The sequence below is a fragment of the Henckelia pumila genome, chromosome 4 (genome assembly GCF_033568475.1).
Source record: "Henckelia pumila isolate YLH828 chromosome 4, ASM3356847v2, whole genome shotgun sequence".
In the NCBI taxonomy this organism is placed as follows: Eukaryota; Viridiplantae; Streptophyta; class Magnoliopsida; order Lamiales; family Gesneriaceae; genus Henckelia; species Henckelia pumila.
Window position 1 is genome coordinate 2,079,232 of NC_133123.1, and position 142,984 is coordinate 2,222,215.

General features: G+C 33.9%; 13 protein-coding genes and 4 long non-coding RNA genes across 24 annotated transcripts; 10 read left to right on the forward strand and 7 right to left on the reverse strand.

The window, feature by feature from the left end:
* The first annotated feature begins 32,944 nt into the window (after positions 1–32,944).
* LOC140861130 (OBERON-like protein) lies at positions 32,945–36,917 on the forward strand. 2 transcript variants are annotated; one of them, XM_073264141.1, is made up of 3 exons: positions 32,945–33,126; positions 33,862–35,036; positions 36,020–36,917. In XM_073264141.1, the coding sequence occupies exons 2-3, from the start codon at positions 33,899–33,901 to the stop codon at positions 36,643–36,645; spliced, it is 1,764 nt and encodes a 587-aa protein (XP_073120242.1). In that variant the 5' UTR covers positions 32,945–33,126; positions 33,862–33,898; the 3' UTR covers positions 36,646–36,917. The 2 variants fall into 2 exon arrangements, with proteins under 2 accessions (XP_073120242.1, XP_073120241.1); XM_073264140.1 differs by having other exon boundaries at positions 32,946–33,126; positions 33,896–35,036.
* Positions 36,918–37,545: 628 nt separating this feature from the next.
* Positions 37,546–38,392, forward strand: LOC140861131 (uncharacterized). Its single transcript, XR_012143715.1, has 3 exons — positions 37,546–37,655; positions 37,766–38,011; positions 38,276–38,392. It is a non-coding gene; the product is annotated as an uncharacterized lncRNA (long non-coding RNA).
* Positions 38,393–41,392: 3,000 nt separating this feature from the next.
* Positions 41,393–42,665, forward strand: LOC140866493 (CASP-like protein 2B1). The gene is made up of 3 exons (XM_073271491.1): positions 41,393–41,798; positions 41,898–42,030; positions 42,191–42,665. The coding sequence occupies exons 1-3, from the start codon at positions 41,569–41,571 to the stop codon at positions 42,428–42,430; spliced, it is 603 nt and encodes a 200-aa protein (XP_073127592.1). The 5' UTR covers positions 41,393–41,568; the 3' UTR covers positions 42,431–42,665.
* A 1,697-nt stretch (positions 42,666–44,362) lies between these two features.
* On the forward strand, positions 44,363–48,243 carry LOC140864836 (protein NAR1). The gene is made up of 11 exons (XM_073269219.1): positions 44,363–44,653; positions 44,908–44,990; positions 45,220–45,373; positions 45,488–45,677; positions 45,922–46,048; positions 46,335–46,491; positions 46,580–46,629; positions 46,710–46,881; positions 47,171–47,297; positions 47,400–47,491; positions 47,828–48,243. Exons 1-11 carry the CDS (start codon positions 44,567–44,569, stop codon positions 47,978–47,980), a joined length of 1,392 nt encoding a protein of 463 aa, XP_073125320.1. The 5' UTR covers positions 44,363–44,566; the 3' UTR covers positions 47,981–48,243.
* A 1,036-nt stretch (positions 48,244–49,279) lies between these two features.
* On the forward strand, positions 49,280–50,637 carry LOC140894595 (uncharacterized). Its single transcript, XR_012153870.1, has 3 exons — positions 49,280–49,396; positions 50,015–50,162; positions 50,337–50,637. It is a non-coding gene; the product is annotated as an uncharacterized lncRNA (long non-coding RNA).
* A 545-nt stretch (positions 50,638–51,182) lies between these two features.
* On the reverse strand, positions 51,183–52,387 carry LOC140864359 (serine acetyltransferase 1, chloroplastic-like). Its single transcript, XM_073268496.1, has one exon. The coding sequence runs from the start codon at positions 52,241–52,243 to the stop codon at positions 51,317–51,319; it is 927 nt and encodes a 308-aa protein (XP_073124597.1). The 5' UTR covers positions 52,244–52,387; the 3' UTR covers positions 51,183–51,316.
* Positions 52,388–53,429: 1,042 nt separating this feature from the next.
* On the reverse strand, positions 53,430–60,722 carry LOC140864358 (uncharacterized). The gene is made up of 7 exons (XM_073268495.1): positions 60,417–60,722; positions 59,683–59,972; positions 55,330–55,430; positions 55,111–55,233; positions 54,225–55,028; positions 53,839–54,055; positions 53,430–53,768 (listed from the first exon to the last, which is right to left on the reverse strand). The coding sequence occupies exons 2-7, from the start codon at positions 59,969–59,971 to the stop codon at positions 53,437–53,439; spliced, it is 1,866 nt and encodes a 621-aa protein (XP_073124596.1). The 5' UTR covers position 59,972; positions 60,417–60,722; the 3' UTR covers positions 53,430–53,436.
* A 3,236-nt stretch (positions 60,723–63,958) lies between these two features.
* Positions 63,959–65,772, forward strand: LOC140864832 (uncharacterized). 3 transcript variants are annotated; one of them, XR_012144369.1, is made up of 3 exons: positions 63,959–64,370; positions 64,459–65,313; positions 65,477–65,772. It is a non-coding gene; the product is annotated as an uncharacterized lncRNA (long non-coding RNA). The 3 variants fall into 3 exon arrangements; XR_012144370.1 differs by having other exon boundaries at positions 64,459–64,482; positions 64,818–65,772; XR_012144368.1 differs by having other exon boundaries at positions 64,459–65,772.
* A 1,459-nt stretch (positions 65,773–67,231) lies between these two features.
* LOC140867759 (microtubule-associated protein 70-5) lies at positions 67,232–72,340 on the forward strand. Of its 2 annotated transcripts, XM_073272803.1 has the most exons (11): positions 67,233–69,042; positions 69,126–69,211; positions 69,378–69,443; positions 69,515–69,685; positions 69,782–69,952; positions 70,022–70,177; positions 70,280–70,426; positions 70,593–70,664; positions 70,744–71,331; positions 71,415–71,557; positions 71,688–72,340. In XM_073272803.1, the coding sequence occupies exons 1-11, from the start codon at positions 68,949–68,951 to the stop codon at positions 71,704–71,706; spliced, it is 1,713 nt and encodes a 570-aa protein (XP_073128904.1). In that variant the 5' UTR covers positions 67,233–68,948; the 3' UTR covers positions 71,707–72,340. The 2 variants fall into 2 exon arrangements, with proteins under 2 accessions (XP_073128903.1, XP_073128904.1); XM_073272802.1 differs by having other exon boundaries at positions 67,232–69,042; positions 71,415–72,340.
* A 1,749-nt stretch (positions 72,341–74,089) lies between these two features.
* LOC140867760 (uncharacterized) lies at positions 74,090–87,748 on the reverse strand. 2 transcript variants are annotated; one of them, XR_012145258.1, is made up of 4 exons: positions 87,610–87,748; positions 86,168–86,282; positions 75,090–75,278; positions 74,090–74,337 (listed from the first exon to the last, which is right to left on the reverse strand). It is a non-coding gene; the product is annotated as an uncharacterized lncRNA (long non-coding RNA). The 2 variants fall into 2 exon arrangements; XR_012145257.1 differs by having other exon boundaries at positions 74,090–74,875.
* Positions 87,749–95,646: 7,898 nt separating this feature from the next.
* On the reverse strand, positions 95,647–97,164 carry LOC140865604 (uncharacterized). Its single transcript, XM_073270286.1, has 3 exons — positions 96,946–97,164; positions 96,721–96,805; positions 95,647–96,552 (listed from the first exon to the last, which is right to left on the reverse strand). Exons 1-3 carry the CDS (start codon positions 96,955–96,957, stop codon positions 95,867–95,869), a joined length of 783 nt encoding a protein of 260 aa, XP_073126387.1. The 5' UTR covers positions 96,958–97,164; the 3' UTR covers positions 95,647–95,866.
* Positions 97,165–104,602: 7,438 nt separating this feature from the next.
* LOC140864864 (heavy metal-associated isoprenylated plant protein 7-like) lies at positions 104,603–106,583 on the forward strand. The gene is made up of 5 exons (XM_073269255.1): positions 104,603–104,812; positions 104,913–105,093; positions 105,213–105,415; positions 106,036–106,126; positions 106,213–106,583. Exons 1-5 carry the CDS (start codon positions 104,804–104,806, stop codon positions 106,566–106,568), a joined length of 840 nt encoding a protein of 279 aa, XP_073125356.1. The 5' UTR covers positions 104,603–104,803; the 3' UTR covers positions 106,569–106,583.
* A 1,334-nt stretch (positions 106,584–107,917) lies between these two features.
* Positions 107,918–108,796, reverse strand: LOC140867499 (uncharacterized). Its single transcript, XM_073272569.1, has 2 exons — positions 108,496–108,796; positions 107,918–108,401 (listed from the first exon to the last, which is right to left on the reverse strand). The coding sequence occupies exons 1-2, from the start codon at positions 108,746–108,748 to the stop codon at positions 108,058–108,060; spliced, it is 597 nt and encodes a 198-aa protein (XP_073128670.1). The 5' UTR covers positions 108,749–108,796; the 3' UTR covers positions 107,918–108,057.
* A 1,553-nt stretch (positions 108,797–110,349) lies between these two features.
* On the forward strand, positions 110,350–112,349 carry LOC140866275 (DNA oxidative demethylase ALKBH2). Its single transcript, XM_073271235.1, has 4 exons — positions 110,350–110,760; positions 111,146–111,262; positions 111,377–111,566; positions 111,798–112,349. Exons 1-4 carry the CDS (start codon positions 110,518–110,520, stop codon positions 112,001–112,003), a joined length of 756 nt encoding a protein of 251 aa, XP_073127336.1. The 5' UTR covers positions 110,350–110,517; the 3' UTR covers positions 112,004–112,349.
* Positions 112,350–113,825: 1,476 nt separating this feature from the next.
* LOC140859838 (acetyl-CoA acetyltransferase 2-like) lies at positions 113,826–118,018 on the forward strand. The gene is made up of 15 exons (XM_073262426.1): positions 113,826–114,003; positions 114,382–114,431; positions 114,654–114,752; positions 114,855–115,028; positions 115,113–115,218; positions 115,461–115,599; positions 116,152–116,229; positions 116,309–116,374; positions 116,820–116,905; positions 116,979–117,078; positions 117,163–117,273; positions 117,345–117,386; positions 117,473–117,559; positions 117,634–117,728; positions 117,882–118,018. The coding sequence occupies exons 2-15, from the start codon at positions 114,401–114,403 to the stop codon at positions 117,913–117,915; spliced, it is 1,248 nt and encodes a 415-aa protein (XP_073118527.1). The 5' UTR covers positions 113,826–114,003; positions 114,382–114,400; the 3' UTR covers positions 117,916–118,018.
* Positions 118,019–118,166: 148 nt separating this feature from the next.
* LOC140859839 (SEC14 cytosolic factor-like) lies at positions 118,167–121,282 on the reverse strand. The gene is made up of 12 exons (XM_073262427.1): positions 120,902–121,282; positions 120,661–120,786; positions 120,494–120,522; positions 120,078–120,161; positions 119,930–119,983; positions 119,740–119,817; positions 119,575–119,628; positions 119,376–119,435; positions 119,181–119,276; positions 118,989–119,090; positions 118,835–118,915; positions 118,167–118,746 (listed from the first exon to the last, which is right to left on the reverse strand). The coding sequence occupies exons 2-12, from the start codon at positions 120,713–120,715 to the stop codon at positions 118,426–118,428; spliced, it is 1,014 nt and encodes a 337-aa protein (XP_073118528.1). The 5' UTR covers positions 120,716–120,786; positions 120,902–121,282; the 3' UTR covers positions 118,167–118,425.
* A 498-nt stretch (positions 121,283–121,780) lies between these two features.
* Positions 121,781–125,473, reverse strand: LOC140859837 (serine/threonine-protein kinase D6PKL2-like). 3 transcript variants are annotated; one of them, XM_073262424.1, is made up of 4 exons: positions 125,215–125,473; positions 124,794–124,873; positions 123,311–124,251; positions 121,781–122,817 (listed from the first exon to the last, which is right to left on the reverse strand). In XM_073262424.1, the coding sequence occupies exons 3-4, from the start codon at positions 124,117–124,119 to the stop codon at positions 121,944–121,946; spliced, it is 1,683 nt and encodes a 560-aa protein (XP_073118525.1). In that variant the 5' UTR covers positions 124,120–124,251; positions 124,794–124,873; positions 125,215–125,473; the 3' UTR covers positions 121,781–121,943. The 3 variants fall into 3 exon arrangements, with proteins under 3 accessions (XP_073118525.1, XP_073118523.1, XP_073118524.1); XM_073262422.1 differs by lacking the exon at positions 124,794–124,873 and having other exon boundaries at positions 125,215–125,472; XM_073262423.1 differs by lacking the exon at positions 124,794–124,873 and having other exon boundaries at positions 125,092–125,225.
* Positions 125,474–142,984: the final 17,511 nt, after the last annotated feature.

Here is a 142,984-nt window from a genome sequence, read left to right on the forward strand (position 1 = left end):
CAAGAGGTGCTCGTCCGATCGGATTCGGCAGAGCTTGAGTATTCTGAGCTTGCGATCCCTTCGCCATGACGAATACAAATCAAATGACGAATACAAATCAGATGACGAATACAAATCAGAGTAGCATTTTAATGCTCTGATACCATATTAGAATCATAGAGTTCGAAAGAGAAAATCAGTAATCTTCATTGAAAGAATATTGGGAGAAAAGCCCAGAGTCAATTACAATTGAATTGTTCAGAATAATCCAAATGAAACCGCCAAAAGAGCTATATATAGCAATACAAGAGAAATGCGACTTTTTCCTTTAGTATAATAAACGTGTTTCCTAATAGTGGCCATCAACGTTTGTTATTTAAATTGGTAATATTAATAGATCATTAAGATTTATTTAAATTGCAGGTAATACTAATAGATCATTAAGATTTTGTAAATATAGGTCGTAGAAGAGCATCCAATTCACAGGAAAGAGGAGCACAATGAGATTAGTGATCATTCTGGCTGTTATTACCAACTGTAAACCACTGATGATGATCAGGATTCTTGAAATAATTAATGTTTTTTCTTTTCCTTTTTAATTTTATGCATGCACCAACAGACCTCATTATGTTGTTGATTTGATTCTTGTGTAAATGATTCTAGTCGAATGAGCATGGAGATAATAGCTACAAGAATAGTCACGTTAGTAGTATGGTGAAAAATGACTACAAATAAGAATAAATGCCAACTCACATCAATAGAGATGTAAACGAGCTGAGTCGAGCCGAACTTTTGAATGTTCAAGCTCGGTTCTTTTATAAACGAGCCGAGTCCGAGCTTATTTAACGAATATATTCATGGCTCATGAGCTTATTCGAGCTTTTATCGAGCCTAAACGAGCTTAATATATTTAAACTATAAATTTAAATATGCATTAAATTAATTAAAAACTAAATTATATATTTGAAAAAATATAATATTATTATTAAAATTTGTAATTTTATTCTAATAAATTAATTTTTATAGATTTTTCAATATTTTTCATAAGTAAAGTGTAAATTTATAAATTAAATATCAATACTATTATTTTTTCGTCTAAGAGATGACTTACGAGCTTGTTAACGAGCCTGTTAACGAGCATGTTCACGAGCTAACGAGCCGAATATTGTAAAGCTCAAGTTTGGTTCGTTTGCCTTAACGAGCCTCATTAAACGAGCCCGAACGAGCTTTTAACGAGCCGAGACCCGAACAGTTCGCGAACTGTTCGTCTCATTTACATCCCTACACATCAACTTGAAAAACGAAAAATTATATGCTTGAAAATGAAAAATAATCGAATTACATGAGCTAAATTGCAATTCCCTTTGTATTAATGTTGTGTGATCTTTTATACACAATTTCACGATTATGAAAGGTGGGCTTTAGTAATTGGAAATATCCATTTGAATAAGAAAAGGAATAAAGGATTGGCTATTAAAATTCCTCATTTCATTTTTATTCTTGACCAAAAACGAATATACAATAATTTCCACTCCAAATCACTCTTTTTCCAAATCTGAAATATTCCACAACGATCAAATGTCATATATACCTGCTCATTGATATTTTTTTTTTTCCTTTTAGTGGAGTGTGTCGGCACATAGATATGCAGGTCTCTCGTTTTTAGTCATTAGATTTTATCTTATTTATCACAGGCCCGGATCTAACATGAGGCGAATGAGTCCACCGCCTCAGGCCCAGGTCCAAAAAAGGGCCCAAAAAATATATAGAATATTGTTATTATTATATATGACTCATAAAATTTTTAATTGCTGTATTTTTGCCCAAAAAAGGCCCAGGTCCAGGGAGAACCCAAAACAAACATATAATTATATTATTATTGTATGTGGCTCAGAAATTTTTTTTCCGTCGCTGTATTCTTTGTCCTCTCCTCTTCAACGTCTACCGTCTATCTTTCTCCCCAAATCACAGTTTCGATCGCATCCCTTGATAACTGGTGAACAACTCTTGTGTTTCAAGACTTCCGTCACTCTCTTGCATTATTGATCCGTTGATTACATTGACCATACACGGTATTTATTTTTTACTTTTCCCTTTCTTTTCTTTTGTTTTTTTTTTTTTGAGGAATTTTTGTTATATTTTTTTTATTCATATGCATGATTAGGGTTCAATGTAAGAAATTAAATATCTTACTTCAATATATATGTGAATTCAATTTCTTGAATATCGTGTATTGTCAAATATGGTGGTTATTTTTATCAATTTTTTATGCACTCGGAAGAATTATACAATTTTATAGTTTTATAATCGTAAATTTATATCTACTGTAGCCAAAGTGGAACAAATCGTTCCTTAATTATCAAATAATTTGTCCCCATTTACGATTTTTTAATCATTATTTAAGTGATTATTTAGAAACATTTTAGTTTTATTATTTATACATTATATAGGTTTTGAATATTGTATGTTTTTTTTATACTTAAGCCTATTGTATTTTGCATTTTTAGTGTTGAAAAATTCTCTTTAATAATTTTAAAAATTAAAATATTTACCTGGGGGTCCAAATTTTAAGTTCGACTCAGATCCTAAAACTCGTAGGTACGGCACTGATTTATGAAAATGACATTCGATAACTTTGTTTTTAAAAAAAAAAAAATTAGTTTAGATAGTTATCACTCTTAAACTTTTGAATATCTAATTCATCATGCGACTTCTAAAAATAATGTAACATTAAAATCAATTAACATAAAAAAAATTATGTATATGCACGCATCACGTGCAAAAGACACAAGTATATATATATATATATATATATATATATATATATATATATATATATATAAATAAAAAAACACAACAAAATTAACTGAAATTTAAAGTATGATAATATCCGATTAAATTTCAAATTTTGAAGCGAAAATTATACATTATCATATATAAAATTTATAGAAATATTGATATATGTATACACAGTATTTTTAGAACCGAACCGGACCGGACCGGCCGAATATAAAGTGTTTTTAGAACCGGACCGGACCGGTCGGGAATCAATCGTTGGTCCAATCCGGAACTTCTCCAAGAACCGGAAAACTGGTCCAACCGGTCAGAACCTGTCAAAATCGATCAAGAACTGGTTGGACCGGTTAATAACCGGAAAATCGGTTGAACCGGCTTTTTGATTTTTTTTCTTAGAAAATTTAAATTTTTTATTTTTAAAACTTTAAATTTAATATTTATATATATATATATACATTATTATTAAAAAAATTTACTTCATTTAAAAAATTATTTTAATAATTATTGGTTTTTTTATAAATTAAATAATTCATTATTTAAATAATTTATAACTATAAATGATATTTTAAATATATTTACATATTTATTTAGCTTTCAAACTATACCAAATATATATTTTTGTCTATTTATATATATTTTTGAGTTTTTAAAATTCAAAATATATTATTTATTATATTATATTATATAAACAATTTTCCAGTTCGATCGTCCGATTAAAACGGTCCGATCGGAATGACCGTTTTTTTAGGTAGACCGGTTGGTTCGCTCACAGGTCCGGTTATAAAAACACTGTGAATATGGACACAAAAAATTATTTGAAATTAAAAAGTAGTGAGAACGTGTTAAGAATTCAGTTTTGGTGTTTATGGAAATTGTTCAGTTTTTACGAAAATTGCTAAGACATGTGCTAAACTGATATTTCATAAAGTAAAGTGCCAAACCGAGTTTCAAAGGTAAATAACGACTTTATTAAGAAAAACGCTAAAAAGGAAAAGTGCGACTTTACAAGAGATAAGCCAAACTGATGTCTTCGCATAAAATAACTAAACTGATAACTTGAAGAAAAGTGCTAAACTGAAGATATAAAGTTGAAGCACTAAACTGATATCACGAGACACTCAACCGATGGAAGTACCAAACTGACGAAAGTAAACTGATCGTTTTAAGCATCTCACTACTGCATCAGTTTACCATCGCAATTTTCACTGGATAAGGTTCTCCGTACACTCCGTACTCTGACACTACTGCAACATATATAGCGTCGTGATCCTAGAGAATGTTGGGTGCAGAAAATGTCGGTGAAAATGACGAAGCAACGGGAATAATTGAAATTCTATCAGAGACATTTCAAAATTATGACCGTTGAATTTCGAAGCCTATAATTAATAGGCATCTTGATCAGACGAGGAATAACTTTTGCTCAACTGTTGCTCTCGCGTGTACTTCAATATTCAAGCTTTCAAGTTCAAAGCAATTTGACCAAAAAACTCGAAGCACAACACTTTAAAGATTATTCTGATCATTCAAGGATATATCGATCTTGTGCAAATTTGTAATCGAGTTGTAACACTTGTATTTCATCAGTCTAGAACTGAAACTGAGTTGTAACTAGGAGTTCTGAGATAGACTGTGTGTGTAAGTCCTAGTCTTGGATTGAGGTTTTGCTAAGTGCTTGTAAAATTCAAAGTCTTCTAGTGATATCCTTCCGAGGAGAAATAAGGGATGACGTAGGAGTATTTGAAATTTTCGAACATTCATAAACAACTTGTTGTGTTTTTTTATCATTTTACCTACCTACTATCATTATTGCATACACATTTAGTCAAAGTGTTCGGAATCTGCCTTTTGACATATTTTCGTACATTATTTGTTTGTCAATCAGCATTCGACACAAGATAAATTAGGAATTCAATCACCTTCAAGAAAATTTTGATAGTGTATTCAACCGGCCTCTACGCTCTCAACCGATCCTACAAGAATGCATGATAAAATTTTAACTTTTGAATCGAAAATGAGTACATTATCATATATAACATTTATGAAAATGTTAACATATATATCGACGTAAAATAATTAACATGATTAAAAGTAATTATAAATCTGATTAAATTTTAAAGTTTGAACTTAAAATTGGTACACTGCCATATATGTAATGCTACATGTACAACCAACTTTGTACAATAAAAATTCAAAACAAAAATTTTATTTATCAAATGTCATGACACATTGAATACAAATTTTCACAATATAATTGTTGTTAATATATCGTTGTACGATATATTGTTTGTATCTTTAGCATTATTTTTATCATATATAGAATCTATTAAAATTTTCGCATATATATGTACACAAAAATTTTTCTAAAATTAAAAAAAATAGTGATAATATCCGATCAAATTTCAAATTTTGAACCGAAATTTGCTGCATTACCATATATAGCATTTGTGAAAATGTATCGCATACATATATTAACACAAAAAAATAATTAAAAATAAAAAGTAACGCTAACATCCGGTTGAATTTCAAATTTTGAGCTGAAAATTGGTACATCATCATGTATAACATTTATGAAAATTTTCACATATATATGTTTAACTGAAATTAAAAAATACTCATAACATTCGATCAAATTCAAATTTTGAATCGGAAATTGAAACATTATCATATATAAAATTTATGAAAATTTTCCCATATATAGACACAAAAATTAATTGAAATTAAAAATTAGTGATAATATATGATCAAATTTCTAATTTTGAACCGAAATTTGGTACATTTGCATACATAGCATTAACTGAAATTAAAAATTAGTAATAACATCTGATCAAATTTCATATTTTGAACCGAAAAATGGCATATTATGATCTATGGAATATGTTACATTTCTATGGACACAAAAAAATGAACTAAATTTTAAACTTAGTGATAGCATTCTATTAAATTTCAAATTTTAAACCTAAAATTGGTGCATTATCATTTATAGTATCTATGAAAATTTTAACACAAAAATTAGCTGAAATTTAAAAAGTAGTGAATATACAATCAAATTTCAACCCTGGTTTACGTAAACAACGGTTAAGAAGAGCAACAATTTATTTAAATCGTGGTTGTTAACCATGGTTTATATAATCATCGCTAAGTTTATTCACAATTTTATTATATTGCTGTTAAAATTAGCTGCAATATATTTATTCAAACCGTGGCTAATAGCAACAATTTATTTAAACTCTTGCTACATTTATAAGCAATAACTTTGTCCAACCGTTGTTAAAATTAGCAGCAGTTTAATTATCGTTGCTAACCACTACAAATTTGTCAAACTATTTTTAAAATGAGCAACAATTTATATTGAACCGTTGGTATATTATGCTACGAGTTTTAGAATTTATTTTTTTAAAAGTATAAGTTTATTTTCATATTTAAAGATGATTTTTTTTCCAGATTTTAGTGTATCTCAAATATATTCCACATTATTTGATTATTCAAATTTTAAACATGTCTAGAAACATTTACTTGCATTATTTTCACAGTAACTATAATATTAAACGTACGTTAATAATTTATTTATAAAATAAAAACTATTACAATGTATAAACTACTAAAAGTGTTTTAAAAAGTAAGTTTAAAATTTATTTGAAATAAAATGAGTCAAACATCTTATTATATCAAATTTGTGATCAAATGAAATTTTTTTTTTTTGGCGAAATACATTTTTTGTTATGTTATTTGCACTTTTTTTATTTTTGATCATGCTAATGATGAATTTGTATTTTCAGTTTGTAACTTGCATGTATTTTTCATTTTTGATTATATATGTAATGACCCATCATTGAATACCTACTAACTTACAATTAAGACATGCATTAAACTTAATTAAAGCATAAACACTAAACAAAAAAAAAATGTGCTGAAGCATAACTCATAATTTACATATCAGCTTAGTACAGAAGTTTCAAGCTTATTATCAGTAGTGATACAATCATATCGAATAAACTTAAGTAAAAACTGTCTGAAATATTATATAGCTATATCGAATTCTGTTGTATAATAAACCCTTGAAAGCTCTGGCTCTCCTACTCCTAGTTCTGCCTCGAACTACCAGCTCTGCCCATCATGCGACCTGCCTTGTGGAATGGGGTATCCAAGATAACAACTAGAACGTGAGCGCTAACGCCCAGTATGTAAATATGAGTAAACATATATATAAAATGCATGCGACCGTGATGATTAGTAAAAGGGTCATCTGATAAGTCATGCTCAGTACAGGCGCCACATGAGTGTTGTAACCTCACGGATCAACCTCTGGGTACAACCACACTGGTCTAGAACACCAGAGTAGTCAGACATACATGTCCCCGCCGTCGCGGTACTCTCAATGACAGATTATCAAGTATAGAGCTGAACGGCTCTATAATCAGGGTATAACAAGGTACATGATCAACGTGTATGTGCACATGACATATGCATATAGAAAGCGATAAAACATATACCATGCCACATAATAATGCCAAGTAAATGAAACATATAAACATGTATACTCGCTGACAATCTCAGTCAATGTGTACGTACATAACACCGAAGTTTGAACTAAGATGGAAGAAGACAACCCCTAGCTCTGTCCTAGGTCAAAGCCCGGCCCGACCTAGTCTCAAGCCCGACCCGACCTGATCAGCACCTTGTAACGCCCCAAAATTATCTTAATGGATGTTATTTGAGATAATCAGATATTTTAGAAGTCGAGGGCCGATTCGATTTTGATCAGGGACTAAAATGCAATTTTTGGAATTTTCAGGGACTAAAATGCAATTATTGGATTTGTTAGATATTTAAGCATGTTTGACTTGATTTTCTTCACTCTTCATCACCTCCATCGCCTCTTCCTCCATTAGAGCCGACTCCAAGCTTTCTCAAGCTTTCAGATTTCTCCCCGAGCTCGATCCGTCCGTTGGAATTTATTTCTGAAGGCAGATTAGCGATCACGACTGCGAGAGCTTCGTCTATAGTAATTTTTTCTTCGATCCGCTAGACTTTTATTTTCGGATGTTGTTAGAATCGATTGAGTTTGGAGTATGTTGATCTTGGCAGAGTTCTGATCGTTTATTATCTGTCGATTTTGAAATAGAGCATCGTTCGGAATTGTTTTGATTTTTGGAAGATTATTTCGAAATTGGAGATTTTAGATTTGAAGGATTTGAATGGTTTTGATGATATTGAGATGATTATGAGTTTATTGAATTGATATCTTGTTGTCTGCGTTTCCGGTTTGATCAGTTTATAGCCGTTATGTCGTCAGTTTGAGTTTTGGATATCGTTCAATATTTTGATCGTATCGAGTTTGATTGAGATTTTGGATGCCGATATTGATCCTATTGACTTTTTATGATAGATTGAATTAAAGTCAGCAGAGTTGCGAGGTAGCAGCTTTGGTCAGTTGGAAGATTGAAGTCGGTATAGTATCGATTTTCTTATTTATCGATTGAAGAAGTTGATTGAGTTTCGAATGAATTTGTTTGGATATTGATTATTATCCTTATTATTGATTTTTAGATTTCAGTACCTTCGAAGAAAATAAGGTAAAAGACGACTTAGAATTGAATGGAACGATTAACTCGAATTAAACTTTATTCGAGTGTTCCAAAGAAATCACATACTTGCATGATTGAATGCTTATTTGAAATCATAATGTTTATTTGAATGCATGAGATTATATATGCATTTATATTGACGAAATCATGTTTGAATGATTATTTGAATTGATTAATGAAAGCATGATTGAATGCTTATATGAACTGATGATTGAAATGATATTAGAATGCATGAGATGACATATGCATTCATATTGAGCCTTGATTCATTTCAATTTGATTAGACGATCTAGAGATTGTAGTTGAGTGACCTGGTTGGAGATTTTATACCTTGTCAAACAAACTCTCTATAATGCTCTGGAGTCTAGAGGATTAAAATATGCCTCGTACACCTCGAGAGGGGAGTTCGGTGTGATTGTTGGATATTTTAACCCCGGGATCCCAAATCGAAGAAAGAAAGAAAGAAGAATTCCATTTGATTATCTGAGTCTGATAATCCAGAAGTTTTAAAGACATGCACATCATTTTACTCCAGTACTTGGATGAATTACTTGAATTGATCTTGAGGTGATAGATATTTGGAAATTCATACATGTCTTGACGTGATTTATATCTGAAGTTGATATATAAGATGGATTTGTTGCGTATCATGATTGATATGTTTGATTGATACTGCATGATTGTCTCTTTTACTGGGAATTATATTCTCACCGGATTATCCGGCTGTTGTCTTTGTTTGTATGTGTACTTGGCAACAGGTGAGGCAGGACCGAGTCAGAGGCAGCATGACTAGGTGGTTGAGATGATAGAAGTGAGTCTTTGATGTTTAAGAGTCGTTTACGTTTTCGAACTCCTTTTTGTAGTTGTATAAGTTCAAACTAGATTGAAGCATGTTCTAATAGTTGGTTGAATGTATGACTTTAGAACTACCTGGTATTGTTATTGCATGTTGAATGAATTTATACATGTTGTTGTTGTATGTTTGGAAGAGTTGAGGATTGATTTTGAAAAAGAAAAACCAACTTTTTTTGGGCAGAGTGTCTCGCTCGATCGGCAGAATTTCACCGATCGAGCGAGCACCCCTGTTTTGAGGCAGGAAGTTTGGATTTGTGCTTCCGCTCGATCGGTAAGTTTTTACCGATCGAGCGGCGGGCTTTTGTAGGTCTCGGCAGAGACTTGGTTAAGATGGCCCGCTCGATCGGTAAAGTTCTACCGATCGAGCGAGCACTGTTTAAAAAAAACAAATTTATTACTTTTAATCTTGGATCTTGAATGCCCTATTGTTGTTTAATTCCGAGATTAAATGTTTAGAATCGAGGCCTCACATTAAATGGTATCAGAGAGATAAGATTCTTGGACTGAACTAGAGTGAGCGGGTAGATCGAGTCCGCTTGAATTGGCATCTCGCATGTGTTTGAGTTATTTAATTGATTTATTAAATTCAATGCGAGCATGCTTTATGATTGAGAATTATTTAAATTACTTGGATATGTGATTTAAATTTTAAAGCATGAATTAATTTAGATATGAACTGTTTCGGGTTACTGGTTATATTTTATACTCTTGAGATCGAATGAGTATGTCGAGCTGAGATTGTTGGATACCGGATAGATGTGATTGAGATGGTGTGTCCTAATCCTCTTGAATAAGACTTTCTACTCGGCAAGTTTGAACAGGATTCAACTAGTAGCGAACCCGATTGTACAGATTTGTTTTGTGACTGAACTGATGGAAGCATTACTGATGAGATTTCAGTCTGTTAACCCTTCAACTCTAAGGAGTTCTGAGAATGAGTTTGGGTGTGAAAGCTGATTAGAAGAGATCGATCAGTTGTTTGATTCTTTTTAACTACAGCGATGAACGACGGATTCAGTTAGTTGGTTACCAACTGCAAGGCTTTAGTACTTGCTCGAGGATTCGCAGATTCTAACTGCTCTTGACGATGATGAAGCAGGTAACTGTTCGATTTTGGTCTTTCGACTCTTATACTTTTAGATATTGATGCAACTTTTATTCTTGTGGAGAAGTTAGATTGATGCTTCCTCTATTTTTGAGTATCTGAATTAGTTGCGGTGAATTTTGTTAGAATTTCTGAACTTTGTTTCGATGAGAGTTGATTGCACTGAACAGTACTATACTTCGGTTATCAGATTTTGATTATATTATCGATGTAGTGTATTAACCGAGTACAGGGCAACCGAAGTTGATTTCAGATTGTTTCCAGATTCAGATCCGAGATGATAGACGAGTGGATTTTTCCTCCGGTAAGAATGCCTGAGTTAAGAATTCCTTTCTTATTAATTGTCGATTACCGTTTGTTACAGAAAGGTGCGGAGGAATGTTTGAGGTATGCAGATGATGTATTCAATCAGCCGTGTTGGTTGATTTAACAGAGTTGTTGAGTTTGCTGATGTTGTTCTGGTTGAGATTCCATATTTGCCTCCGAGTCGAGAGGATGCATTCAGCATTTATTTTAGATCAGACATCATCGACTGATAATCTGAAGGGAAGATGTTTCAGAGATTGAGTTCGGAATGAGGTACGACCGATTTGAATTTTATCGTACAGATTGAATTGGAATTGCATCTGCAATGTTTATGAGTCCTTTGAACCGAATCTTCCAGAGGTTTGTAGATGAGTTCTTTAGTATTCTTATCGATGAATCTTTTATCCTTCGAAGATCCGTATTGATCTTTCAGATTCTTTAAGAATTGTTCGCAGATTTGCATGTCGATCAATTATGCTATTCTTTTGATGTCTGAATCTTGTTGAGAACGAGTTGTCTTTTCCTCGATCTTTTCTCTAAGAAGATGGAATTTTATTGAATACCTCAAGACTAGAGCTGTTATGAATTGATCTGGATCGACGTACTTATCTAAATTTGAAGATTTTTGGATTTAGCGAATTCTATCGCGAATACTTTGAAGAATTCTTATTGTTGATTAGAGAAATACTCAGCAGATTATGTTCTTCTGTTTAGTTTGTATCTTGAGACCAGTTCTTATTGAATTGAAGGAGAGATTGATCAGCACCTCAGTATAATTGATTCTTCGGTATTAATGACCTTTTGGTGCTTTGGACTCCTTCTTATTGAGAGTTGAGACTTATTTTTGTTCAGAAGAACTCCTTGTTATCTTGAGCATCGAAGAAGTTGAAGACGCTCGAGATGCATTATTAGTTTCCGATTCGAGTCTCACAGAGATCTTATTGCTTGGAAGATTTCAGTAATCTGTTCTGATCTTAAAAGATAGAAGTTTTGAATGTCGCAGTCCGAACTGATTATGATTGGGAAAGAGAGTTTTAGAGGACGATTAATCTGACTGTGAATTCTATTGTTATCCAGAGAACTGATTGAAACAGCTAAGATTTTGAGCTGAATGATCTGATCTTATTTTATCTACTTCAGTTGTCCTCTTTGACAGATGATTTCCGCACTTCTGATAGAGTCTGGAACAGATGGAACGTTTATTTTGACTCCTTCATTCGACTTCGAACCAGAGTTGATTGAGAAGATTGAGAATGCTTTGGAATATGATTTGACCTTTCAGAATCCGATGAAGATAGATCTGATCTGAGTATAATCTGAGTTTCAGGTTTTTATTGATGCCTTTTTAGCGAATAACTTTTGTTGTGCCAGATGTTTCGGTTTGAGATAGAGTATCAGGAGTTTTGCACTTTGAAGTTTATTCAGAGTTTTTTCAGATGATCGGAAGATGTTTGTTGATAAATTGAGGAATCAGATTGAATAGAGGATGATGAAGTATGAGATTCGAAGTATAGTTTCTGATGTTGTGAACTGTCAGCAGTCAGAAAGAGAACGATCCAATTTTCTATTGTACAGTCTATTCTGATTCAGAATGGAGTTGGGATCACAATTCGTTGATTTTAGTAGTAAGACTACTTTGTTGAGTTCAAGATGAGATGTTATCTGAGTATCGTTGAGCGAGTGATGGAATACTCCGTTAAGAATTCTCGATTCTAAGAATTCTTGATTTATTCTGTTGAATGACTGTTGTTACAGAATAGTATGAGCGAACTCTCGAAGCTTTACAGTTGATGTTTTGAATTGTAACCTGAACTGATTGATGTGTCAGTGGTTATTGAACGACTGAAGTTGTTCAGAATGAACTTCTAGTTTGGTCCCGATTGTCAGAACGAGTTCGACACTGATTGGGGATCCGAATTTTATCTTCAGGAAGATCGTGAGGAGAACTTTCTCAGAATCGTTTCCGAATTGAGGTATGGCCGTTTTGAACTTTTGACAGGCCGTTTGTTTTGACGAATAATCCTGTATTGATGAAGAGTTTTCTGTTGACCGAATCTCTCAGAAGTATTAGTTGAAATTAGGAATTCTTATTGATAAATTTCTTGCTTTCTAGCTATGAGAATTGTACTGATCGTACAGAGTTTTCGACAATCTTTTCAGAATTGTACGCCGATCAGTTGTTTACTAATCACGATGTTTGAAATTCTGATTGAACCGAATGAATTTCTTTGATCTGTTTATCTGATGATGGAATTTTTGATTATTCGTTCTTCTGTATTCTGAGTTTTAGTACGGGCAATCTTGCAGTACTTGGTTTTCTTCTTATTGAGATTTTTGTTTTGAATCTTTTAGCAGAAGGAGTGAATGCAGCAATTGATGTTTAGAACCGAAAAATTTGTTCTTATTTTATCTACTGTCTGATTTTGATTGACCGATAGATAGGATCCGTTACAGTTTTCTGTACAGAATGATTTTGATGAAGAAAAGAGAATTGATATCTTGTTAGATGTTGTCAGATGTCATGAATTGCCGAAATCTGTCAGTTTAGACTGAGATCCTTGATGCATTGTCCTTTCGGCATAGAATTTGAAGAGAATTTTGTTGTCGATTTCAACTACTTTTGATTCGAATTGTGACTGAGTTTAGAAGATTTTTCTGACGACGATGAGTTGACTTTTGATAGACGGACGAAGTGTTGATGAAGTATTCGACTAGAGTTTTGACTTCTCTGATTGATTGAGATGTCGAATTAATTGAGACGAACGATTCAGAGTTTGATTGGAAGCAGATTCTGGACTTAGTTCCGAGATGTAAATTTTTATTGCAGTCCTTTGACTTTATCCTCGACCTTGTGATAGAACAGTGATTGATTTCGAGGACGAAATCGATTCTTAGAGGGGGAGAATTGTAACGCCCCAAAATTATCTTAATGGATGTTATTTGAGATAATCAGAGATTTTAGAAGTCGAGGGCCGATTCGATTTTGATCAGGGACTAAAATGTAATTTTTGAAATTTTCAGGGACTAAAATGCAAATATTGGATTTGTTAGATATTTAAGCATGTTTGACTTGATTTTATTCACTCTTCATCACCTCCATCGCCTCTTCCTCCATTAGATCCGACTCCAAGCTTTCTCAAGCTTTCAGATTTCTCCCCGAGCTCGATCCGTCCGTTGGAATTTATTTCTGAAGGCAGATTAGCGATCACGACTGCGAGAGCTTCGTTCTATAGTAAGTTTTTCTTCGATCAGCTAGACTTCTATTTTCGGATGTTGTTAGAATCGATTGAGTTTGGAGTATGTTGATCTTGGCAGAGTTCTGATCGTTTATTATCTGTCGGTTTTGAAATAGAGCGTCGTTCGGAATTGTTTTGATTTTTGGAAGATTATTTCGAAATTGGAGATTTTAGATTTGAAGGATTTGAATGGTTTTGATGATATTGAGATGATTATGAGTTTATTGAATTGATATCTTGCTGTCTGCGTTTCCGGTTTGATCAGTTTATAGCCGTTATGCCGTCAGTTTGAGTTTTGGATATCGTTCAATATTTTGATCGTATCGAGTTTGATTGAGCTTTTGGATGCTGATATTGATCCTATTGACTTCTTATGATAGATTGAATTGAAGTCAGCAGAGTTGCGAGGTAGCAGCTTTGGTCAGTTGGAAGATTGAAGTCGGTATAGTATCGATTTTCTTATTTATCGATTGAAGAAGTTGATTGAGTTTCGAATGAATTTGTTTGGATATTGATTATTATCCTTATTATTTATTTTCAGATTTCAGTACCTTCGAAGAAAATAAGGTAAAAGACGACTTAGAATTGAATTGAACGATTAACTCGAATTAGACTTTATTCGAGTGTTCCAAAAAAATCACATACTTGCATGATTGAATGCTTATTTGAAATCATATTTGAATGTTTATTTGAATGCATGAGATTATATATGCATTTATATTGACGAAATCATGTTTGAATGATTATTTGAATTGATGAATGAAAGCATGATTGAATGCTTATATGAACTGATGATTGAAATGATATTAGAATGCATGAGATGACATGTGCATTCATATTGAGCCTTGATTCATTTCAATTTGATTAGACGATCTAGAGATTGTAGTTGAGTGACCTGGTTGGAGATTTTATACCTTGTCAAACAAACTCTCTATAATGCTCTGGAGTCTAGAGGATTAAAATATGCCTCGTCCACCTCGAGAGGGGAGTTCGGTGTGATTGTTGGATATTTTAACCTCGGGATCCCAAACCGAAGAAAGAAAGAAAGAAGAATTCCATTTGATTATCTGAGTCTGATAATCCAGAAGTTTTAAAGACATGCATATCATTTTACTCCAGTAATTGGATGAATTACTTGAATTGATCTTGAGGTGATAGATATTTGGAAATTCATACATGTCTTGACGTGATTTATATCTGAAGTTGATATATAAGATGGATTTGTTGCGTATCATGATTGATATGTTTGATTGATACTGCATGATTGTCTCTTTTACTGGGAATTATATTCTCACCGGATTATCCGGCTGTTGTCTTTGTTTGTATGTGTACTTGGCAACAGGTGGGGCAGGACCGAGTCAGAGGCAGCATGGCTAGGTGGTTGAGATGATAGAAGTGAGGCTTTGATGTTTAAGAGTCGTTTACGTTTTCGAACTCCTTTTTGTAGTTGTATAAGTTCAAACTAGATTGAAGCATGTTCTAATAGTTGGTTGAATGTATGACTTTAGAACTACCTGGTATTGTTATTGCATGCTGAATGAATTTATACATGTTGTTGTTGTATGTTTGGAAGAGTTGAGGATTGATTTTGAATAAGAAAAACCAACTTTTTCTGGGCAGAGTGTCTCGCTCGATCGGCAGACTTTCACCGATCGAGCGAGCACCCCTGTTTTGAGCCAGGAAGTTTGGATTTGTGCTTCCGCTCGATCGATAAGTTTTTACCGATCGAGCGGCTGGCTTTTGTAAGTCTCGGCAGAGACTTGGTTAAGATGGGCCGCTCGATCGGTAAAGTTCTACCGATCGAGCGAGCACTGTTTTAAAAAAAAAATTATTACTTTTAATCTTGGATCTTGAATGCCCTATTGTTGTTTAATTCCGAGATTAGATGTTTAGAATCGAGGCCTCACACACCTGGTCAAGACCGACCAAACCTGGCCTCTTGGTCCTATCCCGAGCTCTTCCTTCCCGAACTCCCGAGCTACTATTTCCCAAACTCCCGAGCTACTCTTTCTCGAGCAGAAATATGAAGTGAGATGGAAGTGGTGTGAAATTATCTGAACCCTCAGTTCCTATTTATAGACAAAAAATTTGGAGTGTTCGGGATTCTCGAGCCGATGTCGAGACGTTCGAGCTCCTGTATGCACGCCATGTATCAAATGCTTGAGCTGAGTCATTACCATTTTTGACACCTCATGCTTAGGCGCCAACTGTCACTCATGCAAGTGTCCACACACCTGTCTGCCTGTCCTTGAGGGTTCAGCTTCTCTAATAGCAGTTCGGGATTCCCTAGCAGCTGGTCAGGGTTCCCTAGCAGCTTTTCAAACTTCTTTATTAACGAAATTCCCTAACCGTAGAATCCCTAGCAGCAGATTCCCTAGTTGCTCATGTTTCCCTAGCTACTCTAATTTCCCTAGCTGTTCATATTCCCTAGCTGCAGTTCAGCTAGTTCAGCAGTTTAGACTGGACCCTTAACCATGATTGGACCCTTAACCATGATTATCATTTTATTATCTTAAAATGGAATCTGGGTTACTACAGATTATGTTACAATAAATTTCAATTTTAGTCCAATAAATTATATATTGTTTTAAATTTTATAATTTAACTTATATTTGATTTCATTTTCGGTATTTTATGAGCGGCATACATGACTAAGATAAAGAAAAGATCAAAAATAAAAATATTATACAAGTTAAATTATCAAAAATAAAAATAATATACTAGCTAGTCACATGACTACAAATGGAAAAAAAACTGTAATATGACCAAAATTGGAAAAAAATATCTTGCAAGTTACAAGACTGAACATACAAATTTATTGTTAACATGACCAAAGATGAAAAAGCACAAATAACAAGACCAAACATGTAGTCTCCATTTTTTGATGAAATTTTCTTAACTATTTATTTTAAATTGAATTTTAAAATTATTTAGTAACATATTCTGTTAACAAAATAAGATGCATTAAATTCTTATAAAAAAAATTTCGCAAATTTATGATTTATTCGAGATAATGCCACTGCCTAGAATTTTCGACGCGCGCGCGAGTAATTTGGCGAATTTGTCACAGAGAGTTGATGGCTACAATATCTTGAATATACTCTAACAACCCATTGAAGCCAAAGGATTGTTCTAGAGAACTGTAAAAAGGACATGGAGGAATTAGGTTCGTGCACAAGGATCTAGAACATTAAGGACACGACTTGAATATTATAAGAACTTGTGGAATGATCTAGAATGTTGTAGAAAAAGTTAGGTCTCGAAGTTTTCAAGGCATTGTAACAAGATGTGGAAACTTTGGAGAAAATCCAGACTATTATACAACACTCATATAAATTTATGAAAATCTAGAACAATCTTTGATGTAGAGTAGTGCAAAATACATTTGAAGGATTTAGATGTTAGGAAACATGTATAAATAGAGGTGTAGGAACTCATTCGTAAATCAACAAATTAAAGAACTTAACCAATTTATTTTTCACTCAACTAACAATTAGACTTTATCTCTCTACAAATTCTCTTAGCAAGTCATTTATATATTTAGGCACTCAAAATCACTTGACTGCAGGTGAACTTGTTAGAACAGCTAATTTTGTACAATTTATAATGGAATGCCAATAAAATCCAGGTGTACATCGTTACTCATAATCTATTAAAAAGAATTAATTTTTGACCAACAACAATCATACAACACTTGAAGAAAGTGTAATTTCAATTTTAATTGCATGAAGAAACAAAAAGCGTAGCATCACAAACACAATAGTAAAATATAACAATCACCTAATAAATGTGAAAAGGCACAAAAATAATGACAAGTATCCATAGCCCATATCATTAAAAAAAAACTAAACAGTATCGAATACATTGATCAGCCAAAATCTTCAATAGTAACCGGGTCTATCACAGCATACATGAACCTTAAAAACTCCTCACATGAACCTAAACAAACTCCTCATCGGAACAAATAAAACTAACACACAACAAAATTAGGTCGTTTACATCAGTTTGCATTGACTAAACTCTGGTCAGCCTTGATCTTGGATCTTAAAACCACTCGTTATGAGATCAAGGATCTTTCTTCCACCTACATTGCATTGAAGCCGCCGGAAATGAGGCTCGAGAGCTTCCACAAGATGCAAATAAAGGGTCTCGATTTGGTGTTTCTGCAAGAAGGAGAGTTCGTAGTGGAGAAGATTACCCAAGTATTGAAATTTAAGCAACTATGTAGATAACAATAAACCAAGCATTACCTTGAGATGCTTCAAGGTGACCTGAATTATGTAATTACCATACGGATGCTGAGCAAGTCGATAAGGAGCTGACGGGGTTTGTAAAACTTCTGTGGCAACTACATATGTCCCAAGGCGTGAAGACTGATCAACACATCTCTCGACCACATTCCTCGCCCCCTTTCTCTTGGGATAGCTGTATGAAGTGCCCACTGAGGCGACACAGGATATATGGTTTCATGACTTTATCACGCATGTTGCACACCATAGTTCTTGGGAAAAGGAAAAAAAATAGTTCTTGGGAAAAGGAAAAAAAAAAAAAAAAAGAAGAAGAATCAGCAATCACTAGCCATGCATATTAATGTTATAAATTCAAAAGTAGGATTATTCAGATTTTAATTTGTTAATTAACCGAATCGGTCATTTGATAGGAACACCGTGTGACTTACAATTATTCTGAGAAGTTCAAGTTTTTGTTTGCCAGAAATAGTGTTGATGCACTCGTTCAACGATCTGCACCCTATTTCGTGTATACCCAGGCCGCAAACAATATCAATCACCGTTTCATAAAGAACCTGAGATGTCCACCAGAACATGAAATCAATTAATTTCATTAATCTCGTGAATGGGATCAATATTTCTATATTCAACCATCCAAATTTTCTTTAGTAGCTGTAATTACCTCATTTGGTATGCTTCAAACTGATTTAGGCACAGTGTTATCACTGGCTTGGCCGTATCATCTGTCATCAGATCATATAATCTTAATGAAAATAGCTCCCTTAAAGTGTAAGCATGATTTGTTTTCTTGATCCTCTTGATCAGTTTATTGATTGAAGTTGATATACCAAAACAGGAAGCCATAAGTATGATATAATCCCACGAAAATTAGTTCCATTTTTTTCCCAAAAACAGAGATAGGCAAGAAAAATATTCATTCTAATTTTTTTTAAAATCTGAGGATCATGTCTGCTTTAGGTAATAAAAAGTTAATTTACATATGATTACACCTTGATTTGCTATCTGATGAGAAGGGAATGATTTTGTCCCCTCGAAAAGTAGGACACAAAGCATGACTTAAAATTCTTTGAACCTACTTCTCAAAAAAAAATTCTTTGAACCTTAAAGAAGCAAGTGTTCCCATGATATATGGTACTATTTGGTTTAATAACTTCATGTTTACATAATAACAGCTAGAGGTTATTAGTATTGACAAAGCTCAGTTTTTTGAAGACCTATATAACATCTACATCAAAGCTGCTAACATTGGTGGGAAGAAAGACTAGTAGATTCTGGATTAGATGACAACATTTTGAGGTAAAAATATAACAAAATAGCCAGTTGAGGAATCATATTTCCAGCCGGTATAAGAAATAGCCTTTTGTTCTCCATATTTTATGTTCAATCCCTTCATAATGTGATTTGATGCAAGTTTTTGCTCATCCAGCTTTGGCAGAGGGAGCTTTGGAGTATTTCTTCATAGATTTCACTCTGCTGTTTGTTTATGTAACGAAGTTACCTGCTTGATATAATGTATCAAGTAAGCCGGCTATCTTGACTTAAGAAGAAGTCAGAGGAGACTAACACAATACTTGTTGCTGGTGCAGAACCAAACCAACTATTGTGCCACTGCCAATTATGCAAGTTGAGAAGTGATTAATAAGGTTGTAAAGGATATGTTGTATAACCAAAGTGATTACAAAGTAGGATGCCATTTTTTCCATTACATGGGATATTTATGTGAATTAAGGCTGTATTATGTGGGATGGATAATGATTTTGCTAAATCTAGGTGTCGTTTATGAAGGCTTCAATTTTATCCAGAAGTTGAAAACTAAACTGTCGGGATCCACTTGTGTTCAGGTTTAATCCTCTTAGGTAGAGCTGTCAAACGTGCCAACCCATGGCGGGCCAAAAATCCTCAACCCAACCCAACCCAAGGTGGGTTGCGGGTTAGGCGGGCCGGCCCGCGGGTTAGCTCACGACAAATAAAAATAAATAAATAAAATTATAATTAATTATAAATATCATTTCATAAATAAATATTAATAAAAATATATTAATAAAAATTTAAATTATTGATTTCATGTGTGTAAATTTTATATAAAGTAATTAATACAAAAAAAATTCATAACTTTTATTAAAAAAATACATATATCATAATAAAAATAAAAATAAATTAATAATCCTCCAGGCCCGCGGGCCAACCCGCGCGGGTCGCGGGCCTTGGCGGGTTGGCCCATCTAGGCCCACTTTTTGTTGGGTTGAAAAAATATCAACCCAACCCACTTAAATTATGTGGCGGACCGGGCCGACCCGGCGGACCGGGCCGACCCGGCGGGCCTAACCCAAATTGACGGCTCTACTCTTAGGATATGTTTTCCCAGATTGTTATAATTGATATAACATTGTCATAGCCCCATAAATCTTTCTTTATTTGTTTTTCAGTATCCTAACGGTTATGCTTTGAAGAAAGGGTGATTTCAATTTTGATTGCATGAAGAAAAAAAAAAGCGTAGCATCACAGACACAATAGTAAAATATAACAATCACCTAATAAATGTGAAAAAACACAAAAATCATGACAAGTATTCATAGCCCAAATCATAAAAAAACTAAACAGTACGGAATACATCGATCAACCAAAAGTTTCGATAGTAATCAGTCTATCACAACATATATACATGAACATTAAAAAGTTTACATCAGTTTGCGTTGACTAAAACTCTGGCCAGCCTTGATGTTGGATCTCAAAACCACTCGAGATGAGATCAAGAATCTTTTTTCCACCAGCATTGCATTGAAGCCGCAAGAAATGAGGCGCGAGAGCTTTGACAAGATGCAAATAAAGGGACTGGATTTGGTGTTTCTGCAAGAAGGAGGGCACATAGTCAATTTTGGAGAAGATATTATACAAGTATTGGCATTTTAGCAACTATGTAGATAACAATAAACCAAGCATTACCCTGAGATGCTTCAAGGCGACCTGAATTATGTAATTACCATACGGATGTCGAGCAAGTCCATAAGGAGCTGACGGGCTTTGTAAAATTTTTGTGACAACTACACATGTCCCAAGGCGTGAAGACTCGACACATCTCTCGACCACATTACTTGCCCCTTTCTCTTGGGATAGCTGTATGAAGTGCCCACTGAGGCGACGCAAGATATATGGTGTCACGACTTTATCACCAAGTAGCATTGCATGTTGCACAATATAGTTCCTAGGAAAATAAAAAATAAGAAGAATCAACAATCACTAGCCATGCATATTTAATGTTATAAACACAAAAGTAGGATTATTCAGATTGTAATTTGTTAATTACCCGAATCGGTCATTTGATAGGAACAATGCGTGACTTGCAATTATTCCTAGAAGTGCAAGTTTTTGTTGGCCAAAAATAGTGCTGATGCACTCGTTCAACGATCTGCATCCTACTTGGTGTATAACCAAGTCGCAAGCATTAGCCATCACCGTTTGATAAAGAACCTGAAATCTCCACCAAAACATGAAATCAATTAATTTACATTAATATCATGAATGGGATCAATATTTAAATTTCTATATTCAACCATCCAAATTTTTTTTTGCAGATGTAATTACCTCATTTGGTCTGCTTTCAAATTGATTTAGGCACTGTGTTATCACTGTCTTGGCCGTATGATCTGTCATCAGATCATATAATCTTAATGACAACAGCTCCGTTAAAGTGTAAGCGTGAATTGTTTTCTTGATCCTCTTGATCAGTTTATTGATTGAATTTGATCTGCCAAAACAGGAAGCCATATGGAAAAACAGAGAGAGACAAGAAAATTATTCATTCTAATTTTTTTTTTCTTTAAAAAAAAACAAAAGGTCTAAGAATAGCTTGCTCACCCCTCTTTAATGAATGCTGCATCTATGAAGCGGGCAGCGTTCTGGAGCAAGAGTTCTTGGACGAGGGATTCCAGCTGCTCATCTCCGCATTCCTCAAGAAGTTGGTCGAAATGAGAAACTCTGTCGTTCGTAATCATCATCTCAAGAAAAGAGCCTCGGAGTTGAGAAAACGATATCCGTGGACGCCTTGTCGGCCTCTGACTCTGATTATAGTTTCCCGAAGTTTCTTGCAAAACATAGTTCCTAGACTGTGTTGTCATTGTATGGTGTTCATAAGCTGTGGGAAGTCCATGGATTTGGATCCCTCCGATTCGAATCGTCGGGAGCTCGAGAATTGGATCTTTAGAGGAGAGTGGATTATCATGAATATCATCAGTGTTCCTTGTTTCAGTATGACCAATATTTGGTTATGATTCGTGATCAAGAGAATCCATCTCCACTTTTCTGGTTGGACGTCCAATTACTCCGACATTCGTTGAAATATTATTCCCCCCTGCAGAAACAACGTTCAAGAAAATAGCTAATTTGAAACGCTCCAAATTAAGAAGAAATATCTCGTCTTCGACTACTATTTTAAAAACAATTTTATAGATTTTTTTTTAAAAAAAACACTTTAATAAAAACGTTTTATAAGTATTAATCCAAAAGAGGGCCGCCTAAATCTTTAATAACTCGTGTACATGCATAAGAATAATTGCCATAATTTGGTTCATTGATTTTGATTCCATTGGTCGGTCGATTCTCGCAAATTACAACATTCCCTATAAATAACAATTCAACAATATATCTTATGAACTCAAAAACAAAAACACACGGGATTATAAAAAATCAAAGGCATCGTATTTTTAGTTGCTTGAATTATTTGCCTTTACTTCCACTCGCGTCATGATGAGATCCCCCTATATTTCCATAAGTACCAACCGAGTTTGCACCTATAAACTTCGTGATGGAGTCATTCAAGAAACTTCGAGTCTGATCATCAGAGGTTGTTTGAGTCGTTAACGATCTACTCACGACGCTCTTGGAGCTTTCACCATCCGTGGCGTACGTATTTCGTCGTTACTCAACACGAGAGATTCGAAATTTGCAACAAACTCATCTCCAACTTGTAGGCTCGGACCCATCTCGGGTTCTACTACTGAATCTGAACGATGGGATGCTTTTGAAACCGAGTTTTCCATGCATGCAAATACAAAGTACTAGCGGATAATTAATTAGACGTACGTATAGAGAAGTGGGTTCAATATGAAGCAAAGTGATGATAATGTATATATATAATTATCATAGGAGCTCCATTCCTAATACCAGTTGAAATCCATACCCGTGTAGGAAACAGATAGAGGAATGCATGTCTCAGTTATATATGTATGATATAAAGATTTTAATTTCATCCTATTTTTTCTCATAAATTAAATTATATATATTTATATATTGTAAAGATTTTGTTTTTGTCTTTTCTCCACGAAAAATTTCTAGCTAAATTTTCGCGAAGCTTAATTAATTGGAGTTCTATTAGAAGTGTTATAATTAAAATAAGGGTAATGCTACATGTACATTGAGGGCTACACGTTGGGTTACACATTGCACTTGAAATTACATGATTATCCATGCACTTTATTTGAAAAAAATCTTTCAAAAATACATGTAGAATAATCATGTAATTTCAAGTGCAATGTGTAACCCAATGTGTAGCCCTCAATGTACATGTAGCATTACCCTTAAAATAATAAATTATATATACTTATCCTTGGTAGTAGTATTTTAGATTCGTTGAAATTACTTATTCGTATGTATAATTCAAATCTTGTTTAATCACCTATAGATTTTTATTTGAATTTTGCATGAAAGATTTATAATATATATGATTTTAGTTTAGAGGAAAAAAATCGTGAAGGATATAATTTACATACTTGTATTTGGGTTGACATTGTAATTATTTTATTTGAAAGGGCTGATAATTGTAGTTTTAGATTGTTTGACGAATTTTAATGAAAGGGAATATAGTCAAAATGGTTGTGTAATTTGTCCATTTTGTGTTTTGGTCCTGTAAGTATTTAATTTTGGGTTTTGCATGGTCCTATAAGTTAAGTTATAATTGATTTTTAGTCCTTTCTTCATAGAGTGTTGACGTAGTATCAGAAAATACTGACGTGACAGCTAAAATTCTTAAGTGGCATCGAGAAATGATGATGTGTCTGTTGTGAAATCAACAATTAAATGCTATGTTTTTAAAACAGGACTGTACCGACCGGTTCAATCGGTTCGACCCGGAACCGATCACTGATTTGATCCGAAACAGTCCCAAAAACCGTTTTAACGATTGAACCGACAGAACTGGTCAAGAACCGAAAAATTGGTTTTTCGATTTTTTTTTGAATTTTTTTTATTTTAAAATCTTAATTTAATATTTTATTATGTATACATGATTATTTGAATTTTTTTTCTTCGTTAAAAATATTATTTATTAATATTAGAGTTTATGATTTTTTGAATATATTTATATAGTTATTTAGTTTTCAAACTACGATAAATATATATATTTTTTCTATTTATATAATTTTTTTAGGTTTTTATAATTTAAAGTATATAATTAATTATATTATATTATATAAACGGTTTTTCGATCTGACCGTCTGGTTAAAACAGTCCAATAAGTTGGATCGTTTTTTTAAGTTAAATCGGTTTGATCACCAGTTCGGTTATAAAAACATTGTTTAAATGAAAAAGAACTAAAAACCAAAATATAACTAAACTTACTTGACCAAAACCCAAAATTGAATATTTATAGGACCAAATCACAAAACAAACAAACTTACGGAACTATTTTGAATATTATCAATGAAATTATGAACTCCAAGCCTTTGATTAGCCGTTGACTCTTTTATTTTGCACGAGAATCTATTACATATTTTTAATTTTTAATCATATCGTATTATGGAGTTTCCAGATTTGATATGTATCATAATATTTATCTCTATCTAGAGTTTTCAAAACGAGTTAAATTAAGTCAATTTTTCATGAACCACAGGGAGCATAAAAATTAAATCTATCCAAATCAAGCCAATCTCCAACAGTTAAATATTTGGTGTTTGTGATCATGGTATAAAATTGTGAACATGGGATATCAAATATTTATATTTATATATATTTAAAAAATAAGTTTATGAGCAAATTTCTAACCAAATCTGATTTATGAGATGATTTAATTAAAAAAATATAATATTTAAAGTTAAAAATATTATTTTCAATATAAATATAAATCAGGTCGATTCATTTCACATATACAGATATTTAATTAAGAGTAATGCTACATGTACACAGAGCCTTACACGTTGGGTTACACATGAGACTTAAAATTACATGATTATCCTTGCATTTTATTTGGAAAAAATCTTTCAAAAATGCGTGCAAGGATAATCATGTAATTTTAAGTCTCATGTGTAACCCAACGTGTAAGACTATGTGTACACGTAGCAGTACCCATAATAATAATAATAATAATAATAATAATAATAATAACCCAAAATGATTAAAATGTTTTTCAATGCCCACCGAGTGCGCCTTATAAGACCAAAAAATTTCGATTTCATAGCTACTACTATTAATTAGTTATTCCTTATTGGGTGCTCCCTGATTATAAAATTAAATTATTTTATTTAATCAAAATATTAATTATTGGATCGCGTTAAATGGTACACGTATGCGTTAAAATTATTGGATCATAATAAGGGAGTGTTTGCAATTATTAAAAAAAGTGATTGTTAGATTTGGCTGAAAAATTCACTTTTGTGTGTTTTCTAAACCCAAATTATGCGTTAACTTATCTTAATTTAATTGAAATCAAAATATTAATTATTGGATTGAGTTAATTGGTACACATATGATACATATATTGTGGGTCATAATTAGGGAGTGTTTGCAATCACTAAAAAATGTGATTGTTAGTGGCTTTAAAAATCACTTTTGTGTGTTTTTTAAATCCAAATTATGCGTTAGATTATTGTTAACTTAATTGAAATCCAAAAGCTAGTAATATGGACATGGTGATTATAATTCTCCAAAAGTGATTCTAATAAAAATATCAATGTTAAAATTACTCTAATTATTTATTTATCAAACACTATCAAACTTTGAATTTTAGATTTTCAAATTTGTTTCCAAACACTACTAACTTTTGATTTTTCTTAATTTTTTTATAATGTATAAATTTAATCACTTCTACAAAAATATAATTTTTACAAACACTTCCTTGATTATATGGGTCAAATGCATGACTTTAAGTGAGCATGAGGAATTTGAAATTCATGTACAACTTGGAATCAACGGAAAAAGTTAAACAAAGACGTTCATACAAGCATGCTTTAGAAAATAAGTTATCGTCAATCATACTCTTTTCGATGATATGTTAATTTTGTGCATAAAAATATATATATAAAAAATTTATACGATGATTATTTTTAATTAAAAAAGGTACGGTGATTCAAATCACACAAACGCGTGCGCGCGCACACATACACATACACACACACACACACACACACACACATATATATATATATATATATATATATATATATATATATATATATATTAGTGAGTCAAAAGAGTCCATTGACTCAGGCCCAATAAATTTGGGGGCCCATAATCTTTTTTAAAAATCTAGTAGTATAGAGAGAACTATTATAGCTCAATCAAAATTTATTTATCCAGCCTTTTCCAAAGCTAAACGGAAGTCAGCGATTCGGTAGAAAAAATTAGATATTCAAATTTCACGACAGGAATTATATTTCTTTCGAAGGTTTTTTTTTCTCAATTCTCTCGTGCTTTATATTTTCCTAATTTTTTTGTTTATTTGATTATTTCATAACTAGATTTAGATATAGAGATATTTTAATGGATTAATGTATAATTATTTGAATGAAACGTTTGAATTATTGTACGTAAATTGCTTGATGAAATGTTTGAATTAGTTTTATGGTAACAATGATTATATTTTTCATAAAAAAATGATAATTGAAAACTGTGAATTTGATTGTCCATATATACCATATAGTCACTCAGATTCCAAAAGAAGTCATTAGCAAGATTTGGTATGAAAAAATTTCTTTTCTTTCTTTCTCGGTAATACACTGTCACAAAGGAAATTGAAGAATAGTTGTGATATTTTAGTTCAACTTCTGATTAGTTCTCCAATCACATGATATAAATTATGGTTAGGAAATCTGATGTGAGTTGAAAATTATGATTTATTTTTTCTAAATTTTCAATGAAGAAGAGGTGTATATAATTTCTCTGTGTGATTTATTTATTAAAATTTTCATTGAATTGTTAAATTCTTAGGTTTATGATACCTCCTAAGTACATGTCGGGGTTTCAAAAAAGAAAAAGAACGCTAAATATTGAATAACAAATTCGAAGTTAAGCTGGAGATATCAATAAGTACTTTGTTTCAAAAAAAAAATAGTTTGAATTAGTATTGTTTAGTTATTTATATTCTCTTAAATTTGTTGATTTAAATTGAAAAGATTAACATGGAACTAAAAAAACGTTAACACATATTATGCTTATTTAAGTTATTTAAGGGCCCTTTTTAAAAAAGATCTACTCAGGCCTAAAAACCTTTAGGATCGGCCCTATATATATATATATATATATATATATATATATATATATATTGAATAAAAGGAAGATTTAAAAATAAGAAAGAAATTGTGCATATATCTCGATCTCTGATCTAGAAACCAACTCAAATTGAAAAGGTGTACGCGAAGACAAAGTCATCGTGCCGCACAAACAAATGTTCCTAAACAAGAAGTTAAATTATTGGAATATGTACACATTTTGTTATAGAAATCCTGTGTATTTATTTTCATCAACATTTTGAACCTTCTTTCTATTGCATTTGCATGGCCTGAGGAGCCAATACGATAATTGTCGAATATATGGGTCAAAATTTTGATATGGAAGGAGGAACATTTAAGTGAAATTTAAGATATCTTTAAATAAAGATATACTTTTTTTTTAGAATAGAGATCATTAATTAATTTTCGATGACAACCCGTATATGAATTTATAAAGTGACCGTAATTAATTAATGCCTTAATCATCTTCATTATCATCAATACAGCATGGCATATAGGTGGCTAGCCTGGATTTCCTATTTAGGAAAGTACTCAAAAGTAGTCCAAACAAATAAATAGATGTAATTTAACTAGGATATATATACTCACCAAAACATACATGCACTGACTAAACAATTTGAAACGAATATTATTATAAATGCATGTTAATAGAGAAAACTGCAATTTTGATCTTGTATGTTTGTCACTTTGCGATTTCGGTTTTCTATGTTTTCATATTTCAGTTTTAGTCCTGCATGTTTTGATTTTTGGCAATTTCAGTTTTTTCTTTGAAAATGCTTGCGTGTCACTGTACACGTCAGCTCCACATCAGCACTGCATTGGTGTTACATCAGCGCCACATCAGAAAAGGGACTAAAATTGCCACAAAAAAAAATACAGATAGAGGACTAAAACTGAAATCTGAAAATATAGAGGACCGAAATCGCAAAATGACAAATATACCGAACCAAAAAAAGTAATTTTCTCTATATAATATAGAGGAGTAAGATGACATGAGGTCCGCACGAGTTTCAAACGTCTACCGATGCCTATCAAAATCTCATATTCCAAAGCTAAGAATCATATGCATGTCACCATAATAGATAAACAAATCTTTATATATATAATATATAATATAAACTTAGATATGATGAAACCAAACAATAAAATACATACAATTTGAAACCTGAGAATTGAAGTACATACATACAACAATCAACATAATAATAATTATGAACATATAAACACCTGAGTGGTGACAAGACTCCCTAAAGATGCGCCCAATTAACTTCCAACCAAACACATCCACACACACACACAAACCCTAATGGGTGTGTGAAAACATGCGAACTGTCCGTTGCATATGCACTCCTTACCTAGGATGAGTCGTCTATGCTGAAAGTACTATCTTTTTTTTTTTTTTGTTTTCGTATAAAATGTTTGCACAATAATCTCACTGCAAGATCCATCGATACTGTTTTGCTTTACATCGAGACGTTCACACGAGCATTTTGTATAACTCATCGTAAATATAACTTCCGATATAACATAGACTCGTGTGTCATACATATCTAGTGCGCGCCCATTTTCCAAAGTTGGACATTCCAATTAAAACGCGAATGAATAGTGGTTGTTGGGGTGGGGGACTACCATCCTATCACAAACTGCGGCATCTGCAGCTTTCATAGCTGCATGCCATTCCCTTCCAATGACTCGGAGACAAAAAAACATGAATTAAGAAAGAGAGAGAATGTTTTGTTGTTTTTCCAAATATCAAGGCGATTGATATATGTATCTAGGAGAATGTTAGGACAGCCTTTTTTTCATTTATAATTCAAATATTCTATGTATCATAGTACTATTATGGTTCAATCAAAGAATCATAACCTCCTTAGATTATTCCCACTTCGAATGCTAGCTTGTCCTTTTTTATCTTATCTTTTCTTGACGTACATTGCTGCCCGCTCCCCACACACCATCTTATTATTGCATATCAAAATTCATATATGGCCCTTTATTTATTTTATAAATTATTGTTTAACCATATGTACGTGTATATCTTCACAATGGTTCAAAATTGGATAAAATTAATTAGTTTTCATGAATTTACATCATGTACGTAAACAATTAAACTCAAACTTTTACATATGATTTCAGCTCCACATTCCCAAGCTAGTACATGAAATTTGATACAAAATAATTATAGTTTATTATATCAATATTTTAACTAATAACTAATTCGTCATTATGGAACACACAACGCTCGAATTAAGAGTGGAATTTGTAGATATATACTTCAAGAATATATTCTATCAAATTATTTGCTGCTCTGTTTCAATGGTTGTAGCTAGACATAGTCATTTAGATTTTGCTAAAACAAATTAATCTCAAGATCACTAACTCAAATGAATATTCGGTGGATTAGGGGTATCACGGATCCTTCCAAACACTAAATTCCAAGAACAATGTACAGAGAATTACTAGGAAAGAAAAAAAGGTATTCAAAAAGAGGTATAATTAATAAGAAGACTTGAAATTGGGGGAAGGACAAGCTTGCATAATTATCAAAGTTTTGAAAAGGAAAAAGGGCCAAAAAAAAGAAAAGAAAAGAAAACTTGATGTGCACCCACTAAAAGAGGCACCATCTTCTTAGCATGCATAGGGACCTTTGAGGACACTCTCACATAGCATCAACACAACCTATTATTCTTCCAAACACACCCTTCCAATGTACTAGATTTAACCATCTCTCTTGGATTTTTCTCCAAAACTCTTTTCTCCTTTGCGCCTCTCTCCCCACTAATACTTTGCAAGATTGGCCTTTCATCTTCTTCCTCTTGGATTTTCTGCTTTTATTGCCGATTCTCCCCCTCTTTTCTTTTCTTGAAATACCCATACGATTTTCTTTTAATTTCTTTTTTTTTTTTTCTAAAGAATCCCAACATATATCCTCCAACACTATATATATCTATGTTAAACCGAAAAACCCGTAGCAGCTAGCTTAAACTCAAACAACAAAAACCCTGATTATATTTTTCTTTAATCTCACAAATATACACACACAAACACACACATCGATCGATCCATGGTGACGGAAGGTGATGACGTTGGTAAAGGAGGCACGGTGGGTCTTTCCTCCATTGCGTTGCTTCAAGAAAGGTTCCGGCAATTGGAAAAGATGAAAGAACTGAGACAGGAGAGAGAGCTCCTTAAGATATTATCAGAATCTGAAAAGTCATGCGGCAGTACTGATCCACTCATGATTATAAAACATCAAGAGCCACGCTCGAGAAGAACATCATGCGTACGCTCCGAACTCATGTTTCTTCCTCCCAATCCACATTGCCAGCTTTCTCTATCCCTTTGGCCCGACTCACAAATCAAGAAAATCCCCACAAAAATTAATATTGCTAAATCTTGTTTTAATGATGCACCCTTGGTTTGTTCTTCGGATCATGTGGATACTTCTCTTCGTCTGTGAAACGGCTTCAGTACTCATCGTTTTGTTCTTCTTCTTTCTTTTTTTTTTTTACCCTTCTAGCTATATATATGTGTCAACCTGCCATTATATATATAATAATGATTGCTATAAATATATGATACTGCAGGAGTACACAAATTAAACATGCTTGGTGTTTAAAGTACTTCAACGTTTGGAGCATGCATGCATCAGCGTTAAATAATTAATATCTGTTTTAGGTAATGTATGTAAACTCTAAAAATAAATGATTACGAATTTTTTTAAAAAAAAATTGAAAAAATTAGAAGCTGCAAACATTCTCTTAATGTCTCCGATCTAACGTAGATTATAAACCTCTACTTTCTATGAATTAATGCAGCTATAATACGAACGATGTTGCTACTGTTTTATGTTAATCATATATACAGCTATAAATCCAAAAACACGCAGAACTTAATTAGGGGGCCTTGCATTTTGAATCCCACCAGCCGGATAAGAATATTCAATGTATTTCGTTTTCAACAATAAGTGGAATACTAGAATAAAAAATAATAATAATAAAATAAGAGTAATATTTTTTTCCTTTTATTTTTAGCCCAAATAAAGAGGCCGGAATTATAGTTTACTATCACCGGCATGTTATAATTAAATTAACTTTTAGAAAGGAACGCGGTTCCGGCCTGATAAAATAATAGTTATTTTATATAATGATTTCACGAATTCATATTTGTAAGAGGATCGATTTGATACATATATTTTTAGTGGAAAATTGAAAATTTTGACATAAAATTAATTTTTTTTCATGAGACATCAGACTGAATTAGAACTTCGTTTTATAAAATTGACAAACGATGTCATAATTTTATTTTATTTATTTTTGAAAAAAAAATCTCTTTTTCGGTCGAGAAGTTCATACGATTTTAAAACTAGAATTATATAAAGTAAAAGTTTCGATCTAATATAAAAAAAATCACAAAAATTCACGTGACACGATTTCACGGTCAATTTTTTCATGAGAAGATGAATCTCTTTATTTGGATCACCAATATTCAAATATTATTTTTTTATTGTAAATATAAATAAAATTAATTCATCTCATAAATAAAAATTGTGAAAACGTCACAAAATACTTGCTCAAAATATATATACTCACGTGCTCCTTGGCCAGTCATGCATGTTAAAGGGTCTAATTAAACTCGAAAGATTCGGACATATAATCACAATGATATATTTCAGAGATATATATATATATAGTTTATATTTTAAAAATGTTTCAATACAGTTGATCAGGTTGGTCAAGGCTTCATCCATGCACTGATGCATGTCTTTTAAATAATTAATTAATTTATCTAATTATTTTGATAGTATAAATAACCTAATTTTTATTTTTAATTTCTAAATGTATATAAAATGATACTTGATTGAAAAGTTTTCAAATTATTTTAGAACATATTAATAACAGTATTTTTTTTACCACTTTTATTAAGTTTAAGCATATTACATAAAATATTATATATGATACATATCTGTACTAGCAAAAATTGCATACAAAATCTACATTTTTTTAGTATATTATAATTACAACAATATTTTTAATTGATAAAATTTTTTTTTTAATATTTTATTTTAATTTAATTTACTTCATATTTTAATTTTTATAAATTTCATTTTTAAAAAATAAAACTAGAGAAGTCATTTAAAAAAAATAGTTGATCAAAGGTTATTTTCTCAAATTCCCAGTATTTTTTTAATTTTAATTTACGGTAAATTCCATAGCCAGAATCAGAGAAGTCAACGAGGACAGAAGATTTGGCAAAAATGGGTCCCGCCATTCGGATTATTACCGGAAACTTACCATTTCGGTCATCATTATTTTCAACCTTCCTGCTTTTGCTCCATCTTCGACGGGTCCAAACGGTAGTAAAGCGATAGGACTTTCAGGCTAGTCAAGTGTTTCTCCGTCCCATATACGTTACGGCTTAGCTGAGCTGAGCTAGGGTTTTCGAAGAGGAAAGGGGGTAAATATTGAGTCAATTTCCGGAATTGAGTTTGAATTCCGTCTAGTTACCTCGTTTCAGGTATGAAGATGGATCATTTTCAGTGACATTTATTTATTTTGTTTCAATGTTTGCTGGCCCTAGATCTAATCCCGCGTTTTGTTTTGTGATTTCAGTTTCAGCTTTAATCGTGTAATTTTAGCTTCTTTGTTTTGAATTTTTGGTAGTTTCTTTCTTCTTACGGTGGTCTGTCGAGAAAGCACAAATTTACCACCTCGGTAATGTAATAATTGATCTATGTCTGCTAAAGCTTCATCCTGAAAATATGCTTGTTTGGTTGTAAAATTGGATTTTTCATCTCTGGTGCTAGAAATATTTTCTTTAAATAGCCATTAGATTCATTTTTTACGAAGCTACCTTTTTTTGTGGATAACAGGTAGGAGATATTTTTTTCTGAATTTCTATTATCTTTCTTACAATATACTTGATTTGCCTTCTGGAGTTATATGGACTCGCGATTCAATGAATTTTTATTATACTTTTTCGAGATCTATATCTAAATTAAAATTTAATTTCACAAAATGCATCCGCTTGTAATTTGTACCTGTTGAACCTATTGGTGATTGGTTATGAAAGAATTGCGGGTCTTGGTAGTTCTTGAGTTCTTATGTTGTACTTTTATCCATTCCATCGATCTGTGTTTTCCTATTCCTCAGAGATTGTACTGGCTTGCCAATTCAATCCTTTCCTAGAAGATTGTAATTATTGTTTTGCATTAAGATGTGAGTGAGGAGACACTGTTGTTTGTCCTTGTAGGTCGTTAAGTGATTTTCACTTGTTGTTACTTCAGGTTATGGGAACATCATCTGGTTCTCATTTCAATAACCAATCCTCAATGCTACCTCCACGTCAACAGCTGCAACCTGGGGGAGTTCTGCAGACCTCTCTCTCATTAGTTGCACCAGATGCGTGTGGATCTCCAAATCTTCAGGAACATGGCTCTAATTATGGGCTAGTTCGTGAATCCCCAACGGAAAGTGCCAGTTCACGAGAAACTTGGCCCACTGCTGAGGCTTTGACAGCAAAGAAACTGGAGAAGGAAAAAGAAAGAGAGAATGGTTTTGCTGGGCACTCTGTAGTCCGGCATATTTCAAATGCAGATAAAATGTCTCTTCGGGATGTGGCCAGTGAAAGGATAGAAATCATAGCTGAAAAAATGCAGAATCTCCCAGACGAGTATTTAGACAAGTCTAAAAATGAACTTCGTGCTTTTCTGGAAGGGTTGGGTGGTTCTCAGCAAAGAGACGAATTTCTATTTCTGCAGAAGCTGGTCCAAAGTAGGAGTGATTTGACTGAGAAAAATCTGATTATGGCTCACAGGATTCAGCTGGAAATTCTGGTTTCTATAAAGACTGGAATCCAGGCATTTTTGCATCCAAGTCTCAGTCTATCTCAAGCTTCGCTGATGGACATTTTCTTGTACAAGAAGTGCAGAAACATAGCGTGTGGAAGTGCACTACCAGCGGAGGACTGTGCATGTGAATTGTGTGCAAAGAGAAATGGTTTTTGCAACCTTTGCATGTGTGTAATCTGCCAAAAGTTTGATTTTGAGGTTAACACATGCCGCTGGATTGGGTGTGATTTGTGTTCTCACTGGACTCACACTGATTGTGCTATTCGAAATGGACAAATTGGCATGGGCCCTTGTGTGAAGAATGGAGCTAGTTCAGCAGAGATGCTTTTCAGATGCAGAGCTTGTAGTAGGACATCTGAATTATTAGGGTGGGTGAAAGATGTATTCCAGCATTGTGCGCCGACTTGGGATAGGGATGCCTTAATTAGAGAACTGGATTTTGTGAGTAGAATTTTCCGTGGGAGTGAGGATTATAGAGGCAAGAAATTGTTCAGAAAGTGTGAGGAGCTCATTGAGAAATTGAAGAGTGGGGTAGCTGAACCTATGGCTTGTAAAGTAATCTTAATGTTCTTTCAAGGTAAGCTTTTGTCACATGGTTATATTGTGAATTATGCTCGTTCCTACATTTATATTTTTTCTTTCTTGCCTGGTTTTTTATGAAATGAACAAAAAAACAGACGATCTAGGTTTACTAATACTCAGCTTGGTGAACCAGTGATTGTTCATATTTTCATGTTGCACACTTCTTGTGGTTTTTGTATCAATCATACTGCACATGGCTTGGTAGGATTCGATGGGATTTGTCTTTAAGAATGCTATCTCGATGTTGGGATGGGAAATGGAAAATGAGGATTTTATCTCACAGGGTGTCTACCTCTAACAACCTTCCTTACATTTTGATGCGACGTTGTCTCTATTTAATATTAGATAATACATCCTATCTTTCCACTTTTCGTGGTGGTTTTGGGGTAAAATTGTTTTGGTTTTGGGGGAAAATTGTTTTATACGGTGATTTTAATTTTTTTAGAGAAGCCAATTAACAAAATGAATTTACCTTGCATAGTATTGTCATTTGCTGTGGATCGACAACATATAATTTGGTTTCTTCCTCTGAATTCAATATGCAAATTATGTGCTACTCTTGTCATCCTTAATGTTTTTATGTCAAGATTGACTTAGTGTACTCCCGAAGTAACGTGACTAGCATTTTTCAAATCCAAATACCAAGTTACAAGATAACAGCAATTTTTCAAATCAACTTGTTTGTGCCATCTAAACTTAGGTTGCCATATTGCTTGACTTTACTTTACTATACAACCTGCAATTGTAATTTTGTTTATCTTTTTTATAGCTGTCCTGTTTCTTCTGTAACTACGTAAACATCAAATTCCATATAGAACAAATTAATCTCTTATTTTTCAACGTCTTTAGATTCCGAGTCACTCCTGCAACAAAGTTATTTACAAGGAGTTTCATGTTTCTGTTTCGTTTTGCATGATACTGGGAATACTAACTTTAGAGATTCACACTTATTTTATGAAAATTTTGTTACCTTCGCAGAACTTGAGTCAGACCCCTTAAAGATTCAGGAGAATGAAGAAAGTGGCAGGATGATATCCCCACAGGAAGCTTTCAACAGGATAGCAGACGTAGTGCAGGAAGCTGTAAAAAAGATGGAAAATGTTGCAGAAGAGAAAATGCGGATGGTAAAAAAAGCCCGCTTGGCTGTTGATGCTTGTGAGCAAGAGCTCAAGGATAAAGCCAGGGAAGTGGCAGCACTGAAGATGGAAAGGCAGAGAAAGAAGATACAAATTGATGAGCTTGAAAATATTGTGAGGCTCAAACAGGCTGAGGCGGACATGTTTGAGCTGAAAGCCAATGAAGCTCGACGAGAAGCTGAGTGGCTTCAAAGAATTGCACTTGCCAAGAGCGATAAGTCAGAAGAGGATTATACAAGTAGGTACCTGAAGCAAAGAATGCATGAGGCTGAGGCTGAGAAACAATATTTGTTCGAAAAGATTAAGCTCCAGGAAAGTACAAGGGCGTCACAGAGCGGTGCAGGAACAAGTGACCCTTCCCACATGATGTATAGCAAAATCCAGGATTTACTGAAGAACATGTATGACACAACTTCGAAGGCGGAGGCACAGTCAAATGATCGTCACTCATTGGGTTCACTTCCTTGAGTTTCATCATTCTCCTGGCTGGACCTTTCGGTTTCATGTATGGCATGAAACTTCATTGTTGATTATGTCTGTCAAACCTGTAGTTGCTGCCTTTCCTTGTAGATTAGAAAGCAAGCTCGCGAAACAGCTTGAATGCAGATGAATGTTCCCATCTTACTGGATTCTATTTATGGCCACCCTCTATGTACAGTGGTCACTTATTTTTTCTTTAATTTGCAACTGTTATCCATGACACTCAGTGCTGGCATATGTATGCATAGTTTCTTCTTCTTCTTCTTTTTTTTTTTTATGTTGATTTGTGAACTGTTTGTGATTTGCTTGGTTTATCATTGACCATATCATGAGAAGCTAATCAATTTCTTGCATCACCAACCAGCCATGATGTGATTAAAATGTCTTCGTTTCTACTCTGGAAATTTGATACCCTCTATTTTGTTTTTGTCATTTGAGTACTGTTGGGGAAAGAGGTGCTACAACAATGAAGCTGGCAAATTGATCCCCATTTCAAAGTTTCACCAAGTGTTCGATCACTTGTCGTGATTTGGTGAATCTAAACTAGAGGGGTTGGTGATTATTTAAATCATAAAATGTATGGTCGAGCTCAATTTAATTTTTGTCTAGAGATCTGAGTACTCGCTGTTACCGAGGCCATGTGAAAACTTAAACAATGGAGGATGTCTGTTATATTAGCATATCATATTGTGCACCATGAGTTTTTTTTAACTTAAATGTAAATAAAAAAACGCAAGAATAGCCAGTCTGAAATGTGTTACCAGTTGAGATTATTGTACAACATTGTCTTTTTAGTGAGGACAAGACTGGGATTTGTAGGTAATTCACATCAAGTCATTGCGTTAGGATCTGAAGGAGACTCTCTTTATATACTTCCTGCATTTTGGCTTATTGCATGGTTTTTTCCCATTTCCATGACTTCTGTTCAGTTTCCATAATGCAGATGAAGATTATCAAACTAACATTGATATTTTTGCTGTCAATATCACAGTATTCAGGTAGCTTTCTCACTATTCATCTTTTCTTGTTGTATCGTATCTGTGTGCAATATATATACTCTTTTTTTGTTTCTGACGATGATTTACGGATATTTTGACATGTTTGGAAGATGGACAGTTTGATTACTGCATCGCAGATGATCAAACATCAGAAGATGATCTGGTCAAAGCTATGAATTGGGCATGTACCAGTGGTGCAAACTGCAGCACAGTTCAAATGAACCAGACATGTTTTTTCCCCAACACAACAAAGGATCATGCATCTTATGTATTCAACAGCTACTATCAAAATATGAAGCACAACGGAGGCAGTTGTTACATCAATGCCACTGCAGTTTTAACCGGTCTCGATCCCAGTACGCACGTCTTACTATCTAACGAAATTGTAACATAAAATCGAGCTAAACTCAAGAAGAAGTGGATCTTGATTCTTGGTTCTAAACAAAACTTGTAACTTTTAATGTCTTTTTTCCCAATTAAGGGGCAAATTGGCTCTCCGAGCCAGGTGCAGTATGTGCCTACCGCTTGTGATTACTTTGTGATTACTTCTATTTCTGGATCTAAAAAAAGAATAGTGCGTATTGGACTCTAATTTCAGAGTGTTTTATCACCAATGGCAGGTCATGGCTCGTGCAAGTTTGATTATATACCTTGAAAAAGTGGATTGCAGCATCGGTAATCCAGGGCACTGTTTCATTTGTTGAAATAGAAATTAAAGTTTACCTCGCCATTTTCATTTTATGTTTCAACTTTCAGCAATAAGTTTCATTTGTATTGTTCCTCACTTCTGTTCTGACCACTTATTTTTATGAATTCTTGGAAGTATTTGGTAAGTGGGATTAGGCGGCTAGCCATGGAAATCTAACGGTGAAATAATACTAGTTCTTTAAATAATTTGTTTACAAATACTCTCTCATTTTTTATTTTTCACACATGTTAAAGAAAAATTTATTGGAAAGCAATTTTTATACAAACTTCCTATTTAATGTATTAAAAAATGATTGCACAATTTTCAAGGTGTAGTTAATAAGGGTATGTTAGTAAAGAAATGTAAAAAAATATTACTAAATATAATATATGACTATGTATTTGGGACAAACAAAAAAGAAAACGTGGACATTATAATTGAAACGGAGGAAGTATGCAATGAAAAACAATATTTTCATGAAAAAAATAACATTTTCTTGATCAATATGATAAAAATTGATACGTGGAATGATTTTTGATAAGTAATGAAAGCCAAAGATGATGATACTATCCCTCTACACTCTCAGCTCCTCCCTTCAAAAAAATATCAAGTTCCATGTTATAGTCACAATCTTTACTTATCCCTATTGACTTATAATAACAAGTTGAGGACCATTGTCAATAAAGATCAAAACATACTATAATCTTCAATTATTTTGCATATATGTCTATCATTATTTGAAATAAAATAAGAGTAATGCTAGATGTACACCTCGGTATACACCTTGGTTTACGTTCTTCCTTATTAATTATAAAACTTTCCTTGATTAACTAGATATGTATTTCTTATCATGAGTATTTTGCAATTAATGAGAAAAATTAGGAAAATTTAAGTAAGAGTGTAAACCAAGGTGTACACTACAAAGTGTACATCTAGCATTTTTCATAAAATAAATAGGCCCATTTGAATATGTATATTGTTACAAAAATTAAAAAACGAACTCTACGGAATTGATATTTATTTACCTACGAAACACACAAATCGGTCGATGATGATACACACCCCCACAACATTTTCAATCTAAATAGACTCTTCGTTTTCTTGTATTATTATGATATAATGGAGTCATAAATAAATTAATTTGTAGCGATTCCAGTACAACAGCATTAAATGTGAAGAGAAAAAAGGCTAAAAATTGGTGGCCCACGCTCAACCCTCGACTTGTCACTTCCTTATCTTTTCCACTTCATATTGTATTCCTTGAAACAAGAAATCATTACCCCTCCCCAGAAAAAATATATAGCAATCTCACTGCCCCTTTCTTCTTAAATGCTGTCTCAGATATCTGATAACCTTTCTTCGATGTTAGATTAGGCAATATTTAATGCTCCAGAAGCTTGGCCCCCCCTCTTTTCATATGGTACACAAGTTTAGTCTAATATCTCTCTTTAAAAAAAATTTAATTTTTTTTGACGTCTCAGAAACATCTCTAGTGTATTTGATTGATACTTATTTCTCTTATCAAATACAAAATTATAACATACGACAAAAATCAGTGTAACATGGAGTAGAGGTATTGAATACCAATGACAAAAAATTTTAGGTAGTGGCTAAGAAAATGATGATTGGGCTCAAATAATGTTTTCCACATAATCGTGCGGCCGTTCTTGATGTTTTAAACTAAATAATTACTCTTATGAATGGGGATTTTGTTAAATGGGAGGGTTACACTTGTTAGGCGCCAATAATACCGGTAGTGTTTGCATTTATAGATGAAATTAAATTAATTAATTATATTGGAGATAATTACATTCAAGTCGTTCGAAATAATTCAAGATTGAGCCGCGAGCCTATTCATATTTTTTTAAAAAAAAAAAATGCAAGGGGGTGAGAAAATGTCCTTGTCTAATTTGACTCTTATTTATACACATGAGATTTGAGCGGAGCCATGTTATATGTAATGTACAAGATATGATCCCTTCAGTTTCAGATTGCCACGTTTAGATCTATATAGATAAGTATAATTTTTGCTCAAATTAGTGAAACAAAATGAGTATAATTATATGATAATTGAAATCACTCACCCAAAAAACGAAAGAAAATGGGGGTAATTTCATTTTTACCCCTAAAATTTTTTGTAAAGAGTGCAAGATTGCAATAAAAATCAATGCATCCATATTTATCTATTGGTATGATTGAAATAATCCTGCGAATTTGATCCAACTATTGTATAAATTATGTCTGAATGTGAAATAAAATCTAATGGTAACCATTTAATTATCGATCAAAATGTATTAAATGATAAAAACAAAAAAAAAAAAAACATTGTCGCGTGACACATAAATGGTGTTTCAAAATTTTACACGATAATTTTCATTTTTATTTAAAATAATTTTATAGCCACCCCATACCCTGATCCTAGGGCCATTATTATAGTATTAAAAAGACGGGTGATGTTACGTGTACACATAGGATTACATGTTGCATTTAAAATTACATAAATATTTTTAATATATTTTGGAAAGATTTTTTTCAAATCAAGTAGATGGATAATTTTGTAATTTCATGTGTAGTGTGTAACTGAATATGTAAATCAATGTGTACATGTAGCATTTAAAATTACATAAATATCTTTAATACAATGTATTTAGGGAACCATATTTGTTATTCAAGAAAATCCAAGAAAAGTGGACTAATTTTTTGCTTATAATTGTACTACGAGTTCTTACCAAGATTCTTCTTTTTATTTTTATTTTTCCCTTTTTGGTCGACACAAAATATACTGTATTTTTTCTCAAAACCACTTGTTTCCATAATTTTAGAACGATGGCAAAACCGAACCTTTTAGTGGTGGAACACTGATTTCTTAACAAGTGATCGCATTATTATCCACTATCATGACTCGAGGCACGTGTAAAATATATAAAAAAAGGTGCCTCTTAGTGGTAGTTTGTGTTATCGATTTAAAATTATCTTATTATAAATTTTGGAGCTTATGTGCCATTCTTTTCTTTTTCCTTAATTTTTTTCCGCTTTCTTTTGAGTGATATCTATATAAGTGGTGGAATGTAGGTAGGTAAGCATTGAGTTGTCTGAGTTATTACTAAAATTTATTGTCTTTGTGTGAAGTGGGATTGGTCTAATTTCCAACCACTTCATAATTTTTCCACAGCTTGCTTGCAAAAGCTAGCTTTGTAAGAAGAAAAGAAATATTAGTCGGTGAAGATGAATTACCTTAATGTGGGAGTTAGCCCCAGCCCGGGCAATGTTCCTGTATACCATGGGAGCAATTTGAAGGTGATAGATAAGAGGGTGAGGCTGGCGGAACTGATTCTGAGGTGTGTGATCTCTGGTTTGGCCATTCTTTCTGCTGTTCTTATAGGGACAGATTCTCAGGTTAAGGAGATTTTCACAATCCAGAAGAAGGCTAAGTTTACAGACATGAAAGCCCTTGTGTAAGCAATTAAGATCTGTGAGAAATTGCATGAAATTTGTTTTATATATATTTATCAGTTTACTTATAATGAAGGGGCCTATATATATGTTTTTGGCAGTTTCTTGGTGGTGGCTGATGGGCTAGCGGCTGCCTACTCACTGGTGCAAGTTTTGAGGTGTGTTGTGAATATGATTAGAGGGAGTGTTTTGTTCAACAAACCCTTGGCTTGGGCCATTTTCTCTGGAGATCAGGTATATATATTTCTTGATCATTTCTCAAAACCATCTGCTTTCTTGGATTCATGTGTAGCTGTATATAAGTAGCTTTTTGACCATGGAGACAGGTGTCAACTTGTAAATTGATCCGTCAAAAAAATAAAATAAAATCTTGGGGTGATTATATATGTTCCAGGTGATGGCATACTTGACATTGGCAGCGGTGGCAGCGGCCACGCAGTCGGCGGTGATTGCGAAATTCGGGCAGACGGAAGTGCAATGGATGAAGATCTGCGGCATGTATGGCAAATTCTGCAACCAAATCGGGGAGGGCATAGCCAGTTCATTGCTGGTGAGCCTTTCCATGGTGGTGCTCTCGGCCATCTCAGCTTTCAGCCTCTTTCGTTTGTATGGTAACAACAAAGCAAAGAGCTAGCTTTGTTTTGGCTCTAGAATTTGTACTGTGGTAATTAATAAAAGGATGTTCATTTGGTGTGTGTGTGTGTTTTTTTTTTTTTGGGTCTGTTTTGGGATTGTGTGTACCTTCGCTTCCCAACGTATGATGTGCAAAGTTTACAAGTTTAATATGCAAAATCTACCACTTAATTCAGAGACAAAAATCAAGATGTTCTTGTACTTCTTTGTAGCCCTGATTTGAGTTAAAAATAAAATGTTTCAAGGTAAGAAAGTTATTTGACCTATTCAAGAGATTGTGCAACCACCCACGGAGTAGAACTTAAGGCCCATGTAAATAAATGGAGTCATAAAAAGACAGTTGTTGGATTTGATGGGAATTGTTTTGATTCGTATCTTATTATGTAAATGCTATCGTTACTTTCTCCAGTGTAAGTGTTACATGTGAAGTACTCTAAATAGAAATTTTCACGGCAAACTTTCTCAAGCTTTCAATGTAAATTACATGAAATTGGGGGTAAAATTCTATTTTCAAAAAGTGTTTTAAATATTTTTTTTTCGTGAATTTAATTTTTCATGCTTAAAAGAAAATAAGAGGGCCTAAAAGTAAGAAAAAGAGGTATATTGGGATACTAAATATTACTGAGAAAACATTTTTTTGTCTTTATTGTACGTCTATTGTTGTTGTTGGTGTTTTTTTTTATTATTTTTTTTATTTTTTGACCAAGGGTCGAGGTTAGTGGGTATAGAAAGAACCCAAGACCTCTCCCAATACAACAATTGGCACGTCTATTGTTGTTGAAGTGTTATATAAAGTAAAAGATTAAGTTTAAGCATAGAAATATAGTGTACATTGTCTATTTATTTTATTGGGTTTTATTATCTCTATATATAAAGAACATCTCTACACCATCTTTTATTTCGACGTAATTGTCCTCACTTTTGTTTTATTTTGTTTTTTTTTATTTCGATATTTCAAATTGTAGATTAATTTTAGATAATTTTTACAATTATAAAATTATTTATATTTGAATATAAATCAAATTGATATAAAAATATTATATAAACACGCATCAATACACTAGTTACTAGAGGTGAGCAAGATTTCGGTTAAATTGAATTAACCGACCGAACCGAGCAAATTCGAAAATTAGATTCGGTTATTTCGAAAATTCGGTTTTAGCATGCAAAAATATTGATCATATCGATTAATTTGGATGCCACTAAAGTTTTTAAAAATTTACCATTGGTTAACCGAATTAATCCATATATTAAAAGCTATTATTTAATAATTTTTTTTTACGGTTTTAGCATACAAAAATATCGGTCATATTGATTAATTTGGTTCGATTACGATTTTTAAAAATTTACAATTGGTTAACCGAATCAATCGATATATTAAAAGTTATTATTTAATAATTTTTTTAATATTTATAGTTTTGTGGAGTACCTAATTTAAGATCCGGCCCAACTCACACAGTCTCTCTCCCTTTATCATCAAAATATATTTATATTCACGAATTTTATATGTCTTTGCGTAAATTTTCTTAACGAAACAATATGTATGGTTTTCGGTAGTTTTATAAATTTTTCGAATGATAAAAGCTACTAGGAGATGAAATCAAATATTAATTTTGTGAGATCCGGTCAATGAAAGTTTTATTTTATGCTAAAATTATTATATATTTTTAATATAAATATATTATGAGTCAATACCGTCTCACAAACTCATGAAAAGGATTGAATTTGAAAGTTTGGAGTTGCATGAAGGACTAGTTATGAATGGGGAATTTTTTAAAAAGGAATATCTATTTAAATATAGTAGATTATTATTATTATCTATTTAAATATAGTAGATTATTATTATTATTATTATTATTATTATTATCATCTATTTAATATAGTAGATTATTATTATTATTTTGTTTTTGAACCATTTATTATTCTTATTCGCAGCTACTAGAAAGTAGAAACAGCTGTGCACCGGCAACACAGGGAAACAATAGACGGTCTTCAACTCGGGAATACCCTGTTTTGACAATTTGTAGCCCTAATTTTGTCTAAACCTCCAAGCTTCAAATCCCTATCTTAAATCGATTCTTCTGATCACAATCAAGTGCATATCGGTTCAATTTTGTTTCATCCAAACACAAGTACGATGTCGGAGAAATTTTCAGCTACGTTAAGAATTGGGGATTTGAATGATTACATAGCACCATCTCAGGGTTGTGTTATTAAAACTGAGGTGACGAGTTGTTCTGATTTTCTGTTCGTGTTTTTTTTTTCCATATATATATATATGAAATTAATTAATACTTGACGTATTCTCTTTGTGCTTTGTAAACGACCAATGATTCTTAGGAAGTGATTTTTCTTGGAATCCCACGATCAGTGAGTAGTAATTTGCTATAATCCTAAAGTAAAAACTCGAGCATAAGGATTGGTAAATACACACATTTATAGTTATTTAATTTAATTCATATTTGATTTATGAATTAGGGTGTAGGAAAGCCAAGGAGTGCTCCGAAAGCTGTGCAAACTGATCCAGTGAAGATTTCCCTCAAAGATTGCTTAGCATGCAGGTAATGTAGATTTGTGCCGGCACTTAACTTCAAGTTTAGTTTACTTCTTTTGTTTGTGAGTGTGCGTGTGATCTTTTCGCGAGACAGAGAGGAGTTGAGGTGGAATAGGAAAAGTAAAAAATTGTTTGGGAGGAAGGTGTGAAAAGAGTATTTAACTTGATTTGCTTCTTATTCTGTGTGGATTATGATAAAAAGATTATATAAACTTATGTTTGTGATGTATGTGCAGCGGGTGCATAACATCAGCAGAGACAGTTATGCTTGAGAAGCAAAGTTTAGATGAGTTTCTTTCCAACCTCGACAAAGGAAAAGCTGTCATCGTCTCCCTTTCTCCCCAGTCCAGGGCTTCCCTTGCGGTTCATTTTGGCCTTTCTTCTTATCAGGTAAGTAAGAGGTTACAGGCAGAACTTTTCATGCAGTCCGTTTGTCCCTCTGTCTGATGATTATCTTCTCAGATTCATGTTTTATGGTCTTACCCAAAAATTTATAATTTTCAGGTGTTTGGAAAGCTCACAACATTATTCAAGTCCTTGGGTGTGAAAGCCATATTTGATACCAGCTGCATTCGGGATTTAACTCTAATAGAGTCCTGTAATGAATTCATAGCACGGTATAACAAATGCAGTTCAACTGATGAGGAGAAAACAAAATCTCTCCTGCTCCCTATGATTTCATCTGCATGTCCCGGTGTGTCATTTATTTTGTGATTCTAATTTAAATGTCTAATTATTGTACCCATGTTAGATGTCAATCACTTTTTTGCCCACCTGGATACGGCATGCCTTATGGATTGAAAAATCTTTTTTTCTCTTTTTCCTTGCTGAAGTTGAGTTGAGGGTGAGCTGCAGCAAATTTTACCCATTTAACGATTGAATTACAATGTGTCCAATTTTCGAAGGCTGTTCTGACTTTTCCACGATGTTAATTGTAGGTTGGATATGCTACGCAGAAAAAACTCTTGGATCCTATATCTTACCATACATTTCCTCAGTGAAAAGTCCTCAACAAGCAATTGGCACTGCCGTTAAAAACCATATATGCCAAAAATTAAGACTCAGGTGATCCATAATTTGCATGTCTTCATAAATGTTTAGTCTGTTGCATCATAGTGCGATAGTGCCCATGTTCTGGATGTTATGAGTTGGTTTCTGAAATCACCTTAATAACGTTGCGACAATGCTGTTACCGAAAATGCTAGGAACAGTAAACAAGTATTTTTATTGAAACTTACTAGGGGCATATTAGTTGGTTTTGTGTTAGGAGCAGTCACTAATATGGCATATGGCATATTTTGAAAGAGATTGGAAAAGGATTTGTTTTAATGTTGACTGTATATTTGGGCAGGCCTGAGGAGATCTATCATGTCACTGTCATGCCATGTTATGACAAAAAACTCGAGGCTGCTCGTGATGATTTTGCGTTCCAATTGGACTCCGATGGGGAAACAATTACAGAAGTTGATTCCGTATTGACTACCGGAGAAGTTTTAGATTTAATTAAGGTTTGGTTTTGGTGGTGGCAGTCTGATTCACCCTTTTCTTCGATCTACTTTATATGTTCACTAAAAATGTATTGTTTTATTGTTGCAGTTGAGTTCTATTAATTTCACGAATTTGGAGGAATCTCCTGTGGATAAATTGTGAGGTTCTATACCGTCTCTAGGTTGTTTAGAAAATGAATGTGGTGAGGGACTAATTGGGTGAGTTTGTTTTTTGACAGATTGTCAAATGTTGATGAACATGGCCATCTTTATGGAGTTCATGGAAGCTCAGGAGGATATGCTGACACTGTGTTCAGATACGCTGCAAAGCTGCTTTTCGGGAAGGAAATCGAAGGTCCACTCGAGTATAAGACTATCAGAAATGCAGATTTCCGTGAAGTGACTCTTGAAGTAAGTCAGTTTTGGGAAAATTTGTTGTCTGGTCCTGAAAATGCTCTAGTTAGACCACTGAAATTGTCTGAGATTTGATGTGTTCTTGATAAAATAATCTGTAGCCCGTCAGATTGACACTTGTATTATTTATGGCATCAGTTTTGATTGTTCCGCTTTTCTCTGATACAAATAGCATGAAGTTGTCTGCTCTATATCTCTGTATCAGCTGTTCAATTTACTCATTCTTCGAATAAAAAATACTCATTTGTGTTCTGTATTATGATGACCAATGGTTCTTGTGATCCAGGTGCAGGGTAAAGTTGTCTTGAGATTTGCTCTGTGTTATGGATTCAGGAACCTGCGAAACATTGTCATGAAAATTAAAAGTGGGAAGTGTGAATATCATTTTTTGGAGATTATGGCGTGCCCTTCGGGTAATATTTTTTTCTTGTCGTATAAATGATTTTTGTCATCATAAATCAGCGTGTTACTTCTATAAATCTTAGTAGGCTTTAAAATGCTTGGTCATTTTACAGGATGCTTGAATGGTGGAGGTCAAATCAAGCCAATCGCTGGCCAATCCGGAAAAGATTTGATTCAATTGTTGGAAACATCATATTCAGAAAGGGTAAGTAATTGCTATTGGGTTAAGCCTGAGCGACTGTTGTTATTTTTGCCCAAAGTTGAAATTCCAATCACTATTAGTAAATGGTACCCATGGATGTGCCAGTTTCATTTTTCGTTCATATCAGAAAATTCTTGAGAAAACATAAATCTACAAGCTCCTTACACGAGGTTGGGAGCAAGTGATTCTTGATGTCACAATTGTATAATTTTGTCTAGAAGTAATTCTGGATATATTCGTCAAAATAGTTATTTGGTGCATTGTATTCATCTCGGTAAATGTTGATTTTGCTTGCAAGTTTTAGTTGACTTAAAATTGCATAACACATCCTGATTTTAGGTATTGGCGGCCGATCCTTTCGAAAATCCTAGAATCAAAAGATTATACGATGAGTGGCTCGGGCATCCTGGTTCAGAGAAGGCCAGGAGACATCTACATACAGAATACCACCCACTTACGAAAAGTGTGTCCTCTCAGTTGCAAAATTGGTGAGAAACGTATTCTTCTTTCTGCCCCAGTGGTGTTGATATCAATTTCGTCGCTCCTTCCCTCAGTTAGGCCTCACTTGTAGGCATCCAGTTTTGATGGGACATTTTATTCTGTTAGGCAATTTAGTCGGTGCACATGTACATTTTCTAAATTTTGTTGTTTGTGCATACGAAAGTAATATAGCGGAAAAAAACCTTGTGCAGCTCCTCCCCCCTTTTTTCATGCAACTGGTATCACTGTTTCTATGGAATGATTGTTTGATTCAACGACGATGAATGCATTAATATAAGTATGTGATTATGCATACTAGTTGACTTAATTGTATGAAGAAAACAGAAGTCTAACTATTTCTTTGTAACTCATATTTTGGGTGGCTTAAATATGATTTCTAAGTGCCTTCCAATTAATATGCAGGCAATATTTTTAAGACGAATATATAAAATGTGTTTTTCGCACTAAAAATGTGTACAAGTGTAATTTATGTTTTGAAATCTTTGGAAACTAGTCATTAAGATACTCATAAAATTTTCTTATGCAATCACTTAATTAGATGATATTCCGCCGCTGATAATGAGTTAAAAATTTATTTTATGTTTAAAAGTAAATTTGGTGAAGATTTATACTTCAAGAATGCGAATGAATGAATTAAACGAATCAATTATTTAAGAAAAACATTTATGCAACGGTGTTGTATTTCATAATGAAATATCCAAATTTATCAAAATTCTGTCTTCCTTGCCATAAATTGAACGATGACATACTCTTAATTAATGGAAGAAAATTGATGAATTGATTTGGATTAAAAAATATGATCATTGGGAAGAATTTCCAGTAACATTTATAATAGATGTGTTTGAAATTCAATACAACTATTATTGAAATGACATAATTTGATTTCAAAAATATTATTATTCTTCTCAAATAAGTCAAATAAATTTGAAACCCATCAATCTAAGCTAAATACCTATATATCGGTAAATTAAATTGAAATTGTGAAACATCCAAATTGACGTGGATAGGTGTTAATGCTAAAGAAGGCGACAATTAATGCTGGATCCTTGCGGGCAAGGAAGGTTTAAAAAATGTGAAAAGGGGTAATATAACTAATTAAAGAAGGAAATATTAACAGGGAGGAAAGAAAACGCAAAATCCCTACTACATACATATACTGATATACATAAAATATGTATGTTCGATTTGAGAATATATATTTTTTTTTATTTTTTTGAGAGAATATATAAATTTTATTTATTTATTTATTAGTGTGTTGTGCAAAAAAAAAAAATCGTAGGTTTCTGTCATAAAAGTCCGAGGTTTCCGCAGTCATACAAAAGTCGTCTTTTTTATTATCTTCTGACAGCAACACAGCGCATTGCTTTCGATCTTTGTGAATCATTCTTCCTCGGACACCCAAAAATGGTATCACTCTCTCTCTCTCTCTCTCTGGATTGAGCACCAACCATATTACATATTCAATTAAATCAATGACTTCTTTTGCACCATTTTATTTAATCAATCCATTAATTTCATATTCGATTTTATGCGCATTTTTTGTTCGCCATGAATTGTGTTCTTTCTAATACCTCGAGTTCTCATGTCCCTTAATTTCATCCTCCCCACTCAGGATCTCATCATTTTCCACCCCGGTTATGCAAAATAAATCTGGGTTTTTATTTTATTTTTGTGTGTGATTTTTTGTATGATTTTTCACTACTCCTACAGAATTTTTAAGAATTTTAGGACTGTTGGGAGCCATTAAACATGAAACAAAATTATGTCTTGAGAATTTATGGCATCATCAATGGTGGTGGATTAATAGTCGTTTTAAGGATTACATTCTTTTACGTTTTATTTAAATGCCTTGTCCGAAGTCTATTTTGGAGTTCTTGAAAACAAAACAAAAAAACTTTAATTATAATTATTATTATTATTATTTTTTGGTGGAAATTATTCCTTGAACTTAGGCCCGTGTTTATGTAATTGGGATGCATCGTCAACTAATATTTATGATGAATAATTATAAAACGGGGTTTGTAGACTGTGTCGAAGCGGCTGGCGGAGAAGAAAGTGGCCAAGTTTGAAAAGAACATAACAAGGAGAGGAGTGGGATCTTTACCCTCCAAAACGCCATTTGAACCAGCACACATTGTTCTCATTCTATTCGCAGTCTTGGTTGTCATCTCATGTAAGCCTAAATCTTAACCAAGACTCTCCCTTTACATTCGCGTGCATCGATCTTCTCTTATACTAACGCGTTTAATTTGGCCGTGACTAATGACAAAAAATTGTGTTACAAGTACATTAATTGTTATATGTTAACGCCGATGATATATTAATTTCATGTTCTTGGGCTTTGCAGTTATCTTCCAGGTGGTAAGAATGGCACTATATGGAGGGGGAACTGGAGAAAACCAAGCTTCACCCTGAAAAAATATGGTGCTTCATTCTGTGCTAAGTTTCAAAGTTAAAGCTAATGCTATTGTTGAACATAAAACTTTGTGTAATTATAAGGTTTCATCCTATTGAGGCATCATCATGAAATTGTTAAATTCAGCATTTCTTCGGGGAGTTTTTAGTGTCATTTCATCCTTATAAATTAATTGTGAAGTCCAACTTAATTAAAAACTTGAAGTTGCATGTATTCCTTTATATATCCTTAAGTTTTGGTCTACTCCAAACGTTAATAAATTACAATACTTGGTGCTGCGCGTACTTCATGTGCTTGCTTCTCATCATGTTATAACATAATTAATTGTTATGTCAATTGACTCCGTAGATAAAATTAGTTTGACTTCAACTGATTATTTAAAATCGTGTTCTTATCTTGTAGAGAGGTATTATAATATATATATATTTAAAGGGAATTAGTCGAGAGAGGTTGACAATTTCTTCACCACACATGAGTAATTTACAGTCAAATTTCTCACATAATTTCCAACCATGGTTCAACTCTTCCTTATCCTTAAGTTTGGTCTAGTCCGACAATGTATTTTATTTAACTGAAAAAAGTCCTAGCTAGCTACTTTATCCAAATTAAATTTGGATAATTTGTACTTCAAATCTGCCTGCATAGTACCGAGAATAAGTACAAATTGAGAAAACATAAACAAGAACTAATTAATATCGTATTCACTCCAAGATTTGAGCTGATTATGTATGTATGTAATATGTTATGTATGTTCTCATAGAATGCAAGAAGACCAAGTTAAAGAAACCAAAGTGTAGATTTCTGAATCTGAAATCCAAATTAATTTCAAAGAATCACATGCAAAGAAGAGCTAGACAAACTTCAATCCTCGACTGATTCTCTTATTGTGTGGTGTTGTACTTGTTGTTTCTCTATGGCGATCCAACAATTCTAGCTGGATTTCCAACAGCCGTGGCATTGGCTGGAACTTCCTTGAGAACAAGCGATCCAGCGCCGATTTTCGCTTTTTCTCCGATTCTAACATTGCCCAATACTTTAGCTCCAGCCCCTATCAAAACCCCGTCGCCAATCTTAGGATGCCTGTCGCCTCCAACCTTCCCCGTCCCGCCTAATGTTACGTCGTGGAAAATCGTGACATTGTTTCCAATAACCGCGGTCTCTCCGATCACAACACCCGTCCCATGATCAAATACAATTCCAGGCCCAATCTTGGCTCCTGGATGTATGTCCATTCCAAAAACTTGTGAAACCTGATTCTGTATCAGGTATGCTAGCACACTTCTCCCCTGTATCCAAAGCCTATGCGCCACTCTATATGCCTGGCAGGCTAAAAACCCCTTGAAATTCAAGAAACAGTGAACGTAGCTGACACAGGCTGGATCACGCTCCCTCACAGCCTTGAGATCGTCTCTCACGGCACCTGGGATTTCGATATCTTCCAACAATGCTTCCAAGAAAACGTCGCAAAGGGCTTCTCTCGATAGGTTTGCATTGCATAATTTGATTGCTAAATGATTCGCCAAAGCCCTCTCAAGTGAAGCATGGGACAGTATCGTGGACTGATAGTACTTTGACAAGATGGGCTCTTGCACGATATCGAATGCTGCTTCGCGTCTTATCTTCAGCCAGATTAGATCCTCGCTGTAATATTCTTCAGGGTTCACTCTTCGAGAATCGTTGGCTTTCTCGTAATAAGCTTGTGAGTTCAGAGGATCAAGATTTGGAGTGCTTGGCCTGCGGAGTTTAGTGATGAGTTTGCAGAGTGGATTAGGCCGTCCACCGCAGCGTGCAGTGTACTGCGCAGCATGGTTTCTTGGATTATCCACGCATGCCACCATTGTTGATCAAGCACAGATATGCTAAGAGATTTTTGAGAAGAAGTTTGTGGTTTCAAATCAATAGGTATTTTGATTGGAAACCTGGCTATATATATACAAGTGATATCAGAATTATTTTGCTCTGAAATCACAATGAAGTGCCCCCGCAATTGCTCATCAATAAATAATCGGTGAAATTTGGGTCCGTTTATTGATAAATTAATGTTTTCTTGAAAGGGCCAATTAAGTCTATACTAATAGGACTTTCTGAGAAATTTCATATTCCATGGTTAATTACTTAATTATGTTACAATTTACATAATCACACATGTAGGACTCATGACTTTATAATGGATGTGGGCCAAGGGAGGAAATCGGACCATTGAAATTGGTTTGAAACGTCATCGCTGACATAAGTCAGGCCATTTCTTGGCGATTACTCTTCTGCATGTGGACTTCGATTTGGTCAAACCCATTTAATTTGGCCCCACTAATAGCCCACCAAAGTTATGGGACACTAGCCTTTAATAAGGGCCCATTTCCCAGCCCACTTTATTGAATTGAATAATTAAAAAGGCGCTATATAATAAACAAATGAAAAAAAAGATTAGGAACTCGGGTGGGATGTGCCAGCAACAAATTACTGCAAAAGAATAAACCTCAACAAAAAAGCAAAAGCAGTAATGCGTAAGGCATGAGCTGAGCAGCAAGCTGGCAATACTCGAGGCCAAGTGCAAAAAACTGCATCTTCTTTAGACACTTAAAAAAGAAACACGTTGCATTTGGATTTGACGAAAGGTTTTCAAATGACTTCATGTACGAGGATTTTGAAATCCATTACATTAGTTAATAAACAAGTATAAAATGTAAAGTTGTGGATTTAAAGAGCACCCAAACAAGTGAGATGGTTTTTGTTATTATGAATTTGAAATCCTTAGCTCAAAATCTTTTGATCCAAATGCAACCTTAGACTTTGCCAATACTATTGAAAAGATCAGGAAAACTGTGGTTAGCAATTGCATTTCAATTCAACTGTAGTCTGATGTTTATATACAAAAACATAAAACTAATGGTATCAGCAGTTGTTTGCTTCTTTTTTGGTAACTATACATGGTGTTGCAACTACAGCTAAACACAGTGGTTGCAGCTGCAGCACCATGTATAGTTACCAAAAAAGAAGCAAGCAACTGCAGCAGCCCAACCATGTTCCGGTTTCATGGCTTAGACTGGCAGCCAATGTCTGGCATTGCATTGCCCTCATTCACAGAAACTGCGCCAGACTTTCCTTCCCCGTCCCTGGGAAATTGGCTTTTATCAGTTTCAGGGCCTTCAACTTTCTGAGAGCCGCATTCATTCTTATTCTCCTCTGGAGAGGTATTAGTGTTGGAGAATACTGGGAGCGGCGGAAGTTCCAGGGTCGGGTTCAGAGTTGACGTTAAGAAAGAGAGTATGTCCGCCTTCGGCTTGACATTTACCCATCTGTTGTCTATCCAGTCCCTTGAAACTCTTACATTGTTCCTCTCAATAGTCAAGAACTTGCTCTCTCCTGCCACAAAAGGATAACTAAATCGAACCCCTAACACTGAGACATTAAAGGAGCAAATTGAAATACATACCAGGCAAGTAAACTTGTAGTTTAGTTGCGTTTGACGGGTCGCAACCAATTACAACTCCTTCCCACCAGCCATCGTGCCAGCGGGCATCAACTGCCACTCCCACCTCAAGCTTGGAGTCTGAAGAATCCTCAGAAGGCCATAGCCTGACTGTGAGGCGGCCAGCACATCTTATACCTAACTTATCAGGATCTGCCACTCTGGCTACTGGAACACATTCCTGTACAATTCACATTTCTATAGATTACTAGGAGTAATATATATTTAGCTACTTGTCGAAATCACCAAGTACCTATTTCCAAGTATGCGGTCTGGTTATTTGACAGAGGAAACTGCAATGGATATTGCACAGAAAAGAGAGAAAAACAAAACATGCAATGCATATATACCTCAAGTTTCCCATTTCCATCAGCATCATCGACATCAAGGTATTGAACCCTCAGGCACCTTTTTGCTAAACGCAAGATTTTGCACCTGAACCAACAGCCTCGCATGCCACTGTCCTGACAAAGAAGCTCAATGTTATCACCGACCTTGAACGGGACTGGACCCAGTGGCTCAGACACAACAAGATTGTTATCCATAGGTCTCTTGCTTGACAGTTTGGTTTTCATTCCTTGGCTACTCGTTTCACATTTTTTGCCCTGGTTGTCCAATGCTGAAGAAGTTTGATTCCCAATAGTCTGATTTGCACTTCCACTTTTAGTACTCTTGGAACCGTGCCTTACAGTTTCCTCAGGAGCAGAAATTTCTAATTCTTGAGTTAACTTCTTGCTCTCCTTGCATTGCCGGGCAAAGCATTCCAGAGTATAAATGATTGGCTGAGTAGAGTAGCCGCGCAATTTACTTAAGCTAAAGGGCTTCACACTTTTGTTTATAATTTCCCTATGGCAAAAAAAAGTTCCAAACGATATGCTTTGTGGAAGAAGCGCCAAACATTTCTCAAAATGATTAGGAGTCAAAACTGCAGCCAGACCATCAATGCACTCTGCACTTATTTCCTGCTCAATAGGAATCATAAAAACTTCTCTTCCGTTGGAGCTCGAGCTAGGAATTTGAAAATTAATTTCCTCTTGAAAACTTAGCCATCGCACTTTAACCATTTTCTCCCCCTGCAGATCCTCATACATATCTTCAATGTAGCCTACAAGGTCCTTCTCACCTTCGCCCATGACCCATACAAAGGAATACACCTACAGGTCATGACTATGATTGTGAGAACTATTACAAAGGTGAGCCGGCAAATCCAAGATTAGTAGCATATTTGAGACTTACAGGTATTTTAGTTCCTCTTCTGCAGAAAGCTGGATAATGAGTCAGCTGTTTACAGCACTTCCAAGATTCACCTGACCACACAATATCTGAATTTTCTTCTACCGTTGCACTGGACCCTTGGATCTGAAATCAAGATTTTCAATCGATCAAATAATAAGACCTGTATCTAGGCAGATATTATCAGAAAACATTTGCATGGAGCAAAATAATGAGAATTACCTCTTCATCTGAAGGACTGGGACTTCGACGAGTGGAGAAACGAGTCATCACTGACACGAGATATTGTAGAGAAGGTGTGGTATCAAGCAATCGCTGGTGCTCTGACAGGGATTTAGCATGCAAAATGTTAAATTACTTGAATATATTCAAGTTAACGAAAAATTAATCCAATTGTTGCTATAAGAAATCTAAACTCTTAACTTCAACTTCCAAGATTCACAGCTTCCATTTCTTCTATTACTAGCTCAAGTTGGATCTCATCGTTACAAACCATCTCAATTAAGTAAAGAATGAAGTTTCAATCATTTCAAGCTATGTATCTCAAAATAGTTGTCAGAAGTGCCTTGAAAAGCAGTTCTTCTGCAAAATTCAATTATCTATCTTTATTACACGACATTTTTGTATTATGTTTCGTTCCCCTTTCCATGATTGATAGCAAGACTGCTTGACAAAAGCTAAATTAACAGTAGGAACAAATCATAGTGCTCATTTCATATATTCAGCAGAATATGAGATGTGACCAAGAGATATAGAACAAAAACACCAATCAAATATACTTCAAATAATTTCCACAAAGTTGCCAGATGAGGTGTAGCCTAATGAAAACAGCAAGCGGAAAAGAAGCCCTGGCAGTTCAACACGAAAATTAAAGAATGCAGCATCAAGATAAAAAACAGAGCGGCAAATCAATAATAGTTGGAAAATTAAGGCAAATGATATTTAATAGCGACCTTTAAGTGCATGAGGACATACAAAAGGCTTAGTTGAAGCATGTAAAATACCAATGCTGACAGATTACTTCAATCGAACTTCAGAATCTCAGTATTGAGCAAAGCATTGGTTCAAAGAAAGTCACCACTTATTTTACAGCACTTTCGTAATAGAAATGTACTTCCTAATCGAAGTTAGGAGATTAAGAACAACTTGACATTGATCGAAATTTTTTAAGGTGAAATTGTAAAAATAAGGATACGACATTACAAGTAATATCATTCAAAACAAATCTAGCCAAATTGAGAAAGTAAATATAACAGGATTGGTATTTTTGGCATAACATAGAGATAATTACGCAAGATAGGTGTCAGATCCGTGAATGAATAATAGCAAGGAACTCTCAATTGAAATAAGTTAGCCTAATACTCGACACAAGTGTGTTCCCCCCCTCCCACCAGCATACGCCTGTGTGGACAAATTCATGCTCAAACAAGAATACACAATCAAGGCAAAAGCAAAAAAAAATACATACATCTATACAAAGCCAAAGAAGATGAATTCACCAAAATCCAAACTTTAAACATAAAATCGGTACAATCACACGAAAATGAGAAGGCCTTTCTTTCCCCAGATAAGTGATTTGAAGTATTTTATGAATAGACTTCTCGCCGAGGAAAGCTTTAGGCATCTACAATTTTTACCTTGAACGCGATCGGAGTAAGACAGAGTCTCCAAAGTAAATCGCAAAAGAAAGAATAGGAAACACTACACCTTTTCCTGTATTTAACATTTGAATTGATGCTACATCTGTCCCACGTTTTCTAAAACACGTTTACATCTTCAATTGGTTTTAAGATAATTTTTACAACTCGCTGATTCTCATAATAAACGACACAAATTAAACACCATTTTCCTATCTGGCAATACAATGGCTTTAGCCGAGCCAATGAGAGACTCGGAAGAGATAAAACTATGCCAAGCAAAATCTAAAAGAGATTTTCATAATAGGATTGACGACAAAAAAGTAGATTTTAGAACTCATGCAGGATTCGCACACCACGTGTAATAAGCATTACAATCCTATAAACAACATAGAGGTGCCCACCTTTGCATTGTTGTATCATTACTTCAACCACTTCCTCGGTTATTTCCAGAAATATTATGATTTCATAACTTTCCAGCAATATTACCTGGCTAAGGATAATAAGCATTTGGTTCAGTAATTCCTCGTTTCAGATTTCAAGGTTCTTTTCGAGTTGTTATATTTATTGATTTCAAAACTTTCATACATAGTGAAAGATCAAGGTTCCTTTTGACGTTGATGTGCAAGTGAAAATGCTTAAGGAGGTATATATTTATTCCGTATGATATTTCCTTACTCCCTATATCAGAATAACATGAATATTCATGCATTGATTCAAATTATAATAACTCATTGCCAACCACGAACTGTTACTTGTAAAAGAGTCCTAAGAGTGCATGGAATAGTGATGGGGATCAAACAAAGGAAATGATGGCAAGAAGGCAGCTAATCAACTACATTAGAAGATTGAACCATGGTATCTTATCGACTCGATCACACAATCAGTTGTTTGGGCAAACATGCCATGAATTGCGTTAAGAAGTGTATTCATTGGTGCGAGGCAGAACTAGTATACAGGATTAGTCCTATAAACAAAAAAATTATCAAATTTAATTCTCATAATTGACATGATCCAGGGGATACTTGATAGAACATAAAAATTATAATATCATCATCCTTTCGTTGTTAGACTTGTTTTGTCTCCTTTTCCGATTCGAATTTATGTTACACATGTAGATGCTTGACTATACAGGGATAACATTCATCATTTTTAGAAAAGTGTTGGAACTTTTGGAAGCTTTGAAATCACTAAGAATGAAGTGATTGTTCAACTTGTATGCATATGTGAGATATATTATAACCAGAAGTTCGCGGTGGAATGGATTGGTTATGATAATAAGAACCAACTAAATCTATAGGGAAATATCTGAGTAGCAAATTAAACAAAAGTAGAAAGGGGACCAAAGAAGCAAATGTTGTGACGAAGGTTCGAAAGAAATCCATGAATATATTTAATATGCTTTTCAGTTCGACGTTGTAACAAGAAGTGCTGAAAATTAACCGTGAAGTCAATTTCGTGATCAAATAGTCACAAAAGAGAAGCCCCATCACTTCCTGGTGCTCTCTATAAGTTTGACCATACCGAATGAATTGTGCGATTAATAATGTCTTAGAAAGCAAAAGGCTAGTTTACTAAGACATTGGTATTAGATTTTCTTTTGTTTAAACAGGACACATTAGGTTATAAAATTATGATAAATTACTCAGTCCAGGTATACAGAATAGGTAAAATTAAGACAACATAATTTATGTGGATATTGCGACATTTTTTTTCTTGTAAACAAACCAAATATTGAGACCTAACACACCCCCATGAAAGTATCGACTAGGCTAAAATGAAAAGAAGTTCAGTAAACTATCTCAATCTAAAAGTATGAAATTTGAAGAAAATTTTAGACATGAAACATAGCCCAATCTCCATATTGACACACCGATATTCATAAGTTTATAACACATAAAGCTCAACAAAACAAAGTTTGACTCCAAAAACTGTCAGTGAATAAATAAGTGCCACTCTTGTACAATAACCGTTTCTAGTTAAAGTGCATACAATGCGAATGGTAGATTACTCACAGTTTTGGGGTGTAAATAGATAAAACTGTTTGTAGCTAAGAGATGCTCAAGCATCATGGAAAAACTCCTGATCATTAAATGAGTCTATTGCCAAAATGATGCTAAACTCTTGGATATGGAGAAACAAATGAATGAACCAAAATGAGAAATAAACTCAACAAGTTCCTGCTTCGTATGCCAAAGAGACTGGAGGAGTTAATCTAATGTCAATACTCCCCCCTAAACTTTCTCTTCAGACGACAAGTTTTTATGTCATTTTCTTTTCAATCAGCAAACAAGGAAATATCTAAATTTTAGGAAATAAATCATAAAGACGTGAATATTTCATTCCACCAAAAGGAAGGCTCCAATTGTCAGTAATTGGAAAGGAATAAAATAATAAAGACATCCCAAGAGAAAATGGAAACACATTCGTCTACCAAAGCCTACGCTGACGCTGCATCTAGTTCATCTGAAAAATTGAACAGTGAGCAGAGATATAAAAACTCAAGGATACATAACAAACAATTCACAGATCATTTCTACATAGTGGGGAACTTATTTGAAAAATATTGTCTTAACAAACTAGAAATGGCCGAGCACATGGCTAGTTGATGGCTCGGAAAACTTAATAAAGGGAAGAAAAGTAGCATTTCACATGAAGCATTGACAAAAATATAAGCGCCAAATGCATAAACTTAACATCTAAATCACAAAAGCTTCTGAATTGTCTCTCTGTGTGGTGCACAACCCCCTGCATAGTTTTCAAGGCCTGATTATCCTAATGATGCCGTCTTTGCAATGATTAGCTGTACCTCATGCAACTTACCTATTGGAAACTCACAACGTGAATATAGAATTCTCAAAACAACTGAAGTTCTATATACAAGATTTCCCTTAAAATCATTTGTTTCAAATTATTAGAATAAATAAACATTGCATACTTGAATCAATCAGAATTGGAGAGCGTTTTGAGACTAGTGACACAAGCCATTCCACCACATCACGTCTTGTTTGCCATTTCTTTCCATCATGGACTTCTCTGGTTGGTCCAAACACTCGTATGAAATCCCTCGTAACTGTATAGATCATGTGCTTCCCTCTCTCAGTCCCCACCACAGCGAGGAGATGATACCCAGTGGTGTCCCTAATGATATAGTGAATAGTACGGTTGCCCTTTTCCTGTGAAATCACACGCTCTTCCCATGCCCTCATCACTTGTTCCTCAGACATGCTGATCAACCAAAACATAAAGATAGATAAAACGTCACAAACAAAATCTTCATTCACTGGTTACCCCTCACATGAAACAAGAAATCCAAGTTGTGATCGCACAGAATGCATCAAGCCCCGTGTACTTGCATTTCTAAAAACCAGATGTCTATAAATCACCAGGCTAATTCTGGTTTCACAGAGCATGGAAATAAATTCAAAAGAAAAGAAAGTAAAAAATAACAATTAAACCCCACCAAGAACCAGAACAAATTCAAAAGGTGGCATATCATTCTCTGTATCGCTGAACTAAACTAAAGATCGTTTCTTTACACCAAAAAATCGAAATGCTGTGTTGAATTTCGACCGACCTCAACACCATCCACAAAAAAACATTAAAAAAAAAAAAAACTAGCATTCACACGCAAAAACCACCGATCAAACAAACAAAAAGGCTTCTGCGTACCTTAAAAGCTTGAGCAGCAAGAACTCCCAACAACGAAAACCCGAAGAATCAAAGTAAAGAAAGCAAATACACACCGAAGAAATTTCAAAATGGGCCGAAGGGAAGAAAACAACTGGGACTGAGCTCAGCGCAGGGAATGAGACAAATGATGAGTAGGATATTTGGTGGAAACTTTTGGCGGTTAAGGGTTAATGACTGCTCACTGAGTACCCAAAGATGGTTGATTCAATAGACAGAGAAGGTCTCGTTGGCGGGCAGAGGCAGAGGCCAAGTGCCATGAACACACGCTACACTGCTACATGGGTTTTGCGGAGAATTTGCTTACACATTACAGGTATGAATTACGAGGATAACAGAATTTTCCTATAAAAGACTTGCTTTTGTAATTACTATTTGATTCTTTGTTGCTCGATAATATACGATTAATTTGATTTTTATTATTTAGATAAGATTCTTGATTCTTGTTTAAGATTTGAATGAGTTTAAGGTTGTCAAAAAATTAACTTGTTTACTTCAATGAGAAAGATAAATTAAGCAAAACTTTTGATTTGGGTGTTCGAGTTTGAACGAGATTTCACGTGCATGCATCGATTGAAATTATAAATTTTGTGCCAATATTTATTTTGCGTATGGAATCATTTCAGATATATATATATAATATAAGTATTTTGGGTATTTCTTGAATTAATTTTTATATATATTGTGTATTACAAAAATACTACTTTCAAATAATGAAATTGATTGAAGATTAAATTATTTTGAATCTATTTCTCGTGTACAATTAATTTATAATCTGATTGGTTTTTATAACAAATCAAATTAATTGGGTAAGGAAAAATTAGATTACTCGGGAGCATCGACCTAAACAGTAAACAATACACCATGAACAATTTTACTTTTGCCAAGTGAGACAATCGAATATTGGGCCCCATTTTTTCGTTGTAAATCACCTGAATGGCCCATTAGCCCATTAGCCCATGTTAAAGCAAAACTTTAATTCCAAACCCAAATCTGATCGGCATTTTATAGGTCCAATAGCCCCAATTCTTTTTCTTCGGCTCAAATAATAATGGTATGATCCTTCCGTTTCGATAGATGAGATCCTAGCATATGAGTAATATCCAAACCATGCATTCAACATTTCGTATTTTTACACATAGATGTAATTAATTATATATTGTTAACGTGGCAAATCATGGAACATTAGATCTATATTGGGGTATTACCATATGCTAGGTTGAAATCTACCTTCGATTTCTTCTGTCTGGCGTCAGAATGTGTCAATATTTAGGGTGGTTGGTGACCGAATATTCAAATGTATTAATTGACAAAAATACTCATATTTTCACATTTCAATAAATTGATTGTCGATATAAATAGTAATAGATAATAACTCTCACTTTCATATTTGTTTTTTTTTCAATTTAAAAATTATTAAAACATTCATTTTTTTAATATAACATATATGTACAAAATCTTCGTGTACATATCTTCATTTTTTGTGACGTGTGAACCCGCAACCGCTATTTTCGGTGCGCACTGGATAAAACCTCTGGCTAATGCAATAACCTGCAAACCAAGAAGGTGTTGATAGGGGGAATCGAACTCCTGACCTCTGGCCAAAAGTTCCTTATTCCACCAACTTGGACACCCTCTTAGGGGCCATGTACATATCTATTACTATATAATAAAGCAAGAAGATACTATAATAACTACTTTTGGTATATATATGTGAACTTCTATATTTATCCTTATTAACTACCACTAATCCAAATCTATCCTTATTAAATACCATTAATTTTATATATTATCAATTAATTTTTTCATAACTTGGTCGATTTATTTTGTATTTTAAAATTAAAATCAAGTTTTTTTCAATCAATTTTTCATCTCGCAAAATATGATATTTTAAAATACAAACAATATAAGTACTATTAGATTACATACACGATAGTTTAATATTTTGATCCCTTATTTTAGACCTCATTCCTGATTTGGTCCTTCGTTTTTACATCAACCCAATTTAGTCCCTCGATTTTCGTCGTTTCCGCAATTGGTCTATCCGTTTAATTAGACGTCAAAACGAACGGAATGACCTGCTAAGCCGAGGGACTAAATTGGGTCGATGTAAGAACGGAGGACCAAATCAGGAATGAGGTCTAAAATAAGGGACTAAATTGGGAATTATCCCCTCATTCTAGCATTACTTTTGGCTAAATAATTTTTTTATCAGTTATATTTATAAAAATATTGTTTGCCTAAATAAAAATATTTTATAAAAATTCAACACATGCCATATTAATATTATTTTTTAAAATTTAAACACATAAAAAAATTCTCGTTTATATATAATTAAAATGTGAAAGTTTGATTTTAAAAATTTAAATTATACTTAGTAAAAATAAATAAATATTTGTTAACAAAAATCAAAATTTTACAAAATAAATATTAATGATGACAATATGTTTTAAATATACATTTTTTTCAAACATAAAATATTTTCGGAATGAACTCATCAGGTTTGTTAATATAATTGAAAAACCTTCATAAAAAATAATAAAAAGATATTTTTATTTATGTTAACCAATATTTTTATAAATATAACCGATCAAAAAAATTCCATTTAATGACTTTACTTTTTTATTTTCGTCTCCTTAATAATTTTTTTGATGGACATCAAAAATGAAATTTAAAATTAAAATTTATCAATTTTGAGAAACAAAATTCCACATTTATAATAAATAAATTATAAGTTTATAAAAATATTTTTTTGGAATTTTTTTTTATCTCAAAATTGATAAATTTTAATTGTAAATTTTGATTTTGATGTCCATTTTAAAAATTATTAAGGAGACGAAAATAAAAAAAGTAGAGTCATTAAATGAAATTTTTTTGATCGGTTATATAAATATTTTTTAAAATATTGCTTAACATAAATAAAAATATATTTTTATTATTTTTTATTATAAATTTTATTTTTTAATTACGAAGTTGTTATAACAGTTGTTGACTTATTTTAATTTGTTTGAATTTATGAAAAATTTTCAATTATATTAACAAACCTAGATGAGTTCATTCGAAAAATATTTTATGTTTGAAAAAAAAATGTATATTTAAAACATATTGTCATCATTAATATTTATTTAATTTTGATTTTTTAATAAATATTTATTTATTTTTACTGAGTATACTTTAAATTTTTAAAATTAAACTTTTACATTTTAATTATATATAAACAAAACTTTTTATTATGTGTTTAAATTTTAAAAAATAATACTAATATGGTATGTGTTGAATTCTTATAAAATATTTTTATTTAGATAAACAATATTTTTATAAATATAACTGATAAAAAAATCATTTAGTCAAAAATAATGCTAGAATGGGGGGATAATTCCCAATTTGGTCCTTCATTTTAAACCTCATTTGTAAGGACCCGATTTTAATATGTTAATTAATTTGTGTGTTACAAATATATATTATTAAATATCGATTTATATACGATATTAAAATGCATATTTTATTTATAGAGCACACAAGAATTAAAATAACTCGAAACGGGTTAAATTCTAATCCCGAATGAATAAAACAAAATACACATTAAACTAATACATATCTATTAAACTAAATATGGATAAACATATATACGACTCTCTCTCCTCGTCTTTTCCACCGGCTTCTGCGTCTTCTTCTTCCTTTTCATTTCAAACTTTTCTCGTTGCTTCAAATCGCTGTATCTTTGCCATCGGTAATCGATTTTCGAAAATAAATATAGTTCTGGAATCCTCACGACGTAAGCTTTCTTATGGTACCAATATTGTAAGGTTTTATCGCGTCGCTCGAAGCTCGAATTCCGACAGCCGCCGCCATTCGCCGCTGCTTCGCCGCCGATCGCCGCTTGCTGCAGGAGGAAGGTTATTCAGGCTAGTTGGAGCTTTATTCCTTAGCTTTGAGGTAGATTTCGAGATTAGAGTTTTAAATTTTGGGAATTTTGATTCAATTGACTTTCGATGATTGATATTTGATTTATTATTGGTTGTAGGTATTATATCGGAGTTGATTGAAGGTATAGACTATTTTTCAAAAATCATTGGGGCAATATTTCGAATTTTCAGATTATTATAATTGGGGATTTTCAAATTTTAGTGAGTGTTTAGATCTCTAGAAAATATAAATGAGAATTTTTGAAATTTGTAGGAATTTTTGAAAAAATTCAGATTGTTCTAATTTCGGTATTTCGACGTTTAAGAGTCGTATATTCAATATATGGACATTGATAGAATGCTTTGATATGAAATATGAAATTTTGGAAATGTTAGTTTGATTTTTAGATTTAGTTTCAATAATTCTCAGATTTGTACTAAGGATTAGGAATTAATATGCATAAATGGTTTTTCACAGGATTGGAGTATTCGAATAATACTTGAGATATTTTTGTGGTAAATTAAGTGTTGGTTGAGGTACGTATGAACCGTTTAATTACGACGCCTATAATGGCATGTAATGATATTAAGTATTTTGTAATGAGTGATAACGTGTTTTATGTGCTTATGTGGATTATATGATTGCATTCACTCATTTACAATTTTTCATAGCACGTTGAGGCTTGACTCCTTTGATTGCTATTGATATTGATCTCTTGAGATGTATTGAGTCATCGATGGAGCGAGTGACATTATTTAGTGCACTCTTGAGTTAGCACGAGACCGAGCGGGTAGCAACCGTGCTCTCGATGCTACGTACGATACTCCTGATGACAGCACGAGGCCAGACGGGTAGCTTCTGTCGCCCTCGATGCTACGTGTGTGGATTAGCAGTGATGATTCGAGGTCTGCTGCGTTCCTGGCACGGGTGGCCACTGAGATTATTGTGATACGTTTCGTTTGGACTCCATTTGGTATCCCTTATTCTATTGATACCTGTCACGCATTACATTGCATTTCATTGCATGTACTTGATTTTATTTATGTCATTTATATTTGTCGTAATTTTTCTAGTTCTTCGTACTGGGGTCTGACCCCTGTTTTCTTTTTATGTTGTGGTTGTTTGTGATTCCATAGCAGGTTATCCAGAGGGATTTGACGCGTCTGGTGGAGCGTCATCTAGTGGTACCCAGTGAGTCGAGCTTGGAGTCATGTTCCCAGATATATTTATATATCAGTTTAGCGAGTTTTATATTTGCCGGGGTGATGCCCTGTGTATCTGTATCGATAGTTTTGGACTTTGTTATGAATTGGTATTTGTGTGACCGAGCCTTGCCGGCTCTGCATGTGTTTAGTCCTAGCCAGTGCGGCTATAGGTTTGTGAATTGGAGTTGTGACTCTATTTTCGAATATATATTGCTGGTTGTGTTGTACAGGTTTTTGGGATGTCCTATTTACGAATAGGTCATGCCGAATTTTCTATAGGCCCAAAACGCAAATTTTTAACTCGTTTTCGCTGTTTAAATTAATTAATCCTGGTTGTTTGATCATTAAATATTAAATCAGGACACGGGCCCTTTCATCATTACTAATTCGGTCCTTCGTTCTTACATCGACCCAATTTAGTCCCTCGGCTTAGCAGGTCATTCCGTTCGTTTTGACGTTTAATTAAACGGATTGACCAATTGCGGAAAAACGACGAAAATCGAGGGACTAAATTGGGTCGATGTAAGAACGGAGGACCAAATCAGAAACGAGGTCTAAAATGAGGACCAAATTAAAAATTATCCCATATTTTAAAATACAAACAATATAAGTACTATTAGATTACATACACGATAGTTTAATATTTTGGTCATCTAAAACTATTTTCTGATTTGTGTTTTACTTAGACTAGCACAGAGTGTCAAAAGCTCACAATAAATATCACCGAATACATTTGTATATTTTAAAAGTTTATTATCTCTTCGTCTCAACTAGGGCTGTAAACGAGTCGAGCCGGCTCGCGAACTTTTCGAGCCGGCTCGAAAAAATATTCGATTTGAATTCGAATTTTTCGAACTCTAGCCGAACTCAAACTATTATACGAGCCGAACTCGAGCCTAATATATTCTGTTCGAATATTCGCGAGCCGGCTCGCGAACCTTTATATAATATATATATAATATTATTTATAATATATATATATATAATAATATATATAATATTTATATATATATATATTATAAATAATATTATATATATTATATATAGATAATATTATATAAATATTATATAATATATTCGAACCGAACTCGAACTCGAACTCGAGTCGAAAATAAAAAAAATTTTGGATTCAAGCCGAACTTCGAATATCTCAATTCGAACTCGAGCTCGAACTCGAACACTAAAATTTTGCTATAGTTCGGCTCGTTTACAGCCCTAGTCTCAACCTATGTTTTCAAAATCGAACAGAACTGAACGTTTCAATCGAAACCGATCACTGGTTTGGTCTGGTCTGGATTATTCCTAAAAACCATTTTTACGGTCAGAATCGATCGAACCGGTATCGAACCGGCCAAGAACCGGTTTTTCCAATTTTTTATTTTTTTAAAATTAGTTTTTAAATTTTAAAAACTTATTTAATATTTTATTATATATATGCAAGATTATTTGGAATTTTTAATTTTTTAAAAATATTATTTTAGTAATATTATATTTTTTTAAATTAATTAATTAATTTTTAAAAATATATAACTATAATTAATATTTTGAATATATTTATATGGTTATTTAGTTTTCAAATTATGATAAATTTATTTTTATAATTTTTTTATACAAAAAAAGTCTATATAATTGAGATGGGAGTGGTATTAGTTGTTTTACATAAACTATTAGTTGATGACATAATAATTGCTGAAAATTTCACTTCATGGGATGGCTAGCAGTTTATTTCTAAAAGGTTAAATTCCTTCCTAAATTAATCTTTGAACTACAATAAACTGAGCTGCGGTATTTTTTTTTTTAAAAAAAAAAAACCATACAAAAGATTATCAAAAGATCACAAAAAATATCACTTGTATTTAAAAAAAACTAATGATAATAAAACAATTTAATCCTCACTCTCATTAATATTATACTAATTAATGATAATAATACAATTATATAGCACACGGTAAAATTGTAAAACTGTTTGTTAATTGATATCCCTAAAGAATTTATATAGGTATACACAAATGAGACACTAGTACGATTAAATTACATACTCATGGTATCATTTTAGAGGTTACACATTCCTACTTACTCTCCTTTATTTGATCAACAACTTATTATTATTTTCAAAATTCACCAACTAAAACCGAGTAAGCGCAACAGGTAATTATATTGTGGGCTTGAAACCAAATTTAATTAGTCACTTTCAATTTCCAATAAGACATTGAATTTATTCTACTCCACTGATCTAATATCTCTGTCTTCTTTGTTTTCTATTTAACGCAAGAATTATACTTGGTAGGAATGCAGCCTTGGCTTCGTCGCCTCACCAAAACTAAAGACCGTATTAAAATAATGTAATGCCATATGGCACGTCCAAATTTCCTTCTACTTTTCGGGTTGAAGAAGTTTTTATAATTTATTTAGTTAAATTTTTTAAAAAATAATTTAATTTTTTTATTCGAGAATGCACTTGAGTTCAAGTTCAAATCTTGTTTGTAATGCGGGCAACTATTTTATATGGTTGTAATCTATATCAAGACTGTATTGTATTTAAATAAAATTATATTTTCATTAGACATAATTTTTTGATTCGCATTTTTATGTATGCTTCGAAGCATTACCCACATTTTCAATTTTCTATCAATGATATGCGTCATTTTCTTGGACGAGTCATTAAGCTAAAGCTTAGGAGGGTTTAACGCTTAAGCAATTTAATTAGTGGTGCCCATCAACATTTTCTAATCATGACCATAGAGGCTGATTTCCTCATCTTTATCCTTAATTATCACTAATATTAATCATGCTTACAGTGACTATCTTCTAATAATGCAGTACCGACTAATTAACCCACCATTTATATATATCCAGCAGCTATAATTAACATAATCATTATTCTTTGCCCGAGTCTAACAAATTATTGGACATATATATAAACATAATCTGAATATAATTAAATAGTTAGCAAACTCCAAAAATAATTGCAGGATTAAAAACATAGATATATACCATGTATATGAGATGTTCGTGTCGAAACATGTCATGCAAAACCACATCGTGGGTAAAACTTTCCATGTAACATAGACAAAGCCGTGTTTAACTGTTTGTGTAACATGTAGGGGTCTGAAAAATGAATGGAAACGCCGGCCTGGGGCGGCTGTTGCTTTCAAGAGTTTGCTTCAAAATGAGGGGAAAATCACAATCCAAAGCCCCTCTCTTTGCGGTCAATTCCTTACAAGTATGGATTCTTATTATGGGAGTAGGAAACATCCATTAATAATTATTTTTTTTTCCTCCTCCTCTTTCCTACACACATACTAAACCCATAACAACTCCACCTGTTATTGATCCACACATTCCTGTTATTTAAACTCAGAGAAGTAGTGAATGAGCCATAATTAAAAAGGGCTCAAGAAAAATGGATGGTTTTAATGGAGAAGATGCTAATTGCTCTCTTTCTTACACAGACCCCGTTGTATTGGAGCTCAATCGACTGCAGAATCTGCTTAAAGGTCTGATTTCTCATTTTTTTTCCTTGTGGAATCTGCATGTATTTAGACTGATGATCGCATGCTGAATTTCACTATAATGTCAGAGAAAGAGAGGGAATTGGGGAAGGCTCAAGGAGAAATTAAAGCACTGAGAGCAACAGAAATCCTCAAGGATAAGGCTGTGGAAGAGGTAGAATCATCTCTCGAATGAACTTCGAACCATTCGCTTCGACATATATATGTATATAAAAAGAAAACGGAGATTGAAACTTTTAACGTGAGAAGATGCAATACATATATATGCACTATCCATATCTTGAGTTTATATCAATTTGACAGAACAATAAATTTGACAGCTTGGAAGTGAAGTAGAAAGGCTGGAAGAGAAGTTAAGAATCAATGAAAGCCTTGTTCAACAGAAGGTGTGTGTTCGTTTTCTGGTACATTTTTTTACAGTGCTTAATTGTGTACAAGTAAAGTATTTTGGATGCAGAATCTGGACATCAAGAAACTCGCAGGTGAGAAACGTGAAGCTCTGGCTGCACAATATGCAGTTGAAGCGACTCTGCGCAGGGTTTATGCCAATCAAAAGGATGATGATTCTATGCCCATTGAGTTGGTTATTGCTCCGTTAGAAGCAGAACTTAAGATGCGTAAAAATGAGGTACTCAAATGAGAAAAAACACGTTATCTAGTCATTCGAGTGCTTTATTACTAGAGTTGAAAGGTGCATTGAACTTCTGGTGTTCGGCCATTTTAGATTGCTGCGCTTCAAGAGGATAAGAAGGCAATGGAACGTCTCACCAAATCCAAAGAAGCGGCACTTCTTGAAGCAGAAAAAATATTGAAAAGTGCTCTAGAAAGAGCACTAATAGTAGAAGAGGTTCAGAATCAGAACTTGGAGCTTAGGAGACAAATCGAGATATGCCTGGTAACCTTTGAATCAAATATTGGTTAGATTTGAGAACATTAACAAAAAAAAAAAGCTAATGTAACGCAGGAGGAGAACAAAGTACTCGAGAAGACGAATAGGCAGAAGGTTTTAGATATTGAAAAGCTTAGTGAAACCATCATGGAGCTTGAGGGGGCCATACTTGCTGGTGGAGCAACAGCCAACACTATTCGTGACTACAGGCGACAGATATCTGAACTAAATGTAAAATCTTGTGCTTCAGCCATCTATACCGGCTTTATCTAAAAACCACGACATAACAAATTTCCACGAAATTGACCCGCGTATTTTTCTCCAATTTTGTAGGAAGAGAAGAGGATGCTGGAAAGGGAACTCGCAAGGGCTAAGGTTTCAGCTAACCGAGTAGCAAGTGTTGTAGCTAATGAATGGAAAGATGAGAAGGTCAAAGTAATGCCTGTCAAGCAATGGCTAGAAGAGCGAAGGATACTGCAGGTATGCTTAACAACTAACCGTATAAACACGCATTCGGATAACGAATCTTAGAAAGTAGAAACAAAACCGAGTTCAAGTTTCTGCCAGCATCTGTGAAACAGAATTAATATACTTTGTTATACATGCAAATATTGAATTTGTACACCGTGCGACCTCGGGATTTTAGGCAGAGATGCAAAAGTTGAAAGAAAAACTAATCAGCTCAGAGAGAACTGCCAATGCGGAAGCACAAGTCAAGGTGACACTTCAAGCCCCATTTTGGTAAACATATGTACCTATTTATGGTTGAAATAAACATGCTCGTTTTTGGGCCCCAGGATAAGTTGAAGTTGAGGCTAAAGACACTTGAAGAAGGTTTAAGGCATGTCCCTGGTGTTTCAAACAAGATTAATGGATCCCCTCAAAACTTAAAACCCAGTAACTTATTTGGGATCTTATCAAGCAACAATAGAACGAAAAAGAGATCAACATCACTACCATGGGCTTCCGACATTGCTAAAGGCTCAGAGCAGACGAGGGATCAAGAACAAGCTTCAATTGTTTCAGCATCAGCTCATGGCTTGAAAAAGAAACATCCTTGTGGAGAAAATTTGTTGAGAAAAAGTTTATGGGCTTCCAGGAACAAGGTTATTGATGATAACAGCGAAAAGGAAAATACGGAGGCAAACAGTAATGTAATATTTGATCAAATAACGGGTAACTGTGAAGGAGTTAGAGAAATGGGGAACCACAAATGCACCAACGACGGCTGCAAAAAGATTAAAGACGTGGAGGTTGATAATACTGATAGTGAAGACATGGTAACAGGATTTTTATATGACAGGCTTCAGAAAGAAGTCCTAAATTTGAGGAAGTCCTGTGAATTGAAAGACCACACTTTGAACGCCAAAGAAGAAGAAATCAAGGTAGTAAACAGTAACTCAAACCCTTAGTTCATATCTTGATGTCGTGATTGTTAATAGCACTAATTCAAGTATTTTTTTTCCAGATGCTTATTAAAAAAACTGAAACTCTAGCCAAAGCAATAGAAGTGGAGTCAAGGAAAATCAAGAGAGAAGCGGCAATAAGAGAGAAAGATTCTACACCAACAAAAGTGGATGCTAAACTAAGAAATCCGAACCCATCCAAAAAGTTAGTAATATTATCCATTTCCCATTCCGTGTTTCCGTTTCAACCCCCTTTCCCAAGTTGAAGCAGCGTACGTTAAGAGAGTTCATGCACATCTGATTATTTCTCACTCTCTGATAATTCCATTGATTAGGTCCACGAATGCCTCTTGAAGATACACTCCGAACAAAGATCATGAATGTATAATTAATTCAGCGGTGGAATGGAATGCACATGTTTGATGATTTACACTATGTACATATGCAGAGTATTTGTAACAAGTCAATGTCTTGAGTTGTAGAAAGTGATATTTGCTCAAATTTATTTTGTTACCTTGAATGTTGTTCGATCAAGTGATGTATAAAATGTCGTCTGAGAGAATTACTCAATAAACAATGTGGTTGTGTATGTGGCAAATAGCAACATGTGTCTCTGATTCAACAGAAGGCTGAAAGTAATTGAAAAACTAACTTAGGAAATTGAAAGACAAACTTGGGAAAGCTGTGATATGAAACAGGCAAGGAAAAACCATAAAATTATGTATAACACCTAAAATTCCGGTATGAAGACATTGGATCACTTGTTGGGGATCTTAAAATTCATTGACAGTTCAAAATCTTGTTCACTCCAGCTTCGAACGTGCACATTGGCTTTTATTGATGCTGCCAAGATCTTGTCCAAAGAAACTAACCAATCTGCATCCCCCAGATCATTGGCACATCAAGAATGAACCGTTGCCAAGATTTTGTTGCCTGTTGTAGAGTAGTGTTTGACATGGACAAACTTTGTTGAAATGATTTATGAACACCTATTTAGCATACATGGTGTTAGACACATGCAGCTGCCATATTTGACCAACTCACCAATCAAATTTATTTCTCATGGATTTGTCAAATGTTGAGGCCTACAGGAGTTGTCAGATTTGAAAATTGAATGGAGAAGGCCGAGAACAATTTCCATATTCACTTTTTGGAAAGCTTATAAATAGATGTCTTCGTCCCTCATTTCAGATATCCCAAAATCAGAGAGCATAGGAAATAAGAAACAAAGAAAAGGATTTCTTGGTATTTTCTTGAGGGTTCTCTTGTGTGAGTTAGAAAAATATTTTTTCGGTAATACTCGGGGTTTGGGTGTGAGAGATATAGTGTTTTGTATACACTTGTAATATTTATCCGATTATAAATATTTGCAGCAGCTCCGTGGACGTAGCCTATATTGGGTGAACCACGTAAATCTTTGGTGTTCTTGTTGATTATTTCAGAAAATTGCAAATTTAGTCTGGTATGTTTGTTACTTTGCGATTTTGGTCCTCTATGTTTTCACATTTCAGTTTTAGTCCTGCATGTTTTGATTTTTGGCAATTTTGGTCCTTTTTATTCAAAAATGTTTACGTGGCACTGTACACGTTAGCTCTACATCAGCACTGAATTGGTGCCACATCAGCGCCACGTCGAAAAAGGTCTAAAATTGCAAAAAAAAATAAAGATAACGGACTAAAATTGAAATCTGAAAATATAAAGAACTGAAATCGCAAAGTGACAAACATACAGAACCAAAAAAACAATTTTTTCTGATTATTTTATTCCGCAATTATTATCGTCATGATCGCTCCGGCATAAACCATAACACATAGAACACAAAAATGAAAGATCGTCTTTTGAAACCATGAACGACAAGTGCAAATAATAATTTTCAATTTCTCAATCAAGAATTAAGTTTGGTCCCACTCAATGGCATACAATGTGTCTTATGATGAAAATTTTCATTTGGTCATGTGTACTGGACAATGTGGGTCATTGTTTGTAGGCCTTCTGTGAACACTTGGACATACGATGAAATAAATCGTATTACATGACGGCAAGATACATTGTTTCCATGAAATGCCATCAATAAATCGGTGACAAGTTTATCAAAAAAGCGAACCAAGAAAACAAGAAATATTCTCAACTCGTTTAACTATTGTCGATATATCAATTTACTTTTCTTGCTGCAACTCTGATTACGGCCACCTGAGGCCAGAGCACTATTCAGTAGCAAACAGTCGTTGCTTGGTGTTGTGAAATAAGGGGTAGCGAACTCATTACTTCAGTATAAGCTGGACGAAATATATTCAACGAATCCTTAGCTTCAATCTGCCTTATGATCCAAAAAGGTCAACCTTGTTCCCTCCCAGATACCTTTGACAACCATCTTACATTTGTTTTGTGGTGACCCGGGTTGCTAATCTCATCTTAGGGCAATAAATGATTAATTAACAATTAATCAAACAATACATGAATAATAAACCAAGAGCTAAAATTTTATTTTTTTTAAAAGAAAGCCCCTCGCTCGATCGGGTAAATGTTACCGATCGAGCGAGCATAAAATTGCAGCTCTCGGTCTGAATCCATTTTGGCCTCGCTCGATCGGTGGAAATCACCCGATCGAGCGAGCCCAAAAGCTCGATACTCTGTTTTTGCAAACACAGGCCGCGCTCGATCCGTGGACTTTACCCGATCGAGCGGGCACCCTGTCCAGAAAATTAAAATGCAACTTTTATTCCAAATCTCATACAAACTTTATATAAACTTCTAAACATGCTTCTAGATAATTTACATGCATTCAAACTAATATCAAGTGATCTAGAATATATGAACTCTCAAGTATAAATCAATACTTGGCAAAAACAACCTATACAAAGGTTCTTGCTTTCTAACATGTTTACCAAATCATAAATACATGTCATCTGCTTAAAACCCGAATCACTACATGCTATCTCTCTTCTCAAGCTATCCAAGCCAACTCTAGCTTGATCTTGCCCCAACCTGATGCAATGCACACATACAAACAAAGCAACAACCGGATAACTCCGGTGAGAATAAATCTCAGTATGAAAGACATGCATATACATCATTAAAGCATATGGAATCTATATGCTATAAAATCATAAAACATGTAATAACATGTAAATCATAGAATCATCATCGACGCTTAAACTCTTAACACATAATGATTCATCTAAAGCAATAACACACATTCATATCTAGAATAGTGTATCACAACATGCTTGCATTTATAACTGCATAATCTAAACCATAGAAAACTCTAGGTTAATGCATAAATGCAATGCATGTGCCAAGGAAAAGGCTATCAAATCTGATATCAATAAAGCTTAGTTCTTTGGGATCCCGAGGAATAAAATAACTATCAAACCGCCGACACTCCCAATCGAGGCGGCATCAAGTATCTTAATCCTCTGACTTTGGTGCAATTATAGAGAGTCTTCTGGCTCTAAAAGCGAAGGCTGCAATCCATGCTACTCAACTATAATTCTCCAAACGTCATTTCGCACTCTAGGCTAATCTGCATAAGGAGTTCAAGATGAATGCAACATAAGCTGTATGCATTAAAGACTGTAAAACATCTTGAACTTATAATCACATAAGCAAACAAAGCATCAAAACTCATATAAATCACATAAGAGCACTGAAACAACTAAATATGTGATTTCAGGATAACTCGAAAACCACCACGTTCTCGAGTTGTTCTACCTGGCAGGAATAATGTCGATTCATACCTTTCATCGCGATTCAAACATCTTGAATCTGTTGCCAATGCTGAGTATCTCAAAGCTAGCCAAATCAGTCATACAATTCTGCTCATTTCAATCAATGCTACTTGAAGGTATTTATGATTCAACTTCAAACACTTCAAGTCATTTGAACTCAAACTCGTCGATTCAACTTCGATAATCTTCACTTCAAATCTGAAATAGATTATAACATCTTTAAACATCAATTTCCAATCTGAATCGATGTTTCTTTAAAGATTATACAGTTCAAATCTTGCTAATACAATCGGAATTCAAACCGACGTTACAACTATTCGAGTCCGATAAATCTTTCAATTCAAATATCATCATATCTACATTCTAAACTCAATCTCATATTCAATTCATCCACAATAAACGTGAATATGAGCTCTAGACCTTTAGAATGCATATTAATTCAAAATCTTGAATCGGCGGCGTAACGGTATAATTTTGGTCTTTCCAAAAGCTTAAACATCAATAATACAATCATATAACTCTCATATCATCACCAATTCTACAGCTAAATTTCGAAATATGTAGCCCCATAATTTCAGAATTTCAACAATTCTTTCAAAAATCGAAAACATGTTCAAACGACGATCTTTTCACGATCCGTCTTAGATATGCTATCGTCATATATGCTAGAACATGTTTATACAATCAAATCTTAATTCTAACAACAACTTAAAATTAAAACATGGTAGAACTTCATAAAACTTACGTTAAAACGTAGCACTCGGAGCTGTGATCGCGAATATATGCTTAATCGGAAATTCTACCGGGCGGATTGAATTTAATCGGGACTAGAAATAATCGAAAATGGCGTTAAAGAGGTTTCTGAATTTCCTCTATTGCTACTGCTCTGTTCACGTGAATGATGCTAAGAATTATGTGCATTTAGATATATATTGGCATAATTGCAATTTAGTCCCTGAATTCTTCAATAATTGCAATTTGGTCCTCGGCCAATCTTTTAATTCAATTTTAATCCTAAATAATTTAAGAATATTAGAATTCAAGTCTAAACTCTAAATATTCTCAAATTAAATATTCTCAGATTAAAATTAAATCATTTCAGCCCTTATCGCATTTTAGTCCCTGAACTTCTCAATATTTGCAAATGGATCCTTTCTCGGATTTCATCCTCAAATTCAATGTTTGATATTTATCATCTTGGAATTAACATCTTAAATTCCATAAATATCAATTCAAATATTTTTATTTTTTTTAATTTAAGAATTCCGGATATTAATTTCTTAAAATCCGAAAATTCTCAAATTAAATATTTCTGACCCGAAATTGAAATCTCTAATTTCCATACATTCTTAAATTCATATTTTCTCTCTTATTCGGAATTTAAATCTTAAATCTCATAATTAAGAACTTAATATTTTTGGGTCTTACATGTTTTGAGTAGCTTATTTAGGGACCATCCAAATGAGGCCACCTGCAGTCAAGGAGGTGTAGGTGAAATCACGTTCGAGAAACCCGAATACATATTATTAGTGATTTCAGGGGAAATTTATAAACATCATCTTGAACGTGATTTCACCTACACCTCCTTAACGGTTTTGATTACTAAAATGGCAGAACATGCCAGAGAAGTTGCATTGAATACTCAAGGGGTTTTACTTGTTACTACTCCTTTTGAAGTGAAAGCCTCTTGTTTTGGTCTTTTTGCTGCTTTCGGCATACCCCAGGCGATTAGTTCAGTACCTAGCCTCATGAATTTCGCCTGGTAATGATTCAGTTGTTGTTGAATAGAAATACAAACTACTACTAATAGTAATGGTACGACGCAAATTTCTTGATTAAACCTTTCCATGTTTCAAGCATCGTTTCCATCTTGTGCAGTTCAGCTCGCCACACAAGATGAGAAGTATAGTTATTGCTCCTCAACAACAACTCGCCTTCAAATTTATAAAATGTTAACTATCAGAGCTTGATACTAAATGTAGCCTCCTCTGTTCTAAGAATAAATATCGAAGTTCCAGAATTAAGTTGTATCTAAACATTTCTACAGGTCACTTACAGTATCCCTTTTGCCTTAGCTTCCATATATTCGAAAGACAGTGTAACTGGTCAAGGTATGTAAGTTAGCATCTTATATTTCTATACATCTGACACAATCTACACTGACACGATTTTGAAATCACTTATAATATGTATTCGGTTTCTCGAACGTGATTTCACCTACACCTCCTTGACTGCAGGTGGCCTCATTTGGATGGTCCCTAAACAAGCTACTCAAAACAAATGTAACATGGTTGTCAAAGGTATCTAGGAGGTAACAAGGTTGACCTTTTTGGATCATAAGGCAGACTGATGCTAAGGGTTCGTTGAACATATTTTGTCCAGCTTATACTGAAGTAATGAGTCTGCTACCCCTTCTTTCACAACACACCAAGCAACGACTGTTTGCTGATGAATAGTGCTCTGGCCCCAGGTAGACGTAATCATAGTTGTGACAAGAAAAATAAATTGATATATCGACATAGGCTAAACGAGTTGGAAATATTTCTTGTTTTCTTGGTTCGCTTTTTTGAAACAGAACACCGAGTCAGAGGATTTATATAAGAATTGAATTATCAATGAAATTACTAAAAATAAAACCAAACAAAGTGTAAAATTGTTAATTTTTATAATAAAATAAAAATTGGAGTGTGTTTAACAAAATATGGGGTGTATTTTAGTTACTCAAAAACATTAGTTTCGTTTGTTAATATCATTAAATATATATATATATAAAAAATAACTCAAGTATTAAAAACTAACTGTTATTTTTTACTTTGATCTTTTTTTTACTCGGATCGGGTTAATTTGGAGTCTTTGGCACTCCTAAAAATGCACAATAACTAATAAAATAAAAAATAATAATGTTTTTGTTAAGAGTTTTTTTAACAAGAAAAACAATTGAAAATAAAGATATTTAAAAAGGATTTTGAAATACTTTCTTAATTTATAAGACGTGTAATTCTTTATGTAAAACTCTATGTAGAAATATTATTATTCGAAGAAAACATCCATCAATAAGTTGTTTTTTTTTTCTCCTTCTCTTTCCTACACACATACCAAACGCATAACAACTCCACCTATTATTGATCCACACACACTCCTGTTATTTAAAAAAAAAAGGGTTGACACCGAAGGGGACCCCATCCCACATGATAGTATAAATAGATATCTTCGTCCCTCATTTCAGATATCCCAAAATCAGAGAGCATAGGAAATAAAAAACAAAGAAAAGGATTTCTTGGTATTTTCTTGAGGGTTCTCTTGTGTGAGTAAGAAAAATATTTTTTCGATAATACTCGGGGTTTGGGTGTGAGAGATATAGTGTTTTGTATACACTTGCAATATTTATCCGATTATAAATATTTACAGCAACTCCGTGGACGTAGCCTATATTGGGTGAACCACGTAAATCTTTGGTGTTCTTGTTGATTATTTGAGAAAATTGCAAATTTAGTCCGGTATGTTAGTCACTTTGCGATTTTGGTCCTCTATGTTTTCACATTTCAGTTTTAGTCCTGCATGTTTTGATTTTTGGCAATTTCGGTCCTTTTTATTCGAAAATGTTTACGTGGCACTGTACACGTTAGCTCCACATCAGCACTGAATTGGTGCCACATCAGCGCCACGTCGAAAAAGGTCTAAAATTGCCAAAAAAAATAAAGATAACGGACTAAAACTGAAATCTGAAAATATAAAGGACTGAAATCGCAAAGTGACAAATATACAGGACCAAAAAAGCAATTTTTCCTGATTATTTTATTCCGCAATTATTATCGTCATGATCGCTCCGGCATAATCCATAACACATGGAACACAAAAATGAAAGACCGTCTTTTGAAACCATGAACGACAAATGCAAATAATAATTTTCAATTTCTTAATCAAGAATTAAGTTTGGTCCCACTCAATGGCATACAATGTGTCTTATGATGAAAATTTTCATTTGGTCATGTGTATTGGACAATGTGGGTCATTGTTTGTAGGCCTTCTGTGAACACTTGGACATACGATGGAATAAATCGTATTACATGACGGCAAGATACATTGTTTCCATGAAATGCCATCAATAAATCGGTGACAAGTTTATCAAAAAAGCGAACCAAGAAAACAAGAAATATTCCCAACTCGTTTAACTATTGTCGATATATCAATTTACTTTTCTTGCTGCAACTCTGATTACGGCCACCTGGGGCCAGAGCACTATTCAGCAGCAAACAGTCGTTGCTTGGTGTTGTGAAATAAGGGACAGCGAACTCATTACTTCAGTATAAGCTGGACGAAATATGTTCAACGAATCCTTAGCTTCAATCTGCCTTATGATCCAAAAAGGTCAACCCTGTTCCCTCCCAGATATCTTTGACAACCATCTTACATTTGTTTTGAGTAGCTTATTTAGGGACTATCCAAATGAGGCCGCCTGCAGTCAAGGAGATGTAGGTGAAATCACGTTCGAGAAACCCGAATACATATTATAAGTGATTTCAGGGGAAATTTATAAACATCATCTTGAACGTGATTTCACCTACACCTCCTTGACGGTTTTGATTACTAAAATAACAGAACATGCCAGAGAAGTTGCATTGAATACTCAAGGGGTTTTACTTGTTACTACTCCTTTTGAAGTGAAAGCTTCTTGTTTTGGTCTTTTTGCTGCTTTCGGCATACCCCAGGCGGTTAGTTCAGTACCTAGCCTCATGAATTTCGCCTGGTAATGATTCAGTTGTTGTTGAATAGAAATACAAACTACTACTAATAGTAATGGTACGACGCAAATTTCTTGATTAAACCTTTCCATGTTTCAAGCATCGTTTCCATCATGTGCAGTTCAGCTCGCCACAAAAGATGAGAAGTATAGTTATTGCTCCTCAACTACAACTCGCCTTCAAATTTATAAAATGTTAACTATCAGAGCTTGATACTAAATGTAGCCTCCTCTGTTCTAAGAATAAATATCGAAGTTCCAGAATTAAGTTGTATCTAAACATTTCTGCAGGTCACTTACAGTATCCTTTTTGCCTTAGCTTCCATATATTCGAAAGACAGTGTAACTGGTCAAGGTATGTAAATTAGCATCTTATATTTCTATACATCTGACACAATCTACACTGACACGATTTTGAAATCACTTATAATATATATTCGGTTTCTCGAACGTGATTTCACCTACACCTCTTTGACTGCAGGTGGCCTCATTTGGATGGTCCCTAAACAAACTACTCAAAACAAATGTAACATGATTGTCAAAGGTATCTAGGAGGTAACAAGGTTGACCTTTTTGGATCATAAGGCAGACTGATGCTAAGGGTTCGTTGAACATATTTTGTCCACCTTATACTGAAGTAATGAGTCCGCCACCCCTTCTTTCACAACACACCAAGCAACGACTGTTTGCTGCTGAATAGTGCTCTGGCCCCCAGGTAGCCGTAATCATAGTTGCGGCAAGAAAAATAAATTGATATATCGACATAGGCTAAACGAGTTGGAAATATTTCTTGTTTTCTTGGTTCGCTTTTTTGAAACAGAACACGGAGTCGGAGGATTTATATAAGAATTGAATTATGAATGAAATTACTAAAAATAAAACCAAACAAAGTGTAAAATTGTTAATTTTTATAATAAAATAAACATTGGAGTGTGTTTAACAAAATATGGGGTATATTTTAGTTACTCAAAAACTATAGTTTCGTTTGTTAATATCATTAAATATATATATAAAAAATAACTCAAGTATTAAAAACTAACTGTTATTTTTTACTTTGATCTTTTTTTTACTCGGGTCGGGTTAATTTTGAGTCTTTGGCACTCCTAAAAATGCACAATAACTAATAAAATAAAAAATAATAATGTTTTTGTTAAGAGTTTTTTTAACAAGAAAAACAATTGAAAATAAAGATATTTAAAAAGGATTTTGAAATACTTTCTTAATTTATAAGACGTGTAATTCTTTATGTAAAACTCTATGTAGACATATTATTATTCGAAGAAAACATCCATCAATAAGTTGTTTTTTTTTCTCCTTTCTCTTTCATACACACATACCAAACGCATAACAACTCCACCTATTATTGATCCACACACACTCCTGTTATTTAAAAAAAAAAAAGGTTGACACCGAAGGGGACCTCATCCCACATGATAGTATAAATAGATGTCTTCGTCCCTCATTTCAGATATCCCAAAATCAGAGATCATAGGAAATAAAAAACAAAGAAAAGGATTTCTTGGTATTTTCTATAGGGTTCTCTTGTGTGAGTTAGAAAAATATTTTTTCGGTAATACTCGGGGTTTGGGTGTGAGAGATATAGTGTTTTGTATACACTTGTAATATTTATCCGATTATAAATATTTGCAGCAGCTCCGTGGACGTAGCCTATATTGGGTGAACCACGTAAATCTTTGGTGTTCTTGTTGATTATTTGAGAAAATTTCAAATTTAGTCCGGTATGTTAGTCACTTTGCGATTTTGGTCCTCTATGTTTTCACATTTTAGTTTTAGTCCTGCATGTTTTGATTTTTGGCAATTTCGGTCCTTTTTATTCGAAAATGTTTACGTGGCACTGTACACGTTAACTCCACATCAGTACTGAATTGGTGCCACATCAGCGCCACGTCGGAAAAGGTCTAAAATTGCAAAAAAAAATAAAGATAACGGACTAAAACTTAAATCTGAAAATATAAAGGACTGAAATCGCAACGTGACAAATTTACAGGACCAAAAAAGCAATTTTTCCTGATTATTTTATTCCGCAATTATTATCGTCATGATCGCTCCGGCATAATCCATAACACATGGAACACAAAAATGAAAGACCGTCTTTTGAAACCATGAACGACAAGTGCAAATAATAATTTTCAATTTCTCAATCAAGAATTAAGTTTGGTCCCAATCAATGGCATACAATGTGTCTTATGATGAAAATTTTCATTTGGTCATGTGTACTGGACAATGTGGGTCATTGTTTGTAGGCCTTCTGTGAACACTTGGACATACGATGGAATAAATCGTATTACATGACGGCAAGATACATTGTTTCCATGAAATGCCATCAATAAATCGGTGACAAGTTTATCAAAAAAGTGAACCAAGAAAACAAGAAATATTCCCAACTCGTTTAACTATTGTCGACATATCAATTTACTTTTCTTGCTGCAACTCTGATTACGGCCACCTGGGGCCAGAGCACTATTCAGCAGCAAACAGTCGTTGCATGGTGTTGTGAAATAAGGGGTAGCGAACTCATTAATTCAGTATAAGCTGGACGAAATATGTTCAACGAATCCTTAGCTTCAATCTGCCTTATGATCCAAAAAGGTCAACCCTGTTCCCTCCCAGATACCTTTGACAACCATCTTACATTTGTTTTGAGTAGCTTATTTAGGGACCATCTAAATGAAGTCACCTGCAGTCAAGGAGGTGTAGGTGAAATCACGTTCGAGAAACCCGAATACATATTATAAGTGATTTCAGGGGAAATTTATAAACATCATCTTGAACGTGATTTCACCTACACCTCCTTGACGGTTTTGATTACTAAAATGGTAGAACATGCCATAGAAGTTGCATTGAATACTCAAGGGGTTTTACTTGTTACTACTCCTTTTGAAGTGAAAGCCTCTTGTTTTGGTCTTTTTGCTGCTTTCGGCATACCCCAGGCGATTAGTTCAGTACCTAGCCTCATGAATTTCGCCTGGTAATGATTCAGTTGTTGTTGAATAGAAATACAAACTACTACTAATAGTAATGGTACGACGCAAATTTCTTGATTAAACCTTTCCATGTTTCAAGCATCGTTTCCATCTTGTGCAGTTCAGCTCGCCACACAAGATGAGAAGTATAGTTATTGCTCCTCAACAACAACTCGCCTTCAAATTTATAAAATGTTAACTATCAGAGCTTGATACTAAATGTAGCCTCCTCTATTCTAAGAATAAATATCGAAGTTCCAAAATTAAGTTGTATCTAAACATTTCTGCAGGTCACTTACAGTATCCCTTTTGCCTTAGCTTCCATATATTCGAAAGACAGTGTAACTGGTCAAGGTATGTAAATTAGCATCTTATATTTCTATACATCTGACACAATCTACACTGACACGATTTTGAAATCACTTATAATATGTATTCGGTTTCTCGAACGTGATTTCACCTACACCTCCTTGACTGCAGGTGGCCTCATTTGGATGGTCCCTAAACAAGCTACTCAAAACAAATGTAACATGGTTGTCAAAGGTATCTAAGAGGTAACAAGGTTGACCTTTTTGGATCATAAGCAGACTGATGCTAAGGGTTCGTTGAACATATTTTGTCCAACTTATACTGAAGTAATGAGTCCGCCACCCCTTCTTTCACAACACACCAAGCAACGACTGTTTGCTGCTGAATAGTGCTCTGGCCCCAGGTAGCCGTAATCATAGTTGCGGCAAGAATAATAAATTGATATATCGACATAGGCTAAACGAGTTGGAAATATTTCTTGTTTTCTTGGTTCGCTTTTTTGAAACAGAACACCGAGTCGGAGGATTTATATAAGAATTGAATTATCAATGAAATTACTAAAAATAAAACCAAACAAAGTGTAAAATTGTTAATTTTTATAATAAAATAAAAATTGGAGTGTGTTTAACAAAATATGGGGTGTATTTTAGTTACTCAAAAACTATAGTTTCGTTTGTTAATATCATTAAATATATATATAAAAAATAACTCAAGTATTAAAAACTAACTGTTATTTTTTACTTTGATCTTTTTTTTACTCGGGTCGGGTTAATTTTGAGTCTTTGGCACTCCTAAAAATGCACAATAACTAATAAAATAAAAAATAATAATGTTTTTGTTAAGAGTTTTTTTAACAAGAAAAACAATTGAAAATAAAGATATTTAAAAAGGATTTTGAAATACTTTCTTAATTTATGAGACGTGTAATTATTTATGTAAAACTCTATATAGACATATTATTATTCGAAGAAAACATCCATCAATAAGTTGTTTATTTTTTTCTCCCTCTTTCCTACACACATACCAAACGCATAACAACTCCACCTATTATTGATCCACACACACTCCTGTTATTTAAAAAAAAAAAGGGTTGACTCCGAAAGGGACTCCATCCCACATGAGTCAGAGGCCCATTGGCTCATGTGGGGGTTAAATCGAGGGATGTGCACGAGTAGGCAGGGACCTGAGGGAGGGAACAACATGGTCCAACCCCCAGAGCATACCCCCAAATATTTTAATGAGGAATATGCTCTATACGAGGATCGAACCCGCAACGCTGGGGAATTTTTTCTCACGTCATCTCAGGCCTTATCAACTCGTCTATGCCCCTGTGGGCCACACTCCTGTTATTTAAGCTCAGAGAAGTAGTGAATGAGCCATAATTTAGTGAATGAGCCATAAGGAAAATTAAAAAGGGCTCAAGAAAAATGGATGGTTTTACTTTTAATGGAGAAGATGCTAATTGTTCTCTTTCTTATACAGACCCTGTTGTATTGGAGCTCAATCGACAGCAGAATCTGCTGGATGGTTTAATTTGATTTCTCTTTTTTAATTTCCTCGTACGTTCTTTCAAGTTTATCCATCGACATAGGCTAGTTTCAAGGAGAAATCTGAATTTTACTATAATGTCAGAGAAAGAGAGGGAATCGGGGAAGGCGCAAGGAGAAATTAAAGCACTGTGAGCAACAGAAATCCTCAAGGATAAGGCTGTGGAATAGGTAGAATCATCTCACGAATGAAATTCAAACCATTCGCTTCGACATATATATGTATATAAAAAAGAAAACGTAGATTGGAACTTTTAACCTGCAGGGAGATGCAATACACCATCTATTTCTTGCGTTTATTTCAATTTGACAGAACAATAAAAAAAGTCTCATCTTTTTATACCTACCATATTTTTCTCGGCACATGGATTGGAATTATACAGCTAATACTCAACAGTATTTTTTTGGTATTATTATCTATTCCATTTGATATTATTTAATTTCTTATTATGGATAATATATATATTGACAAAAAGGCCCTCCAGCACAACGAATATCGGGTTTTATGTCATCTCTCTCGAGATAAATTTCAATCTATCTTTAAGCATCATATAAGAGTCCATGAGGTCGTGTTATTAAATTGTATATTAGTTTAAAAAATTCAAGGTTACATGAGTTTTTGAAAAGAAATTCTATTAACATCCGAGTAATACTCCCCAAAGTTGTATGGAATTTTTGGCTAATCATGAAATGGAGTATTTGACTATCCAAGCCCTGCATATTCTAGCTAGGTTCACACGACTTCTTCTCAAGATAATTACGTACGTGTCACATGATATATATGTACAACCAAATAATTGCTCATAAGATATTTAAAAATATGTATATATATATATATATATATTAATAACAATTTATTAATTATAAGGAAACCCCGAATATTAATTTCTAACAGCACTATCATGATGGGAGTAGTATTATTAAATAACATATGACTTAAAAACTATCCTTAGCTTATAAAAAAAATCGCACTAATTACTTTGTTTTAAATCAATACAAAAATAAGTTGATGGTATGAAATCTTAGCATGTGAAAAAAAGGTTGACCACAAGACAAGTTTGGAAATGGCGTCTAGCTGTGACCAAACGTGAGTTACGAATGGCATTTGGCCTCTAGCAATTGATTATGGACAAAAAAATAAAAGAAACCCTCGAAACAAAAGGCGTGCATGCGTACAAAAAATGAACTCAAAGACAACCCGAGTAAATGCAGAAAAAATTGCTGCCCTTTTCGAGTCTCTTTCTCTATTAAATTCTTTTGCTATTTACAGCTTCTAATAATTAATTATCTCATCCTACGTTTGTTACCAATTTTTAGTTACCACCTTTGCCTTCTCGTAGACCTCACGTGAAGCTTAATTGAAAAAAAATCATAGGAAAACCCATTTCATTTTTCTGTATTTGGGGCGAAAATTACGAGAGAAAAAAAGGGGAGGGGAAAAATAAAAATCAAATTTCAAAGGGGAAAAAATTATTAATTTTCTTTAGGGAACCTAGCTAAACATACCTCCAGGTGAAGTTGACAGCATGCAAGCGTCTCTCTCGTTAGCTCCAAGAATCGAATTAATTTTCTTCTCTCCACATGATTTTCCGGATCCTTTTCTTGAAAGATTTCTCTGCAACTTTAATTGCATCCACCAATATATGTTACACATTTATATATATATAAATAAAATAATAATAATAATCATGTCTGCAGTATGTATATCTAAAAAGCAGATCAGACTTAACTTTTGAAACAAGAAGATAAATTAAAGTAATCAAACTTGTCACCCCAGATAATCCCATATCTTATCATTTAATTAATTGAGAGCTTTTGAAAAGTCGGAACAGATATATAATTGTAGTTTAGTGTAGATGAATTCAATTATTCATGTGTGAATTTGACCAAATACACTAGTTGTCAATATTAACATTTTCTTGTATATATCATTCATCATATACATATATATAGATAGTATTGTGCATGAAACGTCATTTTATATAGGTCGAAAATTGGAAATTCTAAAAGGATAGAAACTTGTGATGATGTATATATTTATATATCTATCAATATCATTATCATAAAGCTGAATGATTAACACAAACTTTGGCTACTAAATTATTTTGGACTTATCTTGAATTTTTTTTATATATATATTCAGATAGCGTGTTGAATTGAAAATGTTGGATTAATGGATTAGGCATAAATCCTTTATTTCTCGCGCATGCAAGTACCTATTCTAGTTCATTTTGGCATTCCTAAGTCTTAACCTATATATAATATATTCACTGAATTTTCATATTAATCAATATAATTTTTATCAAGTAAATGTTTTATGTGAAGAAATTAATTTATTCAAAATTAATTTTCTCCATGCTATATTTTAATCAGAATTTTGAAGGTGATATTTAGCCAAAAAAAATATATATATTGAAAAAGACATCACCCATCAAATAATTATTACACAAATCGTCGTATCAATATTAACTTTGGGCGGATTAGGCCTATGGCTACTTGAAATTAAACACCTTTTAATCATCCAAAAACATATAATTTATATAATAACTCACGAAAAATAAGTCAGGACTAATGTATTTTTACTTTAAAAAAAAAAAAAGAGGAAAACACATTTTCTAGTCATTCGAATGCTTTATTAATACTAGAGTTGAAAGGTGCATTGAACTTCTGGTGTTCGGCCATTTTAGATTGCTGCGCTTCAAGAGGGATAAGAAGGCAATGGAACGTCTCAACTCAACAATTCCAAAAAAGCAGAAAAATATTGAAAAGTATATGCCTGGTTAGATTTCAGAACATAAAAAAAAAAAAAAAAGCAAATGTAACGCAGGAGGAGAACAAAGTACTCTAGGCAGAAGCTTTTAGACATTGAAAGGTTAGTGAAAAATTACTTATAATTAATTTGTTTGTGAAAAATTTACATACATTAGTCTTTCAAAAGGAATATATACCTCTGAATCGAGCTTGCTCTTCATACAGTCCTCTCAGAAAGAATCATGGTTCGCAAAAACGAGAGAGACCTTGACGAAGTTCCAATGCTTGAAGGTAGATATGCTTTGGGTCGGCGTTTTTCGTGATGAGAACGGTGATTTAACGGTGGAACGGGTGACGGAACGCCGGAACGGAACTGGAGAAACTTTGGAGATAAATTTTTGCCCATGTATTAATATTTGGAAAATGAAAATCCAGCCATTTCTTGATTTTTGTGGTGGGTTTGAAGGAAAATTTGTGATTTGATTTAATGAAAAGTAAAAGCCAAAAGGTTGAAAGAAAAAAAGTAGAAACAACAAAAGTAAAAGCGGGAGGTTGAAGAAGGAATGGGTTAGCCCGATTTACGTGGACTCCAATTATTGAGAGTTGAGACATGAAAATAAACAAAATTAAAATTAAGAAAAAAAAAAACATTACCATTCTCGGGAAATAATTGAGACATTAGCATGTGTTTTCATTTGTGAGTTGTGTCTCTGTCACAACTTTTTTTTTTTTATTAGTGTTTTCATTTTATTCTCATATCATAATTGTAATTTAGTATCTTTAACATTGAATTGACTAGGAACATTGGAAAGCAAACAACAACAATCGATCTAAGATGGTGAATCTTGTTCTTCTTTCCGCTATCCATCGCCGAAAGATTAATAAAAAAGAGACCAAGAGAACTATTTTTATTGAGAAATTTTCATTAGAAAGTGTGATAAAAATAAACTAAATTAATTCTAAAGTATTTCTATTTAAATTGATGTTTAATAATTTGTAACACTGTGCTTCAAAAAAATAATAATAATAATTTGTAACACTGTGTTATTTAAGATTTGATGCACAATATTTTATATGTATCGATGATATAAGTGGATAATTCGATGCTCAGGGTAGCATCGTGTCAGTTTTTTATTGGCCACTTTTGTGGGACCCATGTGTGGGTCCCATATGAGTGGCCAATAATAAACTGACACGCCACTCTGAGTAGTATCCTCAGGGTAGCATCGACATATCCAATATAAGTTGTGTTTCATAAAATTTAATAAATTATTTTAATTTCTTATTTACTTCAAATAATCTATTTAAATGATATTCATTTCAATTTGATAAATCTAAATATTTTTATAATCACCCATCCCTTTTAACTTAGGCGCGTTTTTCCTTTCCGAGCTGTGCACAGAAAAGCCCATGACACCTGGTATTTAATATATGTAGATATAGATGTAGACGTGTGGATGTAGATGTATCTCAAGGGGCCGAGGTTTGCTGGTTTCTTTTTTAAAAAAATAATATATAATTTATTTTTTTAAAAAAAAAGTAATAAAAATATTGCAGCTTTGAGTTATAGGATTTATAATATATAGATAAATAATACAATGTAATATAATTAAAAAATTAAATAAAAAAATGATAGTGAACATAATATTTGATTTGATTGATAGATTACAGTTTATTGATTTGATAAATTAAATTTTATATAAAAATGATAAATTACCATTTTATTTTTTTAACAATAAATAAAATATGAATAATAATCACCACGTGGTCCACGTCCCAATTATATTGTATACGTTTCTTTTTTTGTTTATCTCAAATATATAGTCATATATCATATTTATTAATATTTTTATATATTTTTTTACTAATATACCCCTATTAATTATATTTTGAATCGTGCAATCATTTTTTAATACATTAAATAGGTATAAAATATGAATTTTATATAAATTTTGATTTCCCAATAATTTTTTAATCTGTGTGAAAAATAAAATATGACATTGTAATTGGGGCGGATATAATATTATTTAGAAGGGGTAATATAGTAATTTGAATTTAATGATTGATTGATGTAAAATAAATATTTAATGATTTGATTGAAGTAAAATAAATAATTAAGAGATGGATAAATAATATGTCAGGTAAAACATATGATTGAATAAAATAAATTATACCAATAGTAATAATATTTTTCCAGTATTGCGGGTTCGATTTTCGTATGAAGCATATTTTTGTTGAAATATTGTGGGGTATGTTCTGGATATTGACCATATTGTTTCTTCCCTCATGTCTCTGTCGCTCGTGCACATCCCTCGATTTAATCTTCGCATGAGTCAATGAACTTTTGACTCATATGAGTTGGAGTCTCATTCGAGATCAATTCTTTATTAAATAATAATAATAATATTATAATAATAATAATAATAATAATAATAATAATAATAATAATAATAATACGGAGCTATGAGTCCCAACCAGCCCTCTCCTTCCCAACTACCCCATTTAATAATAATAATAATAATAATAATACGGAGATATGAGTCCCAACCAGCCCTCTCTTTCCCAACTACCCCATTTATGGTATTCCCTCTCAATCATCCCACTTATAACAATTCTCCCGGAGTCTTCCTTAATACAAGTGATTGATTAAATTTTTCAAAAAAAAAAAAAACAATTGATTGATTAAATGATATATAATTTGTATTATTACCCTTGGCAATAAATATATTTTATAAAATATGGAGAGTATTATTTACGCTTTAAAATATAATTTGTTAAATCACTCTATTTTTTATGTTGGTGATAGAAATGGACAATAATAGCATTTTATTATAGTTTTATTGAATGTTCTTTCAATAGTAATTTATTAATAATATCTAATCTTATAATTATAATTTAACATTTAAATATTTAAATTAAATATATTTTTTTATTAAATAGACACCATATTTAATCTCGTTTCCATAAATTCACAACTGTTCCTTTTAATTAAAGGTTTTTGTATTTAGTAAATTAACTAATTGATTCAAATCCTAAAATAATTATAACAATCTCTCAAATAATTATATCAATTTTATCAATATTTTTAATGCACAAAATAAATAGTATAATTTGTATTAATTAAATTAAATTAATATTAATTTTTTATTTCATACTAGCAAAATACTTAATTATGTTTCATATTTTTTTTATACGAAAGTGAAGTATATATATAGCTATATAGAAATACTTGGAACAAATTTTGACTAACAATATTTTTTTCAGTCCAACAAAATTTGAATCCGAAACAATCTATCCCGAAATTCTATTAGTTTTGAGTACTAATTTTCTAAATAGGAAATCCAGGCTAGCCACCTATATGCCATGTTGTATTGATGATAAAGAAGATGATTAAGGCATTAATTAATTACGGTCACTTTATAAATTCATACGTGTTTTGTCATCGAAAATTAACTAATGATCTCTCTTCTAAAAAAACAAAGTCTATCTTTATTTAAAGATATCTTAAATTTCACTTAAATGTTCCTCCTTCCATATCAAAATTTTGACCCATATATTCGACAATTATCGTATTGGCTCCGGGTTTTTTTATATTTAATTTATAAAAAAATTTAAATTGCAAAAATAATTTGAAACAGTGGGTTTTGCACAAGTACTGCAAAACACCCCTGCAATTTTTATTGCAGGTACGCTATTGTTCAGAGCGGACGCTACATTTTGCAGCGTTCGCTCATGCTGGCAGCGAACACTGCCAGCATGTCACATGGGGACTTGCAACTGTTTGTTTTATTTGTTTTTTAATTATATAATTATATAATTAATAATGTTTAATAAAATTATATTTAGTAGTATGATTTTTTTTTTAAATTGTAAATTTCGAATTTGATAATCGGACTAAAAAATTATTAAAAAAACAAAACATAAAATTTACGGTTAAAAAAATTATATTGATTAAATAAATTTACGATTTAACTTTAATTTTGGTTAGTGGAGTTATATATTTATTTTAATCGTTTGGATTTGTGGAGATCCCTCGGTTACGTGGATAAATCTAGAGTAGTTAATTCAAATCTATTCAAACTGAACTGATCCAAAAATGCTATTACAAAATTTCTCAATCCGAATTCAAGTCGAAACAAAATCCTCTAAAAAATTGTGAACTCGAACCGACTGAAATATATCCGAATTAATTTTCTATGTCTATTCATAAGAACTTGCAAAGATCCAAACGAATTAAAATAAGCCAATAACTCCTCTAACCAATTTTTAATAAAAAAAATAAAATTTATATTAAAAAAACATGATATAAAATAAATTTATCAAAAACAAAATTATATTAAAATAAATTTATCAAAATATGTTGATAACTGATCACAAAAAAATTTATTTAATCAATTGAATTTTTTAACCATAAATTTTAATTCTAATTTTCGAGATGATTTTGTAAAAAAAAAAATTTGTATGAAAAATTTAACTTCTTGTTTAGGAACATTTGTTTGTGCGGCACGATGCATAGCTTTGTCTTCGCGAACACCTTTTCAATTTGAGTTGGTTTCTAGATCAGAGATCGATATATATGCACAATTTCTTTCTTATTTTTAAATCTTCCTTTTATTCTATATATATATATATGGGATAATTTCCAATTTGGTCCCTCATTTTATACATCATTCCTGATTTGGTCCTATGTTCTTACATCGACCCAATTTAGTCCTTCGATTTTCGTCGTTTTTCCGCAATTGGTCCATCCATTTAATTAAACGTCAAAACGAACGGAATGACCTGCTAAGCCGAGGGACTAAATTAGGCCGATGTAAGAACGGAGGACCAAATCAGAAATGAGGTCTAAAATGAGGGACCAAATTGGGAATTATCCCCTCATTCTAGCATTACTTTTGATTAAATGATTTTTTATCAGTTATATTTATAAAAATATTGTTTATCTAAATAAAAATATTTTATAATAATTCAACACATATCATATTAATATTATTTTTTAAATTTTAAACACATAATAAAAAGTCTCGTTTATATATAATTAAAATGTAAAAGTTTAATTTTAAAAATTTAAAGTATACTTAGTAAAAATAAATAAATATTTGTTAACAAAAATAAAAATTTTACAAAATAAATATTAATGATGACAATATGTTTTAAATATACATTTTTTTTTCCGAATGAACTCATCTAGGTTTGTTAATATAATTGAAAAACCTTCATAAATCCAAACAAATTAAAATAAGTCAACAACTGATATAACAACTTTGTAATTAAAAAATAAAATTTATAATAAATAAAATAAAAAATAATAAAAATATAATTTTATTTATATTAACCAATATTTTTATAAATATTTATATAACTGATAAAAAAATTAGATTTAATGAATCTACTTTTCTTATTTTCGTCTCCTTAATAATTTTTAAAATGAACATCAAAATCGAAATTTAAAATTAAAATTTATCAATTTTGAGATAAAAAAATCCGCAAAAATATGTTTATAAACTTATATTTTATTTATTATAAATGTGAAATTTTGTTTCTCAAAATTGATAAATTTTAATTTTAAATTTTGTTTTTGATGTCCATCAAAAAAATTATTAAGGAGACGAAAATAAAAAATTAAAGTCATTAAATAAAATTTTTTTGATCGGTTATATTTATAAAAATATTGTTTAACATAAATAAAAATATCTTTTTATTATTTTTTATGAAGGTTTTTCAATTATATTAACAAACCTAGATGAGTTCATTCGAAAAATATTTTATGTTTGAAAAAATTTATATTTAAAACATATTGTCATCATTAATATTTATTTTGTAAAATTTTGATTTTTGTTAACAAATATTTATTAATTTTTACTAAGTATACTTTAAATTTTTTAAATTAAACTTTCACATTTTAATTATATATAAACGAGAATTTGTATTATGTGTTTAAATTTTAAAAAATAATATTAATATGGTATGTGTTGAATTCTTATAAAATATTTTTATTTAGGTAAACAATATTTTTATAAATATAACTGATAAAAAAAATCATTTAGTCAAAAATAATGCTAGAATGAGGGGATAATTCCCAATTTGGTCCATCATTTTAGACTTTATTCCTGATTTGGTCCTTCGTTCTTAAATCGACCCAATTTAGTCCTTCGGCTTCACAGGTCATTCCGTTCGTTTTGACGTTTAATTAAACGGATGGACCAATTGCGAAAAAACGACGAAAATCGAGGGACTAAATTGGGTCGATGTAAGAACGGAGGACCAAATCAGAAATAAGGTCTAAAATGAGGGACTAAATTGAGAATTATCCCATATATATATATATATATATGTATGTGTGTTTGTGTGTGTGATTTGAATCACCATACCTTTTTTAATTAAAAATAATCATTGTATAAATTATATATATATATATATATATATATATATTTATGCACAAAATTAACATATCATCAAAAAGAGTATGATTGACGTTAACTTATTTTCTAAAGCATGCTTGTATGAATGTCTTTGTTTAACTTTTTCCGTTGATTCCAAGTTGTACATGAATTTCAAATTCCTCATGCTCACTTGAAGTCGGTAGATGAGATCTTAGCATATGAGTAATACCCAAATCACGCATCCAACGGTTCTTATTTTCTAAAACATGATTGTATGAACGTCTTTGTTTAACTTTTTCCGTTGATTCCAAGTTGTACGTGAATTTCAAATTCCTCATGCTCACTTGAAGTCGGTAGATGAGATCCTAGCATATGGATAATACCTAAATCATGTATCCAACGATTCGTATTTTTACACATAGACGTCATTTTTTACACCCAAGTTAATTAATTATTCTATTACTAAAATACTTACATAAAATTATAAATTAATTGTGTATTATTTATCGGTAATCTAAGCACAAATACGTAACGAAAACTTTTAACTAAATTAAATTCATTTTAAATATTTAACAAAGGTGGATGCTAAGCTAAGAAATCCCAACCCATCCAAAAGGTTAGTAATATTATCCATTTCTCATTCCGTGTTTCCGTTTCAACCTTCTTTCCCAAGTTGAAGCAGCATATGTACTTCACTTACATCTGATTATTTCTCAACCTCTGATAATTCCATCGATTAGGTCCACGAATGCCTATTGAAGATACACTCCGAACAAAGATGAATGTATAATTAATTCAGCGGTGGAATGCACATGTTTGATTATTTACACTATATTGTACACAGTACATATGTAGAGTATTTGTAAAAAGTCAATGTCTTGAGTTGTAGAAAGTCGCATTTGCTCGAATTTATTTTGTTACCTTGAATGTTGTTCGATCAAGTGATGTATAAAATGTCGTCTGAGAGAATTACTCAATAAACAATGTGGTTGTGTATGTGGCAAATAGCAACATGTGTCACTGATTCAAGAGAAGGCTGAAAATAATTGAAAAAAATACTTAGGAAATTGAAAAGCAAACTTGGGGAAGCTGCGATATGGAGCAGGTATGGAAAAACCATAAAATTATGTATAAAACCTAAATCTCCGGTATGAAGACATTGGATCACTTGTTGGGGGATTTTAACATTCATTTATAGTTCAAAATCTTGTTCACTCCAGCTTCAAACGTGCATATTCATGACTTTTATTGATGCTGCCAAGATCTTGTCCAAAGAAACTAACCAATCTGCATCCCCCAGAACATTGGCACATCAAGAATAAACCGTTGCCAAGATTTTGTTGACTGTTGTAGAGTCGTGTGACATGGACAAACTTTGTTGAAATGATTTGTAAACATCTATTAAAGCGTACATGGAATACAAACATGAAAGACCGTCTTTTGAAATCATAAAAGACAATTGCAAATAATTTTCAATTTCTCAATCAAAAATTAAGTTTGGTCCCAATCAAATTCACTATCATCTGTCAAATTTATCATCAACGTTGTAGTTTAAATCTACTTATATCTAGTTATGTCAATGCCAACATGCCACAGATATAGTTTTAGTACCGACACATTTGCAGTACAGACTAGCCGTTGAACAAGGAGGGTTGTTCATGTATCTGTTAGTTCGATCCTACACTTAGTGCATTGTCCTAAGGCTGGATCAATGGCATACAAGGTGTAAGTCGTATGATGAACAAAAAATTGAGTCGTTGGATTTCGAATAGAGTAACATCGACACATCCATCCGTGTACTGGACAATGTGGGTCATCATTGTAGGCATTATGTGAACACTTGGACATAGGTTGAAACAAATCGTATTACACGACGACCAAATGCATAGTTTCCATGAAATGCCATCAATAAATCGGTAACAGGTTTTATCGATACAAATATCAACATCTCGATTTTTACATTCATATATTCCTTGTATTAATTCACTTTTTTTTTCTATGCGTTATTTACCTGAAATTAAACAAATAGCAACTATACCCAAACCTGATTCCACCACACCTCACCGATCAATCACATGAGAGAGCAAGATGATGGGTTCTCTTCGCTCAGGTAGTACTCACTTCTGCTATAACCGCGGCAATCTCTGCCGTACCCATATCCGCACCCGTATCCACACCGGCAGCCGTAATAGCCTTCAAAAAACGGCCGTGGCGGCGGCGGAACTCCGTAGCCGAATAGACATGGCCCCCCATCATGACCGCCGTAGCATTGGCTACAGCAAGTCGGAACGGGATAAAGCGGCGGCGGTCCCTGGAACAGTTCCATAGGCGGGTTCGGTAATTTTGGCGGGTCCGGTTTCGGAGCTTCCTTGGGCTTTTCCACGGGAGGCGGCTCACTTGGTTTGGGCTTCTCAACAACAACAACCACCTTCGGTTTCTCTGGCTGCTTGGGCTTCTCAATGACAACCACTTTGGGCTTCTCGGGCTCCTTCGGCTTCTCAACCACGACCACTTTGGGTTTCTCGGGCTCCTTGGGTTTCTCAACCACAACTACTTTGGGCTTCTCGGGCTCCTTGGGCTTCACGGGCTCTTTGGGTTTCTCGGGCGCCTTGGGCTTGGGAGGGTCCTTGATTTCGATGCTTTTAATAACCCGGTGACCCTTACAGCACAATTTGTCCCGAATTTTCTCCGGATCGCAGCACACCACCGTGATAGTGACCGTGTTTGCTTTCTCATCATATACCTGGTCTCTAATTTCTCTTGTCCCAAAAATTTTTACATCACAAAATACAACTCAGTTTCCAATCCAAATAATATGCTAATAATAAATATTGAATCATTTGCTTTGAAATATTGTAAGTAATTATTATATATGATACACATAAATCAGCATGATGATTCCATGGAATCAAGAAAAGTACTCACGGGGGAATTTGCAGAGGATTTTCTTGATCTTCTTGTAGCAGCATGAACACTGAAGATCGACGACCTTGAGCACCATGATAGTCACCTATTTAATTCATTTATGGGAATTAAACGCATACAAATTAAAACTCTTCATCGATCATAGCTTTTTTCAAAAATCATTAGATAATCAAACGATCATGAAACAGAAACTATCAAAACATGGATTCTTCTTTTTTTTCGTACCTTTTCAGCCATGATGAGTGAATGATTTTCTTGGAGAGATGAATCTGGCCTGGAATCGACGCAGCAATTGGTAATTATAACAAGTAATTAAAATGAAAGAAACATGAATTGGGGAGACATTGGATGGGATCATTAATGTGTTTTAATTAGGAACAAGGAATTAGTGAGAACTTAGTTAGCTGTGACTCACCTATCTTCTTATTACAATTTGACTCTAAATTTCATGAAATCATTGAAACATTTAAATACCAAGTCTAAGACGTGACGTAAAGATTTTTTTTTTTTTTTTTCTCTTTTTTTGGCCCCAAATGAAGCTCGTATTTATCTAAAGAATATGTATTCTTACGTATTTAGTTCGAACAAATATTATATTGTCCAAATTAAAATATATATCAATATAAGTCAAAATCAAAAGTTTTGATTTATAAATAAATCCCCATTTGTTTTTCCTTTTTTTTCGTAACAGCCTGCCACGACTAATTTCCAACCTCTTCCTTTTTCCTTTTTTCTTTTTGTTTTTTTTTTGACACGGAGTAGCATCCCAACGTTGAAATAATGTTATAACAAATAGATGAAAAATCAAACCAATTTTAACGAACTCAAGGTATATTTCTGAATCTGATCGAGAACCATCAATAGTTAATTATAGTTGCGTTCGATTTCGAACTCTAATTCAAATCGAATTCTATCCCAAAATTGTCGATTTTTGAAATTAAATTCGATTTTAGGTCAGGAAGTTTAAGCAGCTGGAACTAGGAATATAACATTATATATATATATATTTATAATATATATGTTTTACATGAACTTCATCATATTTAATCGAAATGGTGAATTAATTTTAGTCTTTTTTTTAATTATAGAAGTTGGGTTTGGGGGACCCTTGCACGTTGCTTATGAATGGTCATATATTGAGCTGGCTTTGATAGGCACAACTTACCCTCCTAGCTCCATAAATATATATGTATATTAAAATATTAATGTGGCCAAACCCAAAAAATAAATGTATGGGAGACGGCTATAATTTGTTTGGAGTTTCGAATTAAGCAAATATTGCCATTGGTCTTTCGAAAATGACATCTCTTGGCATATTTATTCGATTAATCGACTTGACTCTCTTCAAAATCGAATAAGAACCTTTTTCGACAAGAGTCGAGTTTATGATTGATTGTTCATAAATTTTCCAACTCAAAACTAATTTTAATAATATTATTAAAAGTTATTATTTTATATTGCATATCTGCTGGTGTTGTTATTACTATATATTATTTATTACACAATACAAATATCGTGGTTCAGTTTATCTTGTGTGACCAGGCACCGAGAATAATTTAAAGATTAAAGTATCTACGAAGTCAACTCATATCCAATGATTTAAATAATTTCGTAAACAAATACAAGAAAAGGGTTAATGAGATATTATATTAAGGATAATATTTAAATCATGTATTTAATAATTTGTATTTTTACATATATTTTTGACGTAACAAATTATGAGACATTAAATCTATTCGGGATAATACTCTACCCAAGATAAGAATAAAAGCGAGAAGAACTAATTGACTTTGGAACAACATAACTATGCGGTTTAAAAGATTCACAATCAAGCTTCTTATAATTATAAATAATTAATTACGTCTAAAAGCGCACTTATTCAACCAATTTAATTGTGTTAATCTAAAACTCACGTAAAGAACGGGATATCCACACGTATTTTTTTTAGCATTTTTGTATTTTAAGAAAACATGTAGTTCTTTCCAATGTTATACGTTAAAGAAATATTTGATATTACAGCACGATCAATCCAGGTTAACATATGCGAGAATACAAATTCTCGTCAGACACTTTTACGGTTTAATTTTAGGAAATTGATTTTCTATTTGATTTATTCATTAAACCAATTTATTTATTTTTATTGTAAATAGAGATAAGGTTTAACCAGTCCAACGAATAAAAAATATCTGAAATCATCTCAATAAGAAACTACAAAAAATACTAATTTATAATTATTCAACTTCGAGCTAGGGAATCCTCGAATTCCCGTGAATTAGAATCCATCTTAAAACAAAAACATCTCACTGTCAGTGGAATAGATGAAATTACCTAGCACGAGCTCCTTTTTAGAAAATCATCGAAACATTTATTTGCCAGCGAAATATTAATTAATTCATGAGAAAATTCCAAATGTTAATGCTTTTCCATATATATGAGATCCACTAAAAAAAAATTATGAACTCGGCATATAAAAAGTAATATCCTATTAGATGCATCTTTAGGACAATAACCATGCCCTAAAGATTGAAACGAATTAATTGAATTACCTCTTTTTATAAAAAAACAAAAACAAAAAAGAGTGATAGATGGCATAATTACATGGGCTATTAAGTTACAGCCAAAAGGCCCATCGGCATTAAATTGTTCTTAAATAGAATCACCGAACTTTGAAAAGTACGTTTGGACCACAACCAATTCCTTACACGATTGGTTCATTCATACAACCTTTTTTTTGTGCAAAGTGAGCACCTAATCAACCGCCCCGGACCACATAAAAGCCCAACACCTTTAATCTCGATTTTTTCTTTTTTCTCATTCACATATTATTTTTACTTTTATAATGATTTTTTTAATTATTTATATAAAATTTTTAATACACATAAATGCAATTTGTCAAAAAAAAAAAACACATAAATGCAATGCTTTAAATTTCATTTAAGGAGGGGCTCAAAAATCATTTCGTTAAAATTACAAAGTCAAATATTTAATTCTTGCGTTAACTGCACGAAAATAAAAATATGATTCAATGATAAATTTCTCATTTGATTAAAGAGTAAAAATTATTTTGGTACATGAACTATTGATAAAATATCAAATTGGTACACGAACTATTGAAAATGTTTTAATTGATATATGATCAAACTCAAAAGTCAATTTTGCCCTTTACTTAAATTGTTTTTAAGTTGAATATTGTTATTAAATTGATTAATTGAACCACATACATATTTTTGTCTTTTAAATTATTATATTAATTATAATTGTAAATATAAATTCATATTTACTAATTACTATACTATAAAAAGAAGATTATATATCATGTATACGAAAAGTATTCAACGTAAAATTTGTAGATCATAAATGAAAAGACACACACATATATATCATTTTTATTTTGATTAATATAAATAATAATATTATAACATAAATAAACCTAAAAATATCTTTTATTATATATTTTTAATATATATTATTTTTGAATATATAATTTATCAATCGTTATATATATATATATATATGTGTGTGTACATGTTTGTATTAATTAATATTTACAATGTTTCGTACAATAAGTACGATCCCATGTTTATAATATAAAATTTAAATAAATATAAATTTATGCTTGTAATTGTATTAGTAAAATAATTTTGAAAAATAAAATGTGTATCTATTTTAATTTAACAAAAATATTAGACTTTAAAATAATGTAGATAAAGGGTAAAATTGACTTTATGAGTTGATTATGTACCAATTAAACCATTTTCAATAATTCACGTATCAATTTGATATTTTACCAATAATTTGTGTAACAAAATGAATTTTACTCTTTGATTAAATGCTTATTCATCCCCCGGTATAGATAACAGAAAACTAAAGCGGAAAAATAATGTAACTATTGATAGTTGAAAAAAAGGGGGAAACTAAATTGAGAAAATGTGATAAAATGAAAGTCTAACGGGAGGAGTAACAAGAAAAAATTATGCAAAATAAAGTTGGACAGTTGAAAATCGAGAATTAAATCGAAAAATACGGTAGAATGAGAAGCTAAAATAAGGTATTATATATTTCCACACACAAATTTAGGGAAAAATAGCATTTTAGTCCTGTATGTTGGCTTCATTTTGGTTTTGGTCCTGTATATTGGCTTGTTTTGGAAAAGATCCTGTAACTTTATTTTTATTTTGGATTTAGTCCTACATGTTGATTGTTTTGGTTTTGGTCCTATAAGTTGAATTAATTTTTTATTTTGGTTCTATACAAAGTTATGTTTTGAAAAAAAGTACAGGAATTTGGATTTTTTGGATTTGGTCCTATAAGTTGACTTGTTTTTTTATTTTGGTCATGGAAAAGATACAGTTTTGACCAAATTAAGCACGGTTAAGTTAGAATAAGCGTCTATGATTTTTATTTTAAAATAATAAATTAAATTTAGAATTTAGAATTTGACTTTCCAACTTCACCGCTTAAGCTTTTATAATAAATATTTTGTTATGATTTTATAATTAAATAAATTAGGTTTAAAATTTAGATGTTGACATTCTAATTATTTTTTAAAATAATAATTATGTTCTAAAAGGTACAATAACTTGATTTTTTTTTTGTATTTTTCCTCCGTCGCCGAAACTGGAGGGAGCAGCAAAATTTTGCTTATTTGCAGTGTTCTAAAAAGCACGCTGAAGCGGCGATTAAGCGTGATAAAGTGAAACATACCTAAAAAGCTCTGCTTTCGAGAAAAGCGAAACCATAGTTGAGAAAGATAAAAAAAATATGTTAGAGTGTTACTTTTTAAAAGAATGAAAGTATGTTTTAAACATATTTTTAGTTTTTTAGTTAATTTTGTTAATTTAGGTTGGAACTTATTTATATGATCATTAATAGGTGCTAAGTGGGCGAATACTTAGTGCCAAATAAATAAAAAAATCAAAGTTACACTTGAGAACGATATAAATGAATGTTTGTTTGTTACTTTTTAAAAGAACAAAAGTATGTTTACATTTAATACATTAAATTAACATATTTTAGATTTTATTAAATTATTTAGATTAAAAAAAGTTTAAGCGTAAAAAAATATTTTTTTATTAGTTAATTGTAATTATCTCAAACCAATAAGCAGATAAAACATGAAAGAATAAAAAATATTAATTACAAAAATAATTAGAGATCAACTTCTAAATTCCAAAACATGATAACATACAGGACGAAAACCGAAAAACAAACCAACTTACAGGACCAAAACCAAAATAATCCAACATATAGGACTAAATCCAAAAAAAAAAATCGAGTTACAGAATCTTTTTCAAAACAAGCCAACATACAGGACCAAAACCAAAAAGAAGCCAACGTACAGGACCAAAATGCTAATTTTTCCCACAAATTTATATATGTCTTCTGTTGTTGTATATATGTAATTTTAATATGATTGTAGAGTTTAGAGCTGTCAAGAGAGCCAACCCATGGCGGGGCGGGCCAATCTACCAAAAACCCACATTTTAGCGGGTCAAGGGTGGGCCAGCCCATCATTCCAGCGAACTGGAAATCCTAAACCCAACCCAAGGTGTGTTGCGAGTTAAGCGGACCGGCCCACTGGTTAGTGCACTACAAATAAAAATAAATAAATATAATTATAATTAATTATAATTTTATTTCATAAATAAATATTAATAGAAATATATTAATAAAAATTTTAATTATTGATTTAATACGTATAAATTTTATATAAAGTAATTAATACAAAAAAAATTCACAACTTTCATTAAAAAAATACATATATTACAATAAAAATAAAAATAAAATAATAATTCTCCAGGCCCACGGCCAACCCACGCGGGTCGCGGGCCTAAACGGATTGGCCCACCTAGGCCCACCTTTAGTTGGATTTAAAAAATTTCAATCCAACCCACTTAAATTGTGTTGCGGGCGGGCTGACCCGACGAACCTAACCCAAATTGACGGCTCTAATAAACCATAGAGTGAGGAAATCTTTCTTTCGTATTTTAATAAAGTTACCTCAACATTATAGATTTCAAACATTTTCATACACGGATTATAAAAGGAGTAAAAAGATACATATTTATTTATTTATGTTTTCAATAGCTTTGACGTAACATTTTCTACTCCGTCTACATACATGAAAAGCACGTCTAACAGTAGAGAAGTAGCCAAAGTAGTCCTACACCGGGTGATTTTTATCCGGTGCAGCATCTGCCCTTCATGGAGCATGGGGCCCACACAAGGGCATGGATCCATCGGGTGAAGAACACCCGATGGAGCATAGAAGCTCCCAATAGTCAAGAACTAAAAACTCTTTTCACCGTAAACTAATAATTAATTAATAATTTTTTTTTTTGAGAAGTCAATAAATATTTTAATTTTTTTAAAAATTATAGTTTATCATTTATTTCATAAATAAAACTAAGTTTGATTAAATATTTAAGTATCCGAAAAGAGATTATTTTTATTTTTTGAATTAAGAAAAGATATTGTTATAGGTCTTGAACTCGAAACATCGTCTCGTATTTTAGATCTTGATGTCAGATAAATTCCACGTTATCGACCCAAAAAAATTTATGTGTAACAGAGATTTTGAGATTGTCTTGGTTTTGAGGGAGTGAATCAAGTTGAAAACACCGAAACAAAAACATCAATCAAACTTTAACCTCATTGCCTCTCTCTCGTTTCCCTTTTTGGGTTGTCAAATTTAACCAAACCTTTTTCAATGAATGGGGTTTCGGCTTATCGGTGCATGGGGAGGAAGATAACAACGATACGTGTTAACTTGTGATTGGGTGATTTGAGTTGATGGAGCCCCAATAGCTTCCAGCCTTTTCTATTATTTTGTATTTGTATATCTTAATGGGCCCTATGGGGACTGACCACGGTCCACGAGCTTGGATTTACTTGGCCCTGCCCACAATTACAATATTATTAGACTTCGTTTACTATTTTTACCATCTATAACTTGGGGTGGTTATCGTATATATATCTATAAACAAATTTGTTTCATACCGTATATGGTAGGTATCAATATTTTTGGTATTGAAAAAAATTATATCAATACTGCATCGAAATTTTAGTATGAACAAATGACATATCGATTATACTCAAGATTTACGGTACACCATATGATATCGATATTATAACTTTCATGCTGAAAATGATTCTTGGATATAATTTAACTCTAAAATCAGTCACTTTGAGTTCTTGAGCTTAGTTTTCTTGTTTTATTTATAATTTCATTGCTTAAAAATATTATATATATATTTTTTATTTATAAACATTGTCTAAATATACAACAATTTTCATACCGATACTGTACCAACAATTTCAATATTATCATTACAGTGTACCGAAATTTTTGATAAACCGAAAATTTCGGTATTTTAATGTTTATAAGGAGAAAGGGTTAACACTTTAGTAGTGTTCAGCATTGATCTACTCGGGAATTGACGATTTTGAAGGGCATGACTAGGATTCCATTTATGTAAAGGTAAAGGTATTAGTTATCCATCATGTTTGTATGGGAAACTTTAATTATTTCGGTAGCTTAATTGTTTTATGAAATATTATTCACACAATTAAATGAAAAATCCCAGTAATAACATTCTTGCAATGTTTCTTTAAAAATCCTAGAAAGTTGTCCGTTTCATCAAACAATTTTTTTTTGAGTTGTCCATTTCTTCAAACATTATTTCCAACGTTTCATTTATTTTCACCCAACACAGAGTGGGGAAAAACACATACACAAAAAAAAAAAAAAAAACATTTGAAAGTTGCAATGATAAGATTTACGCCACAAAATCTACCGAATATTGACTCTGATACACGCACATTAATTTCCAGGGTCTACGGTCAATTTCTGCGTCACCACTATAAATTTGGTGTCCCTCACACACACACACACATGACACAGCACTCAGCACATACAGCAAACTCTCTGCGGTCCCTCACTCACACACACACACACACGCCCACAATTTAAACACTGGAGAGAAGAGAAAAGAAGAGAAGAGAACTTGCCACCATTTCTTAATTCTGTTCGGCAAATTTTACTTTCTGTCTGTCCATAGACCGACGCTGAATTTCACAAGAAATGGGAGAAGTGAGAACCCTAGCTTGTCCTAAAAATTTCCTTCTCTTTCTTGATTATTTTCTTTGCTTTTTATGCATTTGATTTGCTGATATATGTGATGTAAATGAAGGAAAAGAAAGAAGAAGGAAACAAGGAAGAGAAGAATATTAAAGAAGAAGCAGTAAAAGAAGATAAAAAAGAGGAAGCCAAGAAGAAAGATGAAGAAGAGCCTCAACAAATCATTCTCAAGGTAGACATGCATTGTGAGGCTTGTGCCAGAAAAGTTACCAGATCCCTCAAAGGATTTCAAGGTCATTAAATCTCTCCACCGATCTCTCTTTCTCACCCATTATTAATTCATTGATTTTTTTTTTTTATATGTTAATATCAGAGACTTAAGAATTTGAATTGGTTTAAAAAACGCACGCAGGAGTAGAGGACGTTACGGCGGATTGCAAGGCGAGTAAAGTGGTGGTGAAAGGAAATGCGGCGGACCCTTCAAAGGTGTGCCAAAGGATTCAAAAGAAAACTGGGAGAAAAGTGGAACTCATTTCACCATTACCTAAACCACCGGAAGAAATTAGTAACAAGGAAGAACCAAAACCAGAACCCAAAGAAGAAAAGAAAGCAGAGGTATTACTATTATTAATATTATTTTACTATTACACTATCACTGTATTTATTGACATTAAGAACCTGAATTTATGTGGCATTATTACATAAAAAGGGTGTGATACTGATCAATTTCTTGAAAAAAAAAAAAAAGAAAAAGAGCTGGACCACCTTTAATAATCACAACAGTGAATAAAATTATTGATTGGTGGCATTAAGTTTGGGTGAGCGCAGTGCAGTGCAACTTGTGCACTGCTGTTGCATTGCTGACATGAAAACCACGGCTCAGCTGAAATTAGTAATGGGGTGGAAAGCAAAATCACTCGGCACATTTCACGATGCGGCTTAATTAAACGATGAGTCATTCTCCATTCGAATATGCATGGACCCTGTATATATATATCTGTGGCAGCAGCGTACAGTACAGGTCCTGCAAACAACCTGGCACTTGACCCACCCCACTCCACCCCCGACTGTTTCACGACTTTAGCTAATAGTAAAATTTATTTACACCTGTGATTTAAGGTACTTTATTAAGGTTTTATTAGTGCAGTAGATCTCATACTAGAATTATGATATGTCACGTAATAAATAAATCGATCCTCAAACATATATGGGCTGTTTTCTTTTGAACCTGCCAGCCTCCACCAGTGATCAACGTGGTGCTGAAAGTTCGAATGCACTGCGATGCATGTGCTCAAGCATTGCAGAAGAGGATTGGAAGAATTCAGGGTAATTAAGAAGCTAGTAATAAAGTCCAAGCATTGATTTTTTTTAGAGCATAAAATGTGGTGACACAGTTTTGTGGCAATGCACAGGGGTGGAATCGGTGACAACAGACATAGCAAATGATCAAGTGACGGTGAAAGGTGTTGTTGATCCGGATAAGCTTGTGAATGATGTGTACAAGAAAACCGGTAAACAAGCGTCGGTGGTGAAGGATGAAGAGAAGAAGGAAGAAGAAGAAGAAGAAGAGAAGAAAGCAGAGGAGAAGAAGGATGAAAAACAAGATCAAGACAAGAAACAAGCTGGAGATCAGGAAAGCAAGGAAGAAGACGATAAGAAAACCGACATCAAGAAGAACGAGTATTGGCCTCCAAAGTATAACTTGGAGTATGCTTATGCGCCTCAAATGTTCAGTGATGAGAACCCAAATGCTTGCTCTGTTATGTAACTACGTTTGTTCCCAGGACTACTACTAACTACATTTGGATCCATATTGTAGTTATTCGATTTGTCGATGGGAATAATATTGCTTATGCATTATATGTGTTAATAAGTAGCCGTTTCCCAATAAAATCCTGCAAGTTTTTTGAATTCTTTCATGCACCATAAGCTGAAACTGCTCTTTCTCTTCAATGTATTTGTCCTAATTCATTTTCCATGTTACCAGAAACATATATATATATGTGATGCAAAGGTGATTTAACATTTTGTATGCAAAATTTTCAATGATTTTTATATAATTGTTGTACTTGGGATTTTTTTTTTTTTTTTTTTTGGTCTTTCTTACTGTAAGATGCTATATGTCATATATAAACTTTAAAGACAATCATGAATTAAAAATGTACGTACGCAGGCCCTTATCTACAAGTTGTTTGCATTGTATTGCCATTTAAAAAGGTTTTGAATCCGTGGCATGCACACATGTGCTTGAAAAGTCGCTAATTGCCCCCACAATTCCACATAAAAGTGAACTCGTAATCAAAATGTGGGGATTCACAACTACTAACCATTCATAATGATTCTTTTGTTTCATATGTTTGTCCAAGCCCACTGAGCAATATGTACGTTTTGCGTATATTCTTATTTAGTTAATATTATTTTATATAGAGCTCAGTGATAGGTGTAAAGCATTTCAATTAAATATCTTTATCGGATTTGTCTCTATATTTATATAAAATATAACTCGTTTAAATGCTCAACTTTGATTTAAAACCCATGTGTTTTATGAACTATATTTTATTAGGATGTTTATGGAATGTTTTGGGGAAAAATACATTTAATTTCTCATGTTAGGAAGACATGTTATTTCGAATATGATCATAATTGTGAGGATCGATCGGAGTACTTAATTCCAAATCATTTTTTATATTAATCAAATCCATTAATTAAGATGAATGAGTCTTGGCACAACTTGTACTCATCATCTTAAATTAATTTGTTTGTCAAAAAAAAAAAAAAAAGAGTGGTCAATTTGAGGTGTAAATTGGAATCATTAATATACCCCCAAGATATGCACAAATCCAAAAACAGGAACATATAATTAATCTGTTTTCGCCTAATTTTATCATCATTTACAATTAATTAATTCTGAAATAAATCTGGCAACCAAAACCAGCCAGATTTGGGAATTCTATGTTCAAGTGAGATCCTTGTTTTGAAATATATTCGTGGTCGTGAAATGATATGATGATGTCCATGTTGGTCCACAACTTCAAGGCCGAGGTCCTTAATTAATTCTTGTTAATTAAATGTATAAAATCAAATTATATGCAATTTTAATAAAATCTGTTCCAAAATTTGAATCATGTATTTGATAATTTCAATTCATCAGACTGTACATCACTACACTTTAAAAACCAAAACTCAGCAATCCAATCGAAACCTGAAACTCAGCGTGACTATAGCGCCATCTACTGATATCCAGATGCAAATAATTATTACAAAGCAGACATGGCAGCTACCTCTTTCTTGCCTCTATTTCTCATGTGGTCGTGACAAGGTTTGGACATCAGATGTATGTTATTCGTCGTATAAGTACGAACACCTTCGTGTCTGGAACTTAGCTTTATCCCTTTGTGTTTACCAGTGAAAGATTGTCTGCAAGGAGAATTCTTTGGAAGATGAAGGACTTTGACTTGGCACGTCTTTTCCAAGTTTGGGATTGCATGGAGATGCGATGGAAGATCGATTATGAATTCTCCATAGCTATCTGTCTTGCCTTTTGCCCATAATTTCTTAGTCCAGCTTCCATTTGTGACACAGAAGACGGCCATGGATGCACCTGGAGATGTACATGTTAAAGAAAGTACTAATTAATCTTATATCGATATTTTCATTCATGTAAAAAAAAAAAGAACACTTCAAGCTATATCTACCTGAGACTGGATTTGGAACATGGATGGAAATTTGATCGTTTGCACCAGCATGGCAAACAAGTTTGCCACTTATTACAACAGTGGAGAGCTTCTCCTCCCCATAACCTGCCCAATCAACCAACAATTCATCAACTTCAGAGTTCAATATTCTTCTCGCTTCCACCGGAGTTTCAACACATATAATTATGACGATAAACACCAAGAAAGCCGTCTTCATGATCAACGCGAGACGGCCTCCCATAAATCGACTCATTTTCTTCGCAATTGTTTATAGAATGCAACTTTGATTTGAAGGGAAGATGAGAATCAAGGTGACGATGAAGTTGAGGCTACCACCTTGGGGTTTTTATACGTCTACAAAGAGAGTCAAGTGCATGGTTCACATGCCATATTCCAACATGCGAAGTTACGGTCCTATCCCCCACGATGAAGGGTGGAGTACTTGTGGTAAAGTGATCAGAGAAAGACCCACTAGGGGACATAATAGTCAATGAAAGTAAATTTGAGTCTAAGGTCAAAGGGTTTGGTCAACTTTGAATGTCTTTTTAATCTTTTTTTAAGCGTAGAGGAATTAAAGATTGGAAGTTGGGAAATGGAAGGCTAACTGCTTATGTTGGTAGCCTAACTTTATCGCATACGTACGCATTGTTTTAATACCAAAATTCACTCAAAGAAGCCTCAAAATGAGAAGGCATCAATCCATGACTGGTGTTACGTACGTTAATGTTTGGAGTCAATTTGTCAAGCCTGCCTCAACTATTTCCTACCTATGCATGCAACGCCTTCAAATAAAATTCTTTACCTAAAAAAAATGACACATCTTTTTGTATATTTTTGTAATGGGAATATATATATATATATATATATATATATATATTATCGTCGTTAAATTAAATAATTTCATTCCCATGCAATACATGCAATAATCAATAATCAACGCTTGACTTCTATACTAGATCTGACCTCGACATTTATAATTCGATTTTTTTTTTGGGGTTTATGAGAATGAAAAAGAATAAAAATATATACAAGATCATTTGACCTTGCGACATCATGTCGTCCGACTTCTAAGATAGTCCAATAATGGAGTTGGACCAAGCACGATAAGTCAAAAGGATTAATGCGCCTAATAATAATTCGGAGATCATCCACTACTTATAATTACATATTCAATAACAATTAGTTAATTGCGCACGATCTTAATTGTATTATCAAGACTACAAGAAAACACGGCGGCAGTCAAATTATGTCATATTTTTTCACATTGTCAGCACATTTTTTTTAGAGAAAGATCTCGTAATATTAATTAAGATTAAGAAAAAAATAAGTTTTTAATTACAAGATCAATAAGTCAAAAGAAAAAACTCTCATGCTCCCAAACAAAAGAGAAAACTCCCGCGCTCGTAAGTTTTTTTTTTATTATTAAAAAACTAAAAAAATTTCAAGTTCATTAGGCATTATCATCTTTGTTTTTGATATAGCAGATTGATTTATTGCATGAAATATACACTCAACAATTTATAGATTGTTCATAAACTTGTAAAACAAAATAAAAGTATAGGAAGTAGTCACCTTGATAACTTAAAGTATATACATATTTGTTAGTTTTGTTTTTTTCACGATGTATGAATCCACACTCGTGAACACTGAGTAAATTTTGAACTAATGTGATAGTCTATAAACATTATTAACTAGCTAGTACTCTATCTATAAATTTTTACATATATTCGGGAATTGGGTGGGTAAGTTTTTCTGGGAAAATAATATATTTTAAACACGTTCGGAATTTGGACGAAGTAATTCATTTTGATTTCTGGCTTATGCTGTATCTTTTAAAATCAAAATTTTTTTGTTGTTATATTCAAAATTGTTTTTTAAAACTTACGAATATTATTTACCTATAATTTTAAATTGGATAGTTAAATGTCTTCTCAAAAAAAAATTTGGATAGTTAAATGAAATAGATCGGGAATTGGAACGATTATTTGGCGGTCACTCTGCCTCTTCTTCTTTCTATTCACAATGTCTGGCGGCCTCTTGAATTTGAAATCCGTGGGCGACCCGATTGGCGATCCGGACCCGGGAAATGAATCCGTCGAGAAACCTAAGAAAGTAACGGAGGTGGATTTAGGCAATGGAAGCCAAGTTTTGCACATGCCCAGATTTATTTCTTACCAAGATTCTTGTCAATTTTTCGATTACTTGAATGAAAATATACCTTGGATAAGACCCACTATCCGCGTATTTGCCAAATCCCATGTCCAGGTTTGATTTCCCCACCAATAAATTTCCTTTTTTCATATGTTTTTACATAGTAACCAGATGTTGAGAGATACAGATGAGGGGAATTTTCTATCGTATCTCATATGTTCATTTTTTATGCTCCAAGACTGATGGGAAGTTCTTTTTCTGTTGTTAAAAATTTGGCCATGTGTTGATAGATAACAGTGCAAAATCCTGAATCCCATCGTATCTGTGAGTTTCATTTTCTTGAAAATTGTAACTTCGTGATTGATACAAGTCACGTATAATTCAAAATTTGTTTGGTTTATGCAATCTTTGGTATCTTCTGCAGTTAACATACTTTTTGCCAGATGAATTCAAACGACTTGTGACAGGAAAGTTTGTGTCTTGAATTCGTTTTGAACAGCCCCGAGACACATGTTATGTTGCAAGTGAGGGATTGACACAACTAGCTTACAGTGGTTATCAGCCTCATGCTTATACCTGGAATGATTTTCCACCCCTAAAGGATATCTTGGATTTGGTAAAATTGCATTCTTTGGCCATTTTAAGGAATACCTATAAGACAAACCGATTATGTAATCTCTGAAGTACCATAAAGTTTATCCATATTGCTTGTTTTGTTGCTACTATCTAGGTTCTCAAAGCTATTCCTGGAAGCAGTTTCAATAGCTTACTCCTGAATAGGTATAATGGAGGCAATGATTATGTAGGCTGGCATGCGGATGATGAAAAACTCTACGGACCAACTCCCCAAATTGCTTCGGTTTCATTGGGTTGCGAACGTGACTTTCTGTTGAAGAAGAAACCTAGTAGAGTTGTGCGAGGTATGGAAAATAATCTTCTTGTTTGCATTTTTTGAGAATGGTCGAATATCAGCATCATTTTTGAGAGACATTTCAAATACCCCAGTAATCCTTGTGTATGCATAAGGCTTTTTCTCATTTATTTGAGCAGTTTGCAAGCAAATGATTGGCTTTGTTCAATGGAGCTTTCAGCGTTACGAAGATTCAAATAATAAATTATAATGTTGTGACTTGTGATGTACTGTTTTCCAGATGAGCAAGCTAAAAGAAATGAAGGTGGACCTCCCAGCAAGAGATCAAAGAAAGTTAACCATGGTGACCAACATAGTTTTGTATTAAAGCATGGCTCACTGCTGGTAATGAGTGGCTACACCCAGCGGGATTGGCTCCACTCAGTCCCCAAGCGTGTGAAAGCCGAATCAATGCGAATCAATCTCACATTCAGGCGCATTCTCTAATTGATACAAGTCTTTGCTATAAATGATACTCATTGATTTTGATTTACCGAGTATGGTTGCGCCATCAAAACATCACCCTAGTTCGCCGGCTGAGAGTGTTCCGGTTCAGTAATGCAGTGAAATATAGCATTAGAAAATGACTCGACCAGTGTTTCAGGGATTTTGATGCTTATTTTCTAGTTAGAAGCTCTGCAGTTCCTTGCTGGGGATATCGGATTTCTTGCGCTTGTAAATTCTATTTTGCTCACAGTCGTCGGTCAGTTTCTGTTTCGAACATGATTATTCTATGCTACACATGCGCCGCTGTAATTCTTCCCCTATAAAGTAGACAAAGCCGGTCATGATCACGGAGGAGTCTATGCTACCCCAACCGGGCAGAGCCCGGATGGGGTAGCAACGGCCTGGATCACCCGGGAGATCACATCGGGTGATCAGGGCCCTTGATGCTGGCAGATCGGGCAGTGCCCGACTGCCAGCATAGACTCACTCCATGATCACATGTCAATTTTTAAAAAAATGCGAGGACCTACTCTATTCCCTTTTTTTTCCCTTCAAAGCATCTGATGGAAAATTTGCAATAGTATTATCAAGTTATGAGAGCATGTACAAGGGGCGATCCCAACTTGATCGCCCCATTTAAATATTGCCCCCTCCAAGGGGCAATGATATTGCACGAGGAAACTTCCTCGTGCAATCAAGATTGTGGGCCCCGCGCGGACACTCTTCGCGCGGTGAAACCCACAAATCTTGTTTTTCTTTTTTTTATATAATTTTTTTTAAACATGGTAGGGAGTTGATCTATTATTTTAATTTATAAAAATGATTTTAATTAAAAATAAATTGTTAAAAAAATCAAAAAAATTAAGAATAATTAATAAAAATATTTAAAAAGGTCAATGATTATATTTTTCAAAATCAATGAAATTTTATTTTTAGTGTCAAGTTTTATTCATGTGTTTTTTTTTCATGTTTGTTTTTTATTTTGGAATATTATGTATGCTTTTAAAATTATTTTTTTATTTTTTTAAAAAATATTATTTTTTATTTCTTATATTTATGTGCATTTTTTTAATGTAGTTTTTAAATTTAATTATGTTTATTTTTAATTTGTTATATTTATGTGTATTTTTATTATGTTTGAAAAATATTATTTAATTGATTAAAAAATTATTATTTCAACATCACCACTACAACATCAACACACCATTGTAGGAACAAACAATGAAGTTATCAATACTGACATCATCATGCGATCAAGTTATCAACTTAACTATATCAATTTTCTTACGTCCTTGTACATGCTATTGATCTTTTTCCCCTTTTTCTTTTACGCATGTGATTTATTACTATTTTATTTCCATCATTATTCCAGTCCAATTTAAATACTGTATTTTTTTTTGAAATACAACACTGTACTTTTTGCATCCAAAATTTATTATTTAAAATTAGATTTTTTTAGATTACAACTATGTTATATCATCTTTTTAAAAAATAATTATTATATTTTTTTAAAACATCAATGCAAGGAAAAAATACATGTAAATACCAGCTTTTATTTCACAATACGATATAATTTTAAAATTTCTTTTGGTCGATATCTCGACAAATGCAAAATATATAATTTTTAAGAACATATGAAATTTCAAAAAAAAAAGAAAAAGAACACAACACTAAAAAAAAAAGAAAAAAGAACACATGAATATTTATTAAAAAAAAATCACAAAATCATTTGTCTAAGTAATATTTGATTAATAGGATTCATTAAAAAAAAAAAAACAGGTAATATTTGATAAGATAAGGAGGGGTAGAAAGGCACAGTTTCCAATAAAAAAAACTCGGTACGCTGACTCAAGCGGGACTTCAATTCCCACCACCTCTCGGGGGTTGTCAGTCGGTGATCCTCCGTCGCCAAATCGCCGAACCGAGCAAACGCAGCGTCGAAGAAAGGCGGTGTTGCCAAGGAAAATCGGCTGATTGTAGTTCAACGTTTCCGTAGCTTGGTGTGTGATTATTTCGATCGCCCCGAACGACTTCCCATTTTGAGTTCTTCCTCTTTCTTATATTTCCTTTATCATATTTTTTTCGGTTTGAATGTGTTCGCAGATCATTGTCATTAAATTTCGCGACTCTTTTAATTCCGACGTTATCGGTAGTTAGATTTCTTTTTTTTTAAAAAAAAAAATTGATGATCATGAGGTGGTACTCTGTTTTCTTTGATGCTACATGGAGGGTTTTCTTCATGTACAAATTCAAAATTTTTAGTTTCCCAATGTTAATTGTTCGAGAAGATTTGCTACTGTGTCTGCATTTCGTGTCGATCTTCGTTTTATTTTTCTTTTCCAATTTGGCTGTTTGATGTCTTCTCTGGGTTTCTGCAGATTTTTATTGCAGACTCCCATGGCTGGAGATGACGCTATTAAACCTAGAGGTGATAAGTCTTCTTTCGCGCTTAGAATCTGTAATTAAGATTCTATCAATTCATGTGTCAAGAGTCCATGTCAATTTGCTTGGTCGTTATATAGTGAAATTTATGTACGCCTTTCCTTTTTAAACTAGCTATTAATAACACTCCAGTTGATTTGGATGGTTGCTTTTGTGTTGCATTACTCGAGCTTTATAAAGATCAGCTAAATTGATGAATTTTGCTCAGATGTTTGTATTGTTGGTGTTGCACGGACACCAATGGGTGGCTTGCTTGGTTCTCTTTCATCTTTGCCTGCCACAAAGCTTGGTTCTATAGCTATTAAATGTGAGATCACTTTAAAATTGCACTTAAAGTATAGTTTAACTCAATTCTGATTTTTTGTGATTGAATCTCATGTCCAATCTAAAAGCTGCTCTATTTTTTAAGGTGCTCTAAAAAGGGCTGGGGTAGATCCTTCTCTGGTGCAAGAAGTCTTCTTTGGAAACGTTCTTAGTGCAAATTTGGGCCAAGCCCCTGCAAGGCAGGCTGCTCTAGGTGCAGGTATACCCAATTCGGTAATCTGCACCACCATTAACAAAGTGTGTTCATCCGGAATGAAAGGTTGGTGGGCATTTCTGTCATAGCATTTGCTTCCTATTTGAAAGATTCTGGAATGACTTCATCATGTATTTATCATTGACCCAGCAACCATGATTGCGGCACAAACGATAAAAGTGGGTGATAATGATGTAGTAGTTGCTGGGGGCATGGAAAGTATGTCGAATGCACCAAAGTATTTGCCTAGTGGAAGGTAATCATTCTGATTATTTAACTTATATCATCGTGTTTCTTCTTTCAGTTTTTTTTTAAAAAGGAGCACCTGGCCTCCCACATGATTCCCTGTTAATCGATGAACTTTAGTCTTCTCTCGTGTTTCTTGTTTCTTCTTTCAGTTTTTTTTTTTAAAAAAGGAGCACTTGGCCTTCCACATGATTCCCTGTTAATCAATGAACTTTAGTCTTCTTTTATCATTTTCTTGCCACTTTGTAACAGGACAGGATCTCGGCTGGGACATGATACTATCATTGATGGCATGCTCAAAGATGGCCTTTGGGACGTCTATAATGACTTTGGAATGGGGGTTTGTGCAGAATTGTGCGCTGATCAACATAAAGTAACTAGAGAAGAGCAGGTACGTTTTGTGGTTACTAATTTGTTTTCTGATTTTCAAGATTTCAAATCATCTTCGATCTGCACAGATCAACTAAGTTCCTTTTTACTTAAATGGTTTATTGCGGTCAAATTATAAAACCATTTTGGTGTTGTTGATTACTAAGTAATAAGATACTTCTCAGTGGACATTGTATCATTTTTGAGAATGAACAAATCACTCTCTTAAAAAAAAGATATTTCATTTTCTAGAAGTACATGGTACTAAATGCTGGTGCAAGAAGAATTCCATTCTTGTCCATTATGAGTGGATTACTATTTATAATTATTTTTAACTAATGAGAGAATCCCACCGTAAGACCAAGAATGTTATTTATGGCAATTTAACCGTTCCAATCTCTTTGCTTCCAGAATGAATGATTATTTCAATTTCTATTTTATTTTTTTATGGTGTTTGTCCTACCATGTCTATCTTCTCTACCGTGTATCATATGAATATTGTAGTTGGCATATTTCTGCATTTTATATTTTCGGTGAGTGGCTGATGATACCATGCATCATTTGTCTTTACTAGGATTCCTATTCTATTCAAAGTTTTAAACGAGGCATTACCGCAGAAACCAGTGGTGCATTCAAGTGGGAGATAGTGCCGGTGAGAGTATTTTCTGGTTACTAGAAATAACTGGCAGTGGGTTCCGAAGATTCGCTGATGGTTTTATTTATACATGCAGGTTGAAATTTCTGGTGGTAGGGGGAGTCCGTCTACCATTATTGACAAAGATGAAGGATTAGGCAAGGTGGTAGAATAAAATATTTACTTCAAATTACTTTAGACGCCAAGAGATGTTGAAAATTGAATCGGAGTGTTATGAATGTGCGAACAAGTTTAATTTTATTGCTTGATTTCATGTTTTCTCTTAATATCTGAATTGTGTACTTCTGATTGTGTGATTTCTTTATTAAGTTGAAGTTGAAAAATTCAAAGTCAATCATATGTGCAAGAAATGTTTTTGGACTTGACTAAGTTTGCTAACTCGTTAAGTTAGTAACATCATCATCTTGTCCATTCCCCCAAAACCCTCAACGGATGTTTTGAAGAAAAAAAATCATCTTCTTGTCCATTTTCCATAGTGAGATCAAGATTTTCTCAAGGATCTGGAGTGCTTAGTTAGTTTCCGTGTGTATGATTATTTCTGTTCCTCACTCACAAATGTTCAAGTTCCCTTCTCTTCCTGTTGCTAGTTTGATGCAGATAAATTAAGAAAGCTTAAACCAAGCTTCAAGAAGAATGGTGGTTCTGTCACTGCCGGAAATGCCTCTAGTATAAGGTTAACTTCTTCCCACTTCCCCTCTGTTATTTTGTCTCTTTGTTTCTTTGCCTCAAGTATTAGTTCTGTGCAGCGATGGTGCTGCTGCGGTAGTCTTAGTGAGTGGTGCCATGGCGATTAAACATGGATTGCAAGTGATTGCTAAAATCAGAGGCTATGCTGATGGAGCACAGGTTTTGTGAAAAAAAACATTTTTTTCATTTTGTTAGAGTTAGTATCTTTGATGGCATGATGAGTTATTATGTTGGGCTGTGCAGGCACCTGAGTTATTTACAACTGCTCCAGCTATTGCAATACCAAAAGCAATCTCAAATTCTGGTCTGGAAGCGAATAATATTGATTACTATGAAATTAATGAAGCCTTTTCTGTAAGAGTCTGTGCTGAATTTTAAGTATCTGTGGCTTACCCAGGTAGACGATTGTAACTTTATTTTTGCAGGTCGTGGCTATTGCTAATCAGAGGCTTCTCAACATCGACCCCGTGAGCATTGCTGGTCACTCCTTTTGAATTTGATTCATTTATGATAGAATGGCTCTTATTTCCTTGTTTGGGTTCTCTGTTTATAGGATAAGTTGAATGTGCATGGTGGTGCTGTGTCTTTAGGACATCCGATAGGCTGTAGTGGAGCACGCATCTTGATCACATTGTTAGGCGTATGTCCCCTGCCTTGTCACATTCTTGCGAAACATTTAGTGTTATCTTTAATCCTTGTGGAATGGTGATTCAGGTGCTGAGGCAGAGAAATGGGAAGTTTGGGGTCGCAGGAATCTGCAATGGCGGAGGAGGTTCATCTGCTGTAGTTCTGGAGCTCGTTAACAATCGGTATGTTTACCTACATCCACTCGTCTAACTTTGTGGTTTTCTGATTGCTATACTGTACAATGAATACATGGATATGATCAATCTCATAAATTTGTGACACGACATATAACTCCTTAAAGAATTGATAAATGTAGCCGAACTTTATGCATGCAGGCCCGCAGCCACTGTCCCTCGATCTTCGCTATGAAATTAGAGGTTTATTGCTTAACCAAGGTCTCCAAAACTTCTTATGCTGCGTTCTATTTTAATGATGTAAATTTCTGTCCTAATTAATCTCGACGAATTACTCATTTTCGGTAGCTTTAAACGCGATTCACTTCAGAAACATTATGTTAATGCATCGAAAAATTTGTTAAATACGTACAGATGGATGCTTTGCACCACTCTAAGCAAACGCGATTTGACAACACATTGTAAAAGTGGGTTTTGGCACCAAAAAAATATTAAGTTATTTATTTAAATCAATATAATTTTTAATTACATCTAAATATATCTTAAATTTATTTAAAATATATTAGCTTCTTACAATGCCGAGACATTGTGTACAGATTGGGGACCGCCCACAATGTTATGTTATAATAATGTGCTGACATGTGAAAGCACATGCATTGCCTGCGGCTGTCTCCTAGGAAACATGTTTGATTATAGACCGTCTCTGAGAACACGGGATCAAGAGCGTGAATGTTTGTTTATCACTTCACATATTCTCTCGCTTATCATCAGTGGTTTTCAGACCCTTGAACGATTCGCGACATCTTTCAAGATTCTTGAATTTCTGTAGTTCGGATTCTAGAGTATTGGCGATCTCTTCGTCATCAGCGTTCTCTGGCACAGTGACATGCACAGACCCATGTTTTATCGGCCTAGCAGGTTTGCGAACGACGGCTTGCTGGTTAATGTAATTGTAAAGTTGTTGGTGAAATGGGTGGTCCAAGGAATAGCAGTTGTCACTGCTAGAATTCGAAGAGCCAGAGCTTCTCTTACGGCAGAAATGGGGGAGGGAGGAATAATCCATTATCTGCACCAAATATATAAATCAGACTAAACCCCCAAAAAAATCCCAAGATTTTAGATGCCAACACAAGAAAAAAAGCAAACGAAACTACCTTCAATAGTTCTTCCTGTCCGCAACCGGACAACACATTAATTTTCCTCTGTGTCCTCTCATGCAGAAGGGGCTTGACGATCTGATATCAGAAAGAATATTATTAATACGAAAAATGAAAACAAACTCGAAATGGAGCAAATCAAGAGACAAACCTTCCAACAAGCAGAGAAGGCATATGGAGAATTCACAATGTAATAAGTTAGAGTTTTCTCTGGGTAGTTCAGATCATCAATCGAAGAAATACGCGTAACAAGCTGAACAAACAAAAACAAAAATATATCAGGGCAACAGTTAGCTGTATAAGTACTGCAAAAGATCTATGAATCTTTAACTCATGGTGCCACCTTTATCTGGTTCAAGGCTGAGAGCTTCAAACCAGTCATATCTAGAATCTTTATACATTTGCTAATAAGCTTCCCACATTTTTTGGTAACACCCGGCTGAAAATAAATATGGTTTGAGTGAATCAAAAGTGTAAACAAAAGGTAAAGGAAAGGAAAAAAATAAAAACAAGCAAGTGTTGGTATATTTAAGCTAACCAAAATCACACGGTCTCGGTATTCGTTCATCTGAATGTGGGATTGAACATAATAATGAACCTGAAAATGAAGATTACTACAGTCAACCGCAACGGAAAACAATGTTATCAAGTGAAAAGTATACAATATTTCTGGCAGACAATCTATTTCTTCTGTGAATTTCGATGAAGATCGAACATGGTTTAACAATATGGTTTACCGATGCTTTGTCATACGTGCTGAGACCTACTCCAACAGCAAAGACGGGGAGGCCCTGCCATTGGAAACATCGGGATATCAGAAAATGATATCAAGAAAATGGCAAGAATTTGTCAACTCATCAGTATTGAACTTGTTTCAGCTTCATCTTCACTCGAATTCTCACCTCATTGGAGTAACCTGACAATCCTATAAGCTGTGAATCACGTATAGCTCTGTAATGATCCACAGGGACAATGGGTTTCTGCAGTATGAGTAATCGTAAAATCGAGACTTAAATATGGGAGCCAATACACATATATTGAGTACATCAAAGTTCATATACACGAATTATAGTCACGAATATCGCTACTCACCGTTAACATGTCATCAATTTCATTCTGTGTTCTCCATTCCAAACTATCCATCAACTGTTAAAAACAATCAACAAGCAATTTGGCAAGTAAGAGTTCAGCACATGTAGCATTTTCATAATTTAAAGGCCAAGATGATCATTTATCTAACCATCTTTCTGGCTTTGGTAACATTTCCTTCTCTTGCCTTCAGAAAGCGAGTTAGAGTTTCGTGAGGATATCCTTGATGGACATTCTGCATTTGAATGGAAAGATAAGGATTTCATACAAGCTGAAGAAAATTCAAGATTTTGTACCGATGAACTGGAGTTCAATCAATGTTTGTGGGGGGGAAATAATTTCAGAGAATACTCTACACACAAAGAATAAAAGCAAGTCATTTTTGTTAGAAGTGAAAGTATGGGATCTCATTATTGGATGACTTCTTTGCTCAAATATAGCATCAATCTTTTGGTAAAAATCTGATTGTTGCAAATACAGCACTTTTACCAATCAAAGAATAAGAAAAGATCAGGCAGAACAAAGCCAAAGCACATAAGAAACAAGAAAAAGAACGAACTACAGAACCTGAAAAGTTCTTTTGAGCGGTTCATCAACTGCATCGAATTCCACAAGAAAAGAATCAAAAATCGAAAAGTTAATTTAATCCAGAAGAAACAAAAAGCAAAGGTTCATAAATAAAAGATGATAAAGATCAAGAAATATCAATAGAAAGAGATAAAAAGGTAGCTCACCTTCGCCCATTAACGCTTCAAATTGGTCGATGGCTTCCTGAGGAACCACAGCCATTTCTTCTTTCTTCTCCGCAAATTTTAAACAAGAAATAAACTCCACACAACAATTATTCAAAATTTTTGAAACTGCATATTCGAGTGTACAAAAAGCAAAAGAAACAGAGAGAGAGATCGAGTAAAGATTCTACTTTTAAGTTTCACAAAAGAGAGTTAATATGGTCAAGATCCAAGAAAAGGTAACCTCTCTTATCCTTCCATGATGGCCTCTTTTAACCTTTCCTACGTCTCTCTCTGTAAAAAAAAATGTTAAACAGAGCTCTGATTCTTTCCCCTTTCTGAGTTCAAAGAATACGGACAACAATAATTTGTTGGTCTCTTTTCACGTAAATAGCTACTGTGGAGTACCGAAAAGTCGGGTAGGCAGTGAAAATATGGAGGCTCGTAAATTTTACAGTTGACCTGTTAAAAATATAAGACTGACCAGAGGAACTGGAAAAAGAAAGTCCAACCACCAAAGGAGACTTTAAAGTCAAGATCCACTAAATTGAAAAATACATCAAAATGGAGATTCTCACTCAAAGATGCAATAGGGGTCTAAGTCCCATGTTCATCTTCCTCGAAAGTTCATTTCTTGAAACCTTGTATTTAATATATTAATGTAATATTATATCTAGGCACGTTTTCACGACTTCGCATAAGATTAATTTTATATCCAGCGCTATAAACAGCAACCTTAAATTTAACTATTTTTTAAACAAATAAACATATACAAGCTTCGGTCTTTATCGTTTCTTTCTTGATTTTACTGATCCCATATGCATTCTCTTGAATTGTTTCTTGTAATGGATAAGCTCATGATGATTCAGATGAAGTTGGGAGACAGGAAATGAAAGGTTTCAACTTGAATTCGGCCCCTCCCAACATGGCCTGATATGGATGTCACAATTATATTTATACAGATGCCGAATTTTTATGGCCACCTTCTCTGGTCTGCAGCTCAAGGAAAAAGCAAAACAATAATGGATATCAAGTCACATCTAACTATGCCTGCTTCATATGTCACCACCACACAAGCAAATGCGAGTGGCGCACATATAATTCGGCCCTACCAAGTCTTAAATTCAACAACCCTCGTTTAAAAATTATAGGAAAAGAATAATACAGAACGTGTGGCCAAATCTTGTCCAGTTCCATGTTCTTATACGTAAAATTTAACAAAATCCCAGGAGTTTCCGATTATGATCTTGGATAACAGTTCTTGATGAATCAAATACCAATATGACCTAAAAGAAATCAAATTCCAGATATTTATCACCCTTCTGATCCTTAACAGCAGCAGAAGCATTGGCTTTTCCCTTCGCGCATGCTGCTGGAATAGGCATTCGCTCGTAGTCGACAGGCTTGGGTATCTCAGGAGGGGTAGCACAGCGTATCAAAGCCCAGTTAACTCCTTCGAAAAAAGGGTGCTGCTTTATCTCTGTTGCGCCTCGTTTATAGGCCAACCGATTCTGAGGCTCTTTCACGAGCAAGCCCCTAATAAGGTCCCTGGCAGCAAAACTGACGACCGGAGATTCTGGGAACCGAAGAGGTTGTCCAACAACATTGAATAATGTTGCTCGATTGCCAGATCCTTTGAATGGGGTTTTACCGAACAAAAGCTCGTAAATAAAGATCCCAAAAGTCCACCAATCCACAGCACTACCATGACCTTCACCTTTGATGATCTCAGGTGCCAGATATTCATGAGTTCCAACAAACGACATAGATCGAGCATTAGTTGGCTCAGCCATCAGCTCAGGTAACGGGCTAACTTGGTTTCCAACTTCATTCTTGGGCTTCCTATCTTTCTTCGATTTGCTAGAAAAGAGACGAGGACCGAAGCATGTCGTTGGGACAACACATGATGGCTGAATGCAGGAAGGTTCTATGCATGCTGGCTGGACACAGTACACGGAGTTTTTACGCTGGGGATCTGAATCAAAGGATGAGATTTTGACCAAAGTTGGACTAACAACGCAACGAAGTGAAAGATCGAAGTCTGAAAGCATTATATGTCCATCATCCCTAACAAGAACATTTTCTGGCTTAAGGTCGCGGTAGATGATCCCAAGCATGTGTAGATACTCCAGAGACAGCAAGATTTCGGCCACATAAAATCTGCCAAAGCATAACGGTAAAAGATAATGTATCAGTCCAAGTAATTACATGGTTAACGTTTAATAAAATAACGACCAACTAACATGCTCTTCAATCATGTAATTCAAGGCTCGTGTTTCTGCAAAACTACAAGTAAACAACCAACGAAACTAAACAGAGCAAAAAGCTATTACTACATTTGGCATGTTATTTGATGGTACAGCAATAAGAAACAATTACAGGACAAAGCCAGGCAGAGCAAAAAATCCTTCATTCCAACTAGAATGAAGGATAAACAGTATCATAATACATTACATATTTACTGATCATACAACATATAAGAGAATCCTAACTTTAAATTAGTCCATTTTGTAGAAAAATCGTTTGCCAAAATTAAATTAAGGCAGATGGGAATTTTGAAATCGATCCACGGGCCAAATAGGATAGCTTTTAAATGAAGCAAAACAGACACAAATTCAACTTCACTATCATATATGGTCCAAGATTATCTTACTTCACAGCCTGCTCGGAGAAATATTTCCCAGGTTGTCTCTGCCGGAGAGTGTGTAGGTCTCCTCCGGGGCAGAATTCCATCACCAAACAAGAAAACTTGTCGGTCTCAAAATGGTTGTACAGAGTGGGAAGAAAGGGATGATCCAGGGATTGCAGTATCTCTCTCTCGGTCTGAGCACGAAGGAGCTTCTTTCTACTGGCTAGGGAAGTTTTATCCATCACTTTCATGGCAAAGTAACATTTCGTTCCACTCAACTCAGCCAGGTAAACGCTCCCAATATCTCCACAACCTAATCTTTTCAATAGCCTGAAATGACTCAACCCCAACATGCCATCTCTTGCTCTGGTAGCTTGGATGGCGGCCCAGTGTATGTCATTTGCTTTATGGGGCTTACTGATACTGCTACTAAAACTGCTACAAGTGCTTTCATTGCTCACGTTACTACTTGTGCTTTCTCGACAAACGCTGCTCTTCCCACTCTCGATGAGATCGGCATTCTCACTTATTTTGGCACTGCCACTGGTTTTAGCAATACTGTTTGCTTCATCACTAACTTTTGCAGAAACTGAACTGTTCTTCACACTTATTTGTCCGTGTTCCTTTTCTTGATCGATAAAACTTCCAATCTCATTTGTTTCAAGATCTGATCCAATGGAAGAAATGTTCGAATCCATGTTACCATAAGACAGATCTTCTAAGGATTCATTGAGATCATTCGGCGACAAAATTTTTGATTCATCAGCTTGTACAGTCACTAGCGCGGTTAATCCAGCAGAATCTGCTGATATAGCTCCATAGTTGGAGGCCATCAGAGAAACAACAGACTTAGCTTAAAGCAAGATCAAGGTAATATGTTTAGCAGCCGCAACAATAACAAAATTGACCATGTTTGATTTAACAACCAGACATCTTATCAGCACCGACTCTGAAGAAGAACGAGCCTGTAAAAGGAAAAGCTGTTAAGCTACTAAACAGTAACTATATATAACTACAGTATCTACTGTGTTTTAAACATTAAAGAGGGGAAACATCAAAAAAGGCTTAATTGTGCTTTCACTGCATTCATAAACAGTATTCACAAATAACTAGGAAACGTCAAGGAGAATCGCTTTTAAATGGGAAAGGAGTAAAAATTTGCAATGCTCAGATAATAGATATCATGATAAATAGAAGTAGCGTAAAAAAGAATCAGCTGACAGATAGCATTGCTCAAGTTCTCTCAAGTTCCAACCCGCAACAAACCACCAAATATAAGATTTTTCATAAAATAATCTACAAAACAGTCAAGGGTCTAAATCTCAATCTGAAGGACGAACTCGAATTCCTACATACATACTCGAGAGCTACAACTCAAAGCTGCACAAAACTTTATGAAATATCAATTGGAATGAGAAACAAAGATTGACAATTTTCATCAAGAAAAAGGTAAAGAAAGACGGTTATAGGCTTATAGCACAGTAGAGAATAGTGTGAGTCACATAACTCCAAAGTCCATACAGTTACTTTTCTCCCAGAAAAGAGGCTTTTAGCTAAATTATAAAATCAACCCTACTTCCAGAAAACCTGAAAAGATTCAACCCAGAAAAATAAAATTCAAACAGGGAATCAAGGACCACCAGAGAAAAAGTAAAGATGAACTGAATCAAGTCAGTTCCTGACAAATGCAGCAGTTTTATGCTAACATGCAGTTACTTCACGTTCACAAAACAAGCCATTCATCAGAACACGCAATTAGAGGGAAATATAGAGATAAAAATCGGATCTTGAAAGAGAAATCCAACCAGATCCACAATCAAAAAACCATTTGCACATATGAAGAGAATCTTGAAACCAAAGGATTCAGAACCATTAATCAAGAACCCAAAAGGCAGCGAGCTTGAAAAGATGGAAAAAAGTAAAAGCACCTAAGATTAGCAATGATCAGAGATTGGAGCTTAGGTTTGGCAGTGAAAAGAGTATGGTGGAAAGATAAAGAAACTGCCCCATAGCCTTGTTTCTTATTGTTGGTATTTTTTTGCTGCGATGACAACTAATAAGTGGAGGAGAGAGAGACACAAAGAGCCATTGAATGGAAACTAAATGCTTCAAAAAAATAAAAAAGAAACACTGGGGCCTCTCCATTTCTGGATAAACTATTAGGCCAATCACGACACAGAGTGCAGAGATGATGCGGTCAAACTACAACTGAAAAGGCACAGTCCAAAATCAAACCAATGAACCCAATTTTTTTTTTCCTTCTCTGATTTTTTTTTTTCCATCTTTCTATGAAAACTAATATGCGTGTACGGTGTACGTGAGATGAAACGATAGCTATGAAGAACTTTGTGGTGAATAAATAATTTTATTATCATGCTTGAAGGTATAAATACAGATTTATAATTTTTAGATAGTGCAAGATAAGCACAAATAATTACCTAATCTTAGATACAAAATACAAGAAAATAAATCACAAATCTAATCTATATAATTAAAAACAAATAAACAATATATGTGCAAGATATGCTAACAGGCCCCCTCAATATGGAGGTTCAGAAGAAACACCAATCTTGGAAGTTAAGGAACGAAGGCGAGCACTAGACAATGGCTTTGTAAGAGCATCGGCAAGTTGATCATCCGAGGAGACATGTGAGACGCGCAACTTCGAAGTTTGAACAAGCTCACGAACAAAGTGATAGTTCAGAGCAATATGCTTCATACGAGAATGAAAGATTGGATTTGCACACAAATAGGTGGCACCAATGTTGTCAGTGTAAAGTGTAGGAACATCCGGAACAGTAACCCCGAGCTCAAAAAGCAAAGAACAGATCCAAAAGAGTTCCGCAGCCCCCGAAGCAAGAGCACGGTATTCCGCCTCAGTGGATGAGCGAGAAACCGAGCGTTGCTTCTTCGAACTCCAAGAGATAGGATTGGGACCGAGAAAAATAACATAAGCAGCTGTGGAGCATCGGTCATCCGGATTACCAGCCCAATCAGAGTCAATGTAACCATGTAGCGAGAGAGAGGCATGCGGCCGAATCCGAAGACTATAATGAAGAGAACCATTGAGATAACGAAGCAACCGTTTGACAGCACACCAGTGGTGTTCAGAAGGAGCATGCATAAACTGAGATAGTCTGTTGACAGCAAATGCAATATCGGGCCGAGTAAGAAGCAAGTATTGAAGACTCCCAACAACCTGTCTGTAACTTGTAGCGTCAGCGAGTGGAGCACCATCATGAAGGGAAAGTTGTGTGCTGGTGGCAAGAGGTGTCTGAACTGGCTTAGATTGTTGCATATTGAAACGAGCCAGAATATCAAGAATATATCTTTTCTGAGACAAAAGAAGACCATCGGACGCAGGAAGGACTTCAACTCCAAGAAAGTAGGACAGAGTACCCAAGTCTTTGATGGAGAACCTAGAAGTCAGTTTTGCAATAATAGAATTGAGAAACGGAACATCATCACCTGTAATTATTAAATCATCAACATACACCAAAAAATACACAGTGTGACCCTGACTGCGAAGAATAAATAGAGAAGCATCAGACTTAGAGTTAAGAAACCCAAGGGTGAGTAAATAATGACGCAATTCCTGATACCAGGCACATGGCGCCTGTTTGAGACCGTTAATAGCTTTATGAAGCTTACAGACATGATCTGGGAAATTGTAGTCTACAAAGCCAGGAGGTTGTGCCATAAAAACTTCCTCGTCAAGAGTACCCTGAAGAAAGGCATTGTAGACATCTAGTTGACGTAACGACCACCCGTAGTGAATGGCCAGGCTTAAGATTACACGGATAGTGGCAGGTTTGACCACAGGGCTGAAGGTATCATGATAATCAAGACCAGGACGCTGATGAAAACCTTTGGCAACCAAACGGGCTTTGAACCAATCTACCGAGCCATCGAACTTGCGTTTAATGCGAAAGACCCATTTACAACCAACAAGATTCTGAGTGTGATGAGGGGGGACAAGGTCCCATGTGCCATTACGCAAAAGAGCATCAAATTCATCCGACATCGCGGTGTGCCAACGGGGGTCCCGAATAGCGGCAGTTACACATGTGGGCTCACAGTCAAGAGACAAGGGAGAGACATGGAATGAGTATTTGGGATTGGGTTTGAAAATTTTGTTTTTAGCGCGGGTGGTCATAGGGTGGGTAGGCTGCGTGGGTGGAGAATTGCCGGTGTTAGGTGGTAAAGGAGCAGGGCGAGCGAGCTGTTGATCATCACCAGAGACAATATGAGAGGAGACATCTACATGTGGCGGGACGATGAAGACAAAAGGCGCAGTGGAAGTGACGGGGGAGGTGGGACACGGGTTATCATGATGAGGGTAAGGGAAAATATGTTCGAAGAAGCGGACATGACGGGAAATGAACAATTTATGAGAAGAGAAGTCAAGACATATGTAAGCACTCTGAGTAAGAGAATACCCAAGGAAGATGCAGGTTTGGGATTTTGGGTCTAGTTTATGAGTGGTATAGGGGCGAAGCCAGGGGTAGCAGAGACAACCAAACACACGTAGCTTAAGAAGATTAGGGGGTTGATTAAATAGTTTTGTGAAGGAAGACATCATGGATAGATTTTTCTTAGGCATACGGTTGATAAGGTAAGTTGCAGTGGCGAAGGCAAAGGGCCAAAGAGTAAGGGGAATGGAGGCTTGATGGAGGAGGGTGAGACCGGTTTCGACGATGTGACGATGACGACGTTCGGAATAACCATTGTGTTCTGGAGTATGAGGGGGTGTGGTGAGATGAAAAATTCCATGAGTCGCCAAGAACGACTTGAGACCCAAAAATTTACCACCATTGTCAGTGTAGAGGGTTATGATTTTACGATTAAGTTTAGTTTCAATGAGAGACTTGTAGCTTTGGAAAACAGATAAAACATTCGATTTGCGCCGGAGGGGATAAAGCCAAATGTGTAAAGTGATCTACAAAAATAACATAGTACTTATATCCATCCGTAGAAACAACCGGAGAGGTCCAAACATCAGAGAAAATTAATTCAAGAGGAGCAGCGGAAAGTAGAGTAGAGTCAGAAAAAGGCAATTTATGACTTTTATTAATGTTGCAGGAATTACAATGAAAATTAGAAAGTGAACTGGGAGACAGTGATAAAACCCTAGAGGACACTAAATGACTGATAATAGTGGGGGAGGGGTGACCTAGGCAGGAGTGCCACAGGGGCACCGACTCTAAGGATGAAGAGAAGGCGCGTAAGGAGGATGCATTAGTTGGAGAGGAAGGCCAAAAGTAGATGCCATTCTTACATGGTCCTGTGAGGAGCAGATCGCCCGTACTGAGATCCTTCGCCTGGAAGCAAGAGGGAAGAAAAGAAACAGAAACATTGTGGTTAAGACATAACCGTGCAACAGAAATTAAGTTTTTAGCCATAGAAGGAACACAAAGAACATCTGTGAGTAAGAACTCAATGGACGAAGTAGGCAAACGAAGATAGCCAATGTGTGAAATAAACAAACCAGAGCCATTGCCAATGACAATGGAATCAGAGCCACTGGACGGAGAGTGGAGGGACAAATTTGCTAGATCAGTAGTCACATGGTGAGAAGCACCAGAGTCGAGGATCCATTCCGAAGAAGCAGGAGTAGCAATGGGATGTGAGGCAGTATGAGCCTGCGGCCCAGTGGACGGACAAGGGAAGGCAGCTGCTGGTGGTTGCGGAGTCCAGGGGAGATATTGAAAATCCGGACAACACTTGGCAGAGTGACCTTGAACACCGCATAATTGACAGCGTCCTAAGTATGTCTTAGGAGAAACAGGCGCGGCTGGGCGATGGTTCCAAGTGCCTGGTGATCGCTGGTCACGAGGGCGATACGAGCCAGACGGACGAGAGAAACCCGAAGCAGAGCCCAGTGGTGCAACCTTTGCGGAGCGTGAAGTGGCAAGCGATGTGGCGGGGCTGCTCGGACTGTGGTTGCGGATCATGAGTTGGGCTTCAAAAGTGAGTAATTTCTCATGTAATTCATTGAAAGTGAATGGAGTATCACGGGCTTGAATTGCATGAGAAAGTTCCTTGTAGCTGTCGTCGAGTCCATGAAGAATTTTGAGTGTAAGATCTTCAGTATCAACCGGAACATTCATAAGCGCAAGGGCATCGACATGAGTTTTGATACCTTGCAGATACTCCGTGATAGATTTAGAACCTTTGATTGGATTGGAGAGGTGGGATTTAAGTTGCATGATGCGACCTCGACTCGGGGCAGCATAAGTTTTATCGAGAATAAGCCAAGCGTCACGGGACGTGCTTGCAGAAGCAATGAAGGGTATAATGGTGGGAGAGAGAGCACCAATAATGGCGTTAAGCAGGAGTTGATCTTGACGAATCCAAAAAGAGTAATCTGGATTGGGAATTAAGGTAGCGCCGTTGGTGATGGTTGGGGATGGACATGGCTTCATGCCGTCAATGAAACCAAGGAGGTCATAACTAATTAGTAGGGTATGAAATTGTAGACGCCAAGCGGAGTAATTTGTGGATGTGAGTTTGAGGGGAACTTGGACAGCAATATTAAAAGAGATGAGGGGAGGAGACTTGTCGTTAGTTGGAGGAGGCGGGGGAGGAGTTTGGGTGGATTCATTGGAGGCCATGGTTGTAGCGTGAGGAAGAAGAAGAAAAAAAAATTGGCTATGGCGATTAGCCTTGAGGCTTTGATACCATGAAGAACTTTGTGGTGAATGAATAATTTTATTATCACGCTTGAAGGTATAAATACAGATTTACAATCCTTAGATAGTGCAAGATAAGCACAAATAACTACCTAATCTTAGATACAAAATACAAGAAAATAAATCACAAATCTAATCTGTATAATTAGAAACAAATAAACAATATATGTGCAAGATATGCGAACAAGGTATCCGCTCGATTCATATTTATTATTGAAAAATAATAATATTTTTGATTTTTGATATCTCGCATATGAGTTCATCACATGTTCGAGCCTGATGCAGGTCTATAAACTAAGGACTATGATTCGAGTCTCGTTCAAAAGAGTAGTAGGGTTGGCCCATAAAAATAAATGTTGAAAAGGAAGTGTGTTGCCTCCCAAGGCCTGAAAAAGAGCCCATCAAATTGGACCCTAGCCATATAGCTCGTACTTCGACCCTAGCCATGGAGGTATGCACGAGGATCCAATAACTTATGGCAGAGGTGAAATGAGACGTGGCAAGTGTATAAAAAAGAAATGGAGGGCTCGCCCAAGGTGGGCAAACCTTTTAAAGGCAAAACCTAGGGTGGGCGAGCTCTAAGGTAAGTAAGCTCGGCTTTGCGTCTGGGGTTGTCTTGGGAGGGCGAGTTCAGAATGAGAGGCGTATGAACTACACGTTCGTGGTCTCTTACAAATTGTTTGTGGTCCCCTACCTTGCTTTCTATTTATACTAGTTTGCTCACTTCATTTGTGATTCATTCATTTTCAGTTTGAGGGCCACAGGCCCCAGTGGCGGAGCCACATATATTGTCACCCGGGCTTTAGTCCGGGTGGCAGAATTTTTTTTTTGAAATTTTTAATAATTTTAGATTAATTTGATATTAGCCCGGGTAGCTCGATTCAAAAAAATTAAAGTATTGGAGGGCTTAAAATTGTAGCCCGAGTAGATTGATATTTCTGGCTCCGCCATTGACAGGCCCACAAGCTCCTCGCTTTTCTTATTCATTCACGTCGAGGTTACGCTTGGTCCCTTATTTTTTATTGGTTTCAGGTTCACCTATGAACTTGAAGCTTGGGGCTTATGTTTGTGAATATCAACGTTATTTTTTTTTTTTTCATAAATTGAGTTAAAAAGTATTTATTTCATAAAATTAATATGTGAAATCATTTCATAAGAGTTCGAATGAGTCTTCGAACGATCCATTAAACGTGATAACATAAGATTATTATTATTTGGAAAAGATAACTTAATAATATTATTTGGGATAGAAGATTTTGACCACATAGTTGAAAACCCCCCAACCAAACGAGACTTGCATGTTTGATTTGGAATAATTCATGGAATTGAAGGCGATTGGACCATGAGTGAAAACGAATGCTACAAATCCCGTGGATGCAAATCTCTCTCTTTTAACTGGCAAAATCCAAAATATCCATCAACGTGAGGCCCAACTTTAAATCAAAATAATATTGATACCGGAATCAATGAATATGTCGAAATAAAATCACTTTCACATATTTACAATTAAAATGACAATGAATGATTCCACAGAAAACTTAATCAGACCAATTAAATAATTTAAATTCTCTTTCTCTCTTTTTAAGAGCAGGTCTCTTGTACAATAGTTGATTAAGTTTTTATCTGTGAAAAATAATATTTTCATTTAATAGTTGATTAAGTTTTTATCTGTGAAAAATAATATTTTCATTTCAATTAATATATATATATATATAACATAACTAATAGAAATGTTAATTTTGCAGTGAATAATCCTTTGAATATAAATTTTTTTTTTTCGAGTTGAGTAAGAAATTCGTCACTAAAAGTTGACTGATGCCGGAGAAAAGTTTTTTAAAAAAACAAAAAAAAATCGAAAATCCTTATGAAAAAAGGGAAGTGCCCAAGATTTTCTCAGCTCATTTGCATGTGAATTATTCATTTATTTTTAATTTAATAAATTTCTCCTTTGAAAAATTAGGCAAACAAGGCCCAACATCCAATATGCGATTGCCATTGTGAGACAAGGCACGAAGCTTAGAATTGCCTATCTACTTTATTCGCGTGTGCAGAAGCATACATACATACACGTGTGGTGGCGTGATGGCACGTGCGAGCTCATGAATTAGGATATATATGTTCTAAATAAAGGCCCCTCAACATGAATTCTCATTCATTACATGCAACCAAGTTGGTTGTAACTCATTATCATCCAAAAATTGACATGTCTGTGATTTTGAGATTAATTTTTTTTAACTCCGTTTCTGAAACGTTTGTTTTAACTGATTATTATGTGTTACAAAAGCCTCGATCAAACCATCTCACATCTCATTTTTATAAAACATATCGGAGATCCGATCTTTATTCATAAAAAATGTATTATATTACTTTCCATTGCAAAATATACTTACTATGCATATTTTTACTAAAAATAAAATGTGGTTCTCGCGATGATGATGTTTTCAAATGGAGATCATACATATATATCTTTTCTTAAATCAACATGGAGATTTTACATTTATGTAAATAGTATGATAAAAGTATCTAAAATATTTTGATAAAAAGTTAATAAAAATTGTTAACTTTAATTATAATAGACATTAACTCAAACATTGGATCTAAGAGTCATGAATGTCTTTGATCCAGTATAATCCGTTTCAATCCAGAAACAATTATGGGTTGAATCCAATTAAAAAAAATGTTTAATCTGGTCCGTTTGAATGTGGTACTCGGACATAGTTCATGACCAATTTTGAACTATATTATATTACATGTACACTACACATATACATATCTAATACTTGATTTTTAAGGGAAAAAAATTGATTTGATTTCTCTCCTTCCAAATTTATGGTCTCGAGCTTTCACAAATAAATTTCGAAAAAACAATTTTGTCTCCACTCTCCACGATCTGGCTTGTACGCACTGATCGGGTGAATTTATGACGGTGACTATACCAAATTTTTATTGAGATTCTAAATTATAATTCTAGCGGAATTTTTCTCAAACTATCTTTGAAACATTGCATCGCAATTCTACTGAAATTCTTCCAACAAATTTGATGATGTCGATTTTTTACCTCGGGTTCGGTCTGATAGAATGGATCCTCCAATTCCTTTATAGAGTAGGTCGGGTCGGGTATCAATGAAATCTGCGCAAGCAACAGCTAGGTCAAGGGGCGCCGAAGGTGTTTTAGGCGTGACCCCTCCGATGCCTAAGTCAGTGTCTTGAAGGCAGAGGGTATGATTAATGCGAAAACTGAGAGATATGAGTGCGTGAATGTAAAAGTAAGAGTGAGCGTTGATGAATAATGAATACTGAATCATCACAACCATAACAATACCTGTATTTATAGGAGAAAAATAGTAAGTTACCTAGTCGAATTATAAAATGTCCTGAACTAGGACTCTTCATCCATTGGATCCTCTTTAAGTTTATCTCTATCTTATGAATATTTGAAAAGATCCAAGCTTATCTCATATATATCAGAGTCCTACTTAAACTCGAAAAAGATGCATGCGGCCTATTAGGCCCAGCCCAGGTCGGCCCATAAAATACCAGCCCTGGTCATATCTGGTAGACCCATTATAAACGGGCTCAGGTTAAAATATTTTCTCGGGATAACAATAGTACCTCCCGAACTGGTCTAAAAGAAGAATGAGTTTAGACCAAGAATGTAGACCGGACCCCGAACTACCTGTGCCTTCTTTGGAAGGCCTAGGTTTGAATCTGCGTGATGTGTTTTCAACGAACGGTCTAGATAAAGGTCTGACCCATTATAAACGGGCTCGGGTTGAAATATTTTCTCGGGGTAACAAAATTATTTTAAAAATTCATACTCTCGATCGAGTCTTGACCATCTCGTTAACCGAGAGTGGGGGCTTATGACGAATTATGACTCATTTTGACTTTCTCCCGGGTCCCAAGTCCAGTGACTCAATCCATTTGGGTCTCATATTAATTATTTATTTGGACATTTTATGAAGACCCATAAATTCTTAAAAGCTCATAAGAGGCTCGACCATATGAAAAACTCCGTCTATCTATAAATAGCTAAAGTCTTTTAATTTTTAAGGTACGTTGTCTATAGTCACATGCTCTAATTCTCTAGAACTTTTATTGAACAAATACTGACTTGAGTGTCGGAGTGTCTTTGTCGGCAACTCCGACGCCATTCACTTAACTTTGTGATGCAGGTAACAAATCCACAAAGTTCTTTATCTGGAACCGTTCGAGTATTAACGGTAACTTGGATCTCCACATATTATCGAAATTTTCTCCAATCGGGTAAATCCGGAATCGATCCAAAAGGGTGTCATACAACTTCTCATCTTTTCTTTCTCAAAAATGTTGAAATTTTGTGAAACAAAAACTGAGAAATACTTCCTAAAAACTCTCCCAAACACTACCTTAAAATTTCATGTTTCCAGAATTTCCCAAGTTCTCATAAGAAGAATGGATGCAACTAACGAACTATCAACCTCCTTCTAAATCCATGATCCACTTATACAATCAAGTCGATTGAAGAATTAAAGCTTATTATTGTTATTATTATTATTATAATAATAATAAATATTAAATACAAATAACTAATCTTAAATTGGACGACGACTTCCAAGTCCATCTATCTAACAATATTAAATTTGGCATAAATTGCAATGATTCGATTCCCAGTTTTTCTCTCTTCGTGGTTAATTTTTAATTATTACTAGTGCTTCTTACATGCATTGTGTGATTATAAAGCTGAATTATTGTTTTTAATTTTTTTATTTTCAAATTAATAGTTTTAATTATTAAAAAATAAATAAAATATAGAGACATAACGTTTGCATCTTATCGTAGAAGCTTAAAATATAACATGGATCTCGAACTCACGCACAGGTCTACAGAATGCATGTGGGCTTGGAACTGGCAAAGATAAACGGGCTTAGATATGTTTGGGATATGGAAAACAATGGGTTAGGTGGTTTTTGATCCATTTTTTTAGATTTTGGAGTATTTTATAGGTATTTTGGTTCTATGCAGGGGCGGATCTGCACGTGTATCAGGAGTGGCACGAGTCACGAGACTCACGACCCCCTGAAAATTTTAAAAATCATTAGAATATATATCAATTTTTATTAAATATAAATATATATATATATATTTGAACTAACTATCCACTTTTATGTTTAGACTTTATAGCCTAGATGACATGGTCTTTTTCTCAAAAGCATAGGAGTCCGTGGTTCAAATCTCCTTTGTACAAACTTCAATTTTTTTAATTGGATCGGTTTAAATTATTGAACAATAATGTTTATTATTAAGCCTTTGTTAAATTTAAATTTTTTATACATGTACTGGCGTTAACCGTTGATATTTCCTATAAAACTAAAACTTTGATTTTAATTAAATTTTTATTTTAACTCAATTTTTGGTATCGAAAAAAGGTCTAAAAAATTAGTTAAAAAATATATTTCTGAACTTTAAATTATATTTTTAAAATAAAATATAAATGACACAAAAATTAGGATTTTATTAAGTTAAAAAATTTTATTTTACTAATTATTACAGTTCTTTGTGGACTTCGAACAAAAAATTTTCAATTATTTTTCTTTATATATATCTCACACTCAAACATAAAGTTTTAAAAAAATTATAACATATAGACTTGTCAAAAGAGCGAAACTAATAGTTATTGCTGAAAATTGGTAACTCCAATACCGCCGCATATTGTCGTCACTTAATATGTGATCCCCCAAATGGTTGATTATTTTTCATAGATCTTGAAACGTAAATTGCTCTTTGTATATTGGATGTTGGGATAAAACCCAAATACGTCCTTAAAGTTTCTTAACTTTCCCAAAAATATACTAACACTTTATTCGTTCCTAATTTTGTCTCTTATTTAACAAATAGTTTCCTTAATATGTCCCTCAAACTAAAAATTGCCTATAATACCCTTATTCTAACAATTATAATTAATATTTTCTCTGGGCTCAGAAAATGGTATCAGAGCCTAGGTAATTTTATTCAGACTTTATATTATTCATTAAATCATACTTTTCTTTGTTGAGGAAGAGATTTTCAACAAACCATGGATTCAAACGAGAGTTTGAACCAGAAAGATTTCATTTATATGAAATCCCATAAACAAGTGAATCTATTTAAAATAGATTCTTTACAACAGAACTTAAAGAGACTTAGGTCTTTTATACTCTCTGAAGAGATTAAGAAATATGATTTCTAATTCTCAATTTCTAGAAATCACACCAGATTCCTCTAAACTCTCCGGAGATCTTAGAGAAATTCAAAAGACGGTACACTATTACAGCAATCAGCTGTATGAAATACCTCGGCAGATTGGAGAAATCCTTAAAAAACAAGAATAAATTCTTGTAACTCTAAAGGATCTTCAAACTAAAATTATAAATCTAGAACATACTTCTGGTTCTAGCTAGAAAGGAAAATACAGGAGGAAAGTTACCACTCTCGTTTGGTACCGAACCTCTATTACATCAGAGAGGTAAAACCAAAATGGTTCAAAGACCTTTAACTGATGATGAATTGATGATTAATCTTATAAAGACAGTATCAGAGAAAAACACTATCTGATGACTACTTTAAAAAGATTAAATCTCGAGGATCTACAAGATCTTGCGGATTCTTTTTCGAATCTTAAAGTAGTAGATCTAAAAATGAATTCTCCTGATAGTGAACAACCCATAGGGAATCCCCCGAGATATGTGGTTAAAACAGAAGAACCACATAGTGAGTTCCATGTTGGAAAAAATTCACATCCAACAGGAACCAAATCAAGAAGTAGTAATATACCAATACATCAAACTCCTTATGGAAAAACCGTTTTAGACCCGATACATCCTTATGGGGTTATGTTAAACCTGGATGTTCTGGACTTTAAAAACAGAGAAGATCTCATAGAATATTGGACATCAGCCATGAGAATAGCAGCAGGAACTTTAGATCTCAATAAAGAAGGATTTATCAAACTTCTGGAAATGAGTTTAATGGGATCTGTCAAAATAGCTTGGGAAATGACCATGCCAGAAACCAAGGAATCAATATTAGCAGGAGAATCACTTAGCGAGATTGGAGGAAGAATGGCCACCCCTTTTAAAGCACAATTCATAGGGGTAGACTATTTCAATAATCAAGATACAGAGAAAAAAAGAAGATATACTCAAGCTCTGTATAGTCTCGAGTTACATGATATCTGTTTAGTTGATGAATATATTATGTTATTCACCAAATACAAATGGAAATCGGAAGTTGAAGAAAATGTAGCCATTCAGCTATTTTTCGCAAAAATGTCAAGCCCCTGGAGAGAAATGTTGATAAAAGAATACGTTCTAGGTAATCTTGATACTTTGGCAAGACGCGCCTCTTTTTTGAAAGGAAAATTGGCGGAATGGTGTCATATGGCAGCATTACAGAAGAACTACAAGAAAATAAGGGGTATTAACAAGCATACTCCTCTATGTTGTAGAGAAAATGATCTCCCTACGGTTATAGGGAATAAATCACAGGGATTTAAGAGGAAGAAATTCAGAAATAATCCCTACAATAAAAGAATAAAAAGTTCTTGGAAACCAAGAACATTTTGATCCAAACAAAAGGCCAGATCTTATAGATCAGGTAGAAGAAGTGGACCTACAAGAACATTCCCAGCAACAAACTCATCACAAGGCAGGGGAAGAACACCATCTAGAAGAACTTTCAGAAGAACTCATACGAGAACAAGTGAAAGTTTCAAGGATTGCAACTGCTGGACATGTGGAGCAAGAGGACATATATCTACAAACTGTCCAGAAAACGAGAAAAAAGGATTTAAACTCTTTGAAGCAACACCAGATATGGATGATGCGGTATTCTTTCAAGATCTAGTCCAAGTATATCAATTTGAAGATATTCCCCCAGATGAAAGTATATACGAAGAAGAGATATTGTTTAAGCAATATGAATCTGAAGATGAATCAGAATCAGAATAAAGAAGAAGTGTTTCGACACGAAACACATGAGAGTTTGGCTGGATTTTTTAGTCAAACCACGATATCTCATAATATGGTCCAAAGGATTATGAGAGAAAATCCAACATTACAGAAGTACCAAGGATTTTCGGCAGGACAAGTAGAGAGGGTCTTAGGAAACCTAGGGCTAAGACAAAGAAGACATCATTTGATTTACAAAGTATCCAGAAGGGAAATGGCAATCTCGATGGAGTTAACAAGTAATCAAATAGAGATGCAGTTAATTCCTTTTGAAGAAGTAAGAGAGGAATTGCAAAAGATAAAAAGTGAGGTAGCAAGAACGATGTCTTGGATTCATATTGGAGCAATCCAAATAATGATCAAGGCAAGTTTTAAAGAAGGAATAGATTCACCCATAGATATCGTAGTATGTGATAAAAGAATGAGGAATATCCAAGATGCTGTTTTGGGTATGATCTCAGGAAATCTATGTGCAGGAAAAATTGTAGGAGTTATTTATCCAAAAATAGCCTACAATTTAGCTGACTGAGACTTTAGTCGAGCCTTGACGTTGCATCAAAACTTCAAGGAAAAAAGATTAATGAAGGAAGGTAATAGACCATATTCTATTACTTATCAAATTTTATATTCTCTTTCTAATACGCACCATTCTGAATTATTTATTAAAAATGAGTTTATTGAAATTCCAGAAATCTTTGGAAAAGTTGCTCAAGCAATATACCCGAAAAGAATCGAGTTTTCTTTAATTCAGAAAATAGACATTCAAATACAAGATAAACCGGTTCTATACAGAGATCTGAAAATAGAACCCCGAAGGTTATATTTCCAAGGTGACCGAATGACAAGTCGAAGGTGGGAAAAATCTCCTATTCAGGAAATTCCACTAGAAGAAAAGGAGTTTTCAATAATAGGAAAACTTAGATCTCCAGAAGGATGGAAAAAAGTCAAAATAGTATTCGAAATTACAAGTCACAGGAACCAATTTCCTTGTAACTCGATTTACAATTTAGAGCAGCAAGTAACAGGAACTTACCAAGGATTAATAAATATTGGAGAATTGAAAGTTCAAATAGTGGAATTCCAGGAAAAGAAGTGGATCAGCTCATTTTTGGCCTAGAGTTTCTGGAGGACCATAAACCATGGAAATGCCTTAAAAAAGGAATAGAGTTTATGGCAAAAGAAAAGACTTGGAGGATTCAATAAGAATTCTACGAGATGGAAAACCAAGAGAATTGGATAAGGAACAATCCCTTAATCAGATTCGAAAACTCTGTTTACAAACAGAGGAAGAAGCAATTGTTGAAATTAGTAAGTCATGAACATGATTTACTAGAACGCATTGAAGAAGTGGAAATGAGTAACCATACTCTACCTTCTGAGACCTTAGGAAAACTAAAGGTAAATAGTCTTAATCGTATTACTGAGTTACAAAACAGTCTGTTAAAAATGGCAGGGCCATTTAGTAATTCCTTTAAAAAATGACAACAAGTCCTTTCTCCATATACATTCCAATAGGGATGTTGTATGAACAATATAAAGCTGAATATTTTGCAGCTTATATTGACTCGGGAGCAGAAATTTGTACAGCAAAAAGAGGAGTCTTCCCTGAAGAATGTGAAGAAGAATTGCCAAAAATTGCTGGACGAGATTTCTCTCGAAGAATTTTAATTCTTTGCAAAGGAATAAAACAAGCAGAGATCCTTATAGGAGGAGCAGGTCAAACACCTTGGTACAAGGTAAAGACACCACCAATCTATTTCCATGATACAAGAGCTGATATCCTGTTAGGAAATAACTTTTTACAAATGTTTAAGAAGTACACACAAGAAAATGAGTCAAGAAGACTTATGTTCACTACAATTTGTGATCATAAAATTATCGTTCAATGACTCAAGGTTGCTTTTTATCGACAAATACCGATAACATTTCGCAGCCAGTGTGGTGATAAAGGACAACTTTTTCACCCAAAAATGAAAGATCCAAGAAGGTTTGGAGAAACCATGTTGAAAATCACAGATATATAGAGTTAGAAAATAAGGTATCCCTTGAAGATGTCAAAAAAAGGCTCAAAGAAAGTTACAACGAGCATCCTTTGGCATGGTGGGATAGAAATCAACTCAAAGCCAGTCTTACTCTAAAAAAAGGCAAAGAGTATAAATTCGTCAGATATAAGCATGTCCCAATGAACATAACAGATCAAAGGGATATGAGAATGATTATCAAGGAACATTTGGACCTTGGTCTAATCAAAGAAGGAGTTTCACCATATAGCAGCCCAGGTTTTCTGGTCAGAAATCATGGTGAAATAAAAAGAGGAAAACCCAGGTTAGTTATTAACTACCAAGGTATTAATAAAATCCTGGAGTTTGATGGGTACTTCATACCCAGTAGAGAACATCTAATTAGCTATGTACGAAATTCTAGAGTGTTCTCAAAATTTGATTGTAAGTCTGGATTTTACCAGATTCGAATGGAAGAAGGCAGTAAAAAATTCACAGCCTAGCTTCTCTACACCACAAGGACATTATATCTGGAAAGTTATGCCTATGGAATTGGCTAATGCACCCCAAATATTTCAAAGAAAGATGGATAATCTTTTTAAAGATTATTTCAACTTCATGTTTGTTTATATTGATGATATTCTTATAGCATCAAAAAACATAGATAAACATATTAAACATTTAAAGATTTTCTCAAAAATCTGTACACAAGAAGGACTGGTTTTATCTGAAAAGAAAGCAGTCATAGCAACAAGGAAAATTGAATTTCTTGGAATTGAGATTGATGAAACTGGAATAATTCTATAACCTCATATTGTGGAAAAAGTAAAGAATTTTCCAGATAAACTCAAAGATGTAAAACAACTCCAAAGTTTTCTAGGAGTAGTTAATTTTGCAGGGATGTTCATAAACAATCTGGCAATGTATAGAAAGGTGTTTAGTCATTTGTTAAAAAAGGATGCAAGGTTTATATGGACCGATGAACATACTAAAGGGGTGAACCAATTAAAGGAGATATGTAAGAATCTCCCAAAAATGGCTATACCCGTGGATGAATATGATCTGGTGTTATTTACAGACGCCAGTGACGAATGGTGGGCAGAAGTTCTTACTAAGATCACTCCGAATGGAGAAATACCATGCAGATACTGTAGCGGTCTTTTTTCAGAATCTGAGGCTATCAGATGGCATATCAACGAAAAGGAATTTTATGCAGTTAAAAGGGCTTTCGAAAAATGGCCATTATTTTTACTTGCTAAAAAATTCACTTTGAATGTTGATAACACTCAGGTAAAAGCTTTCCTAAGGAATAAGATTGAATCTAAACTTGAGAAGGCTAGGTTATTAAGATGACAAGCTTTATGTCAAAATTATATTTTTGATATTGTTATTATTAAATCTCATGAAAATATTCTTGCAGATTTCTTAACAAGAGATGGAAGGCAGTGACGTAGATTCCATCATGAAAATGTAAAGGCATCTCAGGGAACACCTTGGGTTGCTTCAAACCGAGTTCAACCAGCTTGTCATAAGTGCCGATATGGCGGACAGGTTACAACAAGCTGATCGGATCAAAGTATCCAATCGAATCACAGGATGTATGCAAGCTCAAACTCAACTATGGGCTGCTATTCAAGGGCCAATTATGCGTGCCATAGAAAAACCACTGGTTTCTCAAAAACAAGAAATACAGCCACCAGTTGTAAAATAATATGTTGAGGATTCTAATACTCAAAAAACAAGCGCTAATCTATCATCAGCTTTTGATGATCTAGATAAAGCAACAATTGATGAGGATAACTCATCAAATCAACCCTCCGCTTCTGGGGTAAAAGAGGAAGAGATCAATCTTAGGCCCCACACCGACAAGGGCAAATCTAAGATTGATACTAACCCAGCTGTAATTTCTCCATTTCAGGTATATCAACAAATATGGGAGAAATTAAGTACAAGAAATGAAATCAACCCGATCACTTGCAGGGTTGATGTTGCAGGAATATATCCAAGGGTTTGGCTAAAAAACAATGTCAATCCTAAGGATGTAAAGCTATGGTATGAATTTGGGGATCTAGCCTCAGTTTATACAACTTCACCAGGCTTCCAGGAAATATCACAACTACCAAAATGGATTCAGAAAGCAGTCCAAGAAACATGGTCAAATAATGATCATTTGTCCAGAGGAGATGTGCTCGAGTTATACTTCTTTAGTGCAGCTCCAGAACCAACAGGAAAATGATCACACGAGCCATTTCATTTCATCAATCTAAGGAGACCTGACATGAATAATCAAAGATTTATCAAGGATCCTATATCTGAAGAAATACCATTGGTGTCCACCTTTGGAGAAAATGAAATTTCAACCAGAAGGGCATGAGGTATTTGGGTTTGTCTCACCGAGATGGATAAGGTCAAGTTTTCGTTCAAATTTTATCAAAATTCTGTGAACGGATCATTCCTGTTAAACACAATGACAGGAAAAACTACGGCTTTTGCGGAAGAACTCTTCGAAAAGAAGAGAAACTTTTTGTGGAACAACAAGCTGTCGAGGAGTAAAGAAACTCGCCGAAAATTTTGTAACATGGCTCATATCGGAAGATGGTCAGAGAATACCTGTCCAGAATGTCCAAACCAGAAGGAGCCAGAATTCGGAAAAACCTTCAAACCCCGAACGGATCGAAAAAATTTTTCCGAGACAAGCAAAAGTGGACAGGGACCACCAAAACCGCATTTTCCCAGGGGCCCACTACAAAAGCAAAAGATGCCCCGACAACAATAAAGAAGGCATATGAGGAGAATAAATCCAAAAGAAAAAGTCAAGCATGTGACTCCTCCACTAGTAAAAGATGACATCGGGCATGTGACTCCCACTAGCAAAAGATGTCATCAATAATGACATAAAGAATTCAAGACAGCTGTAAGATTCTCTGAAGTTTCTCGGTGAAACGAGTGGAACTTCGGCTATAAATACAAGATTTTAAGGAAGCTGAAGACATCGATCATTTTCTTCAGTTTTCTTACAAATAAAACATTGTAATATTT

Coding starts and splice junctions, on each gene's coding strand:
- LOC140861130 (XM_073264141.1), top strand. CDS start 33,899: ATGGGAACATCATCTGGTTCTCATTTCAATAACCAATCCTCAATGCTA. Junction 35,037..36,019: donor AATCTTAATGTTCTTTCAAG/GTAAGCTTTTGT, acceptor TTACCTTCGCAG/AACTTGAGTCAGACCCCTTA.
- LOC140866493 (XM_073271491.1), top strand. CDS start 41,569: ATGAATTACCTTAATGTGGGAGTTAGCCCCAGCCCGGGCAATGTTCCT. Junction 41,799..41,897: donor ACAGACATGAAAGCCCTTGT/GTAAGCAATTAA, acceptor TGTTTTTGGCAG/TTTCTTGGTGGTGGCTGATG. Junction 42,031..42,190: donor CCATTTTCTCTGGAGATCAG/GTATATATATTT, acceptor TATATGTTCCAG/GTGATGGCATACTTGACATT.
- LOC140864836 (XM_073269219.1), top strand. CDS start 44,567: ATGTCGGAGAAATTTTCAGCTACGTTAAGAATTGGGGATTTGAATGAT. Junction 46,882..47,170: donor TCCGTGAAGTGACTCTTGAA/GTAAGTCAGTTT, acceptor CTTGTGATCCAG/GTGCAGGGTAAAGTTGTCTT. Junction 47,298..47,399: donor GATTATGGCGTGCCCTTCGG/GTAATATTTTTT, acceptor GTCATTTTACAG/GATGCTTGAATGGTGGAGGT.
- LOC140864359 (XM_073268496.1), bottom strand. CDS start 52,243: ATGGTGGCATGCGTGGATAATCCAAGAAACCATGCTGCGCAGTACACT.
- LOC140864358 (XM_073268495.1), bottom strand. CDS start 59,971: ATGTCTGAGGAACAAGTGATGAGGGCATGGGAAGAGCGTGTGATTTCA. Junction 55,431..59,682: donor TCCAATTCTGATTGATTCAA/GTATGCAATGTT, acceptor AATCCCTGTCAG/AGCACCAGCGATTGCTTGAT. Junction 53,769..53,838: donor ACTACAAGTTTACTTGCCTG/GTATGTATTTCA, acceptor CTTTTGTGGCAG/GAGAGAGCAAGTTCTTGACT.
- LOC140867759 (XM_073272802.1), top strand. CDS start 68,949: ATGGATGGTTTTAATGGAGAAGATGCTAATTGCTCTCTTTCTTACACA. Junction 69,043..69,125: donor ACTGCAGAATCTGCTTAAAG/GTCTGATTTCTC, acceptor CTATAATGTCAG/AGAAAGAGAGGGAATTGGGG. Junction 69,686..69,781: donor TTAAGATGCGTAAAAATGAG/GTACTCAAATGA, acceptor CGGCCATTTTAG/ATTGCTGCGCTTCAAGAGGA.
- LOC140865604 (XM_073270286.1), bottom strand. Junction 96,553..96,720: donor AATCCTCTGCAAATTCCCCC/GTGAGTACTTTT, acceptor TTGGGACAAGAG/AAATTAGAGACCAGGTATAT.
- LOC140864864 (XM_073269255.1), top strand. Junction 105,094..105,212: donor ATCCCTCAAAGGATTTCAAG/GTCATTAAATCT, acceptor AAACGCACGCAG/GAGTAGAGGACGTTACGGCG. Junction 106,127..106,212: donor GAGGATTGGAAGAATTCAGG/GTAATTAAGAAG, acceptor GGCAATGCACAG/GGGTGGAATCGGTGACAACA.
- LOC140867499 (XM_073272569.1), bottom strand. CDS start 108,748: ATGAGTCGATTTATGGGAGGCCGTCTCGCGTTGATCATGAAGACGGCT. Junction 108,402..108,495: donor TGTTCCAAATCCAGTCTCAG/GTAGATATAGCT, acceptor GTACATCTCCAG/GTGCATCCATGGCCGTCTTC.
- LOC140866275 (XM_073271235.1), top strand. CDS start 110,518: ATGTCTGGCGGCCTCTTGAATTTGAAATCCGTGGGCGACCCGATTGGC. Junction 110,761..111,145: donor TTGCCAAATCCCATGTCCAG/GTTTGATTTCCC, acceptor CGTTTTGAACAG/CCCCGAGACACATGTTATGT. Junction 111,567..111,797: donor ACCTAGTAGAGTTGTGCGAG/GTATGGAAAATA, acceptor ACTGTTTTCCAG/ATGAGCAAGCTAAAAGAAAT.
- LOC140859838 (XM_073262426.1), top strand. CDS start 114,401: ATGGCTGGAGATGACGCTATTAAACCTAGAG. Junction 115,029..115,112: donor GTGTTCATCCGGAATGAAAG/GTTGGTGGGCAT, acceptor TCATTGACCCAG/CAACCATGATTGCGGCACAA. Junction 117,274..117,344: donor AAATTAATGAAGCCTTTTCT/GTAAGAGTCTGT, acceptor TTATTTTTGCAG/GTCGTGGCTATTGCTAATCA.
- LOC140859839 (XM_073262427.1), bottom strand. CDS start 120,715: ATGGCTGTGGTTCCTCAGGAAGCCATCGACCAATTTGAAGCGTTAATG. Junction 120,523..120,660: donor TGAAGCGTTAATGGGCGAAG/GTGAGCTACCTT, acceptor AATTCGATGCAG/TTGATGAACCGCTCAAAAGA. Junction 119,436..119,574: donor GCACGTATGACAAAGCATCG/GTAAACCATATT, acceptor CTTCATTTTCAG/GTTCATTATTATGTTCAATC.
- LOC140859837 (XM_073262424.1), bottom strand. CDS start 124,119: ATGGCCTCCAACTATGGAGCTATATCAGCAGATTCTGCTGGATTAACC. Junction 122,818..123,310: donor TTCTCCGAGCAGGCTGTGAA/GTAAGATAATCT, acceptor ATGCTTTGGCAG/ATTTTATGTGGCCGAAATCT.